We start from the raw sequence: 103,386 nt of genomic DNA, 5'->3' as shown, positions 1-103,386 counted from the left end.
CAACTTCAAGGCAGCCAGAATGTGGCTACTTTTAATATGCTCTACCATCTTTTTATTTTTTTCCCCACAATAACATGCTTCCAAATTTGAACAAAGTTCAGAAAAGTTCAGCCAGTCAGGTCACAATTATAGGGCAAGTAGGAAAAACATGAAGAGAGGACAAAGGGCTGATTGTCAGAATGCAGGCACTTACAGATGTATTTGCAGGAAAAAGTGGCGAACAAACAGTACAAAGCCAAATTGTGAAGCAGAAATTGTAGTCAGTAGGTGGGCGAGGGTCGGTCGATCGGCAAACAGAGTGACGTAGACAAAACCAGGAAGAGTAAATGTAGAAAGGATAGCGAGAGTCAATAAACAGGAAAATAGGCAGAGATAAAGGCTCTTAAGCAAGGCCATTAGTGGTGCTACAATTGAACTGAAACTTCGAATGAAGCATCGATAGAAATTTGTGAACCCCAAGAAACACTGAAGTTCCTTGATCGAGGTGAGTACTGGCCAAGACATGACTGTGGACACCTTGGAGGAATCCATGCTGACTCCTTCTGAACTGATGATGTATCCTAGGAATGAGATTTGCTTCTTGTGGAATTCACACTTTTCAGCTTTGACATAGAGCTGGTTTTCCAGTAAACATTGGAGAACTGCTCTGAGGTGTTCTTGATGTCTTTCTTCACCAGGGGAATATATCAAAATGTCATCAATGTATACTATGTCGTAGTGGCCCAGCATGTCCCTTCATATGTCATTGATCAGACATTGGAAAACACTGGGAGCTGAAGAAAGGCCATATGGCATTACTTGGTATTCGAAGTAACCAGTGGTGGTGCTAAACATAGTCTTCCACTTGGCACCCTTCTTGATTCTTATCAAGTTGTAGGCACTGCACAGGTCAAGCTTTGAGAACACTTTTGCTGAGCAAAGCTGCTCTAGAGCAGATGGAACAAGAGGCAAGGGATAAGGATATTTTACTGTAACTTGATTAAGCCCTCTATAGTCAATACAGGGCCGGAGGCCACCACCTTGCTTTTCAACAAAAAAGAAGCCTGCTGAGGCTGGTGACTTGGAGGGATGGACGTATCCCTGATTGAGGGCTTCCTGAATGTATTCCTCCATAGCCCTGTGTTCCTTCTGGGAGAGAGGATAAATACAACCACGGGGAGGTGACATACCTGGTATAAGGTCCATGGCACAGTCATATGGTCTGTGAGGAGGTAGCCCACAAGCTTTCTCCTTGCTAAAGACTTCTTGCAGGTCTAGGTAACACTCAGGGACATTCTTGATGGAGTCTGGCTGGGGGTTCTCCACCAATGTGGAAGCGATCCTGAGTTGTGGGTGTGCAAGACAGTGTTGGAAGCAAGTAGGTGACCACTGCAGAATTTCTTTATTATGCCAGGAGATCAAAGGGTCATGAAGTTGTAGCCAAGGAAACCCCAGAATGATATCTTGATGTTCAGTAGATGTTACATAGAGAGAAATTTGCTCAGAATGGAGTGCCCCCACCTAAATGAGAATGAGAGTGGTTCTGATGGTTACCCAGCCATCACCTATGGGTCTTCCATCAATAGTTCGGATGCTTATTGGACTTTGCAGAGGGATTGTGGGTAGGTCATACTTCTGGACAATCGTGTCATTGATGAAATTCCCCTCTGCCCCCGAGTCTATGAAGGCAGACAAGACTTGTGTGGAGGATACAAACTTTAACAAGACAGGTACTTTAAATGACTATGCATTACATTTTCGACCTGGACTCACCGCCTGGGTAGTGGGTTCCATGGGCTTGGAGCATGCAGGATGGATGGGACATTGATTTATCTTATGCACTGAACTTCTGCAGTAGAAACAGAGACTTTCTTTCTTCGTCTTTTCTTGCTGCGATCTTTTCAGGTGAATGTGAGACACTTCCATAGGTGCACTTTCTTCAGTGTGTAGAGCAGACTCGGAGGTTTCCTTGATGGAGGGTCGGCTGGCGAGCAAATGATCCAGCCAGATGGCTAGGTCAATAAGGGAGTCCAGTGTCAGGTTAACATCCCTGCATGCCATTTTGTTAAGTATCTCAGGGCAGAGGCCCTGACGAAAAATGGCTTTCAACTCTGGTTCATTCCATCCACTGGCTGCAGCAAGAGTCTGAAAGTCCAGGGTATATTCTGCAACTTTTCTTGAGCCTTGCTTCATTTTGAGGAGACTCTCTCCAACTTCGATGCCCTCAGGTTCATGATCAAATACTTGTTTGAAACACTTGAGAAAATGCTCATATGAAGTTGTATGTTCACCTCCTTTTGTTCCATACAGCGCTAGCCCATTGTAGTGCCTTACCAGTGAGGAAGGACAAAAATTTGGCGATCTTGTGTTCATCTGAAAGACGGGCCATACAGCACTAGCCCATTGTAGTGCCTTACCAGTGAGGAAGGACAAAAATTTGGCAATCTTGTGTTCATCCGAAAGACGGGTCATAGTAGAGAAATACAGTGAGCACTGAAGCAGAAACCCCTTACAGGCAGTAGTACTTCCGGCATACTTCTCAGGAACAGGAAGCTGCAGCATGGCACTTGAATCTGTCTCAGGGTGTGGAAGAAGGGCCTGCAACATCACAGTTGCTAGTTGTGTCATCTACATGTTGAGATCAGCAAGCATCTGTTGATGTTCTCCTAACAACCTTCCCTGAGCGTTCAGAGCGGTTTGTTTAGCTTCCTCCGCTGCATCCATGCTTGGGCGAAGTATCCTGTCAGAATGCAGGCACTTACAGATGCATTTGCAGGAAGAAGTGGTGAACAAACAGTACAAAGCCAAATCGTGAAGCAGAAATCATAGCCAGTAGGCGGGCGAGGGTCAGTCAATTGGCAAACAGAGTGATGTACAAAACCAGGAAGAGTAAACATAGAAAGGATAGCGAGAGTCAATAAACAGGAAACCAGGCAGAGATAGCAAAGGCTCAGTATGGACTGGGAAAGCAGAACAATACTTCACAATGACGCAGAGTCTGAGGGGGGTTTAAGTAGCGTGGTAGTGATTAATCAAATGAGCAACAGCTGAGTTCAGTACTTTGGTGACACGGGGCACTGTGAATCTTGGTCGTTGTAGTCTTGGGTGGCCATGTTTGTAGTCTAGTTAGCGTTGTTGGTTTCAGCGCTCCTACTGACACTAATAAAAAATGAATCTTGTTAGTGAGTAAACATGGAGATTTACATCATGTGGTTGAATGTTTGAATATTTAATTTTGATATTACTCTGTAGCAGTGTAACTAAAAGTAATACATTGTGTATTTTTGGGACAGTGTGTGACATCCCACTTTAATTCTGCCCACCTGCAGTCAAGTCCAGGGTTTGTAACTTAGCGATACTGTCACTAGATTTGGCATATTTTAGACCCCTTTACTGACCCAATCATTGATCACCATTGTGCCCAATAACAAATCACTAATCACCACTTTTCTCAAGGACAAATCACTAATCAATGTTGTTTATTGTTTATTGCACATACAAGAACAAAATTGGCTCAACAAAATATAACAAATACAAAGACATGCAAGGGAGGCCTGAAACCTGATGTTTTTTTGAGAGCCTCCCCTTATTAAAATAAAAAAATGACAATATTAAGGTCAACTTATATAAAGCATAAAATTAAAAAAAACATTAATAATTAAAGTAATTGATCAATAGATAGCCAGGAAAAACAAGCATACAATTTGCTACAAGCAAATACCGTATATGAATACATGGTAAAATAACAATAATGACATCGATTTGCTGAATAAAATGATAGAAATAAGCTAAAAATCAACTTACTGAACAAATCTAAAATTAAACATGAAAACATCATCAATTATGAACGATTAATTGATAACAAGGATATGGAAAGATAGATCAGTGTAATTTTGTAATTGGATTATTCAAGATTTCCTTTATCAGTTGCTTCTTGCAAAGGGGCAAAGACGTACTGTTTTGTAATTGTTTTATAGCCTATTCTATACAAAGGGCCCTCTATACATTAAAGTAAACTGTCGCTGATTAGATTTGGTTAGACTTGGTCTTAAGTTATTGCACTGTCTTGTATTGTGTTTGTGTATCTGAGAAATGTGATGCTACCTCTGTAATGTACTGGTAAACATGAACTTCCATAGATGATTTTGTGAACAAAAAGGCTAATCTGTAATTTGTTGATGTCATATATTGTTAATACTTTTAAATCATGAAACAAATTTGCTGAAGGGAATATATATGACACATTTGAAGCAATCCTAATAAAGAGTTTCTGTAATAAGAGCAGTGGCTTTAGCATTGTTGGATAAGTGCTTCCCCATATAATATTACAGTATGTTAGGTATGGGTAAATCAAGGTGTAGTATAGGGTCATGATTTGGCACTAGATCACCATTGTTCCCAAAGACAAATTACTAATCACTATTCTTCTCAACAACAAACAACAAATTACTAATCACTATTCTTCTCAACAACAAACAACAAATCATTAATCACTATTATTCTCAATGACAAATCATGAGTCACAGTTGTCCTCAATGACATATCACAAATCGCCATTGTTCACAAAGACAAATCTGTAATCGCCCACTACTTGTGACTGGGTGTGTGAATGAGGACAAATAGTTTGAAGGTCTTCTAAGTGTAGTTCTGTTGGACGCTTGTTCTTCTATGAGCTTGCACAGATGCTGACATGACACTTTTTAAAAATATGTGTGGACATCCTCTTTAATTGGATTCTGTCCTCTGTTTCATGGCTGCTTGACAGAGCAGCTGTATCTCACCCGAATACTGAGACCCAGAAACACTGTGCAGTGTAATGTGAAAACTTACAGCTGTGTGTGTGTGTGTGTGTGTGTGTGTGTGTGTGTGTGAGAGAGAGAGTAGGTAGTTTTGTCATATGCATACGCGTGCACACACACACACACACACACACACACACACACATATTTTTAAGAAAGCTACAAATGCAGTTGTGCAAATTATTATTATTATTATTATTATTATTATTATTATTATTAAGAAGAAGAAGGTTAATAAGAGGAAGTAAGAAACGATATTGCTCAATAACCAAATAGTGTCTCTTCACCCTGCAGTGTGAGAACTGAAACCTGCAACTCACAGACACACCAAAGAAAATAATAATGGAGCTTACATTTCAAATGTGTGTGTGTGTGTGTGTGTGTGTGTGTGTGTGTGTGTGTGTGTGTGTGTGTGAGAGTGAGTGAGTGAGAGAGAGAGAGACAGAGAGAGCATTATTATTGAAAAATAATGCATAAAAAGGTAACTTGTAGATGCTCATCCAGCAACAATGTACATTTTGATGTATGTGATTCTTTCTTTCTTTCTTTCTTTCTTTCTTTCTTTCTTTCTTTCTTTCTTTCTTCTACATTTGTGCTAAACAGCACTGCCAAGGTACACACTCTCAGTTTTCAAAATAAATTGAAATGACAAATGGTAGTTCTTGGCTTATTCACATGTTGTTAGTATCAGGTGATAAATCTCAAAGCGAATTTATTCCCAGTGTGTTAAATTGAAATGGAAGAAAATACAACCACCCCCCACATTCCAGTTATAAAAATGATGAGAAATCTGGTTCTGTCACCCAGATAACTCATGTAACTCAGCAGAACTGAACACACCTACAATACTTAAGCAGAGTTTGAAATGCTGTGCCTTTTTATTTAAGGATTTATAAACAGTACTGTGCAAAAGTCTTAGGAGGCCTATTTTTTTTTTCAGTACAAACTTAATTATCAAGTCAGTACAAAAACATTTTCAATTTCCAAACATTATTTTTCCAGCACAAAATTAAATATTATAGAAAAAAAGTTTGCATGTCAGTACAGAAAGCAACACATTATATGAGAGGACTTTTTAGACATATATACAGTGGGGCAAAAAAGTATTTAATCAGTCACCAATTGTGCAAGTTCTTCCACTTAAAAAGATGAGAGAGGCCTGTAATTTTCATCATAGGTATACCTCAACTATGAGAGACAAAATGAGAAAAAAAAATCCAGAAAATCACATTGTCTGATTTTTAAAGAATTTATTTGCAAATTCATCTCATCTCATTATCTGTAGCCGCTTTATCCTTCTACAGGGTCGCAGGCAAGCTGGAGCCTATCCCAGCTGACTATGGGCGAAAGGCGGGGTACACCCTGGACAAGTCGCCAGGTCATCACAGGGCTGACACATAGACACAGACAACCATTCACACTCACATTCACACCTACGGTCAATTTAGAGTCACCAGTTAACCTAACCTGCATGTCTTTGGACTGTGGGGGAAACCGGAGCACCCGGAGGAAACCCACGCGGACACGGGGAGAACATGCAAACTCCACACAGAAAGGCCCTCGCCGGCCCCGGGGCTCGAACCCAGGACCTTCTTGCTGTGAGGCGACAGCGCTAACCACTACACCACCGTGCCGCCCTTATTTGCAAATTATGGTGGAAAATAAGTGTTTGGTCAATAACAAAAGTTCATCTCAATACTTTGTTTTATACCCTTTGTTGGCAATGACAGAGGTCAAATGTTTTCTGTAAGTCTTCACAAGGTTTTCACACACTGTTGCTGGTATTTTGGCCCATTCCTCCATGCAGATCTCCTCTAGAGCAGTGATGTTTTGGGGCTGTCGCTGGGCAACATGGACTTTCAACTCCCTCCAAAGATCTTCTATGGGGTTGAGATCTGGAGACTGGCTAGGCCACTCCAGGACCTTGAAATGCTTCTTACGAAGCCACTCCTTCATTGCCCGGGCGGTGTGTTTGGGATCATTGTCATGCTGAAAGACCCAGCCACGTTTCATCTTCAATGCCCTTGCTGATGGAAGGAGGTTTTCACTGAAACTCTCATGATACATGGCCCCATTCATTCTTTCCTTTACACAGATCAGTCATCCTGGTCCCTTTGCAGAAAAACAGCCCCAAAGCATGATGTTTCCACCCCCATGCTTCACAGTAGGTATGGTGTTCTTTGGCTGCAACTCAGCATTCTTTCTCCTCCAAACACAACAAGTTGAGTTTTTACCAAAAAGTTCTATTTTGGTTTCATCTGACCATATGACATTCTCCCAATCCTCTTCTGGATCATCCAAATGCTCTCTAGCAAAATTCAGACGGGCCTGGACATGTACTGGCTTAAGCAGGGGGACACGTCTGGCACTGCAGGATTTGAGTCCCTGGCGGCGTAGTGTGTTACTGATGGTAGCCTTTGTTACTTTGGTCCCAGCTCTCTGCAGGTCATTCACTAGGTCCCCCCGTGTGGTTCTGGGATTTTTGCTCACCGTTCTTGTGATCATTTTGACCCCATGGGGTGAGATCTTGCGTGGAGCCCCAGATCGAGGGAGATTATCAGTGGTCTTGTATGTCTTCCATTTTCTAATAATTGCTCCCACAGTTGATTTCTTCACACCAAGCTGCTTACCTATTGCAGATTCAGTCTTCCCAGCCTGGTGCAGGTCTACAATTTTGTTTCTGGTGTCCTTTGACAGCTCTTTGGTCTTGGCCGTAGTGGAGTTTGGAGTGTGACTGCTTGAGGTTGTGGACAGGTGTCTTTTATACTGATAACAAGTTCAAACAGGTGCCATTAATACAGGTAACAAGTGGAGGACAGAGGAGCCTCTTAAAGAAGAAGTTACAGGTCTGTGAGAGCCAGAAATCTTGCTTGTTTGTAAGTGACCAAATACTTATTTTACTGAGGAATTTACTAATTAATTCATTAAAAATCCTACAATGTGATTTCCTGGATTCTTTCCCCCTATTCTGTCTCTCATAGTTGAAGTGTACTTATGATGAAAATTACAGGCCTCTCTCATCTTTTTAAGTGGGAGAACTTGCACAATTGGTGGATGACTAAATACTTTTTTGCCCCACTGTATATATAATGAAGGCTGCTGGATTTTGCTAGAAAAATAAAAAGAAAATGAACAAACTGTACCTGAGACTAAGGGTCCTCACACTAAATATTGACTGTTTTATTTATTACCATTTACTGCTTTTTAATAGTATATTTTTTAAATGTAGAAACATTTAATTCAATTTAATTATTTTTGAAGGCATCTTTGCTTTATAGCATTTCTTTGCATGTGCCTAAGACTTACATGACAGCTCCAGCTCTTTTTTTAGACTACGTAGTGTACCATTTTCCTTGTTCTGCTACCAAAACCCTAAAAATATGGTGCTGTGCTACAAACTGGGGTGGCACGGTGGTGTAGTGGTTGTCACTGTCGCCTCACAGCAAGAAGGTTCTGGGTTTGAGCCCAGTTACCAACAGGAGCCTTTGTGTGTAGAGTTTGCATGTTCCACCCATGTCTGCGTGGGTTTCCTCTGGTTTCCCCCATAGTCCAAAGACATGCAGTAAGGTTAACTGGCTACTCTAAATTGCCCATAGGTGTGAATGTGTGAGTGTGCAGAAAGGAACTGGCCACCATCCTGCTGCAGTTCTGGTCAAGTCAACCAAACATGATTCGCCTCAAGCCCAGATCAGGTTCGGCAGTGATGACGACAATGTGCTACAAACTGATCATATTTTTAATGAAAGGTTAATATCAGTGCCAGTGCTGGGCTATTAGTCAAACTCTTGTCATTTACAATCATACCCATGTTTCTTCCTCTTACAAAATCTTGCTTAAGACATGGTAAGTAGATTGTAGAAGTACATTACGTGCAGTTTCCTTCCGTGTTTTGCAGTTTTTGACAAAATCTTTTATTGTGTTCCAAAGGGCATGTGTATGTATGTTACTTCTACTCCATTCACCCAAGTGCTGTGTACGATACATACATACACAAATCCTACATACTTCTATGATGAAAAGTAGTAGTATACTGTACCTACTAGTTGAGTATAAAGTATTAAACATAAGAGTTGATCAATTTCAGGAGGTCTGGAGTGATGAGAGAGAGAGCTACAAGTTGAGTTGGGTGTCCACATCTCAGAGGAGCTCATTTGGATGTCCCTGGAGAAGACATCATGGCAGCTGATGAACTTTCTAAGGAGATTTGAGTGGTACACCAGCTGCCCAAAAACACCCAGAAAACTCACTGGAAACCAGTTAATCTTTAATTCACACCTACAGGATCCCTGGTTGGATCCTGAACTTAGGAAAATATCCTTGAGTTAGTTATCCTTGTGTCCATATAGGTTTCCTCCACATTCTCCAGTTTCCTCACAAGTCTCAAAAACATGTTGTTTGGTTGACTGGTGACTTTAAATGTGTTGTGCATGGTGGCCTGTGAAAGATTGGTGTTCTATTCAGTGTAAATTTGCTCTGAGTGCTCACAGGATCCAAAACAACCCTGAAATGAACAAATGAATGGATGGATGGATGGATGGATGGATGGTGGTGTGGGTGGGTGGTGGGTATGATTGGGGAGTCATGTGTTCAAGGTTTAAGAGGACATTTATTTAAGACTAGAGGTGTGCACTTGGACTGGAATTCCAAAAGACAACAAAAAAGTTCTGTGAGTGGGAAAGTTCCATACTTCCATACTTTATACTTACTAAGGGCACAATATTCATTGTACTAAGAGGAGGTGCAATAGTTTTGGTTTTTTTTTTGCATATCATTAGTGATTTGCTCCAGTAGCCTGACCTAAACCATATGAACCTTATTCATTGTTAACTGCACATGCTTTTCATTGTTTTTGAAAAACAAACTTCTCCATTGTTATGAAAAGAACATCCTCTTAGATAATCATACAGGCATTGTAATGCTTAAAGGATCTCACTTTGACTAATAGCAGCACTCCATCTCAAGTTCATGGAAGATTCTTTTGCCTTGTTCATTGTACATTTCTGACCTTTCTGGAATGTAACAAATCCAAAAACTAAATATAGACAGATAAATTGTTATTAGGTATTCGTGTCAGTTATTAACATCAGTTTATAGTTAATACATAGTTGCTTGCTGATGCCAGGACCAGACTACATGATATAAGTCTTCCACGATGGTCACCATGTCAGATTACACAATCATAGTGCCATAAATCCTTTCCGTATCTTGGCCAGGAGACTGGTAACACTTCAAGTTTGACCCCAACCAATCATTGTATGTCATGGGTGATAATACTGATCTTTGGCACAACTGTTTCTTCACTTTTCATTACACACAGGATGTTCCAACCAGCACAATGAGTAAATTGTACGTGTTGTGTGTGTGTGCATAGTAGAATAATATGTCTATTCTTCTCTTCTCTCAGGGACAACCCCTTATTTGGTAGCATTTTGAGCTTCCACTTGTGTTGCTATGCACATCATTTACCTGCTGCCATGTCTTAACCAATCGTAGAAGAATATATGCAGTTCTTTGTTTCGAACTGACCAATCATTTTTGTCTCACAACACTTTTACATATGAATATATACTCATGTTTGACTTAGAATAAACTGAGACACATCTCTGAACATGATGTCTGTTTTCAGTGATGTCACTCCCAGACCCATGAGGAGACCGCTCGCTGAGCTGAGCGGAAGACGCACAGGGATTGTGAAGTCAATCTTTTATTCTCAAAACTTTGATACACACAAATGAGAAATCTGACAGTTGGGGAAGAGGGTCAAGAAGTTGTCAATCATTGCTATCAAATAGGACATCATAAGAGCTGCGAGAAAATACAAAAAAATCTGATATGCTAGGCTTTTCATTGGAGTGTTGTTGGGTGTCCCAGATGCCACATCGCTGTTCTTGGATTATATCATGCTGCAAAGCCAGTTTGTTATTCCTGATGTTCGTATTTAAGCTGGATGCCAGAAATTTGTCTGCTATGACAAAATCATGTCAAAATCAGGTGAATTTGTGTAGACACATCCCAGCATTACTGAGTCACATTATGTAGAAAGCTTGTCAAAAAAAGTGTAAATAATAATAATAATAATCTCATCTCATTATCTCTAGCCGCTTTATCCTGTTCTACAGGGTCACAGGCAAGCTGGAGCCTATCCCAGCTGACTACAGGCAAAAGGTGGGGTACACCCTGGACAAGTCGCCAGGTCATCACAGGGCTGACACATAGACACAGACAACCATTCACACTCACGGTCAATTTAGAGTCACCAGCTAACCTAGTGTAACCTGCATGTCTTTGGGGGAAACCGGAGCACCCGGAGGAAACCCACACGGACAGCATGAAAACTCCACACAGAAAGGCCCTCGCTGGCCACGGGGCTCGAACCCGGACCTTCTTGTTGTGAGGCGACAGCGCTAACCACTACACCACCGTGCCGCCCATAATAATAATAATAATAATAATAATAATAATAGGTACCCTATAGGCACATGTGGCTACTGCTTATAAATAAAATTGTTTTCTGATACCATGTCCATGCAGTAAATATAACATACATATATATTTATTCTATGAGGCAGTAGACACAAAAATGAAGCATAATCCAAAAATGAACAATTTAAAAATCACAGAAGTAAAATATATCAAGTGTCTGTACTTTATATTATTCTACTTTTACCTCTTACAGTTTTCGAAACTGAAACCTCTGAACCAAGGCTGACATACACACGCTGTTGCCATGACCCAAACTCTTATTTCCCAGAAATGGCCCGGTGCTAGAGCTCAGTGGTCTCAATACTCTTTTCGACAACTTCCCGTAACAACTTGGAAGTGCATCACATCTCCATCACACATGGGACCACTGGCTGAAGAAGGTAAAGAAAGAGGGACGACCTGGAGTATATTTTAAAATAGGAACACACTTTCCTTCGGTAATAAGCATAATCATGTCTGAAAGTGATTTCTTTAGTCTAGTCCATTTATTTTGAACGGTGAGCCGAATTGTATACACTCAGCGGCCATTTTAATAGGAATACCTGTATGCGTATGCGCAGTGCACTATTGTTACACTCATTCTTACAACATGATGACAGAGTGACTACAGCCTCTATGAGGCAGTAGCAATAATAATAATAATAATAATAATAATAATAATAGCTGAGGAACTAGAATTCAGAAAGTCAGAATTTTAGTAATGTTTTCAAAATTGTAATTTATTGTTATAATTCGTGAATGGAAAAATACTTATTTCCAGCAGCCCTAGGTTTTAGATTAATTTTAAGCACATAAATGTAATGTTTTCACATGCTTATCTAATTGAGGAACTGAAATTCAGTTGCTTTGTTCTTGTACAATGACAATAAACCAAAGACGTTTATTCTGTATTTCTTTTCATTTGCTATAATAAGGCCCTGCCAGCAGATGGCGCACAATACAGTTGCAGGACACTACGTTAATACTACAGACGAAGAAGCGAACCCGGAAGTGGTAATCAGATGAGCATTTGGCCCCGCCCATTGTTTACTATCCGTGGATTATAATTGAACTTTTTTTTTTTTTAAAAACCAAACATTTATTTTCGTAGTAAATGCTTTGGAAGCTTGACGAGCACATTTAACAATTATTTATTTCGGGATAAATGACGGATTCAGCACTTTAAAGCAGTTTTAATGGCGTCTTCAGCGGTGAGATTTAACACTCAAACTTGCACTAAAGACACTGTTTACACATAAAATATGGCCAGGTCACGGAAAATAAAAATATACTACAGAGTACGACTCTTTTATTCACGGATATGTGTTTATTTTCCGTGAAATATCAATAGTAAATTAATAAAGTAAGTATCAATACAGGTAAGATATTTTAATTATGAACTAAGGCAGTTCAAACACTTAATTGTTTTTGACTTCTTAACTTGTTTTAAGAAGTTGAAATTGAAGACTTTGGTTTAATTCATTCAACATGTCTTCCACGCCTAAATAAGATCCGGGAAAAGTTGCAGTGAAATGAACAAATCCTTTGTCTTCATATATGCAATCGCTTGCACATTTATGAGGGCATGTTTAGTCGACCTTTTTCTGTTTTGTTTTTCTCTTTGAGGTAAAGGATTTGACGGAAATTCCGGGACATGTCTGTGACTTCCGGCTTCTTGTCTGTGCCTACACACTCTTTATATAATTTATGGGCGCTTCGGTCGGCTTTGTTGCTGTTTACTGTCTCCTCCATCTTTTTAATGATCATTAGTTTTGGTCTTGGGACGGGAACGTCTTTCCGAACTTCTTTCTGAACTTGTTTTCTACATCAGTTCGTAAAATTAACCATCTGTATTAAAAGTCCGTAACCATTTTATAATATTTCCGTAGTTTGTTAAAATTTGTTTGAGCAACCGGAAGCTCTGAATAAGTCATGCACATTAACACACAGTTTTTAATACAGAGCTTTAAAACAGTTTCCGGTTTTGTGTTCCAGAGAAAATCTCAACTTCCATGAATGTAACTGTTCTGTAACCTGTCCTGCATAGCTATAGACGATTCACTTTTTTCTTGGAGGAAAAAAATAACCCCACAATGTTATTCTTTGCTGATAAAGTGGCTGATTTGAATCTGTAAAATATGTCTGAAAGAATCCAGGAAGTTCACTGCAGTGTTCAGTAATAATGATGGTAGTAATGATAACAACATCCATTATCTGTAGCCGCTTTATCCTGTTCTACAGGGTCGTAGGCAAGCTGGAGCCTATCCCAGCTGACTACGGGCGAAAGGCGGGGTACACCCTGGACAAGTCGCCAGGTCATCACAGGGCCAACACTTATGGCCCTTTTCCACTACCCTTTTTCAGCTCACTTCAGCCCGACACGGCTCGCGTTTCGACTACCTTAGAGCAGCACGACTGGGCTCGCTTCAGCCCTGCTCAGCTCCCAAAACTCGCACGGTTTTGGAGTGGGGCTGAAGCGAGTCAAACCGAGCCGAGTGGGGCTAGGGGCGTGAGGAGACACTCCCCTGCGCGCTGATTGGTGAGGAGGAGTGTCCTCACATGCCCACACACGCCCCGCGAGCACGCTGGGATCTGTAAACACCGTAAACCCGGAAGAAGAAGAATTACGAGAATTTCTGAAGCCTTATGCGCCTCACCTCATCTATACGCTCTTGCCAGTATCTGTTGGCGTTGTCGGTGACAACAAGCCACAGCACCAAGACCAGCAACACTAACGACTCCATGTCCTCCATGTTTATTGTTTACTATCCGGGTCGTGAGACTACCGCTTAAAAGGTCACTGATGTCACTGTTTGCGCCGCCTAATGACATCACGTGACGTCCACCCACTTTCGCTAACTCCACCCAATGTGTCCACCCACTTCCAGCCAGCAAGGTTCAGCGCGGTTGTAGTCGAAATGCAACTCCAACAGCCCCACTCAGCTCGACTCAGCCCAACTCAGCCACGTTGGTAGTGGAAAAGCGGCATTAGAGTCACCAGTTAACCTAACCTGCATGTCGTTGGATTGTGGAGGAAACCCACGGGGAGAACATGCAAACTCCACGCAGAAAGGCCCTCACCAGCCACTAGGCTCGAACCCAGGACCTTCTTGCTGTGAGATGACAGCGCTAACCACTACACCACCGTGCTGCCCATAACAGCAACATAGTACACACAATTACCAGAGAAACAGGGAGTTTAGGACAAAAGTCCTTCATCACATGTCAAGTTTGTTTGTATAGCGCTTTTAACAATAGACAGTGTCGCAAAGCAGCTTTACAGAAAATTTAAAGACTTTAAACATAAGCTAATTTTATCCCTAATTTATCCCCAATGATCAAAATGGTGGCAAGGAAAAACTCCCTCAGACAACATGAGGAAGAAACCTCGACAGGAACCAGACCCAAAAGGGAACCCATCCTCATCTGTGTGATAACAGATAGCGTTAAATAACTCGCTTCTATAACCGTGTCCTATAGTCACAAAATATAACTGTGAAACCAGGAAAATCACTATAGTTTTAACATGAAGTCTGTTTTTTTGAAGTTATAAACTGTTCATGACAACTGCAGTCCTAAAGTTAGCTGCACTCCTCTGTTATAAATGTATTACTGTAAGTGTTGAGAGCCATTTTCCAAGTGTGACTTTCGACTGTCCATATGGGGTCGTCCTCCACAGGAGCGATGAGATGAGACTCCAGCCAGATATAGGGCATCAGGATGGATCAGGCAGGTCCAAGGAGCAGAAGAGGTCAGCATTTTACTGGTGTCTCAGGATTGACATGTAACTCAGAGGGACAAGGGGGGGGGGCAACACAGGTTGTTAGGTGCATCCAGTGTCACCTAATGAGTAAGAAAAGGATACATTTTGCACTGAGTGTAAGTAGGGACTCCAGCAAGACGAATTATGACAGCATAACTAAAACGGGAGAGCCAGAAGGTAACACAGGCATGAGGGCGCCCTGGAATGTAAAGCATCCAGCCATTACACCATCAACAAACCCGAGGGAGGGAGGGAACTGACAGCATCCATACATCCCAGTTTACCAAAACACTGTATGCCTGGGGATCCTCCAGATCTACTCCTTTACCTAAAAAACCCCCCAAAAACTATTAACAAAAGGCTTGACTAAATATGTGCAAAAAGGTGCTTCTCAGTGTGCAGATATTCAGAATGGTTCATGTCAAAACATAATATTCATTCCATGAGGCTGCAGAGTCCAAAGGGTGGTGTAGTGGTTAGCACTTTCACCTCATGGCTGATGGAGTTTCTGTGTGGAGTTTGCATGTTTTCCCTGTGTCTCTGTGGGTTTCCTTTGGGTGCTCTGGTTTCCCCCACAGTCCAGAGACATGCAGATTAGGTAAAATATCCAGCCACTGGGGTTACAAAAGACGGTGCATACTTATGCCGCTTTTCCACTACCAACGCGGCTGAGTCGGGCTGAGCCGTGCGGTGCTGAGTTGGGCTGAGTCGAGCTGAGTGGGGCTATTGGAGTTGCATTTCGACTACAACTGCGCTGAACCGTGCTGGCTGGAAGTGGGTGGACACATTGGGTGGAGTTAGCGAAAGTGGGTGGACGTCACGTGATGTCGTTAAGCGGCGCAAACAGTGACATCAGTGATCTTTTAAGCGGTAGTCTCACGGCCCGGATAGTAAACAATAAACATGGAGGACATGGAGTCGTTAGTGTTGCTGGTCTTGGTTCTGTGGCTTGTTGTCACCGACAACGCCAACAGATACTGGCAAGAGTGTGTAGATGAGACGAGGCGCATAAGGCTTCAGAAATTTTCGTAATTCTTCTTCCGGGTTTACGGTGTTTACAGATCCCAGCGTGCTCGCGGGGCGTGTGTGGGCATGTGAGGACACTCCTCCTCACCAATCAGTGCACAGGGGAGTGTCTGCTCACGCTCCTAGCCTCACTCAGCTCGGTTTGGCTCACTTCAGCCCCACTCCAAAACCGTGCGAGTTTTGGGTGCTGAGCAGGGCTGAAGCGAGCTGAGTCGTGCTGTTCTGAGGTAGTCGAAACGTGAGCCGTGTCGGGCTGAAGTGAGCTGAAAAAGGGTAGTGGAAAAGGGCCATTAGTGCCAGTCCCAAGCCCAGATAGACTGGGGAAGGTTGCATCAGGAAGGTCATCCATTGTAAAACCAATGCCAAATCAGACGTGTTTTTATATATATATAAAAGATCCATTGTGGCGACCCCTAACAGGAGCAGATGAAAGAAGTAGTAAGTAAGGACTTTGATAACCAATATTTGATGCTGATATTCATTTACTATACATTTGAATATCGGCTTGTTAGAAAGTTCTGGGTTCGAGCCTTTCTGTGTGGGGTTTGCATGTTCTCCCCATGTCTGCGTGGGCTTCCTCTGGGTGCTCTGGTTTCCCCCACAGTCCAAAGACATGTAGATTCGGTAAAATACCCAGCCACTCGGGTTGCACAAGACAGTGCATGCTTAGTGCTGGTCCCAAGCCCGGATAGATTGGGGAGGATTGCGTCAGGAAGGGCATCCGGTGTAAAACCAATGCCAAATTAAATATGCAGATCAGGATGGTCCGTTGTGGCAACCTCTAGGTACACTGATGATAGTCATCATCTCAAGAGAGTGAGTGAAATTATACGATTGAGTGCATTATGCTGTTTGCCAACTGTATTATTCAATCTAAACATATTCTTACCTCTCTTCTCACCATGGAAGCTAATGCAGATGCTGATTCATTCCTGCATTTCTCACAAACACTATAAAGCATGTTTGATTGGATTTAATCGACATGTCCAGATTTCTACCAATCCAATAACACTGTGGGTGGGACATAGAGACAGACTACAGAAGTGTTGGTTGGTTGTACTTGATGCTTCATCATTGTTTCAAGCAATCCAGTAATGCTGTGGGCAGGACACAAGGCCAGATTTTTATTATTTTTTTGTATCAGATTTGCACATACATAACAAAAACACTTTTATCGGCAAGGAATCGAGTTTAAATGCTGAGTCCAATAATAAAAAAAAAAGCTGAATGTCCGCTCTGATTACCAGTCGGACTGATAATCATTCGGCCCCTACTGTGTTCATCTCCTTCAGACTGAGAAGCACTTTGTTCGCACAGCTGATGAAGGACTTTGATCCAGAACATCCTGTTTCTCTGGAAACTTTGTGTACTTTGTGCTTAATATTGAATACAGCCACTAGGGCTGGGCGATATGTAGCTAAAGTAATCGATATCTTGATAAATTGTCTTACAGTATAGTTTTCTGAGATCTTGTGATATCTTTTTTTTTTTTTGTACTGGTTTTCATGGAAGATTCTTTTGAAAAGAAAAAAACCCCAGAATTTTGTGATGCATATCTAGTATCATAGAAATGCCATTGAGAATTGTTTGTACAGTACCAGTCAAAAGTTTGTATAACCCATTCATTCATAGGTTTATCTGTATTTTGACTATTTTCTACATTGTAGAACAATACCGAAGACATCAAAACTATGAAATAACATCTGGAACACATATGGTTTAAAAAAAAAAGTTTCATATTTTTAGATTTGTTCAAAGTATCCAGCATTTACCTTGATGATGCTTTTTACACTATTGGCATTATCTTAACCAGCTTCATGAGAGAGTCACCTGGAATGCTTTTCAGTCAGCATTACCTAATTAGCTAATCAATTAGCATCATCAATTAGTGCAATTTATTGCCTTCTTCATGAGTTTGAGATCAAGCAAGTAGTAAATAATAAAAATACAGTAAATAGCTCTATTCCACAACTGTAGTAATCCATATTATGTCAAGAACTGCTCAGCTAAGTTAAGAAAAACGACATCCATCATTACTTTAAGACATGAAATGACTTGGTGAATAAAAATACAGAAAAAACATTTAATTCGTAGGTGTGTCCAGACTTTTGACTGATACTGTATACATGTGCATTCATGTCCTTTTTGGGGAATATTGGGAAGGTTTAATGGCTTGTCGTGTGTGTGTGTGTGTGTGTGTGTGTGTGTGTGCAGACGCTTGGTGAGTTCATGCACACTCTCAGTGAAATGGGTTTCACTGAGGATCAGATTCAGGCTGCAGTTCAGGCTGGGTGTTTCTCTGTACCAGAGGCAGCTGAATGGTAAGACTTTGCAAAAATCTCTTAATAATATCACACACACTGCTTTTTTGTACTACTTATACCACAGCACCACTGGATTCTAAAATCAGGTTGATCAGTAGGTGTTGATATTGAGGTGTTCTGTAGTGTATAATTAACAGATTTAAAAATGTGAGTTTTGGAAAGTTTCTGTGGTATAAGAGCGATAAAGTATTTTCGGATGACTGTCATAGGAAAATAATCAGCTTAGGAAGAATAACTTTCTATAGCAGCAGAGAACCAAAGTGTTTGAATCCTTACTCAATTAACACTAAGTTAATATCACAAAATATTCAATCCTTACAGTGTAGTAAGATGTTATTGAGTTTACTCATGAATGGTTGTGATGAGGGGAAATAAATCTGTTAATCTGTCTTAAATCATACATTGTATGAAAAATGTATTTATTTGTTCGTCTTCAGTAGATGCTTTATAGTCAGGGTCACAGTGGATCTGGAGCTTCTCTGAGGAACACTGGGTGTGATGCCAGTGCATTGCTTGGTGACATGTGGACACTCATTCTCAACTAGTGGCAATTTATCAAAACAAATCCACCTACCAGCACTTTTTTTTTTTTTGGTGTTGTGGGAAAAAACTGGAGAAGCTGGCAAGATATTTGAGTTCTAAATCAGCATAAATCAGAACTCTCTGTCTCCTTTGTTAAGCCACTTTGACAGAGAAAAAAAGATGAAGCACAGGTTTATTTCCATTCCCCCAGCTATCCCAGTCGCCCATGAATTAAGTCCCTATTTTTTTTTTATTATCATTTTAAAAATGTTCTGTCAGAACAGCACCTTAAAGGATTGAACATTGTGTCTTTCTCTCTTTTGCCAATCCTGTGTGTGCAGGATTGTTCGGGCCGGCGGTCCAAGACACACACTGGTGCCACGTTCTGGACCAATTACAAATGCTTTTGCTGCTTTTAACCCTCCTAAAGATGCCCGAGGAGCGCAGATGGAGGGAAAAGGTACAACACTTGCACTAATAAAGCTTTGGACTTTAAATCTCACAGTAACAAACTTCACACCAAGAAACCTCACACTCTAACGAATGATCCTCAGGTGAGGGCTGGGTGATCCAGTCTTTGCAGATGGCAGCTACACAGCAGGCAGCCGTTCTGTGCCGAGTTTCCCAAAAGCATCACAGTACAAAGATCATCGTTAAATGGTAGCGCGAGCAACACAATGAACACTCTCTCTCCTAGTTAAAATGCTCTTAGTGTTAAGAGGCTTTTGGGAAACCCACCACTGACTAGTTAATGATTTTATGCCACTTTGGAAGTTCCGTTATATTTGTATTGTTTCTCAATTTGCCATTAATTCATGATAAAGTGACACTGGTATATATTTTTTTTAAATTAGTTTCGCATGATTTGATGATGTATTGTCTGTAATTGGGTACAAATAGAAAAGTTCAAAATTATTTATTGTTTGATTTTAACGAGGCTATGTTTTAAAAGAGGTGAGAAAAATTGTGGATCATGATTCTACCCCAAAAGATAAATGATCTTTTGGCCAGATCGTCCACCCCTACCTCAAACTAAAAAAAACTCCCACGAATAACCCTCACCCTACAAACCCTCACACGAATAACCCTCACACGAATAACCCTCACCCTACAAACCCTCACACGAATAACCCTCACATGAATAACCCTCACACGAATAACCCTCACCCTACAAACCCTCACACGAACAACCCTCACCGTACAAACCCTCACACGGACAGCCCTCTCGCGAACAACCCTCACCGTACGAACCCTCACCCTGACAGCCCTCTCGCGAACAACCCTCACCCTGACAGCCCTCTCGCGAACAACCCTCACCCTGACAGCCCTCTCGCGAACAACCCTCACCCTGACAGCCCTCTCGCGAACAACCCTCACCCTGACAGCCCTCTCGCGAACAACCCTCACCCTGACAGCCCTCTCGCGAACAACCCTCACCCTGACAGCCCTCTCGCGAACAACCCTCACCCTGACAGCCCTCTCGCGAACAACCCTCACCTTGACAGCCCTCTCGCGAACAACCCTCACCTTGACAGCCCTCTCGCGAACAACCCTCACCCTGACAGCCCTCTCGCGAACAACCCTCACCCTGACAGCCCTCACACCAGTGAACCTCCCCCTAAAGAATCACACACTAATAAACCTCACTGTGTGTATGTTGAAGGTGCTGATTTGGTGCTGCACCATCCTGCAGCAGCAACTGAACCTGTAAAGTCTCGAATAAAGCAGGACAATGACTTTCTCACTCAGGAGAGACGGAGAGCAGCAGAGCATGCCCGGGCTGAGAGGAGACAAAACACACAGGTACACGCACACTAAAGGTGTCATTGCATCGTTTTTTCATTAATTGTGTGGTGGTCTCTAGTATGAATGAATGCCCTGTGAGCCGGTTTTGGTGAAAAAAATGCTGTGGTGCTCCTGTTTCAGGCTGTTCTAGTTTGGTGGAGGAGTGGGTGGGGAGAGAATGACAGGATTTCAGCTCTTACTCATGAATATTCATATGAATAAACATATCGCTTCTGATTGGCTAACAGCACTGTGACGGTCCCTCCAGTGGGTTATGGGTGAGGCCATGACTACTAATTTTCGAAGTGACGTACGTCCGTAGGGCTTTTTCTGATTCGCTCGTTTTTCCGTCTGTTTTCTTTCATAGGCTAATACAGGGAATGGGGGTAGAAGAACATTTTCACGTGCAGCATGCATATGCAACTCGGAGTGACCTATGGTATTTCAAAAAGAGCCAGTATTAAATGGTTTGTCGTGGAATGACACCTTTAAAGTTGTGTGAGTGGAAGGTCTTTACTTTCATGCATGCATGAGTGAGTGGCCATGTATGAAGATGTTGGGGGGGAAGACCATTAACATGAACGTGCAGCGCTGAATGTTGTTACACACCTACCAGACATGATTAAAACGATCAGTGCCAAGTTTCCCAAAAGCATCGAAGCACAAAGATTATTGTTAAATGGTAGCGCGAGTAGCAAAATGAACACCCACTCTTCTAGTTAAGATGCTCTTAGTGTTAAGAGGCTTTTAGGGAAACCCACCACAGACCAGTATTGAGTTCATCAAAAAGAAAATTGGGGAAATTACACCATGGAGGGGGTGGCACGGTGGTGTAGTGGTTAGCACTGTTGCCTCACAGCAAGAAGGTCCTGGGTTCGTGGCCGGCGAGGGCCTTTCTGTGTGGAGTTTGCATGTTCTCCTTGTCTGTGTGGGTTTCCTCCGGGTGCTCCGTTTTCCCCCACAGTCCAAAGACATGCAGGTTAGGTTAACTGGTGGCTCTAAATTGACCGTAGGTGTGAATGTGAGTGTGAATGGTTGTTTGTCTCTGTGTCAGCCCTGCGATAACCTGGCAACTTGTCCAGGGTGTACCCCGCCTCTCGCCCATAGTCAGCTGGGATGGGCTCCAGCTTGCCTGCGACCCTGTAGAACAGGATAAGTGGCTACAGATAATGGATGGATGGATGGATGGATGGATGGATACACCATGAAGAGAAGCACCAACATTACAACTCCTCATGTAAAATGAATGCCATAACAGATTACCTGAATGCTGGCTGGTTATCTTTCTCTTTTTGTTCCTCCTGGAATCCACCTCTCACTTTAAGTAACTAGAATAATTTGTCAACTGTGTGCCACTTACTTTGTTTGGCTGCTTTGCTGGTTTAGAGGCAGTCCCTCCCTCTGGCGTGCCTCATGTAAATGTGTGCGTTCTCAGGAACGAGAGTTAATCTTGAAGAGAATAGCAGAGGATCGCCGTGCTCAGCAGGAGAGAAATACCGTCACTCCTACTGTCAGTGAACAAGACAAACCCAGTGAACGAGTGCAGAGTGGCACGGACAACAATTGCATTCTAATGGTAAGAATGTAAAAACACATGGACATGATTTAATTAAGTCATGTGATTTTTTTTTTTTTATCATCATCATACTGAAAATGGAGCTAATAAATCAAGATGTATGATTATAATGAGATGAGACACTAGAGACTCCTTCCAAAATACTAAATAAACACAATGCTAATCAACATGTTAACAACTACTCGTCTTTTTAATTCAGTTTATGTGGAGCATCTGTGATACAAGTCCCTGTAGAAGTTGTTACTATGGAAATGATAATTTAGATTGAGCGCATTAATATAAACATATCATTATAGAAAATGAATCGGTACCAATAAGATTTGAGAAGTTAACAGTACTGTGGTATAAAGCACACTATTTTTAATATTTGATTTTTAATATTATTTATGCTACTTTTTAAATATTAATGCCAAAATTTTAGTTTTATTTGTTTCATGAACATTTAGTATTAATATTAATTCTTTATCTGTGTGCGCGCGCGTGTGTGTCTGTCTGTGTGTGGGTGTGTGGTAGATCCGTCTCCCCTCCGGTGAGTCTTTGCGTGTGTGTTTTCCGGCAGATGCTCCTCTCCGGGACGTCATTGACCACGTCACCTCCCTCCATCCATCTCTTCCCTCGTTCACACTTTTTCATGGTTTTCCTCGTCGGCGCTTCAGTGACGATGATTTGTTACTGTCATTGCGCTCTCTTGGTCTAACGCCGAATGCTGCACTCGTCCTTCAGGCCATCACTCCTCCTGATCCCTCCATCCCTGCCTCTGTCCAAGATCCTGAGCCACCTCACAGTGACATTCCTGCCCAGCAGGGGGCAGATGAGTTACCCCAACCTGTAGCTCCACCCCAGATTCAACCGCTACGCTGGGAAGACATGATGCATGTTGGCATTGCTGAACCTCATCACCACTGGGGTATGAACACACACACACAACCCAGTTTCTAAAGACTTACACTGTTTGTAAAATGCATGTTAAAATTAAAAGTTAAAGTCCTTCCCGCGCCATGTGGTGCATCAGGCGGCGCCGATCTCCGTTTCCGCAGCCCTCGGCCTCTCGCCTATTACATAGCTAGGGTTAGAGTGGGGGGCTAGTCCTCTGGTAACCACAAGAGTTTAACTCTCCACTCGCATCTGTATTGCAGCGTGCCTTGCCAGATGGTACCATTTTTATGATGGTCTTTGGTATGACCCGACCGTGAATAGAACTCACGATCTCCTGATCAAGAGGCGGACACGCTGCCACTAGTCGGTCCGTAAAATGCATGTACTACATTGTATTTTGGGTGAATTCCAGGGGCAAAAATAGCGTAGTATAAAGCCTAGTGGAACTTTGACAAACTCTGTCCACATGCATCCATGCCTGTCCTAAAGTGAACTAACTAGGTTAGCTATCTAGTTAACCACTGGAAAGGTATTTGACAAGCGAAAAACTTGTAACGTTACATGACACCAAATAGGTTGAGCCGAGGTGTGCTGCTGAATTGTGCAACATAAGTAGTTTGATTTTTTTCTTCTTTGTTTTTTTTTGCTGTTGCGAACACTATTTTTAGTAGGTACAAAATATGATTGGTGCCTTCAAAACAGGGAAGCTGCTTCCTCAGGAAAATCTCTAACCAGACAATGAGGTACCAAGGACCTTTTGAAATGAAACAAACTCATGTTTCCTGTCTTCTAAGATGCCCTCAAACTGCCCCTACTTGAAGGCAACATTGATGTATCCTTATCCTTGATGCTGCCTAATATCTATAAATCTGTGCTGCAGCTCTATCAAGCAATGGACAAGATCAAAAAGATGGCTGACCAAGCTTCACAGAAATGTGATTTCGTATACAAGGGTTTTTTTGTTTTGTTTTTTTTAAGATTTTTGAAATGTCACCAAGAAATAAGTTGCCTCTATCTTACAACCCCATGACTGTAACCAAATAAATTTGTTGAATATGATTTGTGAGGCATCTGTTAGCTAACTCTTTGGTTTAGTTACACAGCATGCTGATATCAAACGTTACTGTAAATGCTATCCTAAAAAGTTGTTCCAAATAAACATCCTTAGAAGATGCCTTCAGTCAAAAGTCCTTCCTTATAAGACACCTGTCTATTATGGTGGCGAGGCAACAAGGCAGCAACCTTCTGTTTCGAACGCATCACTATGCCATAGTGATGACAAGCACAATTTGTCTTCCCTCACTCGTGTTTAACTGAATCCACAGTGAAGCAAGGAAAACATAAATCCAGCATGAAATCACCAAAACTGGACTGTTGAAGTTCGGACAAATGGCACCAGGTCTTTTTCCAGTTTTTAGCTGCCCAGTTTGGGTGAGCCTGTGCCCATTTTACTCTTCTAGGCTGACAGGAGTGGAGCCCAATGTGATCTCCTCCTTCCTGCTGTTGTAAAACGTCTGCGTGAAGGTGCCGCACGGTATGGTGCATTCGGAGATGCTGTTCTGCTCATCATGGTTATAGTGGTTATTATTAGCTCATCCGGCTGACAGGTGATGAGCTTATGCCATCATGTGTCGTCCATCTGGCATCGTCTACATTTCACGAAAATCGCTTCTTCTCTCTGTTCTTCACCGATTTTTATTCTTTTTGGCAGGAAGGTATGTCTGCCTTGGGTGCATATGGCTTCTACCCAAATTTGCATAATTGCAATTAATAATGAAGATATAGAGTAATTAAGCCCTAATGAGCAGTTTCCACACACCACTTCCTCTCCCTCAATTCTTCACCAATTTTTATTCTTTTTGGCAGGAAAGTAGGTCTGCCTGGGGTGCATATAGCTTCTACTCAGACTTGCTTAATTACAATTATTAATGATGTTATGGGCTAATTAAGCCTTAATGGGCAGTTCAACAAAAATCGCTTCTTCTCGGTCAATTCCTTGCCATTTTGCAGGGATGAGAGTTTTCCGCTTTTTGGCGGAATTCCGCTTTTTTCAGTCAAAATGGACCTTTTTTTATATTGTTGCAAATCCGTTGAGAAAATTTTAGGGGGGTAGGGTCTGTTGTGCTGTTTTGTCATTGCCACGGGGCAAGGGAGACCTCTAGTGGTCATATTTTTCCATAGCAACGCAGTTTTCTATTCCTTTTTTGTGCCTATTCCTTGTTGTAAAGCGTCCTTGGGTTTCTTGAAAGGCGCTATATAAATTTAACTTATTATTATTATTATTATTTATTATTATTATTACAAAAGGCCTATGTCAATGTTTCCTTTACGTAGGTGTAGTTGATCTTTATCAAATGAAAGTTTAAGCAATGTATGTACTTGAACGAGAGTTCTACTTTTGTATAAGTGTCAATTTTGTAAGCAAACAGGGCATGGTATTTCAGCAACATTTGTAAAATTTTGATGATAAAATAAATGGTTTTTAGGGTAAAAAATCTCTAAAATCCATGAGCTCCCAGGGGCTTTGCCCCCTGGGCCCCCACCGGGGCTTCGCCCCTGGACCCCACTGGGGGCCCATGGCCCCCAGACCCCCAGCTAATTTTTCAGATTTTTTCATCACAAGCCACTCTCATCCCTGATTTTGGATTCTTTTTAACAAATAGGTAGGTGTTTCTAGGGTGTATATACGGCTTGTATCTAGTGTATATACGGCGCCGTCCACAATTATTGGCACCCCTGGTTAAGGTGTGTTAAAAGCCTTAAAATAAATTCAATTTTTATTGCAGAAAGCATAATCTCATCTCTCTCTCATCTCATTATCTCTAGCCACTTTATCCTTCTACAGGGTCACAGGCAAGCTGGAGCCTATCCCAGCTGACTACGGGTGAAAGGCGAGGTACACCCTGGACAAGTCACCAGGTCATCACAGGGCTGACACATAGACACAGACAACCATTCACACTCACATTCACACCTACAGTCAATTTAGAGTCACCAGTTAACCTAACCTGCATGTCTTTGGACTGTGGAGGAAACCGGAGCACCCGGAGGAAACCCACGCGGACACGGGGAGAACATGCAAACTCCGCACAGAAAGGCCCTCGCCGGCCACGGGGCTCGAACCCGGACCTTCTTGCTGTGAGGTGACAGCGCTAACCACTACACCACCGTGCCGCCCCCAGAAACATAATCTCACACGAAAATTGTAGAAAAATGTAACCTTTAACTCAAGTGAATTAAATAAATAAATCTCTGACTAAGAAATAATTATTTTTCATAAAATCATCTGTTCCACAATTACTGGCACCCGTAACAATTCCTAGAAAATAAATGTAACTGAAGCATTTCTGTCATTTCTACTGTAGTTTATAAAGTTGATCAGAGTATCTAGGAATCTTTAATTCGTAATTCATCACATCCTGTTTCCCTGGGGTATAAATATGATGCGACACAGAGGCCTGTTTCTCTTATCCACTCTTCAACATGGGAAAGACAAGAAAACACACAAGTAAGGCAGATGTGTGTCGACCTTCATAAGTCAGGCAATGGCTACAAGAAAATAGCCACTCGCCTACACCTGCCCATATCTACAGTCAGAGGAATCAAGAAGTTTAAAACAACTGGAGCAGCGGCAAACAAGCCTGGACGAGGATGCAAGTTTATCTTGCCACCACGCACAGTGAGGAGGATGGTAAGAGAAGTAAAAAGTTCTCCAAAGCTCACTGTTAGAGAATTGCATCAAAGAGTAGCATCTTGGGGTCACAAAGTCTCCATAACAACCATCAGGCTCTATCTACATGCCAACAAGCTGTTTGGGAGGCATGCACGGAAAAAGCTTTTTCTCACTTACAAGCATAAACGTAAACGTCTGGAGTTCGCTAAGTGGTACTGGGACTATGTGCTTTGGTCAGATGAGACCAAGAGATAGCTTTTTGGCAATAAACACTCTAATACATCACAAAAGATGAGTATGCGGAAAAGCACCTCATGCCCACTGTGAAGTATGGGGGAGGATCGGTGATGCTGTGGGCCTTTTTCTCTTCCAAAGGCCCCGGGAACCTTGTTAGGGTGCATGGCATCATGAACTCTTTGAAATACCAGGACATTTTAAATCAAAATCTGGTGGCCTCTGCCCGAAAGCTGAAGATGGGTCGTCACTGGGTCTTTCAGCAAGATAATGACCCTAAACATGTGGCCAAATCTACACAAAAATGGTTCACTAGACACAAACTCAAGCTCCTCCCATGGCCATCTCAGTCCCCAGACCTCAACCCAATTGAAAACCTGTGGGGTGAGCTGAAGAGGAGAGTGCATAGGAGAGGACCCAGGACTCTGGACGATTTAGAGAGATTGTGCAAAGAGGAATGGTCGAATATCCCTCTCTCTGTATTCTCCCATCTTGTGAAATATTATAGGAGAATAGTAAGTGCTGTCTTGTTGGGAAAAGGGGGTTGTACAAAGTATTAACATCAGAGGTGCCAATAATTGTGGCACACATGATTTCATGTCAAAGAATTATTTCTTAATGTGGGATTTTTTTTCCCACTGAATAAATGCACTTGAATTAAAGGTTGAATTTTTCTCTTTTTTTTTGCATTGTTGTCTTATATTATTTAAAAAAAAAATTAATTTATTAACATATCTTAACGAGGGGTGCCAATAATTGTGGAGGGCTCTGTAACTTGCAACATTTATTGTGCAAGGTGGCCCACTTTAGATCGTTCCTTCTGGGCTAGACAGGGCCAGAGTGAGCTACGCCATCATTGACGGTCTCGTTTGAGTTACTTTAGACTTCATGTCAGCTTGAACTCCCACTCACTGGATGTGTTGCCCAGTTCTTTTTCCCTGCACCATTCTGTGTAAACTCGAGAGACTGTTCACCAAAGACAGTGCTACAGTCAAAATCCCTGAGCTCATTTTCCCCCATTCTGATGTTTAATGTGAGCATTAACCAAAGCTCATGACTTGTACCTGCTTTGATGTATTGTGCCCAAATGAGGATGGGTTCCCTTTTGAGTCTGGTTCCTCTCAAGGTTTCTTCCTCATGTCGGAGGGAGTTTTTCCTTGCCACCGTTGCCACAGCCTCCCTCATTAGCGATAAATTTGGTATAAAATTACCTCATGTTTAAAGTAGTGCTGTCAAAAATGTCGCGTTATTAACGCGTTAACTTGACTCAATTTTAACGGCGATAATTTTTTTATCGCGAGATTAACGCTCTGTGACATGATGCCACGCCCCGCACAGCCAGAGTCCTCTGCCCTCCCCCGAAGAGCCACGGTGCTCGGCTTAGGTTTCGTTTTCCCATCGGCTGCTCCAGCCCCACTTTGCAGTGGCTGTGACAAGACGTGTTATGCTCTGCAATAAAAAAAAAAACATTGGTACAACCAGTGTTCGAACTATGCCGATATTTTCGGGGGGTCCCTTTTTTTTCCCTGGGGGGGGGTGCTTGCGCTTGTCTCAGAGCGCGGATCTCCATCGCGCGCTCACTTCGGATATGCAAATGCTTCCCGTTACACACGATTGCTATGTCAATAAACATCATTTTGCCAATATTTTAGAGACCCCCCCAACATTTCCCAAATCATGTTTTCAAGGGATCTCATGTCTGTTTCAGGGGATCTCGGATCCCCCGTGTACCCCGTAGTTCGAACGGTGAGCAAGCCCATTCACTTTTTAATGCTGATAAGAGAATTACATGGTTTTTCATGTGACAAAAATGTGCGATTAAATTGCGATTAATCGCGAGTTAACTATGACAGTCGCGACATTAATCGCGATTAAATATTTTAATCGCTTGACAGCACTAGTTTAAAGTCTTTAATTTTCTGTAAAGCTGCTTTGCGACAACGTCTGTTGTCAGAAGTGCTATATAAATAAACTTGACTTGACGTGTATTGCATTGTGCTTCCGCCACATGTTTGGCTGAGTGATTAATTGCATAAATGGTGAGGTATTCAGGTGTTCCTAATAAAGTGGCAAGTGAGTGCATGTTGGAATGTGTCTGCAGGGCAAATCTTTTTTTTTTTAATTTTGCTTTGATTGACTCTTCAATATTAGTTCAGGGAATTGTCTTTTAAAGAGGTTTCTCATTGGCAGGCCGTGGACAGAGACTGGTGCCAGGAGAAGAAGGTGGTGATGATGCTGCTTCTAATGATGAAGAACAAGCACTGGCAGACAGGAATGGTACTGGACTTGTATATTCCAAGTTGTTAAAGTGGTATTGTTGGCCGGTGATAAATAGCTTCACTGTAGCTGAAGTCCATCTCAGGGTATAAACTTTGTGTTTATCTGTGTTTATCCCAGCTGTACCTCATCTTCCTTTCTTTAACGAGCTCAGAGATCAGGATCAACATTACTGGCCGAATCATGGAAACAGACTCGGGTACACACGCACGCGCACTTTTTTACTCCTTGTATAATATTTATACTGACTTTTTATATTACTATAACTATTTTAAATCTGTTGCAGTACGTATGTATAATTTTAACCTTAGTTCTGCTTTGAGTCAGTGAGCAGTATTTAGGATAGCATATTACAGTATTAAAAGGATAGTTCGGGATTTTTGACATGAATCTGTATGGCATCCCCATCAATAGTGTCGTGCAAACACACTGACTTACCCCTGACAGCATCCTGTGAGTCCAGTTCTTGTCCAGTTTTGGTCCAGACGAAAGTAGTCCGGCAAGTTTGTTGGGGTCACGAAAGTAAAACGTTTTTCGTCTCAAAACAGTATGTGTTCAAAAGAGTGATATATTTGCATCACAAAACCGTTGCCAAATAAAAAGTCAGACCTCGAAATCGCTTGGCACTATTTTCTCTCCCTTCTTATCACTGCGCGCTGCCGCCAGGTGACAGCCACGGCTGTTTCATTCATTGTTTTAGTGATGGGAATTTCAGCTCTTTTTCGGGAGCCGGCTCTTTTGGCTCTTCTTACTATAAGGAGCCGGCTCTTTCGGCTCCCAAACGGCTCCTGAGATTTTATTTTTGATTTAATTGCTGCAGTTAACTAGTTAATTAATTACATTATTTATATTTTATCAATAGGATGTTTTCCATTTTATTTTTTAGTTTTTGTAGCCATTGTAAAGCTTTGTAAAGTATAGCAGTGTAACAATGTTCTAACTATAGAAATAAAACTTACTTACCAATTAATAAATTATTTTCTCACAAACATAATGCAAAACTGTTATATTACCAATATAAAATACACAGAAGACATCAACTGTTTATCCTTTATGGCTTTATTTCACACTCGACCTTGAACAAAATGCCACAAAATAAATTATGAAGTATAAATCAGGCCTAAGAAACTATGAAGCAAAGTTGGAAATTATTTTAACAAACACAGAACAATGTGCAACAAAATATGTGGCACCTTGAGCGCATGTAAAAAGAGAAAAAAGTGCCGCACTCTGCTCCACCAGTAATGAGAAGCCGCTGGAACAGCAAATATGCTCCTGTTACAATGACTGCTGTCTCGTTGTATACCGCAGGTTAATCTGGCCATGCCAAGGCGGTTGCCGACCGAACCTGTCAATTTATGAGCGACAATTTATATCATGAGCTTTAGGAATTCACGGCAACAAAACAATGATCATGGTTGTCAAATAGACAATCATCCTTCAGCTGAGCTGAACTCTCTCTCTCTCTCTCTCTCTCTCTCTCTCTCTCTCTCTCTCTGAGGCACCTAAGGACAAAAAACTAATTCGGCTCCCCAACTCGGCTCCCACCGAAGAGCCGGCTCCCGTCGTTCACGTCAAAGAGCCGACTCTTTGAACCGGATCGTTCGCGACCGACACATCACTACATTGTTTACTGCTAGCAAAGTTAGCGACAGCATGTCTGACTACGACGGTGAAATGTGTGCGGAGATTCAGCCACATCTTTGTTGCTACAGCCTGGATAGTCGCAAGTGCGCACCATTTTCACAAATATATTATTGTATAGATTATAGAAGGTGATAAATTTGTCGCTGTTCTTGCTCTCAAATTAGCTTGTTAGCGCCACTGATCTGAACTCCTAATCACTGCCAAACAATGGGAAAGGTGTTGATTCCTGCGCAGATGTCAACATGACAGCGCGCAGTGATACTGAGGGAGAGAAAATAGTGCCAAGCGATTTCGAGGTCTGACTTTTTATTTGGCAACGGTTTTGTGATGCAAATATATCACTCTTTTGAACACGTACTGTTTTGAGACGAAAAACGTTTTACTTTCGTGACCCCAACAAACTTGCCGGACTACTTTCGTCTGGACCAAAACTGGACAAGAACTGGACTCACAGGATGCTGTCAGGGGTAAGTCAGTGTGTTTGCACGACACTATTGATGGGGATGCCATACAGATTCCATGTCAAAAATCCCGAACTATCCCTTTAAGTTTGTGTGTGTGTGTGCGTGTGTAGGGATCCAGATGCCCCCGTAGATCCAGCAGAGGGCAGAGTGTTACCCGGTGAGGCAGCATTGCAGCGTTTACAGAGAAATAATCAACAGCAACATCACACGGAGTCTCTGACTCCCCCCAAGAAACCCTGCAGTGTGCCCAAACTCATCACCATGGCAACACGTGCCGCCATCTCCCTCACCAGTGGTCAGAAACATACAAACGTTATAAATGCATACATGCTTCTTTTTCTTATTTGAATTATATAATCTGCTTAAATACACCATTATTGACAGTTTTGTTCTTCTGTCTCTCTCTTTCAGCTCCTTATATGCAGTTCGTTAGCAGTTTTTCATGTTTGACCCCAGAGCTAGCTGAACGTTTGTTGGGTCACATGACCTCAGATCGCCTGCTGAACCCTCGAACTCTTCAGCTGTTCATTGGTTGCTCACTTGGGACGTTAACATTAAACAGCTACCCATACACCACCAACACACTGCTGCAGCAACTCGGCACATTTACACACCTCACACACCTCAGCTTGGTCAACTCGCCATTAATCACTGGTGTGTGTGTTTATTTTATTTAATCTGTAAAATTAACTATCACTCAGACAGTATTTGTTGGTATTGAATAAACGCAGGATGCACACGGCATCCAGCTTGCATTTGTATAAACATAACAGTTTGTTTTTATTTTCTCTCTGTCAGATTGTGGGCTGTCTGTGTTGTGTAATTTGGTGAAGCTGCAGTACTTGAATCTCTCGTCTTGCTCTAAACTTACCGACAGCTGTTTACATCACATGACACGTAAGTTAGACTACGCGTGTTATAGTCCTCCAGCATAGCCACGTTCAGGCCGTATTAACACAGCGTCACCTCATTTAAATTGTTCTCTCGTCCAGCTCTTTTATATATGTATATATGTGTGTGTGTGTGTGTGTGTTCAGCTCTCAGGTCCTTGTGTGTGTTGATTCTGGATCACACTAAAGTGAGTGATGCTGGTCTGCTGGTCTTCCTTCAATCATGTCCTCCTGCACTTGTTCACCTGAGTTTAAACCAAACTGCTGTTACAGAGGAAACACTAACTGCACTGCGTGTGTGTGTGCCACAGCTGCGTCTGCTCAGCATCACACACACCAGGGTAACTAACACACACACACACACACACACACACACACACACACACACACACCTAGCTCTGGGACTAACTGAGAATTAAAGCTTAGAAGACTGGTATTGATCAAGAAGGAAAAACATTAACAGCAGTAATAACTATGAGTGAGAGAAGCTGCTAAGTCTGTGACCAACCTGAATCTTTAATCATTAAATAATATTGGCTGGCGTTGAATGGTATATCAGATGTATTCCATTCAGCTAGCATGGTATTGAACTCGTCTTCGGCTTGTTCAGTACCATGCTAGCTGAATGGAATATATCTGATATCATCACCATTGGTCGCGTGAGCTTGGATAAACTTGACCCGTCCAATGCCATCCATCACAATCCATCATCCATTGCTGGGAGATTGGTTGGTTCGCACCCAGTGTCTGAACAAAGTCGATCAATATATGTTGTCGCCGGACGACCCACACGAAGATGGCCATCTCTGTGAAGATTGTCAGTCATCCAGGTCATAGTAAACTGTGGGTGGTAAAAGAGAGCAACTGGACTTGCTTGAAGATTCTTGAAGACGTTTCACCTCTCATCCGAAAGGCTCGATCACCTATAACATTGCCAAACACCTAGCCACCATTCCTGGCTCCTCTTGTTGGGAATACACCACATCACGTCAAAAACTCCCAAGATTTTGCTACTAAAGTTGCAGACCTCAAACTAGACTCAGATGAAACCATGGTTTCCTACGATGTCCCTTCTCTTTTCACCTGCATTCCCACCGCAGAAGCAGTCGAATCTGTTAGAAAACGACTCCTTCAAGACAACACCTTACTGGATAGAACGAACCTCACCATGGACCAGATTTGCACCCTGCTTGAGCTCTGCCTGACTACCACTTATTTCCAGTTTTATGAAAGTTTCTTCAGACAGAAGCGTGGATGCGCCATGGGCTCACCGGTGTCCCCTATTGTGGCCAATCTTTACATGGAGGAAGTGGAACATAAAGCTTTGACCACTTTTTCAGGAGTTGCTCCCAGCCACTGGTTCAGATATGTGGATGACACCTGGGTTAAAATCAAAACCCATGAGGTGGAAGCCTTCTCTAAGCACATCAATGCAGTGGCAATCAACATCAAGTTCACTCGGGAGGACGTCAGTGGGAATAATCTAGCCTTCTTGGATTGTGATGTACACATTAGACAAGACAGAAGCCTTAGCATCGAGGTCTACCGGAAACCCACACACACAGACCAGTACCTACTCTTCGACTCTCACCACCCACTGGAACACAAATTGGGAGTCATTAGGACCTTGCAACACAGGGCTCAGAACATCCCTACAACGGTAGAGGGAAAAGAGAAGGAGCAGAATCACATCAAGAAAGCACTTCAGAACTGCAGGTATCCCAACTGGGCCTTCTTCAAGAGCAGAAAAAGGAACATAACGGACAAGGAGGATAACAGGAACAAACGCAAGAACGTTGTCATTCCCTACATTTCTGGTCTATCTGAGAAACTCAGGAGGATCTTCTACAAACACAACATTCCGGTACGTTTCAGACCCAGTAACACCCTGAAGCAGAAACTGGTCCAACCTAAGGACAGAATACCCAGACACAAACAGGACAACGTAGTGTATGCAATTCAGTGCAGTGAGGAATGCACGGACTCGTATATTGAGGAAACAAAACAAACGCTTCACAGGCACATGGGTCAACACAGGAGAGCCAGTTCCTCAGGCCAGGACTCTGCTGTCTGTCTTCATCTTAACAACAAAGGACACTCATTTCAGGATTGCAACGTACGCATTTTAGCCAGAGAGGATCGTTGGTATGAGCGAGGAGTTAAAGAAGCCATTTTTGTCAACCTGGAACGGCCATCACTGAACAGAGGTGAGGGTCTAAGACATCATTTATCAGCCACCTACAATGCAGTCCTTGGCACACTTCCTAGACAACTGAATGCACACCAAAACCCAGCTGTTTTCAGTGACTCGCAGGAGGACAGAGAGAACCAACAATCCATTGATCGCCCCAACGACTCTCGAGGCCGTTCACACCCAGCCCCCAGTGACCCACACCAACAGGATGACTCAACGACACCTTAGGATTGCTTTTCATCCATGAGAGGATAGATACCTGATGCTCCCTATTATGGCCCTTTTCCACTACCCTTTTTCAGCTCACTTCAGCTCACTTCAGCCCGACACGGCTCGCGTTTTGACTACCTCAGAACAGCACGACTCAGCTCGCTTCAGCCCTGCTCAGCCCCCAAAACTCGCACGGTTTTGGAGTGGGGCTGAAGCGAGCCAAACCGAGCTGAGTGGGGCTGGGGGCGTGAGCAGACACTCCCCTGTGCACTGATTGGTGAGGAGGAGTGTCCTCACATGCCCACACACGCCCCGCGAGCACGCTGGGATCTGTAAACACCGTAAACCCGGAAGAAGGAGAATTACGAATTATGAGAATTTCTGAAGCCTTATGCGCCTCGCCTCATCTATACGCTCTTGCCAGTATCTGTTGGCGTTGTCGGTGACAACAAGCCACAGCACCAAGACCAGCAACACTAATGACTCCATGTTTATTGTTTACTATCCGGGCCGTGAGACTACCGCTTAAAAGGTCACTGTTTGCGCCGCCTAACGACATCACGTGAAGTCCACCCACTTTCGCTAACTCCACCCAATGTGTCCACCCACTTCCAGCCAGCACGGTTCAGCGCGGTTGTAGTCGAAATGCAACTCCAACAGCCCCACTCAGCTCGACTCAGCCCAACTCAGCACGGCACAGCTCAGCCCAACTCAGCCGCGTTGGTAGTGGAAAAGCGGCATTAGTCAGACAGAACTGAAGAAGCCTTTTGGATGAGAGGTGAAACATCTTCAAGAATCTTCAAGCAAGTCCAGTTGCTCTCTTTTACCACCCACAGAAGATGGCCATGTCTCCGACGTGTGACGTCATGTTGTCTTGACAGCCATGCAATATCGTAAATCATATTCAACACTCAGTCTTCTTTGGGTAGAGTGATGTAATGCACGTAGGATAAGTGATATGCTAACAATATTGCATGCTATCAATTCGAATGAACCCGCTAGAAGGGAATAGAACACGTTTTTATTCCATCGAAAAAGTGTCCCGTATGTATAATAATTAAAAATATAGAATGAATGGTTTTTTTAAGTCTCATGAAACATATTTTTGTGTTATTGTGTGACATTTCTCTCAGGTGTGTGACGTGTCTGCTCTGGCCGATCTGCACGATCTACAGACTCTTCACCTCGACTTCACTCAGGTTAAAGAAGGCTCACTGCAGTGTCTTTCAGCGAACCAGAATCTATCATCACTCAGTCTTCACGGTGTTCCTGTCAGTAGTGGTGATCACACACTCGAGATCCTCTCAGGTCAGTCCTTTTACTGTGTGTTAGTCTGGCACTTTCTATCAAGAGCAGAGTTCAAATAGTTCACACTGCAACTGATGACATATTTGTCTTTATGTGTTTAGTATTCTGTGTATTAATGTAGAGATGATTTTCTGTTTGTTTTTTATTACAGGGCTGAACCTGACTCAGCTAACACTTCCTGGCCGTCACTCAGTGACCGACGCTGGGCTTTTCTTTCTCTGCACACACACTCTGCTCTCTGAGCTTGACCTGAGCGATTACACACACATTACTGACCAGGGCATCACACACTTGGGGCAAATGACTCGGTATGTGTAGAGTGTAAAATGTTAAGTACAATTCCCCTGATTTACACCTTAAAACGCTGCTTTTCTGCCACCACTAATGCAGTGGTCAAACCAAACGAGAATAAAATTCCCCAGGCAGAAATCCAAGCTACTGAAAGGAAAATGACACTAAATGTGACAGACTTGCATTGCTTCTGGTATTGCTGACTTTTTCTTCACATGGACTTTATTTAGGTGAAATTTGACCTGTGAATTTGATTTAAAAAAAGAAGGAAACAGGACTATGGCCTCTTGGGTCGGTAAAAGCACAGGGTATAAAGTGCAGTTTATTAGTTTTGCTGTTAGCACAGAGGCATTCCAGTTGTAGGGGTAGAAAACGATATAAATTAGGTTTTTGCAGTTTTGTGCTGTTTGTTTTTATTTCACTTGTCAGTGTCATCAGTGCCTGATCTCGTTAACGCTCTTGCAGCTGAATGAACACAAGTCCTAACAGAGTGGAGGTTATTATAACAGCACAGGGGACTAAATCAGGAACGGGATGTTCAAAAACAAATACAGGCGTAATGATGATGAGAGGTCCACAAACCTTTGGCCATATAGAGTATTTAAGAGAATCTCAGAGTGTAACTGATACTGTACTAGCCTCCGTGCAGAATTGTGTATCTAATATAATGTGGATTAAGGGCTGTGAGTTGTGCAGATAAAACGTACAAAATATAATATAAGCTTATAGTAAACGTGTATACTGTTTATAGGTTGAAACCTTTTCAAATTCTGGTTTTGGCATCAAAGGTAATGTAACACGAAACCAAATTTCTTGCTAATATTAAGTCATTTTAAGAAATGTTTTGCTCCTCATTTTGAAATATAGTCATGATCAACCTTGTCATTATTAAAACCTAATCCTTTTTTCTTATTTAATTCACCCTGTAGAAATGGACTTCTGCACATTTAATACATGCCTATCGGGAATATTCATTTGCTCTCTCAATCACTATTTATGAAATGACTTTTTCAGGTTTAGTTAATCACACTGGATCTGCAATATTAATCTGTTAGCACTGACTCAATTCTAGATTTTTTACTTTTAGTTCAAATCACCCCAAACTACATATTCAGAAAGACTTTGTTTTGCTCATTTGAATGATGCAATGCTTTGCAGTTTTTTCTTTCTTTTTTTTTTTTTAAACACACACACCTTTAGTAAGTCAGGGCCAATGTGTTTATCAGATCAGTAGGATTATTGTGCTTTATCCAATTTTGGTGAGTTTTCATCCAGTGTAAGATGCCTGAACATATTATGGTTTATGGATAGTGTCTAGATGTGAATTGGTCCAGTAAATATGTATGATAGAAATGATGTACTTTTTAATCCATATTTAAACCACTCTGTCTGTATCTCCCCAGGCTGAAGAAGCTTTCATTGAGTAACACTCCGCTCACTGATGTGGGCTTATCAGCTCTGTCCACTCTCACTCTGCTGATAGACGTGTGTCTCAACCGAACAGCTGTGACGAGTCGTGGAGTCGCTGCATTCATCACACACCTGCCTTATCTGCAGGTACACACACACACTACATCAGTGGCGACTGGTAGTCTTTCAAACAGGGGAGGCTGGTCGGTTACGATATTTCCAGATTTTAAAAGAAAAAACACATCAATTTTGCCCATACTCTTGCCTCTGATCTGGCTGATTGTTGGCAGGGTCACAAACTGTGAAATAACAGGTTCTTTTGGCCCATTAGCCTACTGTCCAATATGCATGATGGTGGTGTTGGGGGGGAGGGGTATATTTTAACATTTTATATTTTAAAATTGTGGCATGTTGTTTAAAAATTGACCTCGGCTGTGTTTTTATTTAAAAATGTTTTCCAAATTGTAGCTGTGTTTAATTCATATCCAGAAAAACATATATTCCAATATAATATACTCAGCATAAACATTTTAAATAGATTCTATATTTTTGGTCCATCCATGACATATTACTAAAGTAGCCTATTTACTGTTGTTGATGTGGGTCACTTGCTGTTAGCCAATTCACTTTCTCGTACCAGGAGAGCTGAAAGGAACGAGTATTATTCCCTACCTTTTTCACCAAGTCAATTTGAGGCGTTGGTCTACCCTGCTCTTTAATTTTAATTTTTTCCTCGAAAGGAAGACTGGCAAATGGCTTCACCAAAATTAAATTAGCAATGCTTGGCATCCGTGCGCAGCTTTCTTGCTAGCTGACTAGGCCCCTCAAGTTCAAGTTCAGTCACTCAAATAAACGAAATGTCTGGAACTAAGATAGCAAACTTGACAACACTATATTTACACTTTATTTACAATGAAAATATATACAAACTAAAAAAGCTGGTGGAAACCGTATGTAATGAATGAAATCGAAATGTAAGCCGATCTCTTACAATACACCACAGCACTTGCGAATCCGCATGGGACTGAACTGATGTTGCCAGATACTGCTGACGTTATCCAGCCCAAAATATGTTCAAAACCCGCCAAAATGCACTTAAAACCGCCCAATCTGGCAACACTGTCGCTGCCTGTCTATAGTTGAAACGAGCTGTCAATCAAAGAAAATATCCGGCTGCTTTCACCAATCACCAGTCTCCTCGCGGAAACTGCCATGTCCCTCCCATGTGAGGCTCGGAGTCCGTAGGTGGGCATTTTCGCAGTATTTGTCCAATAACCGTCTTGCATTTTGAGATTGAAAAGCGCAGAGCTCCCAAATGCTGTTGAAGTCCACTGAGGCTGGGAGTCCGTGAGACTCCGTGGGCGGGCGTTTTCGCAGTATTTGTCCAATAATCGTCTTGCATTTTGAGATTGACAAGCACATAGCTCCCAATCCACTGAGGCTGGGCTGCATCGCGCTGTCACGAGGGGGAAAAACTCACGCACACATTAAAGTTATAAGGGAATGATTTCGCACTGTAGTTGGGTTGAGCACATATATTTCTATGATTCTGGATCTGAAATAGCAATGTTATAAGGTCGGCTATAACATTAGCCTAGCGCAATTCATCCTACACGATGTTCGTCATTTTTAGAGGAGGCTGAGCCTCCCTCGTTGTCTTAGAGCAATTGCCTGTGCTCTACATATATTTATTAAAACAGAGTTCTTTGATTACATTCTAAATGTTTATCACCTGGAATTTTGTTGTCAGTAATGCTTTGGACACAAACCCACTTTTTTTTTTTTTTCCTGCTAATTGACAAAATTTTAAAAATCAGTGACTTTCACTGTTCTTGTGTTTAGAGCATTTGTGTGTCTTTTTGTGTTTGTGTAGGTTCTAGGTTTGTCTTGCACGCAGGTGGGAGATTCAGTCCTGAAAGCATTAATTCATTGCACTGAACTGATCAAACTGAACCTGAGCAAAGCACGCATCACTGATCGGGGTAAAGGAAATTAATATCTTTTTTTTTTAAACCAGGTTATGCATTATAGATTACAGACAGTATATTCCATGTTGCAGAAGATAAATTGTAGATTATAGTTTACATATTTGGAGATCATTGATGATAATTGACAGGTTACACATAATAGATACAAATGATGGATTAGAAGTTGTACACACACGCAAACTCCTCACCTTTCGGCGAAATTCGCCGTTTTGGTCCCAAAATAGGTCACTTGTGTGAATCGTGTAGATCCGAAGAGTTTTTTTTTTGGGGGGGGGTAGGCAGGCTACAACGTTACTGTTGCCAAACATTTCACTTACAAGGTTACAGCCAATTGAGATAAACAGTTACTAACATGCGCTTCTTTTCCATTGGAGTTCTGATCAGCTGGTGCGCAACCCACTGCTGGTTGCCAGTCCTCGCTTACGAATATTCCACAGATTCAGACAGCAAAGTCACCTTTTTATAGAGAGATCTGGCAACCTCATCTCGCGACTGGATCTGAACATACCAATGGAACAGTTTCCAGCGCGCTCGGGGGTGAATAACCATGGGCGGATCTACCGGGGTGGCATAGGGTGGCAAATGACACTCTAAAAGAAAGCCTTGCCACCCCTGCTGCCACCCCAGTTGGCAGCGACGAATTCAAAGAAAAATTACGGCCAATTTGACATTTACGTGCGCGAATTTCCAATGTCCGACTGCGGCGAATGCAGCCAGAGATTGGTTGTTTTGGAAAATTGAGAGGCACGAAGCGAGGGAGCCAGGAGTCGCGAGGAAAGGAGACACGGGAGGACAGAGGTAAAAGCTGATTAACTGTCGATCAAGAAATGAAATTATAACGAATGAACAGTGCTAGCATAGTTGCGATGCTGATTTTGAGAGGATAAAAATCAGGTTGGAGAACGTTATTTAGCTAACTATACATGTAAGGCCAAAAAAAAGTGTTTCCGGTAACCCGACCGATCGAGAATTTCCGCGTTGAAATTGCCGACCGTAAAGTTTTTATTACAAATTTCCCTCGATATTTTAGTGTAAGCGGCGTTAGTTTGTCATAATTTTTTGTTTCAACATATTCAAGTTGTGAAAGAAACGATAAAAAGTAAAATGTTTCGCCACTTCTATCAGCCCTCCTGCATAAACATGGAAGCGCACTTGTATACTGAAGGAGGAAGGGAAAACTGAGCCGAGCCGCCATTTTGAATCCTCATTCAAGGCTGTAATGCAAATTGCTTCCTCTTCAATATACAAGTGCACTTCCATGGCAGGAAAAACACTACGTTTTGTCGCCTATGTAGTCCCCTATTTATACAAATAGGAGTCATTCAGGATTCAGCCATGTTTTTGCTCGGTGTTTTTGCTCGACCCAAGTTCTACAGTAGGCTAGGCCGTCTGCTTTTAATGGAAGTAGCCTAGCCTAGGACGTTAAACCATATTTTCACGTTATTTCTTGATAAGGTGTTTTCACGTTATTACATGAAAATATCATGAAATAACGTAATAATTTTGTATCATGAAATTATGTGATGTTATATTACATGATAAATATATTGTAAAAACGTGATAACTTTGTTAAAATCAATACTACGTTAAAATATTAGCTGAAATTTTAGTTCTAACAGCCACAGAAAACATAGCACAGCGGGGTCACAGGGAGTCTCTTGACTCAGAAAGAAAAACACCCTTTTTTTTTCCAATGTTAGACTTGCTGGGTAATCATAACCCCATCATTAAAAAAAGACTTGAGCAACAAGCTAAAAATGCAAAATACACAAGTAAAACAATACAGAATGAAATACTTGAGTGCTTGGCTGCAATGGTCAAAGAGGAAATCATCCAGGAAGTTAAAACGAGCAAGCAGTTTTCAGTTATTGTTGATGAAACTAAAGATGTTCAGAAAAAAGAGCAAATGTCATTTGTTCTGAGATATTTTTACAAAGGTGTGGTTCATGAAAGCTTTCTGGAGTTTGAAGTGGCAGAACACCTGGATGGCACCGCCTTAAGTGACAAGATTATATGCTTCCTTGAGAAACATGGGCTGGAGTACAAGAAAAACCTTGTAGGACAGGACTACGATGGCGCAGCAGTGATGCGTGGGACACATGCAGGTGTTCAAGCAAAAATAAAAGAAGTAGCCAAACATGCCTTCAGATAGCAAGCACACTTTTTGTGTCTCTGTGTACTATCCAGTTCTGGATAACATGATTGGAGAAATATTTTCTAACACGAATTGTAACATTATGCAGGGTGTCCAGGCACTAAATCCATCAAGTCCAACTTTTCTGAGAGAGGAGGCTGTTCTGCTATTGGCTGAAGCTTATGATTCAAATATTGAGGATCTTAAACATGAGTTACATCAGACGAGGAAAGTACTAGACAGAAAAAAGGGGGAATAGGAGAGTCCTACCACTCTCATGGAGTTCACTCAGTTTTTGGACCCATACCAAGATTTTTTTTTTAGTTGTTCAGGTTGTGTAAAATAGCGGTTGTCTTGCCTGTGAGCAGTGCATCCTGTGAACGAAGTTTTTCATCTCTCAGGCTCATAAAGACTTATTTGCGGTCAACTATGACAGAAAAGAGACCATCAAGTTTGGCTGTACTCCGCATTGAATCAAAGCGCACAAAAGCATTAGATCTTGATAAATTTGTGAAGCGTTTTGCTGAGCAACATGGAAATTGCCGCATTCAGCTGTTGTAGGCATGACAAGTTCATGTTATGCTCACTGGTGAGCCTTTACAAAGCGTGAGAAAATAAAACTATAAAATGTGACACTGGTGTAAATGGTTTAAATCATGCTGAACTTGAAGCAGTGTTGTTACTGTTGTTTTTTAGTGTCTGTTCTTATGCATATACAGTATAAAACTGTCCAGAAACGGTATAGACCTTATCTGAGAATGTGTTCTTCGTGAACAATAAAAGCATGAGATTAAGTTTGTCTGTATGAGTTTGTAAATGGCAGCCCGTGCCCTTTTGTAGTGTGTACATACTATTTGTCGTCAAACTGTGATAACTGTGATTAAATTCAGTATATATACACGTCTGTAATACGTTGCCACCCCTCAAAAATTCCTGCCCCCCTCTTGCCACCCCATAAATATTTTTCTAGATCCGCCCCTGATTTCACATAGGTGATGTCTTTAAGAAAATTGACAGACAGGGATTGGCCAGGTGTGTCCTCTGGGGTAGGTCTGTTAGATAGCACAGGCAGCAATATATACCTTTTTGTAAATAGCCCACTGTGTTGTACACGGGTGAAAATTAACTTCACAAAATATCAAACTTTACCGGCCACTGACAAATAAATGGTACAATTTACCGGCCACTCAACAGTAACTTATTAAGACATCTCATCTCATTATCTCTAGCCGCTTTATCCTGTTCTACAGGGTCGCAGGCAAGCTGGAGCCTATCCCAGCTGGCTACGGGCGAAAGGCGGGGTACACCCTGGACAAGTCACCAGGTCATCACAGGGCTGACACATAGACACAGACAACCATTCACACACACATTCACACCTACGGTCAATTTAGAGTCACCAGTTAACCTAACCTGCATGTCTTTGGACTGTGGGGGAAACCGGAGCACCCGGAGGAAACCCACGCGGACACGGGGAGAACATGCAAACTCCACACAGAAAGGCCCTCGCCGGCCACGGGGCTCGAACCCGGACCTTCTTGCTGTGAGGCGACAGCGCTAACCACTACCTGTAGAATGATAAAGCAGCTAGAGATAATGAGATGAGCTGAGATTGTACCAGCGAATTGTACCTGTCTAGATTTAATAACAGCAAAGATTTCACGCAGTTCTTAATATTCAGCTCCGTTTAGCTCAGATGTCATAAGGCTAATAGTATAAAGTCATTCAAAAGACAAACTGCTTCCCCAGCACTCTGTTCTCCAAGATGGTTTTTTTTTTCTTTTTTTTTTCTTGCCTTCCAAACTGCCACCTGATTGGTCAGCATTTCTCTAAAATGCATAACATTTTTTCCACCCCCCATTTTGCAAGCTCTCCTTCATGACAACAAATAAGCTTTCTTAAAAATATTTACTTATAAAATGTTACAGACAGGAACAAAAACACCTAATGTGAAAGCAACCAAAAATGTTTAATGTACAGTACACTGTGTAATAAAACACCTTTCATTTTCTTGTCTCATTTCTAGGATTAAAGTTTCTTCATGGTATGAAACTGAATCAGGTAAATCTGGACGGTACCGGTGTGACTGCAGGGGGCGTGGTCAACCTGCTCTCCGCCTCTCCTCACCTGATCAGTATCCGTGCCAATAATACACAACCGCTCTCTGCTGAGGAACAAAGTGATGATGATGATGGTGGTGGGACTGATGAAGCTTGACCATTACACTGAGACAGCTCTGATCAAGCCATTTATGCACACACACACACACACACACACACACACACACACACTGTCTTGATTTAACACATCATAATCATCTTAACAACAAAGTAATAGTCACACACAATACTTCTTACCCACTCAAGATAGCTTTCCAAATAAAAAACAATACATGCAATAATGTAACATGGCTGTTATTAAAAATATAAATTATATTGTAGTAATATTGTTATCAGATGGCTGCAAATGAACTAGTTTTGATTATCATGAGCTAAAACTCCCTTTGGTGTGGTTTTGGAGTTAATTGGGAGGCTCTGGCTGAAAGTAGGGCTTTCAGATCCAGTGAAATTCACACACACTTTCATTTACCAATAGTGTTATTGCTTTAATCATATTATTTTTGCAAAAATTAATAAACTCACAGTTTAATCAGTCATGCTTAGAAAAAAAAACTGGAAACAAGGTAACAGTGGTGCTTGAAAATTTGTGAGCCCTTTAGAATTGTCTATATTTCTGCATAAATATGACCTAAAACATCAGATTTCCACATAAGTCCTAAAAGTAGATAAAGAGAACCCAGTTAAACAAATAAGACAAAAAATATTATACTTGGTCATTTATTCATTGAGGAAAATGATCCAATATTACATATCTGTGAGTGGCAAAAGTATGTGAACCTCTAGGATTAGTAGTTAATTTGAAGGTGAAATTAGAGTCCGGTGTTTTCAATCAATGGGATGACAATCAGGTGTGAGTGGGCACCCTGTTTTATTTAAAGAACAGGGATCTATCAAAGTCTGATCTTCACAACACGTTTGTGGGAGTGTATCATGGCATGAATAAAGGAGATTTCTGAGGACCTTGGAAAAAGCATTGTTGATGCTCATCAGGCTGGAAAAGGTTACAAAACCATCTCTAAAGAGTTTGGACTCCACCAATCCACAATCAGACAGATTGTGTACAAATCAGGCAAATGGAGGAAATTCAAGACCATTGTTACCCTCCCTAGGAGTGGTCGACCAACAAAGATCACTCCAAGAGCAAAGCGTGTAATAGTCGGCGAGGTCACAAAGGACCCCAGGGTAACTTCTAAGCAACTGAAGGCCTCTCTCACATTGGCTAATGTTCACGAGTCCACCATCAGGAGAACACTGAACAACAACGGTGTGCATGGCAGGGTTACAAGGAGAAAGCCACTGCTCTCCAAAAAGAACATTGCTTCTCATCTGCAGTTTGCTAAAGATCACGTAGACAAGCCAGAAGGCTATTGGAAAAATGTTTTGTGGACGGATGAGTCCAAAATAGAACTTTTTGGCTTAAATGAGAAGTGTTATGTTTGGAGAAAGGAAAACACTGCATTCCAGCACAAGAACCTTATCCCATCTGTGAAACGTGGTGGTAGTATCATGGTTTGGGCCTGTTTTACTGCATCTGGGCCCGGACGGGTTGCCATCATTGATGGAACAATGAATTCTGAATTATACCAGCGAATTCTAAAGGAAAATGTCAGGACATCTGTCCATGAACTGAATCTCAAGAGAAGGTGAGTCATGCAGCAAGACAACGACCCTAAGCATACAAGTTGTTCTACCAAAGAATGGTTAAAGAAGAATAAAGTTAATGTTTTGGAATGGCCAAGTCAAAGTCCTGACCTTAATCCAATCAAAATGTTGTGGAAGGACCTGAAGCGAGCAGTTCATGTGAGGAAACCCACCAACATCCCAGAGCTGAAGCTGTTCTGTACGGAGGAATGGGCTAAAATTGCTCCAAGCTGGTGTGCAGGACTGATCAACAGTTACCAGAAACGTTTAGTTGCAGTTATTGCTGCACAAGGGGGTCACACCAGATACTGAAAGCAAAGGTTCACATACTTTTGTCATTCACAGATATGTAATATTGGATCATTTTCCTCAAGTGTGAAACTAAAGCGTTTATGAATCGGACATTGTTTTGTTTTTATTAGTTGGAACAATGTAATATGTTTAAGTTGTGCCATATGATACAGAATTACAAAATTCGGTGAATCAAAACAATTTCCAGTAATCAGTATTTTAAACAGTCCTAAATAATTTAAGACTTAAGCTTGAAACTTCAAAATGTAACTTAAAATATATATATATTTTTAGATCTTGTTTCTATTCTGTAATAATTTTGTATGAGAATAAAAACATAACAAATAATTACAAATTGTAGGTGTTGTTTTTAAACATGTCTGACATATCTCTTGAGTGATGTAGCCATCTGTAGTCCCACCCTTAACGTCTGTAGATCATGTGGTTTAATCCTGATGGGAGTGCAGACATTTTAGTAAATTGAGCCTCGAGCTCAATGAAAGCAAAAGAGACAGATTTGGATTTATGTAGACTTTTTGATTTGCCACTTAGCAACCAACAGGACGGAATAAAATGGCTTTAAAATTTGGGCAGAAAAATCATTATAGCCCTTTCGTGTCATTGTCATGGGTTATCAACTAATATGTTCCTCCAAATAACCCACTTTTTTTTTTTACCCAGACATTTTTGCAGCTTCTGTAGAACTGAGCAGTTAACTAAACATCATTTGTTTGTCTGAAGAGGAAGAGATAAGGATGCTGGCCATGTAAAGACTCCCTAGCATAATACCACAGTAGGAACATTAATGAAACATACAGCACGATAGGTTTCATAACTATTATGCAGAAACCAAGCACATAGTAATTTCACCAATCAAAAACTCTCCAGCCAAAAATGTTGTACACTTACAAGTACACCACAAGGCAGAGAGTAATGTAGTGTAAACAGTGTTTTTTATATGACGAGACAATTTTTAACCATTTCTAGTTACATTTCTACCACAGGACCGGGGACTTTCTGGTTTCTCAATAACATGACGGTTTGACTTTCTTTCTCTTATTGGCTAGTGAGGGAATACCTGTTGTTCAGTGATAACAGGAACTAATCTGTCTTGCAGATGTTCCACAGTATTAAATATAACTATAAATGTTCAAAGTACTGTGTGTCAATAATGGGTCATTCCATGCCAAATCAACAAGAGGTTATGCTCGACCATCTCAGATTTCAATGAAATTTGGAGGCCTCAGAGATACTATTAAAAGAAGTTAATCCCCAAAACTTGAGCTTCCTATCTCCAACGGTTTCAGAGATACAGGCATTTGAATTTTTCGATTTTTTTGCATTTTGCTCAAAACATACATATTTCAAAGTGTAATATAATCTTTATTATGCAAGATAGAAACCTAAAATTTGCACAGAGAGACTCAATGTATTGTACTACAAGCTTCAACTTAGAATTTCAATGGTCATTTTATATCAGATGGTGATTTTAACAAGGAAATTAAAAAGACAAATTTGCATTTTTTGCATTTTTAACTCATTCTGGAAGCTTGCCTGTGGCAGTAATGCTTAAACTAAGAATGTTATTCAAATCTACATAGAAATATCTACCAATTTCAGTTTTACCAAGTCTCCACTATTCCTAGTTTGTCTGTAATAGGGTTTTGAAATTCGCCAATTTCTAAAACATGCCATTTTCAGTAGCAAGAAATCCAATGTGGGATAGCAGTTAGGAACTTGTAAATTTTTTTCAGTAATCCCCAAGACCCATATTTTATATTTCCAAATTTTTGTTCTGTGTCTCTCAAGTATTTTTAAACTACAGGGGTTTAAAAAATCCATTTTCACCAAATTCGAATTTTTGATATATTTTCATATAACATATTTGAGGGTTAATAAATGCTTCAATAAGGCTCAAGTAGGTTAGGAGACATGTTTCTTCCTCAATTTTAAATAAAATTTCAATTAATGCTCAGTATTAATTATTTGTAAATTGATTTTAATCTAAGACTGTGTAACATTAGCAATCAATGACCAGCTATTGTGTACCAGTCAACAGCCAGCCTTATCAATATCAACACAGCACAATAGGTGACCTTTGATACCAGAACAGGTGGCTCATATCTTATAGTTTTAGAGTCTGTAAACTGCATACTTGTTCAGATAACATTATATTGCTTGGATTATATTAAATACATTGTAATACAGAGCACTGAGAACATTTACCAATGTTATTAACTGAATGTGTTTCTTTGCAAGGATTGGATATTTTGAATAGTTGACTAGGGTATTTAATTGTAGTTGCTTTCAGTTTGAGATCAGTATAAATGAGTTTGTTCTTAGACATCTAGAAATGGCTGAACTTCCTCCCTGTTCTATAGGAATTGGACTAAAGAAAGATCCTGACTGCCATAAACTAACATACAACAGAAATTGTACACTTGTGTTCAAAATAATAGCAGTCCAACACGACTAACCAGATCAGTCACTGTTTTTGGTGGAAATTATATTACTACATGGCAAATAATTTACCAGTAGGTGTAGCAGAATCATAGAAAACCAACAGACCCAACATTCATGATATGCATGCTCCTGAGTCTGTGTAATCGAATAATTAATTAAGTGAAAGGGACGTGTTCAAAATAATAGCAGTGTGGAGTTTAATTAGTAAGGTCATTCATTCTGTGAAAAAACAGATGTCAATCAGGTGGCCCTAATTTAAAGGAACAGTCCACCGTACTTCCATAATGAAATATGCTCTTATCTGAATTGAGACGAGCTGCTCCGTACCTCTCCGAGCTTTGCGCGACCTCCCAGTCAGTCAGACGCGCTGTCACTCCTGTTAGCAATGTAGCTAGGCTCAGCATGGCCAATGGTATTTTTGGGGGCTGTAGTTAGATGCGACCAAACTCTTCCGCGTTTTTCCTGTTTACATAGGTTTATATGACCAGTGATATGAAACAAGTTCAGTTACACAAATTGAAACGTAGCGATTTTCTATGCTATGGAAAGTCCGCACTATAATGACAGGCGTATTAACACCTTCTGCGCGCTTCGACAGCGCATTGATATGGAACTCAGTGTCAATGCGCTGTTGAAGCGCGCAGAAGGTGTTAGTACGCCTGTCATTATAGTGCGGACTTTCCATAGCATAGAAAATCGCTATGTTTCAATTTGTGTCACTGAACTTGTTTCATATCACTGGTCACATAAACCTATGTAAACAGGAAAAACGCGGAAGAGTTTGGTCGCATCTAACTACAGCCCCAAAAAATACCATTGGCCATGCTGAGCCTAGCTACATTGCTAACAGGAGTGACAGCGCATCTGACTGCGTCTGACTGACTGGGAGGTCGCGCAAAGCTCGGAGAGGTACGGAGCAGCTCGTCTCAATTCAGATAAGAGCATATTTCATTATGGAAGTATGGTGGACTGTTCCTTTAAGGATGAAGCCAGCACATGTTGTACATCCATTTCTCTCTGAAAACCTGAGAAACATGGGTTGTTCCAGACATTGTTCAGAAGAACAGCGTGCTTTGATTAAAACGTTGATTGGAGAGGTAAAACGTATACTGTAAAGAAGTGCAGAAAATGATGGGCTGCTCGGCTAAAATGATCTCCAGTGCTTTAAAATGGACAGCAAAACCAGAGAGACTTGGAAGAAAACAGAAGACTACCATTCGAATGGATCGAAGAATAGCCAGAATGGCAAAGACTCAGCCAATGATCAGCTCCAGGGTGATCAAAGACGGTCTGAAGTTACCTGTGAGTACTGTGACAATTAGAAGATGCCTGTGTGAAGCTAATCTATCGGCAAGAAGCTCCCACAAAGTTCCACTGTTAAAAAAAAGATGTGCTGAAGAGGATACAATTTGCCAAAGAACACATCGACTGGCCTAAAGAGAAATGGAAAAACATTTTGTGGACTGATGAAAGTAAAATTGTTCTTTTTGGGTCCAAGGGCCGCAGACAGTTTTTTAGACGACCCCCAAACACTGAATTCAAGCCACAGTACACTCTGAAGACAGTGAAGCATGGTGGTGCAAGCATCATGATATGGGAATGTTTCTCTTACTATGGTGTTGGGCCCATTTATCGCATACCAGGGATCATGGATCAGTTTGCATATATCAAAATACTTGAAGAGGTCATGTTGCCTTATGCTGAAGAGGAAATGCCCTTGAAATGGGTGTTTCAACAAGACAACGACCCCAAACACACCAGTAAGCGAGCAGCATCAGGGTTCAAGACCAACAAAATGAAAGTTATGGAGTGGCCAGCCCAATCCCCGGACCTTAATCCGATAGAAAACTTGTGGGGTGACATCAAAAATGCTGTTTCTGAGGCAAAACCAAGAAATGCAGAGGAATTGTGGAATGTTGTCAAATCATCCTGGGCTGGAATACCTGTTCACAGGTGCCAGAAATTCTCAGAAACCGTGGTTATACAACTAAATATTAGTTTAGTGATTCACAGGAATACTAAATCCTTAAGATTTTTTCAGTTTATACAGTAAATATTTGGAGTTTGTAATGAAAAATGCAGACACCGCTATTTTTTTTGAACAGCCCAATGTTCATTTTTCTTCATTTTCTGTAAAGTAATTAAAATATTCATACATTTTTCTTCATGTTTTGATGTAGAATATAATGTGCAGTGTTCCCAATGCATGGAAATAAAAACTATTATAAAGATTTTGAGCTTTACTCACGTTTTTAAACACACTGCTATTATTTTGAACACAACTGTAAGTTAAATACACTCTCAGTATAGTTTGGAGCAAATTTCATTAATTAAACAGAGAACTGAACTGGAGAACATTTCAAGCACAGACACAGTATGTCTGCATCATGAAAAACTGTTTCTGATGAAATATGAAGAGCTACAGAAAAGTTGTTGTGATCCATATGAAAGGCACAAGAAAAAAGTTAAAACAGAATTACATTCAATTCTTCCTGAAACAGCAGATTCACTTTCAAAACTGATAAATAAAAATATTAAACCTGGACAAAAATTGTGTTCTAAATGTTCACAGAGAGTGAAAGAACATTTAAGCCAAGCAGATTCAGCAGGTTCTACAGAATCAGAACAAGAGAGCATGTGTGTAGATGTGGATCCAACATACACTGGTGAGGTAGCTGAATCACTTGACAAAAGCCTTGTGTCAATTGGTTGCTCTCTACTGAAAATTGCCAAGTATAGCCACAAACAGAAAGCTGCATATGGCAAAGCAAAGCTGCAACAAGTAGAAGAAACTTTACTTTCTAAAATGAAATTTTATTAATTAATGAAATTTGCTCCAAACTATACTGAGAGAGTGTATTTAACTTACAATTTCTGTTGTATGTTAGTTTATGGCAGTCAGAATCTTTCTTTAGTCCAATTCCTATAGAACAGGGAGGAAGTTCAGCCATTTCTAGATGTCTAAGAACAAACTCATTTATACTGATCTCAAATTGAAAGCAACTACAATTAAATACCCTAGTCAACTATTCAAAATATCCAATCCTTGCAAAGAAACACATTCAGTTAATAACATTGGTAAATGTTCTCAGTGCTCTGTATTACAATGTATTTAATATAATCCAAGCAATATAATGTTATCTGAACAAGTATGCAGTTTACAGACTCTAAAACTATAAGATATGAGCCACCTGTTCTGGTATCAAAGGTCACCTATTGTGCTGTGTTGATATTGATAAGGCTGGCTGTTGACTGGTACACAATAGCTGGTCATTGATTGCTAATGTTACACAGTCTTAGATTAAAATCAATTTACAAATAATTAATACTGAGCATTAATTGAAATTTTATTTAAAATTGAGGAAGAAACATGTCTCCTAACCTACTTGAGCCTTATTGAAGCATTTATTAACCCTCAAATATGTTATATGAAAATATATCAAAAATTCGAATTTGGTGAAAATGGATTTTTTAAACCCCTGTAGTTTAAAAATACTTGAGAGACACAGAACAAAAATTTGGAAATATAAAATATGGGTCTTGGGGATTACTGAAAAAAATTTACAAGTTCCTAACTGCTATCCCACATTGGATTTCTTGCTACTGAAAATGGCATGTTTTAGAAATCGGCGAATTTCAAAACCCTATTACAGACAAACTAGGAATAGTGGAGACTTGGTAAAACTGAAATTGGTAGATATTTCTGTGTAGATTTGAATAACATTCTTAGTTTAAGCATTACTGCCACAGGCAAGCTTCCAGAATGAGTTAAAAATGCAAAAAATGCAAATTTGTCTTTTTAATTTCCTTGTTAAAATCACCATCTAATATAAAATGACCATTGAAATTCTAAGTTGAAGCTTGTAGTACAAGACATTGAGTCTCTCTGTGCAAAATTTTAGGTTTCTATCTTGCATAATAAAGATTATATTACACTTTGAAATATGTATGTTTTGAGCAAAATGCAAAAAAATCGAAAAATTCAAATGCCTGTATCTCTGAAACCGTTGGAGATAGGAAGCTCAAATTTTGGGGATTAACTTCTTTTAATAGTATCTCTGAGCCCTCCAAATTTCATTGAAATCTGAGATGGTCGAGCATAAATTTGTCAGATATTTGTTGATTTGGCATGGAATGACCCTAATAATAAATGGTGTAAAGAGGAATAAAATACTTCAGGACATGTTGCTATTGGAAAATAATTAACTTCATAGAGGTAACAGTAATTCCTTTATAATTCCAGCATTATTCATTGTATTCTTCTTTGTTTTTGTTTTTTTTTGGGCTGGTGATATCCGAAACATTTTGCTAATCTCCAGTTATTCTGTTCCAGTTATAAGTTCCTGTATTGAAAATAACCTGTTTGAAAGTGCAGAAGTAAATTTTTATGATCTGAAAATTTGCTTTACTGTAGATCCCATGCATGCTTTGAGTTTCTTTTGGAAATAAAACAACGTGACGGTCTTTTATAAGTGTGACAGAGAAATCCATTTAATCTATTTATACACAGCACACAATTATTGAAATAAATTAAATTTTCTCTAAAAAAAACCCTCCAAATATTTACTTTAAATCATGTCAAGCAATTCAAAAAAAGCATATGAATTATATTAGGTCCAAATTGTATTTGAAAATATTCTATATTACTGGAGGTTTGCTTCTTCCTGCACTTGCTTTGGTTTCCTCCACTTGTTCCAGTTTCCTCCCACCTTCCAAAAAACGTCCTGATAGGTGAACTGACTGGCTATGCTAAATTGTTCTTCAGTGAGAATGAATCATTGTTTTAACGTGTTTCTAATATGTAAAGATGACTAGATGAATATTCTGTTATTTTTAAACTGCTCTCCTTCACCATTGGAACAAAACAAAAAAAACAACCAGAAGAGTCAATAATGAATATAAAATGCATGAACATAATGGATTAAAAAAAATCAGTAGTGCAATTGTTGCCATATAATTTTTTTTTTTTAAGTTTAAGTTTTTAAGTCTGGACTATTGGAAGTTTTACCAGGAGGGGGATGAAGGCACATATGGATTCTTGGGAGGTGTGTGAAGTTGCAAATCTGTGCTCCAGATTCATAACACAGGATGAAACGAGAGCATTGTTGTAAAACAAAATGTGGCACAATAATCATTTTATGTTGCTTTTCTTGTTTTCATCATCGTTGGAAGCCAAAGGGCAGCACGGTGGTGCAGTGGTCAGCACTGTCGCCTCACGGCAAGAAGGTTTGGGTTCGAGCCCAGTGGCTGGTTGGGGGCCTTTCTGTATGGAGTTTGCATGTTCTCCCCGTGTCAGTGTGGGTTTCCTCCAGGTGCTCCGGTTTCCCCCACAGTCCAAAGACATGCAGGTTAGGTAAAAATACCCAGTGCATACTTGGCGCCAGTCCCAAGCCTGGATAGATTGGGGAGGGTTGCGTCAGGAAGGGCATCTGGTATAAAACCTATGCCGAATCAAATATACAGAACAGATCCACTGTGGTGACCAGCTTTGAAGCAGCCGAGAAGAAGGCCAAATGTAGTATCTTCCAATAAGTCACTTCTTGTAGACGCCTCAGGGATATTGATAGATTCCAAAGGTTTATTCCACTGAATATTTTAAAGTAAATGTGATAAAAATAAAAACCTTTTATGACTAATAAAGAAAAGATGCGTATGTTTAAACTGGAATATAAATCAATGGTGAAAAACAATATGCCTGCTGGCATCTCAAAACCTTCCAAATATTTCAGATTAAGGCCTGTCCTAAATCAGCTTCCTTTGTCTTCCTTAACCCTTTCTAATTGGCACAGATGAATCATTTAACCCTTTGTGTGCAACTACAAGGACACAAGCTCATCTTATTGCCAGCAGATATCATTAAAGAAACTGAAAATCATAAATGGCTCAGACACACAAAAAAAATCAGAATTGGAAATACAATTTGATTAATCAATCACCCAGCCCTACAGCACAATGTCTTATAGTCTAACTAGTCTCAGCTATACAGAAAATAGACTTAAAAAACCGCTAACATTTCTCAACATACAGTGTCATTTTAATTTCACAAATTAAAAAAATAAATAAAACTTAATAGGACTTTTCAGGTAGTGGTGAAATGAAAACCATCCAACACCTCTGCTGCGATACTAGAGCCAGAAGGCTAGTATGATAGCTAGTAGTATTCGGCAAAACGACTGCAGAAATGTGATGCCTGGAAAAGGAGAAGATCTGCTGGTGGATCTTAGAAAAATGCAATCAATCAAGTAATAATAGATATTTTAATGTCTCACACACACTCAGAAATAAAAGGTACAACAATGTACATTTCCTTGTGGTGGTGGTATCATCAAGGGGCAGGTTTTGTGTCATTTTATATAGAGATTTCACCTGGAAATGTGAATATACAGTGGGGCAAAAAAGTATTTAGTCAGTCACCAATTGTGCAAGTTCTCCCACTTAAAAAGATGAGAGAGGCCTGTAATTTTCATCAGAGGTATACCTCAACTATGAGAGATAAAATGAGGGAAAAAAATCCAGAAAATCACATTGTCTGATTTTTAAAGAATTTATTTGCAAATTATGGTGGAAAATAAGTATTTGGTCAATAACAAAAGTTCATCTCAATACTTTGTTATATACCCTTTGTTGGCAATGACAGAGGCCAAACGTTTTCTGTAAGTCTTCACAAGGTTTTCACACACTGTTGCTGGTATTTTGGCCCATTCCTCCATGCAGATCTCCTCTAGAGCAGTGATGTTTTGGGGCTGTCGCTGGGCAACACGGACTTTCAACTCCCTCCAAAGATTTTCTATGGGGTTGAGATCTGGAGACTGGCTAGGCCACTCCAGGACCTTGAAATGCTTCTTACGAAGCCACTCCTTCATTGCCCGGGCGGTGTGTTTGGGATCATTGTCATGCTGAAAGACCCAGCCACGTTTCATCTTCAATGCCCTTGCTGATGGAAGGAGGTTTTCGCTCAAAATCTCACGATACATGGCCCCATTCATTCTTTCCTTTACACGGATCAGTCGTCCTGGTCCCTTTACAGAAAAACAGCCACAAAGCATGATGTTTCCACCCCCATGCTTCACAGCAGGTTGGATGCAACTCAGCATTCTTTCTCCTCCAAACACGACAACTTGAGTTTTTACCAAAAAGTTCTATTTTGGTTTCATCTGACCATATGACATTCTCCCAATCCTCTTCTGGATCATCCAAATGCTCTCTAGCAAACTTCAGACGGGCCTGGACATGTACTGGCTTAAGCAGGGGGACACGTCTGGCACTGCAGGATTTGATTCCCTGGCGGCGTAGTGCGTTACTGATGGTAGCCTTTGTTACTTTGGTCCCAGCTCTCTGCAGGTCATTCACTAGGTCCCCCCGTGTGGTTCTGGGATTTTTGCTCACCGTTCTTGTGATCATTTTGACCCCACGGGGTGAGATCTTGCGTGGAGCCCCAGATTGAGGGAGATTATCAGTGGTCTTGTATGTCTTCCATTTTCTAATAATTGCTCCCACAGTTGATTTCTTCACACCAAGCTGCTTACCTATTGCAGATTCAGTCTTCCCAGCCTGGTGCAGGTCTACAATTTTGTTTCTGGTGTCCTTTGACAGCTCTTTGGTCTTGGCCATAGTGGAGTTTGGAGTGTGATTGTTTGAGGTTGTGGACAGGTGTCTTTTATACTGATAACGAGTTCAAACAGGTGCCATTAATACAGGTAACGAGTGGAGGACAGAGGAGCCTCTTAAAGAAGAAGTTACAGGTCTGTGAGAGCCAGAAATCTTGCTTGTTTGTAGGTGACCAAATACTTATTTTACAGAGGAATTTGCCAATTAATTCATTAAAAATCCTACAATGTGATTTCCTGGATTCTTTCCCCCCATTCTGTCTCTCATAGTTGAAGTGTACCTATGATGAAAATTACAGGCCTCTCTCATCTTTTTAAGTGGGAGAACTTGCACAATTGGTGGCTGACTAAATACTTTTTTGCCCCACTGTAGTCTCATTGTAGCTAGATAAAGGGGATGGATGCAACAGAAATGTACGAGGCTAATTGTCAGAAGATTGAATCGAATCAGTTGCTAGGAGACAACAAGGATGCTAAATAGGCCGTGTTCTCTGGGTGGAAGGGTTAGCATTAATCTCTGTCCTCGGTCACTCACTCACAGCGACACTAGCAAGTTGTGGGTGTCTCATGTATGTATAAGAGAACATTTTGTCCTCAGGGTGTCACAATGCTTTGTGACAGCAGTTTGGAAAAATGCAGCTGGCTGGCATTATGTGTCATATGATGGTGGGAATTGGCATGTGACCAAACTGGAGGGTGGGGTGTAAATATTGATGTACCCTTGATGGTGCCACACCAGCAGGGTGTTTACAATTGAGCCTTACCATGTGTCCAGGCTGTGGAGTTTCCAGCTGAGGGGAGAACAAAGTTTTGATTAAAAACATATGCCATTTGGAACATTATGGAATCTGTTCAATTTTTTCAAACACCTCAATTCTTGTCACTTGGCTCTAATGAGTCTGTGTCTGTAACTCTTCTCCAGTTTGACTTGTATCATAGCATAAATGCAACCAGGCTAATATTGTGTATTTTATATACAGTACAGTTCTGTTGCAGATTTATGTTAGTATATAAAAGTATGCCTCATTTCAATAGGTATTATCTTGAAAAGAATCATAAGCATTGAACATTCGTCAATCCAACATTAAAAACATTTCTGATTCTAACCATCGATGGTGAAGGTTGTCTCCATGCCGGCGTCAATGTGGTCTGACACGTGGCAGTGGAGGAGCCATGTTCCTGGAGTTCCTGCCTTTAGTTCAATGGTTCTGAAGGTTCCAGGGAACAAGGCATACACATCAGCTCTATGTGGGTGATCCGTCTGAGAGAGGGATGTAGTAGATACATACAGTATGTCAGTGTTAATGTCCATGTCTGTGTGTACATACTTGTTATGTATGGGCTTAATGGGGCCTATATTATTTCATATTATTGCGCATTGATAGTGATTGTGTAATTGGTAATGAGCGCATGCGCACTGAAGTGTAACTGTTCAGAAGAAGAATGAGTTCTACATAAAGAGGGCTACAAGCTCATGAAATGGATCCAACTGTGTCTGTGCATCATTGTGCACCTAAGATTGAATGTGTGTGTATGTGTGTGTGTGTAATAGTGACATACACAACAATTGGCGACGAGGATGGGATGATTGGAAAAACGGACAGCTTTGATAGTGCATCGGAAGATTGGACAACATACGTCGAAAGGTTGGATCAATATTTTGTTGCAAACGACATACCAGACGGCAAAAAGGTATTGCTTAGTGTAATGGGAGCTAAGGCATATAACTTGCTACGCAGCCTAATGGCACCAGATGAACCAGCTGAAAAGCCATACAGAGACATTCAGTACGTTTACATGCAAATCCAAATCGAGCTACTGTCAGTAATCGAGCTAAGGGTCCCAGCAGGGGTGCCAGAGAAATCCAATCCTACAAGCACAACGTTTACATGCACATCCAAATCGAGCTGTTGTTGGTAATCGAGCTGAAGGTCCCAGCAGGGTGCCAGAGAAATCCAATCCTACATGCACACAAGGAAATCGAGCTATTGTGTGAGGTGCATTGTGCACCTGAGCCACAGGTGGCGCTACACGCCCCATCGTGTTGGTACACTTCCGGTTGTCATCATGAAGAAGAGCTATTCAAGCGTATAAACAAAGTTATCAGTTCCGTGTTCACAAGAAGAGTGTTTGTAGTTTGTATGTACGAACAGGAGTGTTCCTAATAAAATGGCCACTAAGTTGAAGTTGATCTGTAATGGTGAACATATTAACTGTTAGCCTGCTAACATGCCAATAACTTACCAACTAGACTGAATAGACTGTTGCCTTAAAAATGATATATATGGAATATATATATATATATTTTTTTCTTTTATGAGCAACTATTATTAGGCCACTCAGTAGCCTATGGAGTTCATTCAATCCAAATGTTTGTGTTGAGAGAAATTGCATGTTTCACTGTATCAGTATGGATTTATAACATTCTGTATGCACATTATGGATACTCCAGAGCTTCCAGCAAACATCATCAATAATCAGGATTACAAAATGTATTCCTTTGTTTCCTCCATTTATTGACTTATTGTATGTGATCAAATGTATGCCTTGAATAACTACACTAGTTTTTGATACAATCACATAGTGCACTGCAAGAAATCCACTAAGTGTTTTTGGTTTCTTTTAGGCATCACACATTTATTAGAAAACACAGCAAATGTTCAAATATTCAAGTTAAATACTTAGCAACAGTATCAATAAATCCACACATGAGCAACAGCAATGATATCTATGACCACAGCTAATGCGCAAAATCTCATCTCATCTCATTATCTCTAGCCGCTTTATCCTTCTACAGGGTCGCAGGCAAGCTGGAGCCTATCCCAGCTGACTACGGGCGAAAGGCAGGGTACACCCTGGACAAGTCGCCAGGTCATCACAGGGCTGACACATACACACAGACAACCATTCACACTCACATTCACACCTACGGTCAATTTAGAGTCACCAGTTAACCTAACCTGCATGTCTTTGGACTGTGGGGGAAACCGGAGCACCCGGAGGAAACCCACGCGGACACGGGGAGAACATGCAAACTCCGCACAGAAAGGCCCTCGCCGGCCCCGGGGCTCGAACCCAGGATCTTCTTGCTGTGAGGCGACAGCACTAACCACTACACCACCATGCCGCCCAATGCGCAAAATATTAAAGTTAAATACTTAACAATATCAACAAATCCACACATGAACAATGGCAAAACATCTAGACTTAATTATACAATAAAGATACCGATGAAAAAAGGTGATTTTTTTTCACACACAGTGTGATATCCGGACTTCATAATTCATTACACCTGCTCCTGCTTAGCAACTTCTAGAATGTTCACCTCTGTTGCGCACATGGAAAAACTGCCTGCTGATCTAAGCTGCGCTAATAGCGGCGCTGTGCATGCACGGAGCTACACATTTCACGTGTCCCGCTCCCAGAATCAGACTGTACCATTACTAAAAAGGGTGGAGGGGTGAAATGACAATATCATAAATAATTCAAGAAAAATGTTATAGCAAATCATAACCATGTATAATTTGCATATTTAACAGATGAAATGAAATATTTTATTTCAAAAACTTACACAAGGCAATACTATTAAAATAATATTAATATCCCTCACAGGCCCCCCTGTCAGTGCCAGGCCCTTAGAATCGTCCTAACTTCCCCCCCTAGCGGCGCCCCTGGGTGCGTACATGCCCAGACACAAGTGTTCCTAATAAAGTGGCGGCTAAGGTGAAGTGTCATGCCGACCGAGGCTGTTGTGTTTCCCGCTTGTGGTCTCGTCACTCGTCACTTCCGGAAGGGGCAGTGCTGAAGTAAGTAGCTCGACTACGTAGCTCGATAGGGTTTACATGCACTAAGTAGCTCAGCAAAAATCGCATAATCTAGGTCGTGTAGCTCGATTACGAGAAATCAAGTTTGGTTCAATTTCAGCCTAGCTAAGGTGGTGTTTACATTAGACCGTATCCGTCTCGTTTTCGTTGCGGATGCACTGTCCGTGCACATTAAAACGCTGGGAAACGACTCCACAGGCGGAACAATTTGAATCCGCCAGGGCCCACGTATTCAACCCAGTACGTATCTGATCCAGTGCTGTGTAAACATTGAGGAACGAGGATACGCAGTGCTGAGCTCTAGCTGACGTCGTCATTGGACAACGTCACTGTGACATCCACCTTCCTGATTCGCTGGCGTTGGTCATGCCACGTTGGTCATGTGACGTGACTGCTGAAAAACGGCACGGACTTCACTTCCTGCTATTTGTGTGTGTACGCGAATCGTTTTAAAAACGTTAATCTGATGATCCGCTGATTCGAAATAATGTAAACAGGGCCTAAGGTGTTTCCATGCCATTTAGAACTTCGATTTCAGTCGAGCAACGGCAGAAATTCGATTTTCTCTATGTGCAGGTAAACGCACTCACTGTTAAAATGTTGGAACCTCATTTGAATCCGAAACCCCTCGTCATTGCTGAACGTTTCAGATTCCATAAACGAAACCAGTTAAAAACCGAGTCAGTTGCTGAATTTGTGGCTGAGCTGAGAAGATTGTCCGAGCATTGTGATTTTGGGAGAAATCTGTTAGACTCATTAAGGGACAGATTTGTATGTGGGTTGCATAATGAAAACATTCAAAAACGACTGTTAACAGAACGAGAGCTGACGTTCAAACGTGCAATTGAGCTCGCCACGTCAATGGAAGCCGCTGCCAGGTGCTGCCGAGCTTCAACAGCAGATGGCGCAAGAATGCCATGTAAACGAATGCAATGTGCACAAAACAGACAAAAGACAACAGAGAAATGTTCCATGCTTTCGATGTGGGAAGAAGTCCCACACTCCAGCTGAGTGTTGGTTTAAAGAAAGAGAATGTAGACAATGCCAGAAAATAGGTCACATACAGAAAACGTGCAAAACAAAAGTGAAAGAGGCGGCACGGTGGTGTAGTGGTTAGCGCTGTCACCTCACAGCAAGAAGGTCCTGGGTTCGAGCCCCGTTGCCGGCGAGGGCCTTTCTGTGTGGAGTTTGCATGTTCTCCCCGTGTCCGCGTGGGTTTCCTCCGGGTGCTCCGGTTTCCCCTACAGTCCAAAGACATGCAGGTTAGGTTAACCGGTGACTCTAAATTGACCGTAGGTGTGAATGTGAGTGTGAATGGTTGTCTGTGTCTATGTGTCAGCCCTGTGATGACCTGGCGACTTGTCCAGGGTGTACCCCGCCTTTCGCCCGTAGTCAGCTGGGATAGGCTCCAGCTTGCCTGCGACCCTGTAGAAGGATAAAGCGGCTAGAGATAATGAGATGAGATGAGACAAAAGTGAAAGACAAAAAGTTCCACAAACATAAGGATAAACAAAAAGATATGCATGACATTGAGACTTGCTCTTCTGACACAGACGGTACCCAAGATTTAGCTTGCTTTGATGTATGTTCAATGAAAACACCAAACAGGGGAATCATATGGGTTTCACCCAAAGTGGAGGGAGAGACACTGACTATGGAATTAGATATTGGATCTGCCTTGTCAGTCATCTCCAAGAAAGATTACCAGGCACACTTCTCGCATCTGCAACTGCAGTCTACTGATGTAATGCTCAAAACATACACGGGGAGCGTATAGCTCCAATGGGTCTGATCTCAGTGAATGTCCACTATGGTCAACAACGGCGTCTACTGTCCCTGTATGCTGTGGAAAGAGGAGGTGCGCCACTGTTTGGACGTGAATGGCTTCGTGAAATACAATTGGATTGGCAGTCAATTAAAGAAATGCAAGCAACAGTGTCTAAAAATCAGAACAACAGTGCTACGACCGAAAAGCTGAACAAAATACTGACAAATGCAGGAGAAGTGTTTCAAGATGGCATTGACACATTAAAACACCTGAAAGCACAGATTGTGTTGGATGATAATGCTCTACCCAAGTTTCACAAGGCTCGGCCCGTTCCATATGCCCTCCGCCCTAAAGTGGAAAACGAACTTAAAAGATTGGAAAATGAAGGCATTTTATCCAAAGTGGACTGGGCTTTATGGGTGATGCCGATAGTTCCAGTTGTGAAGGGAAATGGCTCAGTACGTATCTGTGGAGATTTTAAGGTAACTATCAATCCGGTCCTGAAAGCGGAACAGTACCCCTTACCGCATATTGATGACATCTTCGCAGCGTTGGGGCAAGGTAAGCGGTTTTCCAAGATTGATCTGGCACAGGCGTACTTGCAGATGGAGATGGATGAGTCTTCTAAAAAGTACCTGACTATCAATACCTCAAAGGGTCTCTATCAGTACAACCGCCTGGTCTTCAGCATCGCTTCAGCACCAGCAATCTGACAGAAGGCAATGGAACAAGTCCTGCAAGGCATACCAAATACATAGTGCTATTTGGATGACATTGTAATTACAGGAGCTAATGATGATGCACATCTGGAAAAAGTGCTCAAGAGATTGAATGAATTTGGATTACGGGTTAACAGAGCAAAATGTGAGTTCTTCCAAGATGCAATTGAATACTGTGGCCATAAAATTGACAAACATGGTCTACATAAATGCAAAGACAAAATTGATGCTGTTTTAAAGGCCCCACCACCTCAAAATGTCTCTCAACTGAGATCTTTCTTGGGCTTGGTAAATTATTACCGGAAATTCTTGCCCAATCTCTCCTCAGTGCTACACCCATTAAATTGCTTACTTCAAAAGGGCAATAAATGGCACTGGTCTCAGGATTGTGAAAAGGCCTTCAAACAGGCAAAGGAGTTAGTGACATCAGAAAGTGTGTTGACACACTATGACCCCCAAGTGCCTCTCAAGCTTGCATGTGATGCTTCCCCATATGGGATTGGAGCCGTGCTGTCACACCGGTTTAATGATGGAACAGAGTGACCAATAGCATTTGCCTCAAGATCTCTAAATGCAGCTGAGTGCAACTATGCGCAGATTGATAGAGAAGCGCTTAGTCTGGTCTGGGGAGTGAAAAAGTTCAATCAGTATTTGTATGGCAAACACTTTACCCTCCTCACAGATCATAGGCCTCTAGTGTCCATCTTTAATCCAGCTAAGGGAGTTCCAGCCATGGCCACGGCGCGACTGCAATGCTGGGCCTTGTTTCTGAGTGCTCACACCTACAGCATTGAGTACAAGGGCACACACCATCATGGTAATGCTGACGGGCTATCCCGCTTGCCACTACAAGCTGCACCGCCAGTAAACACCAAGGAAGCTGTGGATATGTTCCAAATGGCACAAGTGGATCCCTTACCAGTCACAAGTGAGAAGATTGCACGGGAGACAGGCCGCGACCCTACCTTGTCCAGAGTTTACGATTTGACGCTGAAAGGCTGGCCAAACCAGGGTGACTCATCCTTACCAGGCTATTCCAGTCACCGTGAACAGCTCACAGTGCATCAAGGATGCATCTTGTGGGGGGCGAGGGTAGTCATACCGCAGAAGCTGCGTCCCAGAGTCCTGAGTGTGCTACATGAGGGACACTTAGGCGTGGTGAAAATGAAATGCCTTGCACGAAGCTTTGTGTGGTGGCCTGGGATCGACAAACAGTTGGAGGATGTGGCCAAGACATGTAATGGGTGTCAACAGACCCAGAAGTCTCCACCAACAGCCCTGCTGCATGTGTGGGAATAGCCTACAAAGCCGTGGCAACGTGTGCACATAGACTATGCAGGACCCTTCCTTGACCGCATGTATCTGATCGTGGTTGATGCGCACTCAAAGTGGCCTGAGGTTTTCTGCACAAAGACTGCAACCTCTGCAAAGACAGTTGAACTCTTACAGGGTTTGTTTGCACATACAGGTCTTCCACTTCAGATTGTGAGTGATAACGGAACACCTTTCACTTCTGAAGAATTCCAGCGTTTTGTTAGGAAGAACGGCATACAACACACCACCATTGTGCCTTACCACCCAGCTTCAAACGGCCAAGCTGAACGGTTCATCCAAACCTTCAAACAGTCTATGAAAGCAATGGACAAAGACTGTGGATCATTACAGCAAAAGATTGCAAACTTTCTGCTGGCCTATCGCAACAGTACGCATGCTATAACAGGACAGACTCCCGCCATGCTCTTCCTTGGACGTCCACTGAGGTCACGACTGGACTTACTGAAATCCAATTTACAGCAACATGTGCAGAGGAAACAGTCTGACGCTGTTCTCCATTCAAAAAGGCGTTCTCTGCGCACCTTTCATGTTGGACAACAGGTGATAGCCAGAGATTACCGCAGCCAAGGACAAAAATGGCAGACTGGCACCATCGTTTCACAGACTGGGCCTTTAACATACAAAGTTGCCATAGGACAGGACCTAGTGTGGTGTACACACGTGGATCAACTGCTGGATGCATCTGGATCAGCAAACGTGGATGCCAACGCTACACCACCTTCCCCTGGTGGCTTTGAGTTCTGTGATGAAGCACAAGACACCGTCAGCCCTGAAGATGGTGCAGGTGGCTCTGTACCAGTCCCACCTGCTGCTCAAAGTCCTATTATCACCTCTTCACCTGTGAAGCGTTATCCAGAAAGGATTCGTAGGCCTCCAGAAAGATTCAAAGACTGAGAAAATAGATTAAGATAAGAAGATTAGAACTTAGATTAAGATGGGTTTGAATTTAGTTATAAGGAGTTAATTATTGGCTAAACCTCTTTAGTTTAATGGGGATGTCAATGCTGGAAGGGAGGAGTGTTATGTATGGGTTTAATGGGACCTATATTATTTCATATTATTGCGCATTGATAGTGATTGTGTAATTGGTAATGAGCGCATGCGCACTGAAGTGTAACTGTTCAGAAGAAAAATTAGTTCTACATAAAGAGGGCTACGAGCTCATGAAACGGATCCAACTGTGTCTGTGCATCATTGTGCACCTAAGGTTGAACGTGTGTGTGTAATAGTGACATACACAACAATACTGTATCTACATGACTGAATAAGTATGTACCTTGTATATGAAGCTCTGATCGTGAAAGTGTACTGTGTGCATATCGTCTCCATTCCCCAGTGCCATTAAATACCACTCGGTCCGATCTCCCTGCTGCATCTTCAAACCATGCAGGTTAGCGTACAGCTTTCCATTAATCCCTGATCAGCACATGGAGAAAACCACAGGACAGATCTTACTTTATATGAGGGCTGTCAAATGATTAAAATTTTTAATCACGATTACTCTCATAAAATTATGTAGTTAATCACGATTAATTGCAAAAAAAATCTTTAAACATCTGTTTAAATTGTACTCAAATACATTTCTACATCAGAGCAAACATTTGAATATATGCTCTGATGCTCCATGTCAATTATAAGGCTCATCTTCTCTATGACAGACAATATATAGGCCTAATTCGCAAATATTTGGCATTCGGGTTTTGATATTAGATCTAGGCATGCAGCATATTCTTTCCAATGTAGCCTATCAGACATCTGTTGGGCATAGGCTATATGCAAAATACGATTTGGAGAAATAACAGACTATATTTTTTTTCTCAACTGTAATAGCTGCAAGCTACACTTCGAAGAGCAAAGAGGAAGTAGTTTGACTCCTGCAAGTTCATTCAAGTGAAGCAGTAGGCTATTTGGAAATTGCTAGGCTACCTACAATCTACAGGTGGAGATAAGGGAATGTGCGCATTCCCGATCGTAGTCCATCAGATATCAACACATTTCACCCGGTAAAGTGAAAGTAAACGGAACTCGCACCGCATTGCATATGCAGACTACAATTTAACTGACCATGTTGCGGGTTTATTTGACAAGTTGTAGAGCTACGTTTTACCACAAAGTTAATGTTATAACTAGCTTTATTTTGCATGCTAGTCACCCGCGAAAATCTGCATTGTTCCTTACCAAGATGAGCCCAATTCACTGTTGTTTAAATACCCTGCGATAACGCCGTCATTTTTTAAAATCGCGATCAAATTAAATTGCATTAACGCACTAATAACGCATTAACTTCGACAGCCCTACTTTATATATCATCACTGTGATGCTATGTTCATGGTCGACTCAAAAGCTACTTTTTCTTTACGATTGCTTGAATGTTTACCATTTTGCTATTAATGTTCCACAGATACATGCTGGTGGAACCACACTGATAAAGCACTGATAACATGTCCTTAAATATCCATTGAAAAATACATTCAATTACATATACTTTCTTTGACCAATAACAAAAGCAAAATATAAAGTGCAGTTGTGTTCAGTGTCAATGAGTGAAGTTTACGTGTTTGTAAAGTAGTTATGCTCTGTTGGATGGCTGTGTTGAAATTAAAACTTACCTTCCAACAAAGCCTGAAGATTATCAGAAATAAGGAGAGCAAGCATCCCTCTCTACCTAAAATTCCTAGCTCCTAATACATTATGCAAAACTTTAACTTTAGTATTAATGTGTTTATAACTGTTTATACTTACCATACATCATGTTATTCTCCATAAAGTCTTCGTCATCCATGTCGAAAGTTTCAGGGTCTTTTTTCAGGTACGTTCGTATATTATCCTGCAGATACCATGATTCATTCTCATCAAACACCATGAAGAGCAAAGCAAATTCTTTATCCACATCAATTCGCTGTCTGCTTTTATTCAGAGTCTCCTTACGACACACCACCAATGGCCCGACCAAGCCACTCGCCAAATCCTGCCACCAGAAAAAAACACACACACACACACACACACACACACACACACACACACACACACACACACACACACACAATATAGCTTAATAGATTAGACATGTACAAAGGATAGAAGTGTAAGTGATGTCATGTGAAAAGTAGAATGAGAAAACAATATTTAAATGAGATTTTTTCGAGTGTGCTAAAGATTCTTTATAGCCATGAAGATTGCTGATCTCAGAAAGATCCCCTGAGAACAGTTGAATGCAGTAGACATTGTGAGTTACAGTATATGGTCAGAAGTATGTAGACACCCGACCGTTACATCTATGTACTTGCTGAACATCCCACTCCAAAAGCATGGACATTTATAATATAAATGTAGCCCATCCTTTGCTGCTCTAACAGCCTCCATTCTTCCGCAAAGGCTTTCCACTACATTTTGGAAGTCGCTGTAGGGATTTGTGCTCATTCAGCCACATGAGTATTAGTGAGCTTGGGCAGTGATTTATTAGATGGCATTCCAGTTCATCATGAAAAATGTTCAGTAGGATTGAGGTCAGGGCTGTGTGTAGGTGACTCAAGTCCCTCCACTCCAACCTTGGACCTTGCTTTATGCATATGGGTACTGTCATGCTTGAACAGGAAAGGGCCTTCCCCAAACTGTTGCCACAAAGTTGGAAGCAAACAATTGTCTAGGATGTCTTAGTTTTGTAAGTGTTCTGCTCACTGGCGCTAAGGGGCCTAGTCTAATGCCACACTCACAACCCGCTGTAAGTGTTTTGGACACGCACGGGTCGCGGTGAACCTGGGGGAAAGTTTGGGGGAGGAGTACGGGCAAAGTACTTGTCAAGTACAGGTTGCATGCCTGAGTTCCTCGAGGCGTGGGAAAAATTGCGCCATTAGCCCATGGAAAGCGTATGTCTGACACACGTGATCAGTGCGTGTTCAGTGAGTGTGGCGTGTGTGTGACCTTGCATTTTATCAGTTTCCTGCGCTAGGAGTACGGGCCGCACTTGTGAATCATGTGTGATGCACGTGATTAGCATGTGACAATCACTCATGACTTGCGTGTGACTCAAGCCAGGAGCGGGTATAAAACCAGCGTGTTTGCAGCATTCTGCATCTGTCTTTCGGCTGAAGAACAATATCGCTTCATGCTCCTCCTCAGCTTCTATCATCTACCTATAAGGGTCCAACTCCCTCAGTCATTGTGGCGGTATGGAGACAGCCATCTTCCCTTCTACAATGCTACATGTTACATGATCGGTTCCTTGGCTCCTCCCCAATATATATACCCAGAGTTTTGCCCCTTGTGTCGCGTGCGGGTTGCGTGTGCTGCGTGCACACCACACATAGGGGTAGAAAGTGAGATGTACTTCTGTCTTGGGGGCCACACAAATAGCAAGTGTGGAGTACTTGTGTAGTACTTCTGAGGCATGTCACTCGTACAATGACTGTGCGTCACTCGTACGTCTTACTGTCATCGCAAAGCCCCTGCTAGCTGTGCTGCTGACTTGGTTCAGGTGTACAAAAGGAGTACGGGTCCCATATGTGGTGTATGCATTCTTGATTTTTTGCAAGACCCGTAGAATTTGCATGTGCAGGACCAAAAGTCTAAACGGCCAGTCTGTGACCTTCTATGGCGCTGAACACATACAAGCATTGCGCAAGTCTCAAGCACAGTTTTGCCAATTTTTTTTTTTTTACCACAGACTGCCCGTAGTAGCACATACGGCGGGTTGTGAGTTAGCCTTAAGCCATGAACAACAGCCACAGACCATTATTCAGTCATCATTTACAGACCACTGAACAGTTCTTGGCATGGCAGTTTGGAACCTGATACCAAGAAGGATTTTTTTTCCTTATGCTCTGTGAGCTATGTCATCTACCACTTTGTGCCTGAGCTGCTGAATAACAGCACTTACTGTTGACCAGGGCAAATTTAGCAGAGCAAAAACACTGACTGCTTGGTATCATATTAGAGTGTCATGTTGAAAGTCACTGAGCTCTTTAATACAACCCATTCTACTGCCGATGTGTGTCTATGAAGAGTGAATGGCTGTATACTTGGTTCTATGCGGCTGTTGTTAAAGGTTGTGGCGCAAGTCTCCATATACTTTTGTAGTTGAAAATCCATCCATCCATTATCTGTAGCCGCTTTATCCTGTTCTACAGGATCGCAGGCAAGCTGGAGCCTATCCCAGCTGACTACGGGCGAAAGGTGGGGTACATCCTGGACAAGTCGCCAGGTCATCGCAGGGCTGACACACAGACACAGACAACCATTCACACTCACATTCACACCTACGGTCAATTTAGAGTCGCCAGTTAACCTAACCTGCATGTCTTTGGACTGTGGGGGAAACCGGAGCACCCGGAGGAAACCCACGCAGACACGGGGAGAACATGCAAACTCCGCACAGAAAGGCCCTCGCCGGCCACGGGGCTCGAACCCGGACCTTCTTGCTGTGAGGCGACAGCACTAACCACTACACCACCATGCCGCCGTAGTTGAAAATATAAATATTAAATGTGTATCCATGAGCTACAGAAAAGTTACATAACAAAATGTATGGGACAGACTTGTTTTTAGAACATCAAAAAACTACAGGCAGTCTTAGTAAAGCATTTCAAAATGAAACGTTTCAGAAAGAATTTCTGATCTTCACCATTTATGGAAAAATAAAACCTTGTACTGTCATAATAACAAGAAAGCTTTATCAAATACTTACTGAATTACTGGGATAAAGTTGGTTTTATGGTCAATATCATTCACACAGACAGTATGTGTAATTATGTGCCACACTGATTAAGTGTGGAGAGATGCACTTAAAACGTTTGAATAAAATAGGGACCAACACATACATAATTCTAAGACCCCGTCCACACGTAGCCGGGTATCTGCTAAATCGAAGACATTTTTCTACGTTTTGGCCTGTCATCCACATGAAAACACATCAAAAACGAATATTTTAAAAAACTCTGGGCAAAGTGAAGATTTTTGAAAACTCCGTGTATGCCTTTTCATGTAGACAGAGATAACCGGAGTTTTGCGTTTTAGAACGTCACAATCTGCGCCAAAAAAAATTACAACAAATCTGCCCTGACGTCAAACGTGCGACCTTTGTTTACTGCAGAAGCCAGATTAAGCATGGACAAAGAGTAATGGATCGGAGTAGTGCCTTGAAAGCGTTAATTATTGTGCAGTAGTGATGTGTCGGTCGCGAACGATCCAGTTCAAAGAGTCGGCTCTTTGAAGTGAACGACGGGAGCCGGCTCTTTGGTGGGAGCCGAGTTGGGGAGCCGAATTAGTTTTTTGTCCTTAGGTGCCTCAGAGAGAGAGAGACAGAGAGAGAGACAGAGAGAGAGTTCAGCTCAGCTGAAGGATGATTGTCTATTTGACAACCATGATCATTGTTTTGTTGCCGTGAATTCCTAAAGCTCATAATATAAATTGTCGCTCATAAATTGACAGGTTCGGTCGGCAACCGCCTTGGCATGGCCAGATTAATCTGCGGTATACAACGAGACAGCAGTCATTATAACAAGAGCATATTTGCTGTTCCAGCGGCTTCTCATTACTGGTGGAGCAGAGTGTGGCACTTTTTTCTCTTTTTACATGCGCTCAAGGTGCCACATATTTTGTTGCACATTGTTCTGTGTTTGTTAAAATAATTTCCAACTTTGCTTCATAGTTTCTTAGGCCTGATTTATACTTCATAATTTATTTTGTGGCATTTTGTTCAAGGTCGAGTGTGAAATAAAGCCATAAAGGATAAACAGTTGATGTCTTCTGTGTATTTTATATTGGTAATATAACACAGTTTTGCATTGTTTGTGAGAAAATAATTTATTAATTGGTAAGTAAGTTTTATTTCTATAGCTAGAACATTGTTACACTGCTATACTTTACAAAGCTTTACAATGGCTACAAAAACTAAAAAAATAAAATGGAAAACATCCTATTGATAAAATTATAAATAATAATGTAATTAATTAACTAGTTAATTGCAGCAATTAAATCAAAAATAAAATCTCAGGAGCCGTTTGGGAGCCGAAAGAGCCGGCTCCTTATAGTAAGAAGAGCCAAAAGAGCCGGCTCCCGAAAAAGAGCCGAAATTCCCATCACTATTGTGCAGGTGCTATTCTGATGTGATTAGGGGGTAGGATTTGGGGAAATAATGCCATCTACAGGTTTGGAATGCTTATGAATGTGATTGAAAACGCAGATGTTCGGTTTAGTGTGGAAGGGATTTTTTTCGAAGACGAGGTGGTGTGGATTAAACATTTTTATAAACGGAGGGGGGGAAAATGTTCGGTTTTAAAAATACCCGGCTACGTGTGTACATGGCCTAAATCTGAGCGTACAAATCTGCTGTGAATATTACATATAAAACCTCTCACCCTAGTCATAATTTGGAGAACACTTTCTATAATTTGAGGTACTAAGTCATGGGGAAGGTTAGAGAAGCAGCTTTGGGGCCAAAAGGCCACTGGTTTCTATTCCCTAGACCAGCAGGAATGGCTGAAGTGCCCTTGAGCAAGGCACCTAACCTCCAGCTGCTCCCCAGGCTGCTCTGGGTATGTTGTACATCACTCTGGATAAGAGCGTCTGCTAAATGCCTGTAATTAATGTAATTCTTAGTAAATGGTTTGAGATACGTGTGTGTGTGTGTGTGTGTGTGTGTGTGTATCTCATATATATGTGCAGATCTTTTTAGAAAATTAGCTTTCATGGGTAATTTATTTATTTACTTACTTTTTAAACTCACGCAAACCTTTAACAATGTTGAAAGCAAGTCTTTTACCTTCAGAGAGTTCACTGATGAGTAATAGGCATAGTTTATGCAGTTTGACTCAGTGGGTCCAGGACCTGAACTGATAGTCCAGTTATACCTTGTTGTGTGACCTAAAACACACCCACACAAATAGAAGTACTGTTTATTCTTTATCAGATATAAAACCCCTACATACAAGCACAGGAATCAGAGAATGTTATTAGAGTGGTAGTTGTCGGTTTGGCTGTAGTGTACCTGGAGAAACAGGTTGAGCCTTGCTGGTCTTCACTCCATGAGCGTGAACTGAATAGGGTATAGAGGCTTTATTCTTAAACACAACCTGAACCTTCTCACCAACTTGCACCCTGAGAATGGGACCTGCACACAGAAAAAAAAGTTATGATTTTATTTCTTCTTGTACACTGCCCAGCCAAAAAAAAAAAGCTGCACACACTAATATTTTGTTGGACCACCTTTAGCTTTGATTATGGCGTGCAATTACTGTGGCATTGTTTCAGCAACATCACAATATTTATTTCCATCCAGACTTGCATTAATTTTTCACCAAGATTTTGTCTTGATGGCTAGAGAATCAAACCACGAAAGTTTTCTCCAGCACATCCCAAAAATTTTCAGTGGGGTTAAGGTCAGGACTCTGTGGTGACCAATTTCTGTGTGAAAATGATTCCTCATGTTCCCTGAACCACTCTTTCACAATTTGAGCCCTAATTTTATGCCTGTCAGGGAAGGGAAAAAGCCATTGATGTGATAACCTGGTCATTCAGTCCATTCAGGTCATCAGCTGGCTTCATTTTATTGCCCCATAACGTTGCTGAGCCTCGACATGACCAACTGAAGCAACCCCAGATAATAACACCGCCTCCAGAGGCTTGTACAGTGGTCAGTATGCATGATGGATGCATCGCTTCATGCGCTTCCCTTCTTACCCTCACATGTGCCCATCACTCAGGAATTGGCTAAATCTGGACTTATCAGACCACATGACCTTTCCCCATTGCTCCAGAGTCCAACTTTTTTGCTCCCTAGCAAATTGAATCCTTTTCTTCTGATTAGCCTCAATAACAAGTGGTTTTCTTATGGCCACACAGCTGTTTAGTCCCAATCCTCTGAGTTCTCATTGTATTGTGCATGTGGAAATGCTCTTACGTTCACTGTTAAACATAGTCATGAGCTCTACTGTCAATTTGGTATGATTTGACTTCAATCATTCAAGTGATCTCTGATCATGGTCAGTCAAGATTTTTTCCGACCATGCTTCTTCTGCGAAGTTGACAGTTCAGCACTATCCTTCCAGGTTTTAATAATGCGATGGACAGTTCTTAACCCAGTTCCAGTAATTTCAGCACCTTAGTTGTTTTCTTTGCTTGATGCAGGCCAATAATTTGACCCTTCTGAAACACAGTAACATCTTTTCCGTAACCACAGGATACACCTTCCTACATGGTTGTTTAGGAAATGAGAAGCTACTCACTGCATCAGTTAGGGTTAAAAGAATTGTTGCCAGCTGAAACACAAATGCCTGCAGTAATTATCCAGTCAAAGGCTCTTGTATTTTATATTTAAACCAAAATGATGACTTTTTTTGGCCAGGCAGTGTATGGTTTTACAGTCAGCTAGGCATTGTCTAGTAGTTCCATGTCAAGGAGGTTAATTATAGCTCAGAGCAAAACTCCTCAAAATTTTTGCAGCCCAGAAATCCTTTAACAGGACAAACCCCCCACCCCCGAACATGTTTATATGGCAAACATAATCCAGCTATTCAGAAATTAGGCTCAAAAATTAAAAATTATTGAAATGTATACAATATTATTTTGTTTATTTTCTGGAGCCATACAGCTTTTTATTCCTCAACTTTCAACTCATAGAACACATTTTAATAAAATGATCATTAGATTCAGATTAATATTATTTACAGACCTATTCTGTTTTTTTTTTTAGGTGACTGAATTTTGGGTTAAACCCATTCAACTCAAGTGACCAAACATAGCAACTCAATAATAAATACAGTATAACAACATTCATAAAGGTGAACTGTGAATTCCAGTGTAATAAAATAAACCAGAGAGAAAACTGACTGACTGGCTCTGCCTCACAGACCCTACTTTGTGAAACATGGGATTGAAATATGTGTTTTACCCAGAATGCCTAAATGCTCTTCCTCAGGACCCCTTGCATCCTGTTTTGTGAAGGTTTCATCCTTGTATTTGCGGTACACCACCTTTTTGTATGCAGGCCCAATCTGGTTCTCTGATTTACTGAGGAAAACACTCCCAATGCTGAGAGACAAAAAAGGAAAAAAAAGAGAAGAATGTCAAACTTTCAAGTAACCATAAACTTACCATTAAATCTTTCAGAAGATCTGCTTTTAAGGGCATATATTATTAATAAAAACTCTTTTTCAGATTTGGCTCCCCTGTCTCACAAGAGGGGCTCATTAGAATTACGCTGCCCCTTTATCTGAGCATCTCCACTCATGGCTTGAGAACTGCTTGAGAATGAATATTCATGAAGAAAGAGACACCTGGTTGGCTGGTGGAAGAGGGGGGAGTGGTGCACAGTGGCTCATTGTCATTTAAAGGAACTCAAATCAATGGTTTGGAACAGGGCAGTTTAGACAGGGTAAGAAGGCAGCTGTGGTGTTTTTATCCTTGTGGTATTTTGACCAAAGCACATAAATATTGCATTAAGACCTCAGGGAACTGTGTTAACTTGTGTAAAAGGGATGTGATGTGTCATGTTTAATGCACAGCACAGTAAAGGTGCAAAACTATCAGGAGTTAGGATAGCACACAACAGGTATTTGTTAATGTGAAACAGCTGGAATGTCAATTTGAAACAACACATTAAACCAAAATATTATTCAACATTGGCGGCACGGTGGTGTAGTGGTTAGCGCTGTCGCCTCACAGCAAGAAGGTCCTGGGTTCGAGCCCCGGGGCTGGCGAGGGCCTTTCTGTGTGGAGTTTGCATGTTCTCCCTGTGTCCGCGTGGGTTTCCTCCGGGTACTCCGGTTTCCCCCACAGTCCAAAGACATGCAGGTTAGGTTAACTGGTGACTCTAAATTGACCGTAGGTGTGAATGGTTGTCTGTATCTATGTGTCAGCCCTGTGATGACCTGGCGACTTGTCCAGGGTGTACCCTGCCTTTCGCCCATAGTCAGTTGGGATAGGCTCCAGCTTGCCTGCGACCCTGTAGAAGGATAAAGTGGCTAGAGATAATGGAGATGAGATTATTCAACATTATTTTTTAAATATGGCCTACAAGTTTTGGATGACTTTCAGAACAAAAATCTCTGTATTTCCTGTCTGGAAGTGTGTCAACACTAGTGACCAGCATTCACCTTTCGTTGAGAGTAGTGTTAAGTTTCTCCAACTCCCATGTCCGATTTGGGGCATAATTCCACTCCAGTTCTTCAGCAGCCAAGAAGAAAGTCACATCAGGCTGAAAGGCCGTAACCTCCGAACCGGGGTTCTGACTCGGTGTGCAACGTTTGACAGTGTACAGCTGCCACATACCACCACGGTAGTAATCAGTATTGAGACAGCTCAGCTCAAAAAGACCTGAAGCAAAGAGCAAAATTCATGCCTTTAACAGTGGAAGACTCAGATATTAAACTAGAAGGGCACTCTGAGAGCAGAGACCTTCTTCAAGGACAACAGTCAACTCTTCTATGATGTGCAAATCTGCAACCACAACAACTGTTAAGTATGTCTGAATATAGTTCCAAAACTATTAGAATTATAGGCCTACATGTGTATCCCAGAGGACTGATGGTAACCATGAATGTGGACTGTAATATGGAACCATCATATTTCTACACTGGTTATGTTTTGTCAATATTGAACTTTACTGCTATCTACTGGATTTTAAGATGTATGGCATTGTTCAGCGCAGACTCCTGTCAAGGGCAAATGCCATATCTCACAATGTTAGTGAAAGTGAGACTAAATTAATGGGATCTGCACCAAAAACATTTTTTTCTTGGCCCATGCTAAACCCTTCCACCCTTCATGGAAATTGGATCAGTTGGTTTCGCGAAATCCTGCTTACAGTCAGACAAACAAACAGCAGTAAAAACATAACCTACTTGCTGAAGGTAAAACAAAAAGTATATATCACAAATAAATGTTCTCTTTTTATGGCTGTCTCAGGAAGATGCTCTGCTATAAAATGACCTTTACAGGTAATTGGGTAATATTGTAACAAGATTCAAATCCAAATGACATCGCCAAGTCAAAATGCACCTGTTTAACCTTACCTATGTATGCATATTTAGTATTTTCATAAAACCCCTTCTTTATTCCTTTTGACCAATTTAAGTAAATTAGCTGTATTATAGCTCTGATAGCCATATTGTCAGCACAGAGCAAAAACAGTTTTTTCTACTGCCAAAAGATGTCATGGGTTTTGGGGGAAAAAAATGGTAAAAATGCATATAGTTAAAAACTAAAAATCAACTCTCCAAGAAGAAAATTACGGAGCCGGTTATAACTCGTGCGCGCGCATTAATATCTCGTGCACACGCCTTATAAGTCGTTCCCACGCTTTGTTATTTTTTTATTCACCATGTCCCCTCTACGGCTCCGTAGAAAATAAATTACCTACATTGCAAATGCAAAAAGAACTTCAATTAAGCAACAAGACACTTCACTACAAAAACATAAAAACAATAATAAAAAACATTTGTCATGCTGTAAAATTTGACATAAAACATTCCATTGTTCTTAGTTTCATTCCATGCATTAGATTGTTTGGCCAATGAATCTATAATTGTACGCTCGTATTCTGTTACCGTCATTGTCAGGTATCATGGAGACGGTGACACTGGAGTGAGGGAAGAGATTGAGTGTGTCACGTGTTGTGTTATCCAGTTGAAACGTGTTGCCCTGGAAGTAAATGCCAAAGGGATCCACTGAGCCCAACGCCAGCAAGTGCCACACAACATGGTCCCCTTCACACAGATAAAGCTCAGGAAGGTTTCCATACATGAAGCCATTCACCGCTGAGAGGGAACACACACACACAGTGCTGTAAAATAGCTGTACGATATTACACCTACTAGGTGGAATTAATCAGGTGCAGTCGTAGTGTTAGGACTTACAGTGCATTTTATTGCTTTCCTGAAATACTAAGCTGTCTGGATCTGACCCATCACCAAATTCATCAACATTCTTCTTCAGATACCAGCTTTTATTCTCATCCACCACAGTAAAGAGAAGGAAAAACTCTTTCTGCACCTCCGACCCTATATGCTACACACACACACACACACACACACACACACACACACACACACAAAATCAGACACTTGTCATAAACAGATTGATAAAAATAATCTATCAGAAAAAAGTGATTCTGCTTTTCTCCTGCTAGGATTCATGTGTGTACCAAGTCAAACTGGAAAACTATTATCAGTATAGTGTATAAGCTAGCTAGCCGTTTTGAAATTCAAACAAATCCAGTCCATCTCTATATTGTTCCTCAAACATAAAGCCGTCTCTTTAGCATTCATCCCAAAAACGTCCTGAAGAACCCAGATGCACTTCCTAGGTTAAAACTCACTGACCACAGCAATCCACCATGTCTGATTCAACTAAACTGAATGTTCTTTCTTACAACCCTGAATTTCATCAGTACATCATCAGGAGAGATGGTATTTAATTGCAAACGCAGGGCCATGTTCATAAAGACGAGAGTATGTCAGTCCTGCACGCCTTGGCGCGTGCAACTGAAGGTGTGCCTCAGGCTGCGTGCGCGCCGAGTGGGCTACAGTGCGCGCACCGTGAACAAGGTGCACCTGTTTTCAATCAGTGAACTATGTTGGGCTATTTAAAGACTGCGCCGAGGGTAATGCTATGCGAAGTACTAGGCCGCATCTATTGTGCATACCGAGCCTTATTTCCCATTCCTGTTGATTTCCTGGTTTATCGACTCCTGTTCTTGTTCCTAGTTCTTGTCCTCATTTTGCCTCCGATATCCTGTCCATGCCTCGATCGACCTCTTGCCTGTTATCCTGCTTATGACCTTGCCTGCTGACTCAGACTGTCTGCCGTTGTATGTTTCATGCACTTTATGTTTAAATCGCACTGTATGATATCGAACACTTCTGCACTTACATCCGCCTCTCTCGTGCACTCTGACAGAATACTTCGCCATACCATGGATGTAGCAGATGCTTTTCAATATGTGATTCCACTCTGCTTCCGGGTTTCCCTGTCCCTGCCGCTAACCGCATATTTCCGCCGACGTACAGATGCTCACCTTCCTCCGCCCTACAAAGGAGATTATCACCCAGCTGGATTCTGCATCCAGTGTGAGGTTCTTTACGAAGACTTCCTAAAGCCCAAGCCACCCGAACCCATCTGGGTTAGCCTCATCATCACGTTCACTGCTGGATGAGCATGCAGATAGGTGGACTATCTAATTTGGGTGGAACACCCGTGCCTTGGTCACTTTCAGACTTTCTTTGCCATGCTTGAGTTCATATATGATTCACTAGTTAAGGAGGAACCCCTTGAAAATCTTTGGGGAGGGGCAATCAGGCCAGTGGTTGATGCAGCGGAGGAGGCCGTTGCTCTCGCGCACTTCCTAAGCACAACCACCCCTGAGGCTGACTCAGCTGAGGAGACCGTTGCCCCAGAGCTCCCCCCAGTGACTGGTATAGAGACAGCAGAGGAGGCTGTCTCATTTGAGCTAGTTCCTCAGCCAGAGCCTGCAGCGTTCCTGTTCCCATGCCAGCACCTGTTCCTGTTTCAGTGCCAGCACCTGCTCCCGAGCCAGAGGTGGAGCCAGAGGCGGAGCCAGCGCCTGCTCCCGAGCCAGAACCAGAGTCAGCACTAGCGCCTGCTCCCAAGCCAGAGGTGGAGCCAGAGTCAGCGCCTGCACCTGCTCCCGAGCCAGAGGCGGAGCCAGCTTCTACTCCCATGCCAGAGCCAAAGCCTGTGCCGCAGCCAGCATCAGAGCCCACTCCAGAGCCTGTGCCGCAGCCAGCATCAGAGCCCACTCCAGAGCCCACACCGCAGCCAGCGTCAGAGCCCGCTCCAGAGCCTGCACTGCAGCCAGCATCGGAGCCCACTCCAGAGCCCGTGCCACAGCCAGCATCGGAGCCCATGCTGCAGCCAGCATTGGAGCCTTTGCCGCAGCCAGCACCAGATCCAGTGCCTGCTCCTGATCCAGTGCCTGCTCCAGAGCCCTCTACGGAGCCAGTTCCTGCTGTAGAGCCCTCTATGGAATCTGAACCCAGTCCAGAGCCCTCTACGAAGCCTGAGCCCAGCCAAGAGCCCAAGCCGTCTCCAGAGCCCAAGCCAGAGCCCAAGCCAGAGCCTGAACCGTCTCCAGAGCCCCAGTCCTCATTGTCCACAGAGCCCAAGTCCAGCCCAGAGTTCACATCATCTTCAGAGCCTGAGTCCAGTCCAGAGTCAAGTCCTGAGGTCAAGCCTACTCCCAGCTAAGAACCCAAGTCATGTCCAGAGCCTGAACCCGAACCCCCACCGGGGCCAAGCATTATGGATTTTTGCTCCTGGAGGGAGCTCTTTGGGAGGGGGTTCTGTCAGTCCTGCGCGCCTTGACACGTGCACCTGAATGCGCACCTTGGGCTGCGTGCGCGCCAAGTGGGCTACAGCACGCGTGCCATGAACAAGGCACACCTGTTTTCAATCAGTGAACTATGTTGGGCTATTTAAGGACTGCGCCGAGGGTAATACTATGCGAAGTACTACGCCGCATCTAGTGTGCATACTGAGCCTTATTTCCCGTTCCTGTATATTTCCTGGTTTCTCGACCCCTGTTCTCGTTCCTAGTTCTTGTCCTCATTTTGCCTCCGATATCCTGTCCGCGCCTCGATAGACCTCTTGCCTGTTATCCAGTTTATGACCCTGCCTGCTGATTCGGACTGTTTGCCATTGTGTGCGTTTCATGCACTTTATGTTTAAATCGAACTGTATGATATTGAACACTTCTGCACTTACATGTGCCTCTCTCGCGCACTCTGACAGAGTAAAATCATCCTAAATGTTGCTGTCTGATGATTTATGTTCCTGTGTACAGTTTAGAAAATTATAAATGCACATAGAAGAAAATGTGATCTTTCTTTTATAGATGGTAAATATCTCCAAGTACACAACGTGCAAATCTTTACCGTAAGGATATTTTCACCTCCATAAGAAAACTAATTGAAGATTAGTCTTTCGTCTCCGTCAGGACAGGAGCCATGTGACCAGAAACTCTTGCAATTTTAACACAGTGTCTGTTGCCTGTTAAAGTGTTTCTCATTAAAATCAATGCCACAAATAATATTCACAAATATGATGAATGCAGCCTATTCAGTCAGAGGAGAATTGCCCTTTCTTTCTTTTTTCTTATTGAAAGAATGACACAGTACAGAATACATATTACATTTTCCTCCATTTTGTTTTTATACCTTGCCCCTAAACAAAACTCCCCTCTCCCACCCTCTCTAAACATACCATGGCAGCTAATATGCAACAGTTAATGAATACAAGCATGTACATTTCACAGCCAAGACAAGACAAGAGACCACACATATCTACAACATATTGAATGATCCAAAGTAAACTCATATTACAATGTGTCAGCCACCCTGTGAGGTAAATATGTCCTGAAGGGGAGCAAGTTGCCAAATACTGTACAGTCACATGCCCTCAACTAGTAGGCAATTCCTTAAGATTATCAAAATATGACAGGAAGCCCCTGTTTTGAGTAGAACTTTTTAATAGACCCCGCCAGTTAAAAACATTACATCTTCCAGCCAGGCAACAGCACATGGGGGTGGGGGGTGGTGGCAAATTTCCATATCAGCAAGATTCACCTACAGGCCAAAAATGATATAAAAGCAACTGACTGGTTTGCATTTAAACCCAAAGCACTGTCTGCCACACCAAATACATCTATTCTTGGGTTTCAGTCACATGATTTTTCTTAGCGATTTCACTTCCGGTAAAACTGCTGGTGGTCAAGCAAACCAAAATGGCTGCTGTAGTGCAAACAACTAGCAATAACTTATCAGAGTATGCTCGTAATCTAGAAGTCACTGCTCACTTTAGATATATTCAGAAGATTGCTATGTGCAATGGAATCGACCCCTATAGTCTGGGAAAGAAGGATTTGTCATACGATCTCGAAAACTACCCTTCAGTCGAGTTCCCTGACATCTCGAACTATCTGGTATTGCAGACATCCTTCTACACCGCAAAAAAGATGAAAGCGTGGAAGAGTATGGAGGCTTACCATTTTTTTTGTATGTGGTTGGGTAAAGGACCTCGGTATCAATGAATCCGGCCGAATGAATACTGTATTGTTTTTACCTGTGTAAGTATATCTTTTTAAGCTTTTCATTCGCGTCTTTACAATTGAGCGCTGAAAGTTGAAGTGTAAACAAACAACAGTTCGCTTGATTCTCACTTGTGTTGGCTCTTAACTCTCAAGTAAATCATTCACAAAGATCATCAGAAACCCCTTTAAAGACCTGGATCTTAGTTAAACAAGACAGAGAAAAGATCATGGCACACTGTAACTGTATGGCTGGGTAAGAATTTTGTCACGACCTTCATGCATATGGACTTTATAATTCGTGGTTGTTTTGATCGCATGCACTTGCTGAAAGACTCGTTGAAAAGACCACTAGGACACCCTGTTAAAGAAAGTGAGACGCGTTGTTTTCAGGATGGCAGCCATCGAGTAAGGGTTGTAAACAAAGAAACAGCTGAGGACTTTAGTGCTTTGTGACTAAAAAAAAACTACTGTAAAATAATGACACATAGCAATATAAGGACTGAGAAAACACTAACGACATAGGTTTGTATATCCCTCTCAGCTTTCCCGAAGTGATCACTGCAAACTCGAGCATGCTTTGATTTGGCTCCACTGGATTTCAGTGAGAGGTTCTAAAGCCACCTTTCTTGACGTCTTTTGTGAAATCCTGTGTTTGTTCACCCTTTTTTATTAGTTCATGGGGAACCCTGAAGAAACTTTTATCAGTTTCTTAGTTTGATCAATTCAAACAACCTAAAACAATGCAAGCGTAAGGCACTTTTCATGCAAGCAATGCACCTTCTTCATACAAGCACTTTGTCAAGTGAGCTTTGGTAGACCACCAGCTAAAGTTTTGAATAACTAATGAGGCAGCTGTAACGTTATGTGAAACCCAAGAATAAGTAGGCAAGGCCTGGAAAGTTGCCATTTCTGTGTTGTGACTCTCTCTCTGTGTCAGAGTGCAGGCACTTAATGATAGTTGATACTTGGCATTGAAGGTGTGTGATAGAGAGGCTTAAGTAGTATGGCTGATGAGTTGTGAATTAACAACAGCTGCTTTCAATAAGCCAGTGACCGTGGGTGTTGTGCTCCTTGGGAGTTGTAGTTCTGAGTGGCCATGTTTGTAGTTTGGCTAGTGCTGTCATTCTCAGTGCCTTTACTGATAGAACCCCCCGAGGAGCTCCCTCTGGGAGCCAAATTCTTCCTGGGGCACCCTCTTCCCCTAGGTGCAGGTTTGTCAGGGTGTTGTGCATGAAACTCTTGCTTAAGCAGAGGGTCCAGAATGTCCTTGGCTCCCACCCAGCTTCGTTCCTCAGGTCCATAACCCTCCCAGTCTACCAGATATTCTACTTGACCTCTTCTGTGTCTGGAATCAAGTATTCTGTTTACCTGGTAGATGGGATCACCTTCTAAGTTTAGTGCTGGGTGTTCTTGGACTGGAGCGTTCTCTACAAGAGGGCCTGGAATAGCAGGTTTCAGACAAGAAATATGAAACATGGGGGATATCCGGCTGTGAGGGGGAAGTTCTACTCTGTACGAGCCATCGTTAATATGCCGAAGTACTTTAAATGGGCCAATGTAATGTGGCTGTAACTTCCAACAGGTATTGGGCTCCCTGAGGTTCCTTGTGGATACCCATACTCTGTCACCTGGAGATAAATCTGGATTGTTGCTTCAGTGTTTGTCTGCATATTCCTTGTATTTGGCATTACCGGTTTCTATTCGTTGGTGCACCGCCTTCCATATGGCTTGGCTATGAGAGAACCAGTCCTCCACTGCTTGTACTTGTGCTGGTGCATCGTCCCAGGGGAGCAGGGGTGGTTGGTAGCCAAGTATGCACTTAAAAGGTATTAGTTGCATTGTGGAGTGTTTGAGTGAGTTCTTTGCATACTCAGCCCACAGGAGGAATTGAGACCAGTCCCCCCTGTTTCCTCATACAGAAGATTCTCTAAAAGCATCCAATTTCCTGGTTGGCCCATTCCACTTGGCTGTTAGACTGGGGATGGTACCCAGACGTGAGGCTCACTGAAACTTCTAATTGTTCCATAAAACAGGTCCACAAGCATGAGATAAACTGGGGACCCCGGTTGCTGACTATGTCCTCAGAAATGCCATAGTACCTGAATACCTGTTGGAAGAGCAGTTCAGCTGTTTGGAGTGCCATGGGGATGCCAGGTAATGGGATGAGTTTCAGCACTTTGGAAAATCTGTCAATAGTCACCATGATGGTGGTGTTGCCCAGGGAGGGAGGTAGGTCTGTGATGAAATCGATGGCTAGATGGGACCAGGGTCTTTGAGGTATCGGGAGGGGACAAAGCTTGCCGGCAGGAGGGGTTCTTGGAACCTTTGCCTGGGCACACTCAGAGCAGGAGGTGATGAACTGGTCAATTTCTGTGAGCATGTTCTCTCACCAGTACTTGTTCCTGAGCATTTGATGATTTTCTTGTGTTTCTCGCCGAAGTGTTGAGACAAGAATCCTCCTACTCCTGTGTCAGAGGCATCAACTTCGACTGTGAATGGCTTGGTTGGATCAGGATGCCGTAGGACCAGGGCAGAGATGAAGGCATTCTTGAGTCAGTTGAAGGCCTCTTCTGCTGAAGGGTTCCATTGAAAACACTTGGGTCCCTTCTTGAGCAAGGCCATTAGGGGAGCAGCAATTGTGCTGAAGCCTCTACTAAAATGATGGTAGAAGTCAGCAAAGCCTAAGAAATGTTGAAGCTCTTTTATGGCTGTGGGTACTGGCCAGGATGTGACTGCAGATACCTTGGCGGAATCCATGCTGACTCATTCTGCACTGATGATGTAGCCCAAAAAGGAGATTTGATTCCGATGAAATTCACATTTCTCTGCTTTCACGTAGAGGTAATTGGCCAGTAGACATTGGAGGACAGCTCAAATTAGTTCCAGATGGCTTTTTTCATCAGGAGAGTAAATCAGGATATTGTCGATATACACGATCACAAACTTGCCTAGCATTTCCCTCAGCATATCATTGATCAAATACTGGAACATGCTAGGTGCTGAAGAAAGGCCATAGGGCATTACCCTGTACTCAAAATGCCTGGTGGTCATGCTGAAGACAGTCTTCCATTCATTGCCTTTCTTAATTCTGATTAGGTTGTAGGCACTACATAGGTCGAGCTTTGAGAAGATCTTGGCAGATCTAAGTTGTTCTAGAGCTGAGAGAACAAGAGAAAGAGGATAGGGATATTTGACAGAGATTTGGTTCAATCCTCTAAAGTCTATGCATGGCTGGAGACCACCACCTTGTTTTTCCACAAAGAAGAAGCCTGCTGATGCTGGTGACTTAGAAGGAGGTGATGTGCCTGGTAGAAGATCAATGGCACAATCATGAGGTCAGTGCGGTGGTAGCCTGCAGGCTTTCCCCTTGCTAAAGACTTCTTTCAAGTCCAGGTAACACTCAGGAACATTCTCCATGGAATCCGGTTGTGGACTCTCAACAGAGGTGGAGGAAAGACTGATTTGGGGATGTGAGAGACAGTTCTGAAAACAGGTGGATGACCACTGGAGAATTTCCTTGTTCTGCTATGAGATAGGTGGGTCATGAAGCTGTAACCAGGGGTAACCAAGAATGATGTCGTGATTGACAGTGGTGGTCACACAGAGGGAGATGAGTTCAGAGTGGAGTGCTTCCACCTGAATGTGAACGGGAGCAGTGCGAGTGGTGACGAGACCATCACCTATTGGTCCTCCATCGATGGTCCTGATGCTGAGTGGACTCTGCAGAGGGGTTGTGTGCAGGTCAAACTTCTGGACAATTGTGCTGTTGATGAAGTTCCCCTCTGCCCCTGAGTCGGCAAAAGCAGATGGAACGTGTGTGGAGGATACCAATTTTAACAACACAGGTATGTGGCAGCGGGGGCATGGTCAAGCGTCGGTCTGTGAATCGAGGGTGGAGTCAGGGAAGGTAAGTGGCAGAATCACTGCACCTGGGAATTAACCTGTTTGTGTGTCTTCCCCAGTGACCGCGCCCTATAAGAGGAGAGGGAGAGCAGAGGAAGAGAGCTCTCCCCAACCTGGACACTTGTATGCGTGTGTGTGTGTGTGTGTGTGTGTGTGTGGGAGAGCGAAAGTATAAGACGCTAAAAAGCTCAATAAAAGTTTTTGTGAGAACTCAGTTCTGGCCTGCCGTGCTTCTGTGCTCCACCCACCTTAAACTATTTCTACAGTGGTGCCGAAACCCGGGACGGAGTACAGAAGAGAACAGCCTCATGGAGTCCTCCCCCTTCAAGGGTCATGCCCTTGCCATGGCTCAACAGAGCCAGCACCAGGCACTGTTCGCCCTCCAGAAGGAGCAGGAACAATGGTTAGAAGCCCTGGTGTTGGCGCAGCAGGAAGATTGCCAGGCGTTCCGGCACCTGCTCGCGTCAGCGGGGGCATGGACCAGGTCCTTGAAGGGGGAGGACTCCATGAGGCTGTTCTCTTCTGTACTCTGTCCTAGGTTTCAGCACCATTGTAGAAATAATTTAAGGTGGGTGGAGCACAGAAGCACGGCAGGCCAGAACTGAGTTCTCACAAAAACTTTTATTGTGCATTTCAGCGTCTTATACTTTCACTCACACACACACACACACAAACGCATGCATACAAGTGTCCAGGTTGGGGAGAACTCTCTTCCTCTGCTCTCCCTCTTCTCTTATAGGGCGTGGTCACTGGGGAAGACACACAAACACAGGTTAATTCCCATCATGTGATTCTGATTCTGATCAGGTGTAGTGATTCTGCCACTTACCTTCCCTGACTCTGCCCTCCATTCACAGACCGACGCTTAACCACACCCCCGCTGCCACAAGGTACTTTAAATGACTTTGCATTGAATCTTCTCACCGGACTCACCACGTGAGCTGGGCTTTCAAGTGGGCTGGTGTGAGACAGATGGATGGGACACTGGTTGATATGGTGCTCAGAACTCCCGCAGTAGAAGCAAAGACCCTCCTTCCTCCTTTCACTTTCAGCACATTTCAGGTGGGTCTGAGAAACCTCCATAGGTGTAGCCTCCTCAGAGGGCTGGATGGGTTTGGAGTTCTCCTTGAGCGAGGGTCGGTTGGTCAGTAAATGATCCAGTCATATTGCTAAGTCAATGAGGGAGTCCAGCGTTAGTTGCTCATCTCTACACACCAGTTCACTGAGAATTTCTGGACAAAGACCTTGGCGAAACACCGCTTTTAGTGCCAGATCATTCCATCCACTGGCTGCAGCTAGCATTCTGAAGTCTAGGGCGTATTCAGTGACTCCTTGGGATCCCTGTGAGATAGTGAGTAGACTTTCGACGACTTCAATTCCCTCGGGTTTGTGGTCAAACACTCTTTTAAACAACTTGAGGAAATGTTCCTAAGAAGTCGTGTGCTCACCACCATTTTTCTATCCAGCGCTCGCCCATTGTAATGCTTTGCCAGTGAGAAATGACAGAAATTTAGCGAGCTTGTGTTCATCAGAGAGATTAGGCATGGTAGAGAAGTACAGAGAGCACTGAAGTAAGAATCCCTTACAAGCGAGAGCATTCCTGGCATATTTCTCCGGAATGGGGAGCTGTAACATGGGATTAGAAGAAGCCTCAGGACACGTTAGGAGGGTCTGCGACATCATAGCTGCAAGCTGCGCCATCCAGGTGTTGAGGTCTGCAAGCATCTGTTGATGTTCTCCTAGAACAGGGGTGGGGAACCTTTTTCTTATCAAGGGCCATTTTGAGTTTTATAACATCCTGTGGGGGCCAAACTAAATTTTTTAACCCATCACCTCTGCTGAAAATTTTAAGATGCAGCCCATTTATTTTAGCTTTCTTTCATGCTATTCAAATAAAGCAACTTTCTTGGTGTAACTTTCTGTTTTATCCCTTTTTAATCTTCCCATTTTCTTTTTAAATTTTATCCACCTCTTATTGTTTTAATGCTCTGTTTTTAGTCTTGTGTTCTTATTGATTTTATATGTACTAATGTAAAGCACTTTGAGCATTTTATGTAATGAAGATGCTACAATATAATAATATTTTACCAATTTTTATTATTATATCTGGCTGACCTAATGTGAAGGCTAGAACTGCTTCTCTCTGGCGAGGCATCTGATGTCAGATGGTACAGTACAGATGACGATGCTACTCGCAACTGGTTTTCCAGGTTTGGGTCAGTCAGTCTTGAGAGGAACTGATTCTTTGCAAGGGTCAGTTTTGAGAAGAACTGCTCACAGAAGTAGGTTGTCCCAAACAGTGATGCAAACTTCAATGCATGTCTCCTCAGAGTGGGAAAATCCTCAGGACACACATAAAGTTTGTAGAACTCAAGCAGAGGAAGGTTGTTGTATCTAGCTTTGAGCTCATTGTTGCTTTGCAGCTCAATGATTTCGTGCTGTAGGTTGTCAGGCACGCCAGCTGGTTCCACACTGAATGGTGTTGCAAATATGTTCAGATTCTTCTCGTAACTTCTCATCAGCTGGAACCACTCTCCAAAGGCCTGGAGTAGTTTTGCACACTCCCCAGCATATTCAGATGTCACAGCAGGGTTTTGTTCTTGCAAAGTAGGAAAGTGCACAGTGTTTCCTCTTTCCAGCTGCACTTGCCACAGCTCCAGTTTAGCTTCAAATGATTTCACATTTGAAAACAATGAGCTGAAAAGCTGGTTGGGACCTTGGAGCTTAACATTCAGTTCTGAGAGGTACTTGGTAATGTCCACCATGAAGGCCAAATCACACAGCCACTTGCTATCACTGAGTTCGGTGACTAGTTTGCCCTTCATCTCCATGAACTGCTTTACTTCTTCCCTCAAATTGTAGAAGCATGCAAGCATATCTGCACTACTCAGCCACTGCACCTCACAATGGTAAACCAGGTCTCCATACTCTGACTCAAGCTCACTCAGTAGCTCTTTAAACTGGCGGCTGTTAAGTCCTCTGCTTTTAATGAAGTTGATGGTGGAAACAACAGTAGTCATCACATTATTGAGCTTCAGGGAATGTGCACATAGGCTCTCTTGGTGTATAATACAGTGGCACACAACCAACTCGTTTGGATCCAGACTGAGATGACTCATACTTCGTTTACACGTAGCCGGGTATTTATGAAAACGGGTATCTTCTCCTCCCCGTACTAGAAAATAATTCCGTTTACACAATGCTCAAAAACAGCCAGGGAAGGCTGTCAAAAACATGTCAAACAAATAGAAAGCCAACCAGAGATCTGAAAGCCAAGGAGGAGGGACCGTCAGATCACAATGCTAAAACTCCGTTTTCCCCATAACACGGAGAAAACTCTGTTTTCCACTATTTACATGCAGGCATGAAAACGGAGTTTTCACAAATCTCCACTTTGCCCGGAGTTTTCGAAAGCAGCCGTTTTCAGTGACTGAAACCACCGTTTACGTGTAAATGATGGGTGCAACCGCATAAATAAATATCCGTTTTTATAGATACCCGGCTACGTGTAAACGGGGTCTCATTTCTTTTTTAACCAACGCAGTCAATCCTTTCTGTGCGCCAACCATGGGTGGGGCTCCGTCTGTAGCCAATCCACTTAGCTTGTCAAACTGCAGGTCGAATTTGTTCATAGCCAAAACAACTCGCTCAAACAAATCCTCACCTTTGGTAGTGCCATGCATAGCTCGCAAAGACAGCATTTCCTCCCGTGTATCAAACTCAGCTGTAATCCCACACACAAAAACGGCGAGTTGGGTGGTATTTGTGATGTCTGTTGTCTCGTCGCAGGCTAATGAGAAAAACTGAAAATCCCTCACGGTATCCTTCAGTGCTTTCTCAGTGTCTTGTGTCATGTCAGTAATCCGATTGGAGATGGTTCTTCGAGACAAACTGACATTTGGAAAAGTTTCACTTTCTCTGGTGTGAGCAGTTCCGCGGCAGTGACAAGGCACTCCTTCACAAACTCCCCTTCTGAATGTGGTTTCAGTTTCTTAGCGATTAGCTCACTTACCACAAAACTAGCCTGTGTAACATTTTCTTGGTTACCTTGAGGTCTTGTGAATGTTGCTTGTTGGGCGCCCAAACTCCACCAAAGAGCATTAATTTTATCCACACACACTTGTCCTTTCAGCTCGTCCAGCTTGGCATGTTTGGTGTTGTAATGATGCTCCAGATTAGCCTTTTTCATCACTGCAAGGGTGTCCCCACAAACTAAGCAAACTGGCTTGCCTTTTACTTCTACGAAAAAATAATCGTTTGTCCATTTTTCCTGAAAAGCGCGACATTCCGCATCTACCTTGCTCTTCTTCATACTCGCCATGGTGCGTTTTGGTGAAATTGTTACACAGTCTGTTTATGCCCGCTAAATGACGTGACGTGACTGCACATGATTACGATCTGCTTGTGTGGGGTTCAGGACCCTGACCTTGGCCCGGAAAGACAACCACTCAGGCAACTTATTTATTTATTTATTTATGTGTGTGTGTGTGTGTGTGTGTGTGTGTGTGTGTGTGTGTGAGTAATTATGAAATCATCTTGCGGGCCGGATCAAACGTTCTCGCGGGCCGTATACGGCCCGGAGGCCGGACGTTCCCCACCCCTGTCCTAGAAGATGTCCATGAGCATTCAATGCAGTTTGCTTTGCCTCCTCTGCTGCACCCATGGTAGGCAAAGTGTCCTGTCAGAGTGCAGGCACTTACAGATGTATGTGCAGGGGAGACTGGGGAGAAAATTTCAAATAAAGTCAAATCGCAAAACTTGAAGCGTGGTCAAGAGACAGGCAAGGGTTGGTCGATCAACGAACAGGGTAATATAGAGAAGACAAGTAACATAAACAAAGAGAGATAGCAAGGGTCAGAAATACTAGAATCACTCAGAGATAGAAAGGTTTGGTATGGACTGGAAAACACAGAACAATACTTCGCATTGAAGGCTTAAGTAGTGTGGCTGATGAGTTGTGAATGAACGACAGCTGCTTTCAATAAGCCGGTGACAGGGGGCACTGTGCTCCTAGGGAGTTGTAATTCTAAGTGGCCATGTTTGTAGTTTGGCTAGCATGGTTGTTCTCAATGCCTTTACTGACACTCTGCTTATCAGGTGTCATCCACTCGTGATTTGTTGTTTACTGGTGTTCTATTAAAGCTACTTTTTGCCATTTTCAATGAAATAAAAAAGTTCTGAACAGATAAATGAGCTAACTTAAGACGTGTGTGGGGGAGAGTACCTGTTGACCACTCTCATCCAGAACTCCTTTCTTGCACACCTGTAAGGGTCCCACCAAACCAGAGTTGGTGTCACGAATGGGATTTGTAGCGGAGTAATACAAGTATGACAGGCAGGGTGGATCACTGGACGAGGGGCCTTCTGTCACCCGCCATCGATATGTAAACGTCTGACCTGGTGCCACACTGGCCCCTGCTTTCTGAGAACCTGAAGAGTGACATGTGAGTTTAGTGGCACGTGTGTGTGTGTGTGTGTGTGTGTGTGTGTGTGTGTGTGTGTGTGTGTGTGTGTGTGTATGTAATTTTATTTGGAGTGGAATAAACTAACTGAGTCTTCCAGAGATGTTTTGTTCATCATTACAAGTAGCAGAAATGATCAAATATAGTAGTGTATGTTAAGGTTCTTGACATAAATATTTAAATAAATATCTTATTTGCTCTTCCTAACAGCCAAAATCCTCTTTTATATCAAATGGAAGTTTTTTTAAATCCTCTCATTTGTAATATTTAGCCCTCTGTTGACCACCCCTCACTACTTCTGTTCTAATTCATGTCTAACTGCATGCCATACCCTGCTTTCTTCAAATCACATAAGGCTTTGTATGTCTTACCATCCTGATATATGACTCCTTCGTAAGCTTTGTCATACGACACACCGTGAGGTTGCATACTGAAATTATACTGTGCCTTATTTCGAAATGTCACCTCAATGACATCACCAGGTTCTCCCCTAATGACAGGACCTGTGAAAACACACACAATACAGCTACTGTGTGTTAAAGTACATAGTTCACTGCTGAAAAGTGAAAGCACAACCATCCTGTTACAGTTTAACAGAATAAATCCACTTAAACACCCTTCTTAAAGTTCTACTGAATCACACTGCCACAAAATCTGTTGTCTTGAAGAGGAAAAAAATAAATCATTTGTACAGTATGTAACAGGTACTTATAGGCAATCTACAAATGTATTTAGATCTGAATATTAATCTAATTAAATTATACTGGCACAGACAGAACAAAAATTAGCAATAGTCTTACAATAGTTTATGCATTTGTATTATAGACAATGACAAAGAAGCCCTATCATGTCATGACCTTAATCAAGAATTATAAGGTTTTAGATTTCTATCCATCCCCGTGAGCCACTGAGCTCGAACCCAGAACCTTCTTGCTGTGAGGCAACAGTGCTAACAATTACACCACCATGCCACGGTTTAAGATTTGTTTTGAATGTAGTTGAAAAGCAATTACAATAGAAACAACGAAAAGAAGAAGAAGAAAGAAAGAAGAAACCTTTATTATTTGTCACATGCACACTTCAAGCACAGTGAAATTCATCCTCTGCATTTAACCCATCTGAAGCAGTGAACACATGCGTGCACACACCCAGAGCAGTGGGCAGCCACACCAAAGCACCCAGGGAGCAGTCAGGGGTTCGGTACCTTGCTCAAGGGCACCTCAGCCCAAGGCTGCCCCACATTAACCTAACTGCATGTCTTTGGACTGTGGGGGAAACTGGAGCACCCAGAGGAAACCCACGCAGACATGGGGAGAACATGCAAACTCCACACAGAAAGGCCTCGCCGGCCCCTGGGTTTGAACCCGGAACCTTCTTGCTGTGAGGCGACCGTGTTAACCACTACACCACCGTGCCGCCAATAATATAAAATGATTTCACTCACTACTGTGATTGCCTTGTAAAATATTAATATTATCAGCTTTCGCTTCAAACATGAATGCCTGACATACAGTACATGACTGCAATTTAGTGGTAACCATGCTCGCAGAAAAATGGCATCAAGTCCAGTCTTAGCCCCTTACACTCCACCCAAGGTTCACAGAATTTCAGATACTTCCTGTCCACCATATATACACATTCAACACTCAATATTTACCCAGAATGCCTAAGTGGTGTTCTGAACCACTTTGCTCGATCTTGGAAGTGAATGCTTCATCATGGTACCCAACGTATCGGACCTTCCAGTACTTTCCTCCCAGCCTTCCATCATTTGTACTGAAGAACTCTTCAGAGTCACTGCAAAGAGAGGAACAATAAGCTACACATATACAGGACATGCTTGCACAAAAGCGTACAGTGTGTTATTACGTGTGTTAAAATATAGTCCATAGAGTTCCAGTCAGTTTTTCAGTATGTGATCACAGGATATGTTTTTCTTTTTGGTATGTATATTCACCTCTCTGATTCATTTAGTGGTTTATTGGTCAGTCCGTTTTTCCCTGAGGGGGCATAGTCCCAAAGCACCTCTTCTGCAGCAATGTAGTAACGCCTGACATGAACAGGGAGCGCTGTGGGTGCAGTCGCATTGTCACATGAAAGGACCTCATAAAAGCCCTGCATACCTGCTGCTCATGACACATGGACACAAGGGGGGGAACAGTATCAGATAGATGAGTGCTGTGACTTTCTGATGTACACAGGTCAAACTAATCAAAATAACAAAAAAAAAAAACCCATTAGTTTGCAAACCAAGTAAGAGTCCACAGTATGTGCCTTAAAGTCTAACTTCACTGCTAGCTCTGAGTCTAACTCCACCCACTGCATCATTTTGGAAAATGCTAAAAGGTGGGCGTGGGGGGAGGGTGTGTGAGGCAGAAGTTGCTCAGTGAGTATCAATTAGCATATTTGAAAATGGGCACGATTTCACAGACTTCCATTCAAAGGTGGGGGCTGGGGGAGCTGGGCCACTCACCTCTGTTTAGACGGCATTAACATTCTTTTTTTTAAATAAAAAAAATTAATGATGTGGAGAAATACCAAATGGTTGACTCTACATCAGCATCAGCCTTGCAAGTTTCAAGATAATTTGAACTCGTAGATGGTGGTTTGGGGCATTTTCAGCCCATAAAATCCCAATTTCTTTGATAAAAATGGTAATATTTTGTCAATATTAACACCAGCATTGATGTGTTTCATCATAATACAGTCATTGCATTTAGTTTATAGCTCTCTCTCTCTCTCTCTCTCTCTCCAGAATGTACGTATTAGCAACCTAAACTATTGATGCTACTGTATATCCACATCTTTATAAAGAACTAATTTAGGGGTATATTCTTCTGCATGGTTATGTTTTAACAAAAGTCGATTGGTCAATAAGTCTTGAAGTCACTTGGTTATAACAGCAGAACATCAGGCTTCACTTCTTTAGCCAAGAACCAATTCCTGAAAATTTGGAAATTGAAGTTTGTAAATTAATTATTTAATTTCAATGATTAAAAGAGTTCTTTCTCAGGAATTTTGAATAACTAAAAAATGTTGATACTCACCTGTTACCTGCCAACAAGCAAGAAAACTAGATTCAGAATGTTTCCAACCATGAAAACTTAGCTTTAGAAATGAAGTACTTTCAAACATTTAAACATCTTCAGAAACCCAGATTGACTCTTTAAACTCAGAGGACTCACACTGGTCATTCTCTTAACTACATCCATTTCCTATCAATATTTACTGACAGGAAGATGGGTTAAAATGAATAAATGAATAATGCATAATTAAAGTTCAGCTTTAGGAATTAAATACTTGACATATCTCCAGAAACAAAAAAATACCATGCATGTAATCATCAATTTGGCAGCCGAACAACCACTTCCCAGCTGTCATGGGAACCATTTTTGCAGTGACCGAAGTGGCAGGAAATACACTGACAACATCTGTACGGTGACCTTGGTTGAGCAAGGTGTGGCCATGGAAGTGAATGGAGTGAAGATCTACGGTATTTCCAATACCAAGAAGATGCCAAAACACAGGCCTTCCGAGACACACTTCCAGTGTTGGCAAGTTACCATAAACAAAACCATTTATTGCTGGGGGAAAAGAGAAAAACCATCAGAGAAGTGAAAATGTAGAACTGATAATGAAGCCATTATATACCTGCTACGTCTATAGTGACATTCATTTAATACAGTACAATACAAACTATTACACAATTAGATTATGTCCTGACTAAAAAAGGATTCTATATTTAAACTATAAAATTGGAAAGACCCAAAAACTCCAGGCCAAAAAGACACAATTCAAGATAATACAAAGATAATACAAAAAAAAAAGTGCATTGGATGCCTGAAATAAAACAGCTACGTACAGTGCAGCCGGTTTGACTCCTGAAAGTCAGGATCCTCTTTCAGAGTCATGTTATTATGGCAGTACTCCTTAATATTGTCTTCAAGATACCAGCTCAAATTTTCATCCACTGCACTGAACATCAAGAAAAACTCATGAGGCATGCCAATTTGGTGAAGTCCAGATGGGTCCAGTGCTCCTAAGAGTGAAAATACACACAAAATATACTGATGTGCAAGTTGCAATTGAACATCTTTAATTTCTTAAAAAATACATTATGATAAATACATAATAATTTAAAATCTAAATATTAACACTAGAATATTACCACAGACAGAGCAAAAATTAGCATTATCTTGACATGAAGCAGAGTTACTATTACAACACTGATGTTTTATTTTCCTTAAACAGCATGCCCTGAAGTGGTTTAATCTTCTTATATCTCAAGTTAATTAATAAAAGACGCATCATATTTTTTATCCTTTATAGTTACATGTAATGTTGTGGGGGTGGGGCAGATAGCAACACTTCGCTTGCAATTAATTGCATGCAATATTCATGTGTTATTTCTAGAAATTTGAGACATAATTTTATTCAGAGACATCACATTTTTCTCGCTGAACATGTAAATCTTATGAAAGTAATAATGTTACCCTTCCTGCAGATGAGCAGCACTCCAATAAGTCCTGTTGCTATGTCTTTCGGTGCATTTACGTGTGAGTGATACATCGATGTAAGACAGGTGGAGTCAGACTGTTTAGGACCAAACTCTTCTGTCACGTTCCATGTGTACATGTAGGCTTGTCCTGGAGCCACAGCATCATCACTCTTATTCACACCAGACGTACCATCCGGATACCATGCGCCTGGTAAACAGTCAGTGATAATCAAAGAGATCAGGGTTTTAACCAATGATCAGCACTTTATAGGAGTCTACCAGCCTGAGGGTTATATCTCTAAATGGGCCAAAACTAAACAAGTCACAGCGCCTTTGCAAAAGTATTGACACCCCACTGCACCCCACCACTTGTTGTTTATCTTGTTTTGTTGCATTACAACCTGGAATTAAAATGGATGGGGGGGGTTACCATTTGATTTACATAACATGCCTACTACTTTAAAGTTGCAAAATATATATTTTTTAATTGCGACAAAAGATGGGTAAGAAAACCTGGTATTAAACAGGCGTAGATGTGAAATTATTAAATACCGTGAACTTTGATAAACTCTGATGTTGTCGGTTTTGCTTTCAGTATTGGACAAATTAATATAATAGATTTCCTATTTTTATTGCTACATCAAAGTTATTTTATCTCAGCAGCTCCGTTTCTGATTAAGACATTTGTCTAGCATGTATTTTCACTATTCCCAAACCAGAAGAGAGATATCTCTTCTCTCAGAGCCTGTGTGCGTAGGGCAGGGCATGTGGCAACTCTCTCTCTCTCTCTCTGTGTATGAGAGAGAGAGCTCTCAGACACACACAGTCTCAGGCTACGTTTACACTAGACCGTATCTGTCTCGTTTTCTTCGCGGATGCACTGTCCGTTTACATTAACCCCCCTGAAAAAGCGGGGAAACGGGAATCCGCCAGCGTCCACGTATTCAATCTAGATCGTATCAGCTCCGGTGCTGTGTAAACATTGAGAATACGCGAATACGCTGTGCTGAGCTCTAGCTGGCGTCTCATTGGACAACGTCACTGTGACATCCACCTTCCTGATTCGCTGGCGTTGGTCATGTGACGCGACTGCTGAAAAACGGCGCAGACTTCCGCCTTGTATCACCTTTCATTAAAGAGTATAAAAGTATGAAAATACTGCAAATACTGATGCAAATACTGCCCATTGTGTAGTTATGATTGTCTTTAGGCTTGCCATCCTTCCACTTGCAAGTAATAAGTGATCTGCGCTGGGATCTCACACACAGCGGCTCAGTCCCGAATCGTGGCTTGTTCACTTCACTCGCGCGCTCTGTGAGCTGCGCAGGGCCGGAGTGCACACCCTCCAGAGGGCACTCGCTGTTCAGGGCGGAGTGATTTGGAGCGCAGGATGCCTGCGGAGCCGAGCGTATCCGCGTATTGGCGTTGCTGTGTGCACGGCTAACGGTTTTAGTGTAAACGCGAATCGTTTTAAGAACGTTAATCTGATGATCCGCTGATTCGACGTAATGTAAACGTAGCCTCAGTGACAATGGCTGAGTGAGCTAAACATACAGAAGTGTAGTGACACTTCACTAGAATGAATGCTGATAATGCTCGTTGCCACAAGTGCAACAAGTCTTTTGCATGTAACAGTGGAAACATGAACAATATGTCAAAACATCTGGGGAAAGTCCATCACATACAGATGCTACAAAAGTAACAATAAGAGTACCATTAAAGTACCAGATTGATAACCAGTATCTATAAGAGTAGTAGTACCATTAAAATCTGAACGATACACATCCCTAATTGTGACACAAACAATAAGTAAGACAAAAAAAACCCACCAGAAATCTTGAGTGTGCATAAGTATTCAAGATTCCCATGATAGCTAAAAAGTTCAATTTTAGTCTCATCTAACCAGAGAATCTTCTTCCGTGTGTTTGGGGAGTCTGCAACATGTTAGGCAAACCCCAAACACGTTTTTTATTTTTATTTTATTTTTTTCTTTAAGCAATGGCTTTTTTCTGGCCACTCTTCCATAAAGCCCCACTCTGTGGAGAGTATGGATTAAAGTGGTCCAATGGACAGATACTGCCATCTCTGCTGTGGATCTTTGCAGCTCCTTCGGTGTTATCTTTGGTGTCTTTGTTGCATCTTTGATTAATGCCCTCCTTGCTTGGTCTGAGAGTTTTGGTGGACGGCCTTCTCTTGTCAGGTTTGTAGTGGTGCCATATTCTTTCCATTTTGCTATAATGGATTTAATGGTGCTCCCTGGGATATTCAACGTTTGGGATATTTTTTTTGATAACCCAACTCTGATCTAGACTTCTGCACATCTCTGTCTCTGACCTGTTTGAAGAGCTTTGTGGTCTTCATGTTTCTTGCTTAATGGTGTTGCAGAGTCAGGGTCCTTCCAGAACAGGCGAATTTGTACTTAGATCATGTGATAGACCATGTGACACTCTGATTCTGCACGGGTGGACCTTAATCAAATTATTATGTGACTTCTGAAGTTAACTGATGGGGCCAAATCTTATTTAGGGATTTCACAGCACTCACAACTTTTCAGTATTCATTCATTCATTCATTCATTCATTCAAAATCCAAATTAAGAAAATTCATTTTAATTCCAGGTTGCCATGCAACAAGACAGGAAAAACACCAATTTTTTTTTTTGGGGGGGGTGTGTTTAATACTTTCACAAGTGAATGAAAGTAAATGAGAATAAAACTCATCCTACCTTCAGAGTCTTTCTTGTAGAGGACTCCATGTGGATGGATTGAATAAGGCCGAGATGCAAAGTTCTTCAGATGCACTTTAATGACATCCCCCACTTCTGCTCGGATCACAGGTCCAAGGAATCCCAGCCACTGCAATCTAGGCTCCTCAGTGGTGAAAGTCCCATCTGTGTACCGTCTATACAAAGCTTTTTTATACACACTACCAATCCGGTTTTGACTGTCGACCAGATATGTAGAGGCACGCCTAAAAGAGGAAATGAAAGATGACATGAATTATGAACAAACAAAGAGAAGAAAGTCACAAATGTCTTCCCTATGAGTAACCAAAAGTATGTGAGTGGCAAAAGTATGTGAACCTTTGCTTTCAGTATCTGGTGTGACCCCCTTGTGCAGCAATAACTGCAACTAAATGTTTCCGGTAACTGTTGATCAGTCCTGCACACCGGCTTGGAGGAATTTTAGCCCATTCCTCCGTACAGAACAGCTTCAACTCTGGGATGTTGGTGGGTTTCCTCACATGAACTGCTCGCTTCAGGTCCTTCCACAACATTTCGTTTGGATTAAGGTCAGGACTTTGACTTGGCCATTCCAAAACATTAACTTTATTCTTCTTTAACCATTCTTTGGTAGAACGACTTGTTGTCTTGCTGCATGACCCACCTTCTCTTGAGATTCAGTTCATGGACAGATGTCCTGACATTTTCCTTCAGAATTTGCTGGTATAATTCAGAATTCATTGTTCCATCAATGGTGGCAAGCCGTCCTGGCCCAGATACAACAAAACGGGCCCAAACCATGATACTACCACCACCATGTTTCACAGATGGGATAAGGTTCTTATGCTGGGATGCCATGTTTTCCTTTCTCCAAACATAACGCTTCTCATTTAAATCAAAAAGTTCTATTTTGGTCTCATCCATCCACAAATTTTTCCTGGAGGCATGTTAAACTAATATTTAGCAAAAATCTTCACGAGCTTCTAAAAGATGTCAGAGTTGTAGTTTATTCTTGGGATTGTAAGAAAATATTTCTGACAGACATAAGACAGATTGTATATTCACCCACTTCTAGCATTAAGAAGTGAACAGTGGCAGGATTGTAAACTTGGGATATGGTTAAGAATTTTTCTGCTACAGTTTGAAGCTTATAATTCAGACTTTTTTGCACACTTTTTCCACAAATATTTTTTATGTAACTTGTTGTGATCTTACTGTAAACATGTTAAAACAGCCAAAGTTAAAACAGCTGACAAAAGTTGTTTCTAGGCCTTTAAATTTGTTGTAATGTTTAATGCAAAATATGTTCTCAGGAGCTGAGAATTCAAGACTTATCTGTTTAAAACATGGGTCTCCAACCTGTAGCACAACCTGGAGCTACCAGTAGTGCTATATTTGTTTTTGAGTAGGTCACCAGGCATTCATTCTCATGGTAGCTCTCAGAGTTTTAAGTTTTAAGGCAAGGCAAGCAGTTCTTTTATTGTAATGCTAAATTTGAAGCTAAAACTTCTTAAGTGAAATAAAACACAAAAGGGATGCAACTTTGTTGTTTTCTTTTTTCTGATTATGTAAAGGTTCACACATACACCTTGAAGATATTAACTGGGGAAAGAAATGAACATTACAAGTGAGTTTGAATTAAATCAACTTGGAATTTAGTCCAATTAACTTAAAGATATTAAGTGCAATAATTATGCAAAACAATTGACCTTGCAAACTATTTTAAGTTAAATCAACTTGAAATTTAATGCATTTAACTTACAGGTGTTAAGTGCAATAATTGTGCAAAGCAGTTGACCTTGCAAAAATTTTTAAGTTGAATCAACTTGGCATTTAGTGTATTGTACTAAAAATAAAATTCCAGTCCCCTTAAGCTTTTAAGTTGAATGTACTTCAGTTTTAATCATACATTACTTAAATCATACATTACTTTCTTTTTTAAGTAAATTCAACTTATCCGTGGTAAGAGTGTATGTGTCAGCCCATGACCTCGTGACTTGTCCAGGGTGTACCCCGCCTCTCACCCATAGTCAGCTGGGATAGGCTCCAGCTTGCCCGCGACCCTGTAGAACAGGATAAGCAGCTACAGATAATGGATGGATGGATGGATGGGTCATATCACATCAAATATTGACTTTGACTTTGTTTCATTTATCATGCCTTACTGCTGTTTATAGTATTTTATTTTTAATATTGAAACATTTAATTTCATTATTTTTAAGAAATGAATTAGTGTCAGAACATGACACCACAGGAATGATATGGCCTGTTGTAATGGTGTTTGAAAGAGTCCTTGTCATGTTTCTCCGAACTTTGTGTTAGCTATTATATATAATTTTTTTTGCGGTCCGGTTTCCATCAAATCCTGCGCTCTGATTGGCTGGCGAGCGGGTCTGTATCCTACGGTACGGACCCCAGTTACGGACCCCGGTTACGGACCTCTGGCGACTCGCTCGTTCACAACAACAACAAACATAGTAGCAATTTTTGTCAACATTTAACTTTTTTATAAGATTTATTAATAAGATTTTTATCAAAAATCTTATAAATTTTTGCCAGCATTTCTCAGCATAATAGCATTAATTTTACATCATGGATAGTGATAACGACAGTCTTCACAGTGAAAGCGAGTTTTACTACCCTGACGAAGAAGAAATAAAATAAAACATTTCAGGATAAAGCTAAAAACCTGTAACTTGCTAACACCGATCAAAAACATAGCTGAATCCTCATCTCATCTCATTATCTCTAGCCGCTTTATCCTGTTCTACAGGGTCGCAGGCAAGCTGGAGCCTATCCCAGCTGACTATGGGGCGAAAGGAAGGGTACACCCTGGACAAGTCACCAGGTCATCACAGGGCTGACACATAGACAACCATTCACACTCACATTCACACCTATGGTCAATTTAGAGTCACCAGTTAACCTAACCTGCATTTCTTTGGACTGTGGGGGAAACCAGAGCACCCGGAGGAAACCCACGCAGACAACATGCAAACTCCGCACAGAAAGGCCCTCGCTGGCCACAGGGCTTGAACCCGGACCTTCTTGCTGTGAGGTGACAGTGCTAACCACTACACGTGCCGCCTGGCTGAATCCTGAATGACTCAATTTTGTATAAATAGGGGACTACATAGGTGGCAAAATGTAGGTTTTTTTCCTGCTATGGAAGTGCATTTGTATACCGAAGAGGAAGCAATTTGCATTACAGCTGTGAATGAGGATTCAAAATGGCGGCTCGCCTTGGGTTTCCCTTTCGGGCGCTCTCGTTTTCTGTTAAAATTTGGTAAAGAAAAAAATAGATATATTATTTACCAGCTTAAGGTCGGTCCATATGGTGAAATACCGTGACCGAGGTCTTGAATACTGACCTCGGCCCAAACGGCCTCGCTCAGTACTTTCAAGACCTCGGTCACGGTATTTCACAATATGGACCTCCCAGCTGGTAAATAACATATATTTATTTAATGACACAATATATTTAATAAGGGGATGATTTATATCTCACAGCTTAGTATTTATCTAGCTAACAAAATCAGTTATAACCAGTTAACTAGTTAATATTAATGTGAAGCAAATGTCATATACTCAAGTAACACAAATCACAATTTAATCCTTTTCTCCACAACAAAACCCCTCTTGAAACGTATTTATTTATTTATTTATTTATTTATAAATAAACTTTCAGTTGGTGTCTTACTGATTTGATTGAATGGGTGAATGGTACGGTCCATTGTAGTAGGGGTGCCGAAAGTGTAATTTACATTTCTTTCTGATTCTTTTGGACAAACTGTCACAGCGAAGTATCAACTATTAAAACATTCTTTTACACACACACATTATATAATACACACACACATAAGCTTTTAAGTCATGTATAGTGAATCCTAAGCCTTAAGTTTATATATATATATATATATATATATATATATATATATATATATATATATATATATATATTCATATATACATATTCATATATATACACACACATGGGTGGCACAGTGGTGTAGTGGTTAGTGTTGTCACCTCACAGCAAGAAGGTCCGGGTTCGAGCCCCGGGGCCGGCGAGGGCCTTTCTGTGCGGAGTTTGCATGTTCTCCCCGTGTCTGTGTGGGTTTCCTCCGGGTGCTCCGGTTTCCCCCGCAGTCCAAAGACATGCAGGTTAGGTTAACTGGTGACTCTAAATTGACCGTAGGTGTGAATGTGAGTGTGAATGGTTGTCTGTGTTTATGTGTCAGCCCTGTGATGACCTGGCGACTTGTCCAGGGTGTACCCCGCCTTTCGCCCGTAGTCAGCTGGGATAGGCTCCAGCTTGCCTGCGACCCTGTAGAACAGGATAAAGTGGCTAGAGATAATGAGATGAGATGAGATATATATACACATACATACACAGGGGGCTGCAAAAGTAGGTATACAGTATACAGTAATGAAAAACAAATTCTAGTATTAAATGAAACCTAGCACCACTATTAGTAATGTTATCTACACTATATTAATATTTTTGTGGGACAATGTGAGATAAGACATCTATCAAATGTAATATATTTTTGTAGTTATTAAAATTATGTTACTAATTACTGGCCACTGACGAGGACAAACGCTTTGTTCCTCGACATAATGTGCATTCCACGTAAACACTCTTGCCTTTTATTTCAAGTAATGAAAAGTAATGGCTGTATTTCCAGTGTGAAAGCGCAGTGCTGGCTCACCGCTCGCCATCGCTGTGTCTTCCGATTGAAAGAGTGTGCAGTAGGCGTGGCCTACTACGTATGTTTCCAAATCTACTCTGATTGGCTTACTGTGCCATTGTCTCGTGTCTCCCCGCCCCACACGAAAGCAGAGTAAAGAAAGGCTGAACGAGCAGCGTGCCAGATGAGAACAGCTTTAATAAAGTAACGCATAGTATTTTATTGTAAGTAACGGGAACGGCGTTATAACGATGTAAAAAGTAATTAGTTAGATTACTCGTTACTAAAAAAAATAACGCCGTTAGTAACGCCGTTTATTTCTAACGCCGTTATTCCCATCACTGGTAATAAATAGTGTATAATAATGGCTGATTATATAGCTTATTATTCTCTCATAAAGCGAGAAGACCATGTTTAACTTACTCGTCATGCTTGATATCAAGGCCACTGATGAGATTTCGTTCGGTGGGAGCGTAATTCCAGTATTCCTCACGGATCCCAATGTAGTATGTCCTGATGACGGATTCGCTCAAATGTAAGAGAGTCAGAAGAGTGAAACAAAAAGTCCAGGTTGTTGTCATTGTACAAGACTTGTCCTGTGTCCGAGAAAAATAAGCCCCGCAGAAATAAACACGACCAAAAACCCAGCGGCTGATCCGCGCTTCTCCTCCAAGTGAAACTGAAAGCTCTTGCAGGTGCCCGCTTCAGGAATTTAGTCGGGATTCCAGTCAAATTCTTCCGCATCAAACGCTGCTAAATTAAAGGTTCCTGCCGCATATTTAATTTACTCTCAAGTTTTACTCAAGCACATCTCTGTGGACTGTACCTATTTACAAACCCGTAATCATACTTGCCAACTTTTCAAAATCCTCACGGGGGAGAAAAGTGCGTGAACAACATTTTCAATTGGATGAGTTTCAATGTGTGGTTGAAATGATAAAAACAGTGGATCCCAATTAATTGCAAACCATTTGAAATGTATACAGTTAAAGAGATTTTGAATTGTTGATATTGTTCTATCAATTACTGTAGGTTATGGGATTCATGATCAGGCATGAGAGAGCTCAGAGTGAAAAATCTGAAATAGTACTCTTGTCTTGAATTTTAATATAACAGCGAAAGGGAAGTCTTAAATCAGATTTTTAGCTGAAAAATCTCATGCCTGAATATTGTATACATACAGAGACCCACAGAAAATAACACAAGTGATGCTTTCGAAGAATGTTTATCATTTCTTAACCCTTTGATGCAAAACATATGCACACCCCTTCTAATGCACAACATGGGTCAAAAATGACCCGCATTCACTTTCCAGGTTATTTCATGCTGACTGAGTTTTTCTTTGCTCTATCTTTTGAAATCAATTTATTTTATGATTGAATATTCCAAGTATTCTTTAAATACCTTGTTTTTAATTACCAAAAATCATTAATTTAATTTTTTATTTCCTACTTTATGAACAAAAATAC

The 103,386-nt window shown here is 41.8% G+C and overlaps 2 protein-coding genes across 2 annotated transcripts; one reads left to right on the top strand and one right to left on the bottom strand.

Moving 5' to 3' along the window:
• Nucleotides 1-12,244: 12,244 nt before the first annotated feature.
• si:ch73-173p19.1 (uncharacterized) lies at nt 12,245-46,155 on the top strand. The gene is made up of 17 exons (XM_060899942.1): nt 12,245-12,451; nt 18,244-18,350; nt 19,217-19,335; nt 20,539-20,678; nt 22,096-22,236; nt 22,750-23,143; nt 29,210-29,296; nt 29,417-29,495; nt 31,518-31,702; nt 31,819-32,061; nt 32,206-32,304; nt 32,445-32,638; nt 35,835-36,009; nt 36,161-36,317; nt 37,704-37,857; nt 39,584-39,692; nt 43,859-46,155. The coding sequence occupies exons 1-17, from the start codon at nt 12,437-12,439 to the stop codon at nt 44,047-44,049; spliced, it is 2,589 nt and encodes an 862-aa protein (XP_060755925.1). The 5' UTR covers nt 12,245-12,436; the 3' UTR covers nt 44,050-46,155.
• A 7,164-nt stretch (nt 46,156-53,319) lies between these two features.
• On the bottom strand, nt 53,320-102,612 carry LOC132867166 (ferroxidase HEPHL1-like). The gene is made up of 20 exons (XM_060899936.1): nt 102,341-102,612; nt 97,230-97,474; nt 94,500-94,712; nt 93,869-94,045; nt 93,336-93,590; nt 91,964-92,132; nt 91,664-91,803; nt 90,378-90,509; nt 89,769-89,974; nt 76,452-76,602; nt 76,143-76,352; nt 74,691-74,910; nt 73,487-73,626; nt 71,585-71,707; nt 71,360-71,460; nt 66,343-66,568; nt 64,877-65,016; nt 57,062-57,215; nt 56,719-56,745; nt 53,320-54,537 (listed from the first exon to the last, which is right to left on the bottom strand). The coding sequence occupies exons 1-20, from the start codon at nt 102,496-102,498 to the stop codon at nt 54,473-54,475; spliced, it is 3,252 nt and encodes a 1,083-aa protein (XP_060755919.1). The 5' UTR covers nt 102,499-102,612; the 3' UTR covers nt 53,320-54,472.
• Nucleotides 102,613-103,386: the final 774 nt, after the last annotated feature.

The sequence above is a fragment of the Neoarius graeffei genome, chromosome 19 (genome assembly GCF_027579695.1).
Source record: "Neoarius graeffei isolate fNeoGra1 chromosome 19, fNeoGra1.pri, whole genome shotgun sequence".
In the NCBI taxonomy this organism is placed as follows: domain Eukaryota; kingdom Metazoa; phylum Chordata; class Actinopteri; order Siluriformes; family Ariidae; genus Neoarius; species Neoarius graeffei.
The sequence above is the reverse complement of the archived record's forward strand: the minus strand, read 5'-3'. Positions and strand labels throughout refer to the sequence as shown.

Coding starts and splice junctions, on each gene's coding strand:
- si:ch73-173p19.1 (XM_060899942.1), top strand. Junction 31,703..31,818: donor CGCCATCTCCCTCACCAGTG/GTCAGAAACATA, acceptor TCTCTCTTTCAG/CTCCTTATATGCAGTTCGTT. Junction 37,858..39,583: donor CACACCTGCCTTATCTGCAG/GTACACACACAC, acceptor GTGTTTGTGTAG/GTTCTAGGTTTGTCTTGCAC.
- LOC132867166 (XM_060899936.1), bottom strand. CDS start 102,498: ATGACAACAACCTGGACTTTTTGTTTCACTCTTCTGACTCTCTTACAT. Junction 91,804..91,963: donor CCACTAAATGAATCAGAGAG/GTGAATATACAT, acceptor CTCTCTTTGCAG/TGACTCTGAAGAGTTCTTCA. Junction 57,216..64,876: donor ATCAGAGCTTCATATACAAG/GTACATACTTAT, acceptor TCCCTCTCTCAG/ACGGATCACCCACATAGAGC.